The sequence below is a fragment of the Manis pentadactyla genome, chromosome 1, assembly GCF_030020395.1.
Source record: "Manis pentadactyla isolate mManPen7 chromosome 1, mManPen7.hap1, whole genome shotgun sequence".
Classification (NCBI taxonomy): Eukaryota; Metazoa; Chordata; class Mammalia; order Pholidota; family Manidae; genus Manis; species Manis pentadactyla.
In genome coordinates, this window is record NC_080019.1 from 85,338,335 (window position 1) to 85,482,513 (window position 144,179).

Here is a 144,179-nt window from a genome sequence, read left to right on the forward strand (position 1 = left end):
ATTCAGTTCACCGTTAGTGTATGGGAAAGCCACAGATTTCTGTGTGTTCACTTTGTGTCCTGCAGCTCTGCTGTGTTCCGGTATCAGTTCTAGCAGTTCTGGAGTGGAGTCTTTCGGGGTTGTTGTTTTTTTTTTTTTTCCGGTCCAGCATCATGTCATCTGCAAATAGTGACAGTTTGACTTCTTCTTTACCAATCTGGATTCCTTGTATTTCTTTGTTTCGTCTACTCACCGTGGCCAGTGCCTCCAGTACTGTGTTGAAGAAGAGTGGTGAGAGTGGGCATCCCTGCCTTGTTCCCGATCTCAGAGGAAAAGCTTTCAGCTTCTCACTGTTCAGTGTGATGTTGGCTGTGGGTTTATCACATGTGGCCTTTTTACTATGTTGAGGTACTTGCCCTCCTGACCCGTTTTGCTGAGGGTTTTTACCGTGAGTGGATGTTGAGTTTTGTCAGACGCTTTTTCAGCGTCTGTGGAGATGAGCATGTGGTTTCTGTCCTCCTTTTTCTTTATGTACCACGTCTTCTTCATGCATTCCTCTACTGACGGACATTGCCATTTCTTGTCTACTGTGGATCGTGCTGCCATTAACATAGGGGTGCATCTGTCTTTTTCCAACCGGGCTGCTGCGTTCTTAGGGTACATTCCCAGAAGTGGAATTCCTGGGTCAAATGGTATTCCCATTTTGAGCTCTTCGAGGAACCTCCACACTGCTTTCCACAACGGACGAACTGACTTCGGTTCCCACCAGCAGCGCAGGAGGGTTCCCCTCTCTCCCTCACCTTGCCAACGTCTGTTGTGGGTCTCCCGGATGGCGGCCATCCTGACCGGTGTGAGGTGATATCCCGTGGTGGTTTTAATTTGCATTTCTCCGACGATGAGCCACGTGGAGCATCTTTTCATGTGCCTGTCGGCCACTTGGCTTTCTTCTTTGGAGAAGTGTCTGCTCAGGTCCTCTGCCCATTTCTGGATTGGAGTATCTGCTTTCTGTCTGCTGAGGTATGTGGGCTCTTTATGTAGTTTTGGATGTCAATCCTTGAGCGGATCTCTCACTGATGGGTATATTCTCCCTTACTGCAGGAGAACTCTTTGTTCTATCGATGGTGTCCTTTGCTGTACAGAGGCTTTTCAGCTTGGTGTAGTCCCCCTCGTTCATTTTTGCTTTTGTTTCCCTTGCCCGGGGAGATATGTCCATGAAGAGGTCGCTCGTGTTTATGTCCAAGAGATTGCTGCCTGTGTTTTTCTCTAAGAGGCTTATGGTTTCATGACTGACAGTCAGGCCTTTGGTCCATTTCAGACTTGCAGTTGTGTGTGGGGTTAGACAGTGATCCAGTTTCATTCTCTTACATGTAGCTGCCCTGTTTTTGCCAGCACCGTCTGTTGAAGAGACGGTCTTTTCCCCATTGTATGTCCACGGTCCCTTTATCGTGCATTGATTGACCATATATGTTTGGGTTACTGCCTGGAGTCTCTGTTCAGTTCCACTGGTCTGTGGCTCCCTCTTGTGCCAGTGCCAAACTGTCTTGATGACTGTGGCTTTGTAGTAGAGCTTGAGGTTGGGGACCGAGATCCACCCCCACCCCCACCCCCCCCCCCACCCCCCCACTTGATTCTTCCTTCTCAGGACCGCTTTGGCTATTCATTTGGGGTCTTTGGTGTTTCCATGTGAATTTTTGAACTACTTGTTCCAGTTCGTTGAAGAATGCAGTTGGTTATTTGATCGGGATTGCATCAAATCTGTATATTGCTTTGGGCAGGATGGCCATTTTGATGATATTAATTGTTCCTAGCCCAGAGCACGGGGTGAGTTTCCATTTGTTAGTGTCCCCTTTAACTCCCGTGAAGGGTGTCGTATAGGTGTCAGGGTTTCGGTGTTTCACTGCCTTGGTTCGGTTTATGCCTAGGTGTTTTATTCTTTTTGATGCAGTTGTGAATGGAGTGGTGTTCCTGATTTCCCTTTCTATTCAGTTCACCGTTAGTGTATGGGAAAGCCACAGATTTCTGTGTGTTCACTTTGTGTCCTGCAGCTCTGCTGTGTTCCGGTATCAGTTCTAGCAGTTCTGGAGTGGGGTCTTTCGGGGTTGTTGTTTTTTTGTCTTTTTTTTTTTTTTTTTTTTTCCGGTCCAGCATCATGTCATCTGCAAATAGTGACAGTTTGACTTCTTCTTTACCAATCTGGATTCCTTGTATTTCTTTGTTTCGTCTACTCACCGTGGCCAGTGCCTCCAGTACTGTGTTGAAGAAGAGTGGTGAGAGTGGGCATCCCTGCCTTGTTCCCGATCTCAGAGGAAAAGCTTTCAGCTTCTCACTGTTCAGTGTGATGTTGGCTGTGGGTTTATCACATGTGGCCTTTTTACTATGTTGAGGTACTTGCCCTCCTGACCCGTTTTGCTGAGGGTTTTTACCGTGAGTGGATGTTGAGTTTTGTCAGACGCTTTTTCAGCGTCTGTGGAGATGAGCATGTGGTTTCTGTCCTCCTTTTTCTTTATGTACCACGTCTTCTTCATGCATTCCTCTACTGACGGACATTGCCATTTCTTGTCTACTGTGGATCGTGCTGCCATTAACATAGGGGTGCATCTGTCTTTTTCCAACCGGGCTGCTGCGTTCTTAGGGTACATTCCCAGAAGTGGAATTCCTGGGTCAAATGGTATTCCCATTTTGAGCTCTTCGAGGAACCTCCACACTGCTTTCCACAACGGACGAACTGACTTCGGTTCCCACCAGCAGCGCAGGAGGGTTCCCCTCTCTCCCTCACCTTGCCAACGTCTGTTGTGGGTCTCCCGGATGGCGGCCATCCTGACCGGTGTGAGGTGATATCCCGTGGTGGTTTTAATTTGCATTTCTCCGACGATGAGCCACGTGGAGCATCTTTTCATGTGCCTGTCGGCCACTTGGCTTTCTTCTTTGGAGAAGTGTCTGCTCAGGTCCTCTGCCCATTTTGGATTGGTTTTATTTGCTTTTTTTGCGTGTGGAGGCGCCTGAGCACTTAAGACGTATTTTAGTTGGCAGCCCCTGATCGGATATGTCATCTATGGATATATCCTCCCGTTCTATAGGGTGTCTTTGTTCTTCTTCTGATGTTTTAAACAGAATGGTATGCCCCTCCCATTTCATTCAAATTCTTACTCAAATTTTTCTTTTTTTTTCCCAGGACACCAACCCGTCGAGAAAACTGGAATGCAGAGGAGAAGATGTGATGCAGGAACATCGGGCCTAAGCTGAGAAGTGAGATGGTGGAGACTGATAGTATCTTTCCATGTGCTGCTTTCAAGGTTCATAGGGAGAAAAGGTTGCCACGGAGATAAGGCCCGGGATGTGGACATCACCTGGTATCGGTGGTGCCACCTAGCCACTAGCCATTCATGGGAAGGCTTAGCATGCGGCACTGTTTATCTCCTGTGGATTTACACGTGCGGCGTCCCCCCATTGCAGTTCGGTCAGACCCCGTGTGGGACTGCCCTGACAGCGGCCGGGGTGGATCTGAGCGCTCTGCCCGTTCCTGCTGGGCTGTCCCAGCATCCTTCTCAGAACAAGGCCTCAAAAGTGCTGCTGGTAAAGAGAGAGGTGGGGGGGCGGGAGAGAGAGAGAGAGGGAGAGAGAGAGAGAGGTAATTATGCTCAAGAGACAGGGGCAATTTTTTGCTGTAGCTCCATGAGCATGTTTCTGATTTTTATGTTGAGATCCCTTTCACGAAGATTGCTCGAGTCCAGTTACCAGGTTCCTTTGACTTTGACGTTTCCTATTTGTAGGTGGCACCCTCTAGCGCCCAGAAGCTTTTCTCTCTGGAGCTGCTCAGCCCTTGGGGTGATGGCAGGCAGGGGTCACAGAGGAGCGGTGCTGGTGCCCGCAGGAGGAAAGAGGTCTTTCCTGCTTCCCGGCCGCAGTGCCTGTCTCCACTGCCGGGGCCAGTTTGCGGAGCACGCAGGGAGAAGCCTCTGTGCTTTGCACCTGTAGCTGCCGTAGGTGGGGCCGTCCCGTCACTGGCCCGGTGCGATGGAGGGGGCAGCCGGTTTGCGAGCCGGTGCTGTTGGGGAGGAAGGTGCAGCTGGCCGTGTTGTGTATCAGTCATATCATGGTGGGGGCGCCTTGGAGCTGCGTAGCCAGCCAGGGGTCTGGAGCGCCCGGAGCTCCTAAAAGTTCCCCCACCTGCTGGGCAGAGTGCACCGGGACAGTTTTGCGCACCTGTGCTTTCTTCTGAGCGGCAAGCAAGCTCTGTGCAACCCTTGCCCCTTTAGCGGCTCTCTCGCTGTTACGAAGCCTCTCAGACTGCCCGCCTTTCTTTTGTCCCACAGCGGCCGGATGTGGATCCCTGTGTTCCGCAAGTGGCAGCAATGTCAAGTCTCTCGAAGTATTCCGCCCGTCTTCGCTTTCCGACCCCACCGATCCTCCAGAGCATCCTGTAAGGTAGGTTCGTGCTCCCAGAGCAGATCTGCAGGGCTGGGTGTTCAGCAGTCCTGGGCCTCCACCCGCCTCCCCGGCTCCGTTTCTCTTCCTCCCTCCGCTGAGCTCGGGTGCAGGAAGAAGTAAGTGCTTGCGGGGTCCCTCTGGATCACGGCCTTGGTACATCACCCTCCACCTTGAGGTGACGGCCTGCCGCGGCAGCCTTCTTTCCTGCTTCTCTTCCAGGATCTGGTGTAGTGGTCATATTCCCATACTGTATGTATGTATGTGGTTTTCGGAGGAGGTTTCTGCCTCCCCTCGCATGCTGCCTGCCGTCTTTAATCCTACCAAGCCATCTTTAAAGTTTTTTTCTTTTTCTTTTTCAGTTTCACTTCTGACTTCTGTAGGGTACGTTTTCCCACCCCTTCAACTTGTAGTTTGTCTGTGTGCTTGGATCTCAAGTGAGCCTCCTGTAAGGGAGCACGTAGGTGGTCTTGAGTATTCATCCATTCATTCAACCCTGTGTCTTTTCGATTGGAGCATTTAAAGTCTTTCCCTTTAGTGTGATAGTTGATAGCTGTGTCCTTAGTGCACTTCCTAAACTTGATTTCTTTCTTCTTTGTGTTTGTAGTTCTTCTCTGTGCTTTCACCGTTGCTCTCCTGGTTATGAGCTATAGCTTTGTTTAGTATTATGCTTTCCTATCTGTCTGTCTGTCTGTCTGTCTGTGTATCTATCTATCTATCTATCTATCTATCTATCTAATCTATCTACTGTCATCTATGTGTCTGTCTATCCAAACTACCTAATCTATCACCTATCTGTCTATTATCTATCATCTGTATGTATCTGTATCAATGAGTCTAGCTAATCTATATGAATCTATATCATCTATCTAATCTATCTAATGCATCTATCATCTACCTAGTCTATCATCTTATCAATCTGTCTACCTATCATCTATCTGTATGTGTCTGTAGGTGTCTCTGTCATCTGTCCACCTAATCTATCATCTATCTAATCTGTCTGTCTAATCTATCATTCTATCTATCAGTCTCATCTAATGTATCCATCTACCTAATGCATCTACTTATTTACTTATTTTGCCCATTTTTATCAACATACCGTCACTAGGCGCACAGTGATTCCTCTGTCTCCTTCTCATTCTTGATTCCTTGTGTTTGTTTCTGTGAGTTAGCTGTGTCTTTGGGTCTTGAGAGGAGTGGCCATGGGTTGGAACATCAGGGTAGGTGGCACGAGTCCGCTGGGGGTAGGTGGCCACCTGGACTCTCTAACCGGTGCGGGCGGGGACCCTCCGGGTGCTCTGCCCCGGGGCTGGCCCTGCTGGGGTGGCTGCGTGAGCTGCGGGGCAGATCCGAGGCCCCACACGGGGCACCCCGGCTGGCCTGCTGGCGCTGAGGCAGGTGCATGCCCAGTAGGTGGTCTTTGTGCCTGCGCGCCGATGTCACCTCGGTGGCCCTGCTTGGCGGCCCGTCTCCCAAGAGAGCACGTGTAGTCACAGGTTAAGTGAGCCACCTTTCGGGGACACGCAGGGCTGCTGTGGGCTAGTGGCCCATGGGCTCGCTGAGGTGGCAGGCCAGCTAGCTCCTGGGGAAACTGCTCCCCTCTGCTATCAAGGTGTAGGTGGAGTGTCAGTGCATTTAGGCATTTAGATGGGAGTGAGGTCTATCTGAAATGGAATAGTATAGCATTTAGAGCTATGTTTCTCTTGGATTGAAAAGGATGCTGAGCGTAAAGTGTTGGGTGGTGGTGGCCGGAATTCTAGGAATGTTTGTGTCCTTGCATTTATTTACTTTCGGTTAAGGGAAGTGATTCTGAGGTAACATTTTGCTCATGGATGAAGGTGGTGCGTAAGGTCATCCCACGTCAGTCATGGTGAGATGAAGTGAGGTGGTAGAAGTAAAGCCTGTACCCCTTGGCCTGATACATAGGAGACACACTGTGGGTGCTCTTTGCTGCTCTCCCGTCCTGGCTTATTACCTTAACTACCGTGATGGTTCAGAGTGGTCCCAGTGACATTTCCAGCAAAATCTTTCTAAAATTGTATAGAAACACTTGGCAAGGAAATCCCCAGAGGCTAGTGGAAAAGTTTACCCTTTCTTGTCACTGTTTGCAACCTGTTCGCTCTATCACATGTCCCTTTGTTACTTTTAGACCGATAGGGACAGTGGTACACGCTCACTTGCGCGCGCGCGCACACACACACACACACAACACACACACACAACACACATACACACACACACACACACACACACACACACACACACACACACACAGAACTAGACATGTTTCGAAACCAGAATGAACAGAGAGGTTCTGTGTGTCACAGCAGGAATTCCCTAGCCTGCGGCGAGCTCAGAGCAGTAGCAGAGAAGAGGGAAGGGGCCTCGTAAGCCAACCCCATCTCCCTCCTCTGGACTTGCCTCCCCCTGGGTTGTCATCCCTTAAACGCTCAGCACGCAGACCTCGCGTTGAGCATGCACAGCTACTTCCACATCCCAGTCACTGGGGCATGGGACACGTTGCATCTTTAGGTGTGGCACAAAACATCGTCACTCATGTCTGTGAGTCCTTCCTCTGCAGCTGAGTGAAAGAGTAAACAGAGCAGAGGCATATTAGCAAGAACAGGGTTTAGTGGGAATATATAATACACACACACACACCAAATTTGGGAAAGATTTTAATGGATAGTAGAATATGAACATAGGCCTTGTCTGGGGCAGGGGGAGGGGGGCTCTAGATGGCCTCGAGGGGGGTGGTGTGCCCAGCCCTTCACCATGGTCGGGGGTAGGGCTGACTCCGGCAGTGGTGCCACGTGCGGCATCGTTTGGGGCCCGTGAGGATGTTATGGGAGGGGGGCAGGAGGCCGGCGGCGGTGATGAAGCCCACGGCTTGGCGTGGGGCAGGTGGGGACCGGAAGACGATGGCCCGGGCGGGTGGTGTTGTGTCCATAGGTTCGTCCTCCGCGTCAGATTCCGGCCTCAGGCCGGCAGATGTGATGATGTCCACGGCCCTGCGTTTGGCCGGTGGGGACCGGAAGACGACGGCCCGGGCGTGTGGTGTTGTGTCCATAGGTTGGTCCTCCACGTCCGAGTCCGGCTCCAGGCCGGCGGTCGTGATGATACCCAGGGCCTGCTGTGGGGCCGGTGGGGACCGGAAGACGATGGCCCAGGCGGGTGGTGTTGTGTCCATAGGCTCGTCCTCCCCGTCAGAGTCCGGCCCCAGGCCAGAGGATGTGATGATGCGCACGGCCTGGCTTGGGGCCGGTGGGGACCGGAAGAAGATGGCCCGGGCGCGTGGTGTTGTGTCCATAGGTTCGTCCTCCGCGTCAGATTCCGGCCCCAGGCCTGCGGGAGTGATGATGCCCACGGCGCGTCGTTTGGCCGGTGGGGACCGGAAGACGATGGCCCGGGCGGGTGGTGGTGTGTCCATAGGATCGTCCTCTGCGTCAGATTCCAGCCCCAGGCCGGCAGATATGATGAAGTCCACAGCCCTGCGTTTGGCCGGAGGGGACCGTAAGACGACGGCCCGGTCGGGTGGTGTTGTGTCCATAGGTTCGTCCTCCCCGTCAGAGTCCAGCCCCAGGCCAGAGGATGTGATGATGCCCACGGCCTGGCGTGGGGCCGGTGGGGACCGGAAGACGATGGCCCGGGCGGGTGGTGGTGTGTCCACAGGTTCGTCCTCCGTGTGAGATTCCGGCCCCAGGCCGGGAGATGTGATGATGTCCACGGCCCTGCGTTTGGCCGGTGGGGACCGGAAGACGACGGCCCGGTCGGGTGGTGTTGTGTCCATAGGTTCGTCCTCCCCGTCAGAGTCCAGCCCCAGGCCAGAGGATGTGATGATGCCCACGGCCTGGCGTGGGGCCGGTGGGGACCGGAAGACGATGGCCCGGGCGGGTGGTGGTGTGTCCACAGGTTCGTCCTCCGTGTGAGATTCCGGCCCCAGGCCGGCAGATGTGATGATGTCCACGGCCCTGCGTTTGGCCGGTGGGGACCGGAAGACGACAGCCCGGGCGCGTGGTGTTGTGTCCATAGGTTGGTCCTCCACGTCCGAGTCCGGCTCCAGGCCGGCGGTTGTGATGATACCCAGGGCCTGCTGTGGGGCCGGTGGGGACCGGAAGACGATGGCCAGGTCAGGTGGTGTTGTGTCCATAGGTTCGTCCTCCGCGTCAGATTCCAGCCCCAGGCCCGCGGGTGTGTTGATGCCCACAGCCCGATGTTTGGCCGATGGGTACCGGAAGACAATGGCCCGGGCTGGTGGTGGTGTGTCCATAGGTTCGTCCTCCGTGTCAGAGTCCGGCCCCAGGCCGGAGGATGTGATGATGCCCACGGCCCGGCGTTTGGCCGATGGGGGGGACCGGAACACGATGGCCCGGGATGGTGGTGTAGTGTCCATACGTTCGTTCTCCGCATCACTGTCCGGCCCCAGGCCGGCGGATGTGATGTTGCCCACGGCCCGGCGTTTGGCCGGTGGGGACCGGAAGACGATGGCCCTGGATGGTGGTGTAGTGTCCGTAGGTTCATCCTCCGAATCATTGTCTGGCCCCAGGCCGGCGGACGTGATGATGCCCACGGCCTGACGTGGGGCCTGTGGGTACTGGAAGACGATGGCCCGGGCGGGTGGTGTTGTGTCCATAGGTTCGTCCTCCGCGTCAGATTCCGGCCCCAGGCCTGCGAGAGTGATGATGCCCACGGCGCGTCGTTTGGCCGGTGGGGACCGGAAGACGATGGCCCGGGCGGGTGGTGGTGTGTCCATAGGATCGTCCTCCACGTCAGATTCCAGCCCCAGGCCGGCAGATATGATGAAGTCCACGGCCCTGCGTTTGGCCGGTGGGGACCGTAAGACGACGGCCCGGGTGGGTGGTGTTGTGTCCATAGCTTGGTCCTCCACGTCCGAGTCCGGCTCCAGGCCGGCGGTTGTGATGATAACCAGGTCCTGCTGTGGGGCCGGTGGGGACCGGAAGACGATGGCCCAGGCGGGTGGTGTTGTGTCCATAGGCTCGTCCTCCGCGTCAGATTCCGGCCCCAGGCCGGCAGATGTGATGATGTCCACGGCCCTGCGTTTGACCGGTGGGGACCGGAAGACGACGGCCCGGGCGCGTGGTGTTGTGTCCATAGGTTGGTCCTCCACGTCCGAGTCCGGCTCCAGGCCCGCGGTTGTGATGATACCCAGGGCCTGCTGTGGGGCCGGTGGGGACCGGAAGACGATGGCCAGGTCGGGTGGTGTTGTGTCCATAGGTTCGTCCTCCGCGTCAGATTCCGGCCCCAGGCCCGCGGGTGTGTTGATGCCCACGGCCCGGCGTTTGGCCGGTGGGGACCGGAAGACGATGGCCCGGGCGGGTGGTGTTGTGTCCATAGGTTCGTCCTCCGCGTCAGAGTCCGGCCCCGGGCCGGAGGATGTGATGATGCCCACGGCCTGGCGTGGGGCTGGTGGGGACCGTAAGACAGTGTCCCGGGAGGGTGGTGTTATCTCCATCGGTTCGTCCTCCGCGTCACAGTCTGGCCCGAGCCCAGCGGTTGTGAAGATCTCCACGGCCGTGCGTCGGGCCGGTGGGGGCCGTACGATAGCGGCCCACGAGGGCGGTTTCGTGTCAGTAAGTCCTTCGTTTGAGGCAGGCATGAGAATAGCGTATGAAGCTAGGGAGAGCTTCTAACTCCTTCTCTGGCCAAGCTCGCACTGATCTGCCCAGCTAGGGTAACCTCTGATTGGTCAGCCAGGGGACGCATCACATAGGAGCCTGGGCAACCGTGATGTCACCCAGGGGGAACGCATCACGGGGCCCCCACCCCCGTGAGCACACCAGCCCCGCCCACAGGAGACCCTGGCCAAAGGTCACAGGGCATGGACGCAATGCCCACCCCAGTAGAATCCCTTGCCCCCAGGACTGCCAGCCGCGGGCCGTGCAGGTGTTTGGGCCAGCGAGACCGCCATGCAGACCGTTCAGGGCCGCAGTGCCCGCGTCTGTCATAGCTCAGCCCGCCCGGGTGCCGGCTCTGCCCGCGCTCAGCATCCGGGGTGCGGTGGCCAATGCTGTGCCCTCCGCGGTCCCGGAGGCCAGCTCTGCCGTGGCACACGGCCCGCCCTCGCCCCGGGCCTTCCCATCTTCTCTGGGAGGCCTGGAGCCAGACATGCTTTCTCCGCCATGGCCAGCCAGGCAGGTGACAGATTCTGAGGAAGGGTCCGGCCGCATGACTTCCCTTTCTAGGTAGCAGGCAGGTTCATACTTTGCTTCCCAGAAAGCGTAGGCGAGGGACCACCAGGTTTCAGCATAGGAACATCCCACATTCGGACCGGGCCTAACAGCCCAGATTTTCTCTTTGGTCTCGTTTTGGGTCCTGTGTCTGGTATATAAAGAACACAACACAGTAAACTGGGAAACCATTTTTATTTTCTCACTTTTATTTTTTTATTTTTATTCATTTTGTTATCATTAATCTACAATTACACGAAGAACATTATGTTTACTAGACTCCCCCCTTCACCAAGCCCCCCCCACAAACCCGATGACAGTCACTGTACATCAGCGTAGTGAGATGCTGTAGAATCACTACGTGTCTTCTCTGTGTCGCACAGCTCTCCCTATGCCCCCCCCCATTATAAAACCTAATCGTAAGGCCCCCGTTCTTTTCCCCACCCTTATCCCTCCCTTTGCACGCATCCTCCCCAGGCCCTTTCCCTTTGTTAACTGTTAGTCCATTATTGGGTTCTGTGATTCTGCTGCTGTTCTGTTCCTTCAGTTTTTCTTTGATCTTATACTCCACACATGAGTGAAATCATTTGGAGCTTGTCTTTCTCCGCCTGGCTTATTTCACTGAGCACAATACCCTCTAGCTCCATCCATGTTGTGGCAAATGGTAGGATGTGTTTTTTTATTTTGGCTGAGTAATATTCCATTATGTATATGTACCACGTCTTCTTCATGCATTCCTCTACTGACGGACATTGCCATTTCTTGTCTACTGTGGATCGTGCTGCCATTAACATAGGGGTGCATCTGTCTTTTTCCAACCGGGCTGCTGCGTTCTTAGGGTACATTCCCAGAAGTGGAATTCCTGGGTCAAATGGTATTCCCATTTTGAGCTCTTCGAGGAACCTCCACACTGCTTTCCACAACGGACGAACTGACTTCGGTTCCCACCAGCAGCGCAGGAGGGTTCCCCTCTCTCCCTCACCTTGCCAACGTCTGTTGTGGGTCTCCCGGATGGCGGCCATCCTGACCGGTGTGAGGTGATATCCCGTGGTGGTTTTAATTTGCATTTCTCCGACGATGAGCCACGTGGAGCATCTTTTCATGTGCCTGTCGGCCACTTGGCTTTCTTCTTTGGAGAAGTGTCTGCTCAGGTCCTCTGCCCATTTCTGGATTGGAGTATCTGCTTTCTGTCTGCTGAGGTATGTGGGCTCTTTATGTAGTTTTGGATGTCAATCCTTGAGCGGATCTCTCACTGATGGGTATATTCTCCCTTACTGCAGGAGAACTCTTTGTTCTGTCGATGGTGTCCTTTGCTGTACAGAGGCTTTTCAGCTTGGTGTAGTCCCCCTCGTTCATTTTTGCTTTTGTTTCCCTTGCCCGGGGAGATACGTCCATGAAGAGGTCGCTCGTGTTTATGTCCAAGAGATTGCTGCCTGTGTTTTTCTCTAAGAGGCTTATGGTTTCATGACTGACAGTCAGGCCTTTGGTCCATTTCAGACTTGCAGTTGTGTGTGGGGTTAGACAGTGATCCAGTTTCATTCTCTTACATGTAGCTGCCCGGTTTTTGCCAGCACCATCTGTTGAAGAGACGGTCTTTTCCCCATTGTATGTCCACGGTCCCTTTATCGTGCGTTGATTGACCATATGTTTGGGTTACTTCCTGGAGTCTCTGTTCAGTTCCCCTGGTCTGTGGCTCCCTCTTGTGCCAGTGCCAAACTGTCTTGATGACTGTGGCTTTGTAGTAGAGCTTGAGGTTGGGGACCGAGATCCACCCCACCCCCACCCCACCCCCCACTTGATTCTTCCTTCTCAGGACCGCTTTGGCTATTCATATGGGGTCTTTGGTGTTTCCATGTGAATTTTTGAACTACTTGTTCCAGTTCGTTGAAGAATGCAGTTGGTTATTTGATCGGGATTGCATCAAATCTGTATATTGCTTTGGGCAGGATGGCCATTTTGATGATATTAATTGTTCCTAGCCCAGAGCACGGGGTGAGTTTCCATTTGTTAGTGTCCCCTTTAACTCCCGTGAAGGGTGTCATATAGGTGTCAGGGTTTCGGTGTTTCACTGCCTTGGTTCGGTTTATGCCTAGGTGTTTTATTCTTTTTGATGCAATTGTCAATGGAGTGGTTTTTCTGATTTCCCTTTCTATTCAGTTCACCGTTAGTGTATGGGAAAGCCACAGATTTCTGTGTGTTCACTTTGTGTCCTGCAGCTCTGCTGTGTTCCGGTATCAGTTCTAGCAGTTCTGGAGTGGAGTCTTTCGGGGTTTTTGTTTTTTTGTTTTTTGTTTTTTTTTTTCCGGTCCAGCATCATGTCATCTGCAAATAGTGACAGTTTGACTTCTTCTTTACCAATCTGGATTCCTTGTATTTCTTTGTTTCGTCTACTCACCATGGCTAGTGCCTCCAGTACTGTGTTGAAGAAGAGTGGTGAGAGTGGGCATCCCTGCCTTGTTCCCGATCTCAGAGGAAAAGCTTTCAGCTTCTCACTGTTCAGTGTGATGTTGGCTGTGGGTTTATCACATGTGGCCTTTACTATGTTGAGGTACTTGCCCTCCTGACCCGTTTTGCTGAGGGTTTTTACCGTGAGTGGATGTTGAGTTTTGTCAGACGCTTTTTCAGCATCTGTGGAGATGAGCATGTGGTTTCTGTCCTCCTTTTTCTTTATGTACCACGTCTTCTTCATGCATTCCTCTACTGACGGACATTGCCATTTCTTGTCTACTGTGGATCGTGCTGCCATTAACATAGGGGTGCATCTGTCTTTTTCCAACCGGGCTGCTGCGTTCTTAGGGTACATTCCCAGAAGTGGAATTCCTGGGTCAGATGGTATTCCCATTTTGAGCTCTTCGAGGAACCTCCACACTGCTTTCCACAACGGACGAACCGACTTCGGTTCCCACCAGCAGCGCAGGAGGGTTCCCCTCTCTCCCTCACCTTGCCAACGTCTGTTGTGGGTCTCCCGGATGGCGGCCATCCTGACCGGTGTGAGGTGATATCCCGTGGTGGTTTTAATTTGCATTTCTCCGACGATGAGCCACGTGGAGCATCTTTCCATGTGCCTCTCGGCCACTTGGCTTTCTTCTTTGGAGAAGTGTCTGCTCAGGTCCTCTGCCCATTTTGGATTGGTTTATTTGCTTTTTGCGTGTGGAGGCGCCTGAGCACTTAAGACGTATTTTAGTTGGCAGCCCCTGATCGGATATGTCATCTATGGATATATCCTCCCGTTCTATAGGGTGTCTTTGTTCTTCTAATGATGTTTTAAACAGAATGGTATGCCCCTCCCATTTCATTCAAATTCTTACTCAAATTTTTCTTTTTTTTTCCCAGGACACCAACCCGTCGAGAAAACTGGAATGCAGAGAAGATGTGATGCAGGAACATCGGGCCTAAGCTGAGAAGTGAGATGGTGGAGACTGATAGTATCTTTCCATGTGCTGCTTTCAAGGTTCATAGGGAGAAAAGGTTGCCACGGAGATAAGGCCCGGGATGTGGACATCACCTGGTATCGGTGGTGCCACCTAGCCACTAGCCATTCATGGGAAGGCTTAGCATGCGGCACTGTTTATCTCCTGTGGATTTACACGTGCGGCGTCCCCCCATTGCAGTTCGGTCAGACCCCGTGTGGGACTGCCCTGACAGCGGCCGGGGTGGATCTGAGCGCTCTGCCCGTTCCTGCTGGGCTGTCCCAGCATCCTTCTCAGAACAAGGCCTCAAAAGTGCTCCTGGTAAAGAGAGTGGGGGAGCGGCGGGTGGCGGGAGAGAGAGAGGGAGAGAGAGAGAGAGAGAGAGAGAGAGAGTGGTAATTATGCTCAAGAGACAGGGGCAATTTTTTGCCGTAGCTCCATGAGCATGTTTCTGATTTTTATGTTGAGATCCCTTTCACGAAGATTGCTCGAGTCCAGTTACCAGGTTCCTTTGACTTTGACGTTTCCTATTTGTAGGTGGCACCCTTTAGCGCCCAGAAACTTTTCTCTCTGGAGCTGCTCAGCCCTTGGGGTGATGGCAGGCAGGGGTCACAGGGGAGCGGTGCTGGTGCCCGCAGGAGGAAAGAGGTCTTTCCTGCTTCCCTGCCGCAGTGCCTGTCTCCACTGCCGGGGCCAGTTTGCGGAGCACGCAGGGAGAAGCCTCTGTGCTTTGCACCTGTAGCTGCCGTAGGTGGGACCGTCCCGTCACTGGCCCGGTGCGATGGAGGGGGCAGCCGGTTTGCGAGCCGGTGCTGTTGGGGAGGAATGTGCAGCAGGCCGTGTTGTGTATCAGTCATATCATGGTGTTGGCGCCTTGGAGGTGCGTAGCCAGCCAGGATTCTGGAGTGCCCGGAGCTCCTAAAAGTTCCCCCACCTGCTGGGCAGAGTGTTCCGGGACAGTTTTGCACACCTGTGCTTCCTTCTGAGCCGCAAGCAAGCTCTAAGTTACCCTTGCCCCTTTAGCGGCTCTCTCACTGTTACGAAGCCTCTCAGACTGCCAGCCTTTCTTTTGTCCCACAGCGGCCAATGTGCGTCCCCATGTTCCGCAAGTGGCAGCAATGTCAAGTCTCTCGAAGTATTCCTCCCGTCTTCGCTTTCTGACCCCACTGATCCTCCAGAGCATCCTGTAAGGTAGGTTCGTGCTCCCAGAGCAGATCTGCAGGGCTGGGTGTTCAGCAGTCCTGGGCCTCCACCCGCCTCCCGGCCCCGTTTCTCTTCCTCCCTCCGCTGTGCTCGGGTGCAGGAAGAAGTGCTTGCGGGGTCCCTCTGGATCACGGCCTTGGTACATCACCCTCCACCTTGAGGTGACGGCCTGCCGCGGCAGCCTTCTTTCCTGCTTCTCTTCCAGGATCTGGTGTAGTGGTCATATTCCCATACTGTATGTATGTATGTGGTTTTCGGGGGAGGTTTCTGCCTTTGTTCGCACGCTACCTGCCATCTTTAATCCTACCAAGCCATCTTTAAAATTTTTTTCTTTTTCTTTTTCAGTTTCACTTCTGTAGGGTACGTTTTTCCACCCCTTCATCTTGTAGTTTGTCTGTGTGCTTGGATCTCAAGTGAGCCTCCTGTAAGGGAGCATGTAGGTGGTCTTGAGTTTTCATTCATTCATTCAACCCTGTGTCTTTCGATTGGAGCATTTAAAGTCTTTACCTTTAGTGTGATGATTGATAGCTGTGTCCTTATTGCCCTTCTTAAACTTGATTTCTTTCTTTTTTTTTTTGTTTGGAGTTCATCTCTGTGCTTTCTTCATTGCTCTCCTGGTTATGAGCTATAGCTTTGTGTAGTATTATGCTCTCCTATTTATCTGGCTGTCTGTCTCTCTATCTGTCTATCTATCTACTATCTTATCTCTCTGTTACCATCTATCTACTGTCATGTATGTGTCTGTCTCTCCAAACTATCTTATCTATCACCTATCCCTCTATTATCTATCATCTGTATGTATCTATGTCAATGTGTCTAATCTATATGAATCTATATTATCTATCTAATCTATCTAATGTACCTATCATCTGTCTAGTCTGTCATCTTATCAATCTACCTATTTATCTATATGTATCTATAGGTGTCTTTCTAAGCTGTCCACCTACTCTATCATCTATGTAATCTGTCTGTCTGTCTAATCTATCTAGTCTCTCTGTAGGTATCTATATTGTCTATCTAATCTGTCATTCTATCTGTCGTTGTAGCTATCTTATCTATCATGCCCATGAATCTATCAGTCTAATCTAATCTATGCATCTATATAATGTATCTATTTATTTACTTATTTTGCCCATTTTTGTCAATATACTTTCACTAGGCGCACAGTGATTCCTCTGTCTCCTTCTCATTCTTGATTCCTTGTGTTTGTTTCTGTGAGTTAGCTGTGTCTTTGGGTCTTGAGAGGAGTGGCCATGGGTTTGAAAATCTGGGTAGGTGGCACGAGTCCGCTGGATGTAGATGGCCACCTGGACTCTCTAACCGGTGCAGAGGGACCCTGCTGGGGTGGCTGCATGAGTTGCGGGGCAGATCTGAGGCCGCAGATGGAGCACCCCGGCTGGCCGCCTGGCGCCGATACAAATACATGCCCAGTAGTAGGTGTTTGTGCCTGTGTGCTGATGTCACCTCGGTGGCCCTGATTCGCTTCCCATCTCCAAGTGAGCATGTGTAGTCACAGGGTAAGTGAGCCACCTTTTGGGGACATGTGGGTCTGGTGTGGGCTATTGGCCCATGGGCTTGCTGAGGTGACAGGCCAGCTAGATTGTGGGAAAACTGCTCCCCTCTGCTGTCAAAGTGTAGGTGGAGTTTCAGTGCATTTAGGCATTTAGATGCTAGTGAGGTCTATCTTAAATGGAATATTACAGCGTTTTGAGGTATGTTTCTGTTGGTATGAAAAGGATGCTGAGCCTAAAGAATAGGGTGGTGGTGGCCGGAATTCTAGGAATGTTTGTGTCCTTGCATTTATTTATTTTTGGTTAAGGGAAGTGATTCTGAGGTAACATTTTGCTAATGGATGAAGGTGGTGCGTAAGGTCATCCCACGTCAGTCATGGTGAGATGAAGTGAGGTGGTAGAAGTAAAGCCTGTACCCCTTGGCCTGATACGTAGGAGACACACTGTGGGTACTCTTTGCTGCTCTCCTGTCCTAGCTTATTACCTTAACTAATGTGGTGATTTAGAGTGTTCCTAGCGAGATTTCCAGCAAAATCTTTCTAAAATTGCATAGAAACACTTGGCAAGGAAATCCCCAGAGGCTAGTGGAAAAGTTCACTCTTTCTGTTCACGGTTTGCAAGTTGTAAGTTGTTTGCTGTATGATGAATTCCTCTGTTTCTTTTGGACCAATAGGGGCAGTGGTGTACACACACACACACACACAGACACACACACACACACATACAATACTAGGGAATAGCCTTTACTTGCTCTTGGAATCATATTTAAATGTTAACAACTACTCGAGTAATAGAATAAATAAACTTCTACATTTTAGTTAGTATTTCAATTTTAAAAGCATATTCATGAACATTTTGGAACTTTATGCACAGCTGCAAGAGTGGTAGATGTAGAAGTTACTCTGACTGTGTGAGAGCTGACTACCCCAAATATGTCCAGGTTCACATATGGGCTAGTTAGTGTTTTCCTAGGATTGGCACAAATAGTACTCTGATACAACATTTTTACTTTCATTTTTGGGTGCTCATTTGAAAGATTCAATCACTAGTGTGTGCTATTTTTTAAATCAGGTTATTTGCTTGCTTGTTATTGAGCTGTAGGCGTTCCTTATATATTTTGGTTGTTGACCCCCTATCAGGTATTATGGTTCTGAAATAGTTTCTCCTATCCCATGGCTTGCCTTTTTGACTCTTTATTGATTGTTTTCTTTGAAGTGTAGAAGCTTTTTAGTTTGATGTAGTACTGTGTATCTATTTTTCCTTTTGTTTCTTGTGCTTTTGGGGTCATATATAAAAAAATCATTGCCATGACCAGTGTCGTGAAGTTTTTCTGTATTTTATTCTTGGAGTTTTACAGTTTCAAGTCCTACATATAAATTTTTCATCCATTTTCAGTTGTTTTTTTGTGTATGGTATCAGATACGAGTACAGTTTCATTGTTTTGCATGTGGATTTCTAGTTTTTCTAACACGATTTGTTGAAGAAGCTACAATATTCTGTAATATTGGTGGCTTCTCAAAGACTGCTTGACTATATGTGTATGAGTTAATTTCTAGGCTATTTTGTTCCATTGGTCTACATATCTGTCTTTATGGCACTACCATCTTTTACTTTAGCTTTGCAGTGTGTTTTGAATTCAGGAAGTGTGATGTCTTTAGCTTTGTTCTTTTTTTTCTCAAGATTCCTTTGACTATACCGTGTGTTTCAATGTTCCATGTGAGTTTTACGATTTTTTTTCCTATATCTGTAAGAAATACCAGTGGGATTTTGATAGGAATAGCATTGAATCTGTAGTTTTCTTTGGGTAGTATGGGTATTTTAACAATTTTGCGTCCCAATCCATGAACATGGAATATATTCCCAGTTATTTTTGTCTTCTTTAATTTCTGGTTTTTTTTTTTTTTGTAGATAATTATTTTTATTGAAGGGCAGTTGACACACAGTATTACATTACATTAGTTTCAGGTGTACAATACAGTGATTCAACATTTATATACATGATAATTCCAGGTACCAGTTATCACCATACCAAGTTGTTACAATATTTTGACTATATTCCTTATGCTATACATTATATCCCGGTTACTTATTTATTTTACATTTGGAAGTGTGTACTTTTTTGTGTGTGTGTGAGGGCATCTCTCATATTTATTGATCAAATGGTTGTTAACAACAATAAAATTCTGTATAGAGGAGTCAATGCTCAATGCACAATCATTAATCCACCCCAAGCCTAATTTTCGTCAGTCTCCAATCTTCTGAAGTGTAACGAACAAGTTCTTACATGGAGAACAAATTCTTACATAGTGAATAAGTTACATGGTGAACAGTACAAGGGCAGTCATCACAGAAACTTTTGGTTTTGCTCATGCATTATGAACTATAAACAGTCAGTTCAAATATGAATACTCATTTGATTTTTATACTTGATTTATATGTGGATACCACATTTCTCTCTTTATTATTATTATTTTCAATAAAATGCTGAAGTGGTAGGTAGATACAAGATAAAGGTAGAAAACATAGTTCAGTGTTGTAAGAGAGCAAATGTAGATGATCAGGTGTGTGCCTGTAGACTATGTGTTAATCCAAGCTAGACAAGGGCGATAAAACATCCACGGATGCAGAAGATTTCTCTCAGAACAGGGGGGGTGAGGTTCTAAGCCTCACCTCTGTTGATCCCCAATTTCTCACCTGATTGCCCCCCTGTGACTGTGCCTGTGTTAGGTTGTTCCTCCCTTGAGGAATCTTACCCATCTCTGGCTAACCAGTCATCTTCTGGGGCCATACAGGGAAATGTAAAGTTGGTAAGTGAGAGAGAAGCCTTATTGTTTGTAAAGGTTAGCTATTTACTTCTTTGCATATTTGTGCTTTGTGGCTTCTATGCCCAGCATTTGTCTTGAGGTATCTTTACCACTTGGAAAATTCGATATGAGGCACGAATTCTATTTAAGGGTTGTAATTAGGAAGGAAGAAGAAAAGCTATAGAAGAAGCAGGTGGAAGAAAACATGGGAAGATTGATTATTTCTTTGACATATCTTTTTGTAGAGTAACTTCAGCATGTATAGGTTTTAAACTACTTCTTAAATTGCACACACACATTAACATAATAGGAGTACAGTTACATAACCAAAGCAGACCTATAATTACCAGCCATCTCCAGTGAAACCAAGAAAACCAGTGGGGCACCTTAGGCATTTGTGAAAACTATCTATGATATGGTGGATATTGTCCAACTGAGCTTGAACAGTCTGAGAGAAATCAGACAAATTAAAACAACTCATTCCTGGGGACTGTTCACATCCCGTATGTTCTTTTAACAGTAAATAGTCTGTAGTAAGATTTTGGAGTGCTACAATTTGCACTTCTCCAAATTCTTGTTTGAGTTCCAACAGTATAGATCCAGTCAAATTTGTTGTTTTAATATATGCACAGGCCAGCTTAGATATCTCCTTCTTCATTCCCATGGCAAGTCCAGGAACTGGTGGGATGAGAGCATCTACAGCTGTAGCAGTGCGTGGATATTTGTGGGGTTTTTTTTATAATCATCTTCTGGCATGAGTCTTCCAGAGAGTGCTGATGTTGGAAGTTCTTTTTCATATCGTATTTTAGTTCATTTTCGGGGTAGCCCAATTAGGCTTTGATCCTCTGTATAAACACAAACAGACCTTTTGCCTACACTTTTATATGCCCTTTATACCCTTGTGTAGAACTCATTCGAGGTTACCACACAGGAACTGCCCTTTTTTTTTTTTTTTTTGGTATCACTAATCTACACTTACATGACGAATATTATGTTTACTAGGCTCTCCCCTATACCAGGTCCACTGTCCATCAGCACAACAAAATGTTGTAGAATCACTACTTGCCTTCTCTGAGTTGTACAGCCCTCCCTTTTCTCCTACCCCCCATGCATGCTAATCTTAATACCCACCTACTTCTCCCTCCCTCATCCCTCCCTACCCACCCATCCTCCCCAGTCCCTTTCCCTGTGGTACCTGTTAGTCCATTCTTGAGTTCTGTGTTTCTGCTGCTGTTTTGTTCCTTCAGTTTTTCCTTTGTTCTTATATTCCACAGATAAGTAAAATCATTTGGTATTTCTCTTTCTCCACTTGGCTTGTTTCACTGAGCATAATACCCTCCAGCTCCATCCATGTTGCTGCAAATGGTAGGATTTGCCCTTTTCTTATGGCTGAGTAGTATACCATTGTGTATATGTAACACATCTTCTTTATCCATTCATCTATCGATGGACATTTAGGTTGCTTCCAATTCTTGGCTATTGTAAATAGTGCTGCGATAAACATAGGGGTGCACTGATCTTTCTCATACTTGATTGCTGCATTCTTAGGGTAAATTCCTAGGAGTGCAATTCCTGGGTCAAATGGTAAGTCTGTTTTGAGCATTTTGATGTACCTCCATACTGCTTTCCACAATGGTTGAACTAACTTACATTCCCACCAGCAGTGTAGGAGGATTCCCCTTTCTTCACAGCCTCGCCAACATTTGTTGTTGTTTGTCTTTTGGATGGCAGCCATCCTTACTGCTGTGAGGTGATACCTCATTGTAGTTTTAATTTGCATTTCTCTGATAATTAGCGATGTGGAGCATCTTTTCATGTGTCTGTTGGTCATCTGTATTTCTTTTTTGGAGAACTGTCTGTTCAGTTCCTCTGCCCATTTTTTAATTGGGTTATTTGTTTTTTGTTTGTTGAGGCGTGTGAGCTCTTTATATATTCTGGACGTCAAGCCTTTATCGGATGTGTCATTTTCAAATATATTCTCCCATACTGTAGGGTTCCTTTTTGTTCTATTGATGGTGTCTTTTGCTGTACAGAAGCTTTTCAGCTTAATATAGTCCCACTTACTCATTTTTGCTGTTGTTTTCCTTGCCCGGGGAGATATGTTCAAGAAGAGGTCACTCATGTTTATGTCTAAGAGGTTTGTGCCTATGTTTTCTTCCAAGAGTTTAATGGTTTCATGACTTACATCCAGGTCTTTGATCCATTTTGAGTTTACTTTTGTATATGGGGTTAGACAATGGTCCAGTTTCATTCTCCTACATGTAGCTGTCCAGTTTTGCCAGCACCATCTGTTGAAGAGACTCTCATTTCGCCATTGTATGTCCATGGCTCCTTTATCAAATATTAATTGACCATATATGTCTGGGTTAATGTCTGGATTGTCTAGTCTGTTCCATTGGTCTGTGGCTCTGCTCTTGTGCCAGTACCAAATTGTCTTGATTACTATTTCTTTATAGTAGAGCCTGAAGTTGGGGAGTGAGATCCCCCCTACTTTATTCTTCTTTCTCAGGATTTCTTTGACTATTCGGGTTCTTTGTTGTTCCCATATGAATTTTTGAATTATTTTTTCCAGTTCATTAAAGAATGTTGCTGGTAGTTTCATAAGGATTGCATCAAATCTATATATTGCTTTGGGCAGATGACCATTTTGACGATATTAATTCTTCCTAGCCACGAGCATGGGATGAGTTTCCATCTGTTAGTGTCCCCTTTAATTTCTCTTAAGAGTGACTTGTAGTTTTCAGAGTATAAGTCTTTCACTTCTTTGGTTAGGTTTATTCCTAGGTATTTTATTGTTTTTGATGCAATTGTGAATGGAGTTGTTTTCCTGATTTCTCTTTCTGTTGGTTCATTGTTAGTGTATAGGAAAGCCACTGATTTCTGTGTGTTGATTTTGTATCCTGCAACTTTGCTGTATTCCGCTATCAGTTCTAGTAGTTTTGGGGTGGAGTGTTTAGGGTTTTTTATGTACAGTATCATGTCATCTGCAAATAGTGACAGTTTAACTTCTTCTTTACCAATCTGGATTCTTTGTATTTCTTTGTTTTGTCTGATTACCATGGCTAGGACCTCCAGTACTATGTTAAATAACAGTGGGGAGAATGGGCATCCCTGTCTAGTTCCTGATCTCAGAGGAAATGCTTTCAGCTTCTTGCTGTTCACTATAATGTTGACTGTGGGTTTATCATAGATGGCCTTTATTATGTTGAGGTACTTGCCCTCTATTCCCATTTTGCTGAGAGTTTTTATCATGAATGGATGTTGAACTTTGTCAAATGCTTTTTCAGCATCTGTGGAGATGATTATGTGGCTTTTGTCTTTCTTTTTGTTGATGTGGTTGATGATGTTGGCGGACTTTCGAATGTTGTACCATCCTTGCATCCCTGGGATGAATCCCACTTGGTCATGGTGTATGATCCTTTTGATGTATTTTTGAACTCGGTTTGCTTATATTTTGTTGAGTATTTTTGCATCTACGTTCATCAGGGATATTGGTCTGTAGTTTTCTTTTGTGGTGGGGTCTTTGCCTAGTTTTGGTATTAGGGTGATGTTAGCTTCATAGAATGAGTTTGGGAGTATCCCCTCCTCCTCTATTTTTTGGAAAACTTTAAGTCGAATGTGTATTATGTCTTCCCTGTATGTCTGATAAAATTCCGAGGTAAATCCATCTGGCCCGGGGGTTTTGTTCTTTGGTAGTTTTTTGATTACCGCTTCAATTTCGTTGCTGGTAATTGGTCTGTTTAGATTTTCTGTTTCTTTCTGGGTCAGTCTTGGAAGGTTGTATTTTTCTAGGAAGTTGTTCATTTCTCCTAGGTTTCCCAGCTTGTTATCATATAGGTTTTCATAGTATTCTCTAATAATTCTTTGTATTTCTGTGGGGTCCTTCGTGATTTTTCCTTTCTCGTTTCTGATACTGTTGATTTGTGTTGATTCTCTTTTCCTCTTAATAAGTCTGGGTAGAGGCTTATCTATTTTGTTTATTTTCTCGAAGAACCAGCTCTTGGTTTCATTGATTTTTGCTATTGTTTTATTCTTCTCAATTTTATTTATTTATTCTCTGATCTTTATTATGTCCCTCCTTCTGCTGATCTTAGGCCTCATTTATTCTTCTTTTTCCAATTTCGATAATTGTGACATTAGACCATTCATTTGGGATTGTTCTTCCCTTTTTAAATATGCTTGTATTGCTATATACTTTCCTCTTAAGACTGCTTTTGTGTGTCCCACAGAAGTTGGGGCTCAGTGTTGTTGTTATCATTTGTTTCCATATATTGCTGGATCTCCATTTTGATTTGTTCATTGATCCATTGATTATTTAGTAGCGTGTTGTTAAGCCTCCATGTGTTTGTGAGCCTTTCTGCTGTCTTTGTACAGTTTATTTCTACTTTTATGCCTTTGTGGTCTGAAAAGTTGGTTGGTAGGATTGCAATCTTTTGGAATTTTCTGAGGCTCTTTTTGTGGCCTAGTTTGGGGTCTATTCTGTTGAATGTTCCATGTGCACTTGAATGTATATTCTGTTGCTTTTGGATGTAGATTTCTATAGATGTCTATTAGGTCCATCTGCTCTACTGTGTTGTTCAGTGCTTCCGTGTTCTTACTTATTTTCTGCCCAGTGGATCTGTCCTTTGGGGTGAGTGGTGTGTTGCAGTCTCCTGGAATGAATGCATTGCAGTCTATTTCCCCCTTTAGTTCTGTTAGTATTTGTTTCACATATGCTGGTGCTCCTGTGTTGGGTGCATATATATTTAGAATGGTTATATCCTCTTGTTGGACTGAGCCCTTTATCATTATGTAGTGTCCTTCTTTATCTCTTCTTACTTTCTTTGTTTTGAATTCTATTTTGTCTGATATTAGTACTGCAACGCCTGATTTCTTCTCGCTGTTGTTTGCCTGAAATATGTTTTTCCATCCCTTGACTTTTAGTCTGTACATGTCTTTGGGTTTGAGGTGAGTTTCTTGTAAGCAGCATATAGATGGGTCTTGCTTTTTTATCCATTCTATTACTCTGTGTCTTTTGTTTGGTGCATTCAGTCCATTAACATTTAGGGTGACTGTTGAAAGATACATACTTATTGCCATTACAGGCTTTAAATTCGTGGTTACCAAAGGTTCAAGGTTCCCTCTTTAGTATCTTACTGCCTAACTTAGCTCGCTTATTGAGCTGTTATATACACTGTCTGGAGATTCTTTTCTTCTCTCCCTTCTTGTTCCTCCTCCTCGATTCTTCATATGTTGGGTGTTTTGTGCTGTGCTCTTTCTAGGAGTGCTCCCATCTAGAGCAGTCCCTGTAAGATGTTCTGTAGAGGTGGTTTGTGGAAAGCAAATTCCCTCAGGTTTTGTTTGTCTGGGAATTGTTTAATCCCACCGTCATATTTGAATGATAGTCGTGCTGGATACAGTATCCTTGGTTCAAGGCCCTTCTGTTTCATTGTATTGAATATATCATGCCATTCTCTTCTGGCCTGTAGGGTTTCTTTCGAGAAGTCTGATGTTAGCGTGATGGGTTTTCCTTTATAGGTGACTTTTTTCTCTCTAGCTGCCTTTAAAACTCTTTCCTTGTCCTTGATCTTTGCCATTTTAATTATTATGTGTCTTGGTGTTGTCCTCCTTGGATCCTTTCTTTTGGGGGTTCTGTGTATTTCCATGGTCTGTTCGATTATTTCCTCCCCCAGTGTGGGGAAGTTTTCAGCTATTATTTCTTCCAAGATACTTTCCATCCCTTTTCCTCTCTCTTCTTCTTCTGGGACCCCTATAATACGGATATTGTTCCTTTTGGATTGGTCACACAGTTCTCTTAATATTGTTTCATTCCTGGAGATCCTTTTGTCTCTATGTCAGCTTCTATGCGTTCCTGTTCTCTAATTTCAATTCCATCAATGGCCTCTTGCATTCTATCCGTTCTGCTTATAAACCCTTCCAAAGTTTGTTTCATTTCTGCGATCTCCTTTCTGGCATCTGTGATCTCCCTCCGGACTTCATCCCATTTCTCTTGTGTATTTCTCTGCATCTCTGTCAGCATGTTTATGATTCTTATTTTGAATTCTTTTTCAGGAAGTCTTGTTAGGTCTGTCTCCTTCTCTGGTGTTGTCTCTGTGATCTTTGTCTGCCTGTAGCTTTGCCTTTTCATGGTTATAGGAATAGTTTGCAGAGCTGGGACGAGTGACGGCTGGAAGAACTTCCCTTCTTGTTGGTTTGTGGCCCTCCTCTCCTGGGAGAACAGCGACCTCTAGTGGCTTGTGCTGGGTAGCTGCGCGCAGACAGGGTTTCTGCTTCCTGCCCAGCTGCTATGGAGTTTATCTCCGCTGTTGCTGTGGGCGTGGCCTGGCTCGGGCAGCTACTCCAAAATGGTGGAGTCGCGTTGAAGGGGGAGCAGCCTGGAGGCTATTTATCTCTGTAAGGGGCCTCTGAGCTCCCTGCAGCCCAGAGTATTAGGGTGCCCAGAGATCCCCGGATTCTCTACCTCTGGATTAAGTGTCCCACCCTGCTCCTTGAAGACTTCCAAAAAGCACCCACCAAAACGAAACAGCGACCACAAAAAAAGAAAAATTTTTTAATAAAAAAAATAAAAATAAAAATAAAAAATGGCCGCTCCTTTTTCTTTATTCTCCGGCGCCAGCCTCAGGCATCTGCTCACCGGTCTTGCTGCTCTGTTTCCCTAGTATTGGGGTCCCTATCCCTTTATTTAAGACTTCCAAAAAACGCTCAACAAAACAGAAAAAAAAACAAATGGCCGCTCGCTTTTCTTATGTCGTCCAGCTCCAGGTCTCCGGTACCTGCTCACTGTTCTTGCTGCCCTGTTTCCCTAGTATCCAGGGTTCCCCGCGCACGCACTGTGTCTGAGCTCTGGCCCAGATGGCTGGGGCTGGGTGTTCGGCAGTCCTGGGCTCCGTCTCCCTCCCGCTCTGCCTGCTCTTCTCCAGCCGGGAGCTGGGGGGAGGGGTGCTCGGGTCCCGCGGGGCTGGGGCTTGTATCTTACCCCCTTTAGGAGGCTCTGGATTCTCGCAGGTGTGGATGTGTTCTGGATGTTTTCCTGTGTCCTCTGGTCTTTATTCTAGGAAGAGTTGTCTTTGTTATATTTTCATAGATATATGTGGTTTTGGGAGGAGATTTCTGCTGCTCTACTCATGCTGCCATCTTGGCTCCACCTCTTTAATTTCTTTTATTAATATATTCCAGTTTTCAGTGTCCAGTTCTTTTACCAACTTGACTAAGTTTATTGCTAAGTATTTTGTTCTTCATGATGCTATTATAAGTGGTATTATTTTCTTAATTTTCATTTATTGTTGGCACATCAAAACACAACTGATTTTGGTATGTTGATATTTTATCCTGCTATTTTACCGAGTTTATTTATTAATTATAAGAGGTTTTTTGGTAGAGTGTGTGGTTTGCCAAAAAGATAATCAAATGGCCACCAGATATATGAAAAGGTACTCAACATCGGTAATCTCAGGGAAATGTAAATTAAAACCAGAATGAGATATTACTTCACATCTTTTAGGAAGACAATTATCAAAAAGCAAAACAAAACAAAACAAATCACTTGTTGGTGAGGATGTAGAGAAATTGGAATCCGTGTACACTGTTGGGTGGGAATGTAAAAATGGTAGAGCCACTGTGGAAAACTGTATGGAAGTTTCTCAAACAATTATAAATGGAACTATGAAATGATCCAGCAATCCTACTCCTGGGTATGAATCAAGAGAATTGAATTCAGGATCTTGGAGAGACATCTGTGCTCCCATGTGTATCACAACATTTTTCACAATAGCCAAAATATGGGGACAACGCAAACAGCCATCCACAGACAAATGGATAAAGCAAATGTGGTTTATACATATGATGGAATGTTAGTCAACCATAAGAAGAAGGAAATCTTCCTGTTTGTAATAATATGATGGACCTGGAAGATATTATGTGAAATGAAAAAAATCAGTCACAGAAGGACAAATACTGAATTATTCTACTTATATGGATAAATTTAAAATAGTAATACTTATAGAAGCAGAGAATAGAATGGTGGTTGCTAGAGGATGGGGCAGGGGAAATAAACAGTTGCTGTTCAATTACAGTTACAGTTACACAAGATGATTAAGTACTAGGTATCTGTTGTGCAATGTAGTGCCTATAGTTAACAATACAGTGTAGTGCACTCCAAATTTTTTTAAGGGGATAGATCTCATGTTAAATATTCTTATCACACACAAATAAACCAAAAAGATGCAAGGAAACTCTTGGAGGGGATCATTATGTTTATTACCTTAATTGTAGTGATGGTATTGCAGGTGCATAAATATGTCCAACCCCATCAAATTGAATAAATATGTGAAGCTTTTTTTGTACCTCAGTTATACCTAGATAAAAGTATACAAAAATAAAGAAAAAATGTGCAACTATACTATTGAACATTAAGTTATTCTTTTCCCCAGACACTTCCAATCCCCACCACACTGTCTCTACTCAGTAAGTCCTCAGAGAAAAAGGAGAAGGCATTTGTGGAGGCCTGGCTTGCATAAGTCTTTTATATTGCATGCTTTTCACAAGGAAGAATATGACCCAGGTGGACAGTGGGTAAAGCTGGGCTACACAAATCTTCATGTTTAGGTGCAAGCTGTACTCCTTCAAATCTTAAAATTCTGCTTAGAAGGACTAACATGTGCATTATCTCTTTTATCCATTTACAAAATGATAAAAATTACTGTTTTATGAGGAACAAAGAAAATAAGGCTTTGACAACCATTAGTCAGTATGTCTTTTTCTTACTTCCCTTTCTGCACTGCACAAACATGGCCTTTCCTATTCTTGTAACAAGTTCTGTGGGGGCGTATGATTTCCATTAATGACTTACATTAAAATGCTGACTTTCCAGTTACCTCTGTCCCTCAGTCTGGGCAGCAGCCTGGGGAAGTGACGTATGTGGTGTGGGTGCATGTGCATCTCAGCTTGAATTTCGATTGTGTCCTTTTCTTAATCTCGTAACAAAGACAATAATAGTCATAAAGTGAATCAGAGTAATAACATTAACTGTGATATTATCATTTATTGATGGCTACCTTTGTGTCACAACCTATATTAATTAGTTCATTTCCTAATTTAACTCAAACAATAATTGAAAGTTGAATATTGGCAAGCCTGTGTTCTAGATGCAGGCAATTCTGTCAAGAATCTTCATTATATTCATATGGTTCACAATTATGTAAGTTTCATTTAGCTCATCTGTAAAATGCTCAGTATATTATAATGCAGTGTTTTATAGTGGAATTTTGTTGTAGAACACCAAATACATTTATTATGTAGAATATAATGGAATGAAGGTTTTATTTAATTTTTTGTGTCTTAATTTTTCTTCGACAGAACTCAATTTTCCTGCTTTCTAACATACTCCATCTGCTAGTTTACTTGGGGGAAATAGTTGGCCTGGCTGCGATGTGGCATTTGTAAAGAGCTTGCCTTTCCGGAACTACTTCACAGATGGTTGCTGATCTTAGCGTTCATTCATTATATTGCTTCTGAATTTATCTTTGCAGATTTGTATTAAAAATCTCCTTCTCCTTATGTTTCTAAATTAGTAGTGTTAACAAACACCTTAAAGATGAAGAATTAAATTTTCATATGTCCGTTTCCAGCCCTAACCCTGTGAATCATGCAGAACACAGTGAGCTACATTGATGTTGGATGCTAGAACAGAATTTGGATATGTCTTGAGACAATGGAACTTGTTTAGAATGACCAATGTGCAAATGGAAAAAAAGCTGTTCTTAAGCAAGTCAGAGTCACTGAGCAATATGTTACCTGATCATGTTGAGACTGCTCTTAGATTTCTTCCCTCAGATTCATCTGTACTGTGTAGAAACATTAGATTATCACAGGAGGTGTTCTGTGAAGGAAAAAATAAAATCACATTTTTGCTAATTCTCACTGGTATTTTGATTTTTTCTGTTTTATTTGAATGCTTTTTAGATATGATCATCTGCCCAGATGGGCAGTAGACTGACTTGATATATTACCAAGTACATTTTTTTTCACCATCTTCATCACAGTTAATCCTCACAACACCCCTGTGAGGTAGGTATTATTGCCCCATCTTACAGATGAGTAAACTGAGGCTCACACATGCCCAGGGGCACAGTCAACAAGAGGTCTGCAATCCCAGTGTCAGGGCCCCCCTCACCCCAGATATGTGCCCAGCATGGCCAGAATTCTCCCACAGTAGCAGAAAGATGGGCCCCCGCAGGGATGTCATCACACACACGAGCACCAAGGTAAGCCACTGAGTCAGCATGTCCCTGCAGTTCTGGAGCAAGAGCATTTTGGGGACATTCCTGGCCAGAAAGTTCTTCCTGACATGAGCTGAAACAGGAGCTATGCCAATAGGTGAGCGTGTCAGTGATCCAGCCACCTGTGAGGTCAGGGTCAGTCTTCAGAAGCTCTCAGATGGGGTGGCTGCTGGCCCCACGGAGTATCTGTGGCTCATTGCTCCTGGGGTCCCACAGAAGTATTGGTAATAGGCTTAGGCTCAATGTCCTGTATACCAAAATCCACTCAGCTTTCTTGAACGATGTATTATGCCACAAATAAATCCGTGTCCCAGATGAAACTGAGTATGGAAAAAGAAGCTGACATCAGTACCTGGCCAGTGCAGAGTTAGGAAAGAGATACAAATGGCTAAGGAGGGATGCAAGTCCTGAAGGTTCAAGAAACTATTCCAATATAACTAGACAGTTGACACTACATGGACATAATTACCTCCTATGGATTTCCACTTATTAATTTGCAGAGAGTTAAGAATGAAGACCTCAGCCAGAGGATCCAGGCTAAAACAATAGCTTTAGAAATAGATAATGATGTGAGACCTTGGGAAAGAAAGACAGCCACACGTAATAGTTATTACATTTCATGGTTGATGTGAGGACCTAAGTCATACAGTGTATTTAGAGTGATACAAGGATGAAATCACACAGCCCTTTATGCTTGGCATGACATGTACTTGGCATGCAAATTCTCACAGAGTTTCAGCAGCTGAACCCGGGTCACTCAGCAATCCAAATTGCCTCTATTTGGTGATACCATTTTAAAAGACAGTCTCCAGGTCTGATGAATCTTAAGTTCTTGTGTCTGGGAGTGACACACCGTTTCTATCAGATCCCTCTGATGGGCCCTAGTCCCATAACTTCAGTCCCATAACTTCACTTACCTGCAAGAATAGGGATCAAAAAATTACAGGGGCACAAAGATAGTCAAGTGAACAGTAATCGTCTGTGACTGCTTGGCAAGTTCCTTAACCTTCTTGATCTCATTTGTATATCTGTAATCTGAGATTAATTAAAGACTGGGACAAGTGAAGTTTTAGTGTGTACCCCAGGAGGACTATGCTGGCTTCACTCCATACTACTGAATGGGCTTATACCACTTTCTGAATTTTCCTGTCTCATTTTATCTCTCGTATGACAATAATACTTTTGAAGATTAAGTAAGATATAATTGTTTTAGTACACGGCCTGGGGTACAGAGGAAGTACTCAAAAACTGTTATCTCCATGATTATTGTATAATTTTAACATAATTGGTATTATTCAATGATATTTATAATTGTAGCAAGACAGTAAAACTAATAAAAAATGCGTGTGACCATGTTCATCTTCTTAAAAGTCCTCAACACTTCAAAGATATTCGTTTATTCTCTCCCATTGTGAGATTTGTTATTTGAAGCATATACTGGGTTTCCTGTATTTTCCTATGGCCTCTGTTTGGATAGTTAAAAAAGCTATTAAAAAAATAGTTGCACTTAGTAATTGTGCAATAAGTGTTTACTGACTGCCTGGCAACATAATAAGGCTGTTGGACAGGCCAGAACTTGCAGACAATAAGTGCTATGTATTTCACACAGTTCTTCATACTTTCACTAAGTTTAATTATTTCTGGGCAGCCTATGAAATGACAAACTGAGCTGTGGAATTTGTGTACAAGAAGTTAGATAATATGATGAGGCCAGAAACTGGTTGTGAAATTTCAGCATTTGAATGTTTCAAGTGTATTTGCTGTGTTGTCAAGTAGGAAGAGCAGAAAGGAAGCATCATGGGAAGAAAGACTATTCTGCTTCTCATTGTGGGGGTCTTCGTGGCACATTATGTTTATACCTCTTTATCCCAGGTAATATTGAGGAGCCATGGGAAGTGGTGTGGATGACCATATATTTGGAAACCATAACAAATTTGGTAAGTGTAGAATTTATTGTCTCTGAATATTAAGAGTTTTATCAGGTTTTTAAATTTTTCTACTGTCTTGGAAATTTTGCCCTTGAAGCTTGCTTGTTGCCTTTACAACATTTTTTATTTTTAACTGTTCCTGAATGAAGACCCCCTAACAGAATGAATATGGAGGAAATAGTCAAGTAATTTTAATTTTAAATATGAAAAGATAGAACTTGCTGGCTGAAAAAAAAGCGGTAAGCCTTATTGTGAGTTTTACAGCATGAATTCTGCAAAAAAGTCTGGACTTCAGAAATGGTAGAATTGAGTTGCACTGTAATTAGTTACAGAATTGTCTGCAATAATATTGTATTCAGGTATGAAAATGCATTTTTACTGAAATATTTGAATATCCTCTGGTGAAAAGCCAAGGGGAACTGGGCTTGCATGCTTTCCAATTGTAGAAAGATGAGCTACTGAGAGGATGGGGGAGCTGCCTGGCTGGCTGCCTGCCCAGTGTCCACAGCTGGCCCCAGAGACTTGTAATTCTTTTCCAATGAGGCTAATCACTTGGAATTCTAACCGTGCATTATCTCCTTTAACTTTTTCTGTAGCGATTTGCCTTCTGTAGCAAGAACAATAATAATGATTCAGGACAGTTAGCCTGAGTATTAAATCCTTGCTTATCTCTTTCTTTGCTTGTTTTTAGATGTTTCAACCTCTCTTCTGTTATTTAATGTAGCTCTGAATAAGTGCTATACATGTCTTATATTCATTTTCTTATTAGTAATTGTATCATTTTTAGTAATCTTATTAGCACATACGTTGTTACCAGATTTGGCTCAGTTTCACTGAATATAGCTTCAAGTGTTTTTTTTTTCTTCAGTTATTCTTGAGCTAAATTAAAAAATACTTATTTGGTTCATTGTTTTGGTTTCTTTTATTATTTGGATTAATTAGGTGTGTTTATACTTATACACATGTGTAGTCTTTGTATGTCTTCTCAAATGATGTGATTTTCTCTCTAGAACTTCTTCATCTTTCTGTACATTTTTCTTTACTTTTCTGTGTTTTTCTCATTTCTATTGTGTAATACCTTGAGTTTCTTTTAATTTGGTGTTTATTTCTGAAATATGTTTGTCTTTTTTTTTTTTATTCCTTTTCTGATTTCTACCAGTACCAGTTGTTTTAGTCAACTCTTCCTTTTGAATAATGATCACCTCTAAACATCTATGTCTTCTGTGAATATGTGTATTTCTGCTGTTATATTATTTTAAAAATTCATTCTGCAATATTGTGTAATATATTTCATCCACTTTGTAGCAACTTTTTTCTACTTCGTTTTCTTCATATGTTGGGGACAGTTACTATTTTTCTTACAGTACCTAGTATCTTATATGAAATTATATGTACAACTTTCATATTATTTCTATTTGAATGACATGGCTTTTCTTGGACAAACTACTACAAGACTGTCCCAAGAAATAGAGGTAGGATCCAAACTTTTTCTCTTTCAGTTTTTGTCCTTTAGGAGTCCTGTTGCTGTAATTTATATTTAGACATATGAATATAAATTCCTTGAAAAAGACAATAAATGTTTAAGAATGAAAGAACCTCACTGTGATCAAAGAATCTCATGGGTAGGACTGAAACATAACAAAGCTTAATTATTAGGAGGTGTAGCTAAAGAAACTCAAAAGTTACCCAGAAATGTCCAGAAGTACCTGATATCTCACTGATCACTGGTTCATATTCTTCCTTACTCTGTGTAGTTTCCCACAGAAGAAAAATGTAGATTTACCTTAAGGCCCTCATTCCATTTTTTTAAGAAAAAAATTAAATTTATTATCTAAGTGCATCAGATTACTATATAATTTGGTATCTTTTCAAAACCTCTGTAAAGTCTATCACACATTGATAAAATACACAAATTTTTCCAATGCCTATCCCCAAGGCCCCCAAATAATTTCTTGCTTGAATTTAATGCCATCTGGTCCTACTTGGTGCTTTACCAATCCATTCAAGCACAAGGTAGTTCAGGCCTTTACTAGTTCAATGATGAAGAGAAATGGAAGTCATTGAATTCAGTCAACTGTCAGCTAGTCTGTGATGCAGCATTGTCTCCTTGAACAGCAATATCAAATATAATTAACTAAAAGGCCAAGTCTGATTGACTGCTCAGCATTACCCTGAAGGAATCTCAGGTTACATTTAGTCTTGGTAAGAAATAATACTACAGTCCAGTAACACTGTCAGACCTATGCCAAATTTGGGATTATATGCATTTGAGCAAAGTGTTTTCCACCCTAACCAGACTGTAAACTTTTCCTTTGTTGCTTTGGGACAGTTTGAAGCTTCTTAGGCTTGAGACCATTTTAAACAAATAAATAGTTTAAACAGTTTTTTTACATTTGTCATCGATTTTTCCAGCCTTGCATACTTTTTTTTGTTGCTATGGCCTTCTCAAAGATACACTGGTTGGCCTCCAAAGGATAGACATTTTGAAGCCCAGTGATCACTGAGTTTCCAAATTCCTGAATAACCGTGCTTTATAAGCAAAACTCTAACTTGGGTGTAGCCACTGGCATAGGCACTATTCTCAACTTTAAATTTTCAGAAATTCAATTTTATTTTCTATTGGTGATACTTCCTTGTATGACTGATAAAGATACAAGAAATAATTTTTTCCATATGCTGAGGGATATAAATTCCGGAGTGGGTTGGAATGGTCTCTCTTTATCATTTAATACTTCAAATTTACATCAAGAATTGTTTTTAGGGTATAGTCAGTATAAAGAGAGGAAGATGATCTGAGCAGATATATTCATTAAACTCCTGCTCTAATTTATCACACTTTACTAAAGGAAAGACAGTCAAAGAAACTGTAAAATCCTTATTCAATTCAGACTCCAGACATACTATGTAATATTTTTAACACACTGATGACTTCTTAGTCTTTTGTTATATGTTTATTACTCTTCCTAGTAGAACTTGTGAGATTTCATTTTTACAAAATTTTGTACATAATACTTATACAGCAATTGTAATTACTGTCTTGTTAACTAAATTCCTGACTTCAACTTGTGTGACATGTATCATTCTCTAACATTTAAAAAATATTTATTTGAAACTAAATTTAATTCTTTGCAGACAAAATACTTGAGTCCAGTGATTTATGGTTTGAGAGAGGGCCTTGGATTTTCTGTACCTAACTTTGATTTAAAACCAGAAGGCCTACTAAATTATCATAAAGTACTTTGTGGGAAAAATGTTGATACCTACTTTATGTGGCAGGCTGTAGGGAATTTAAATTTATTGGTTCTAATTTAGTGAATAAATGCTTATGACCTATCCTCTTCCTATGTTAACATTTAAAATCAGCCAGGCCTGCTACTTATGTGATTTCTTCAAACATTTTTGTTTATTGGTTGAAGTGCTTGTGCAAAAATCATACCTAGCAGAACCACGGAGAAATACTCTGTAGAAATGAAAAGGACAGAAGATGGCCCACAGAGGTAGGAGTGCCCACCCACCTGTAGTTGCAGAGAGGAGCAGGTCGGGGACTGCTGCCACTGTTGGAGACGCAGTCAGCATCTGAGGAGCTGTCTGTTTTGGGGCGGGTATCTGGGATGTGGAGAAGATCAGGAACATCTGTAGAGCTGGAGTAGTCGGTCTCCCAAAGCCTGTCAGGCACTATCTAAGCATTTACATTTCACTCATGCATAAAGTTCTACTCCTCTGGCTGCAATTTTAATGTGAGGGGAGCCATTTCCTGAAGGTGTGTGCTTTTTGTGAGTCTAGCTCCTGAAGTCCCTTTGGAACAGCTGCTGGGCACCAGTAATTACAGAGGGCTGTTTGTTCACTACTTCAACATCTACCCAGGTGTAGCACGAGTGGGTTGGGAAATTCTGTGGCCATGTGAACCAACACTATTCTGCTGGACCCAGGGCCCAGGGTGACCTCAGAGTTAGGTGTCTGCCCAGTCTGTTAGGCTCATGAAAGTTCTATGAACAATGAGGGACCCTTAACCACTGTATCCACTGTCACCTTTCTCTTCAGTGGACCTTTCATAATGGTGGTCACTAAGGGACAGTGTATTGGCTGGTTAGGAGTGACAGCTACCTCCAGAGTCAGACATGGACTTGAATTCCACAGCCAGCACTTATTGCCTGGGTGGACATGATTAAGTCTCCTAACCTCACCCACCTCTGTATACTCAAATTAAAAGTCAGAGAATATATTACTCCTTACTAGGTATTGGTGAGAATTGAATGGATTCGTGGAAAAAGTACAATATCTGGCAAGGATTAGGAACAATTAAATACAATTGTTAACTTATATTCATCTCCACACAACTGCCACTGGTATCACCAGAAGTTTGTGAGTAAGATGTAATCACATGAAAAATTTTCCCAGCTGAGCCTTGGTGATACTGAAAACAATATTTAGTCATGTCCAAGTGAAATGTGTGGAAAAACACCTAAAAATGTTATAGACTTGGATGTAGTCACAGATACAGATATACATATGAGTACAGATTTGGACATGGATTAGATATGGATATAAATGAGATATATATAACTCAACATATAGATATGTAGATAGAACATTATATATAATTGAAAATACTTATTATGAGGCTGTTAGTATCTACCATCTGTTAGTGATTATATGCTATCTCTTAACATTTCTTTTTACTATAACTTCATAATTTCAGGAAAACCTAATAAGAACTCCTGAATATGTGTCCACATCATAACATTGATTTTGGAATAAGTTAGTCTAAGACAGTAGACTAAATAATACAGAATAATAACTGGAAATGACCTTTCAATACATGAATTAGGAAATTACAGATTGTCAGTTTAACTCCCAGATTGTTTCACAGTGCCCACAGTTTAAAAAAATTGTTTTAAGCAATTTCTCTTAACCATTGTATGAATGGTACTAAATGTCATTTGTTTTGTTTTGGCTGGTCAGAACATAGGAAGCTGCTTGTTAATACTCTTATAAAGAAAGAATAGACAGCTGTGTTCTGCAAACAGCTCCCCACACTGCAGCCTCAGTAGAGCTTTCCAGTATAATTTCAACCAGATAGCCCCCAAATTAGCTTCCAGATAAGGTAGTTTTCATAAACACCTTTGAAATTCCTTTCCTTCAGGCCTTCGATCAAATTGTCTCGCCTTTCTCACTATCTAAACACTTTAAAAACTCATGAATTTTCATATCTAACAGATCGAAAACAACTAGCACTCCCATCAGAAACTGTTCATGTTGGTCGGTTAGACTTATTCTTCTCTTCCTACCTGAGCAGCCTGTTAAATTCTCTCCTCATTTAGCCTTTGTTAAAGCTTATTTCAGTGAATGTCCTTTTTTTGCCAATAATCCATGAAAGCTGGAAACTCTATTTTAGGTATCTTGCATCAGTCCTGCCTTAGCACAGTGAACAGTTAGCATATTTTGTGAAGTCTTATCACATCACCTGCATGAAGAAACGTGTACTCCAGGGACTTCCCTGAGGTTGGCCCAAGTCCCTGCAGAGAACTGGCTCCTGCCTTCCTGCTTTCCTCCTGAAGGGACCCCGGCACGGTTACTGCTCCCAGAGCCCTGATAGGGGACTCTTCTCAGTGAGCGTGTCCATCCAGTGAACGCTCATGTTAGAAGTCACTTCGATGTATCTTTTCCTTTTAAAGCTGAGGAAGGCTGCGTAAGTACAATTTATATAAGAATTTACATGAGAAGAAGGATTTGGTTAGGAGTCTGTAAAAACAATACACTTTTAAACTGAAAAATAACAAGGAGAGTAAAATGATAAATTTCATAATAGTTAAAATGTAAAGGTGTGTTTATTAAAGCAGTTATCATTACTGTTTCTGTGATGCCAATTTTGTATTGGTGAATCTGAAGTCCTTTGAAGGTTACACAGACACGGGTTATGCATAAAAGAATACACGTAATTATACATACATAATGATCTTGTATACACAGCACACATATGATTATATAAATATATATATATTTTTTAATATACACATTAACTAGTGGCAAGCATGAGAAAGTGTAGGAAAAAAGGTGTGCAGATCACTAGTGAAGGAATAAAGCAGCTGCATTTTCATTGGTAATTTGTATAAAAGTATTACCAGTGTCTAAAAGCAAGCCAGGAACATTATCACAGAGGGTGCTTCATTATTTGTGCAAGAGGAAGAGGAATGCATTTCCTTGAAAATCAAAGCTTCACGAGTCCTAACAAGGCTCACCACAGCCTCCATGCCACACCCTGAGTTGCCCCAGACCCTTTGATCCCTCCTGGATCTGCTTTGGGGCAGAGCAGTTTGCAGCTCAGCCTGGACCTGGTCCAGAGCCTCCCCTGTCTTTAAGTTCCCACTTGAAACAAGCAGGCTGCATGAGTATCAGCCTTGGTTGGTAAGTAATTGAGAGTTTTTTGCTACCATAATCTGAAGTGAGTTGCCAAGCATTTTGCCTCTTTTCAGTGGTGAGTGTACAAGACAGCAACTTCCTGTCACTTTGGAGAGACTATATCCCCATTAGTTCCTGACTTCTGAACACCTAGAAACTTCACTAAAGGGACAAGTCCCTAAATTTCCATGAGGTTTACATGTATTCTTTGTCACACATGTGACTCCCCAAGACATGTATGGCATTTGCTGTTTCCTGATCACCAGATGTATAAGCTTGCTGACACAGTGTTGTGCTAGTATGATGTCCTGTGCATAGAGAGACAGTGGAGAGCATTATAGACTGGCTGTGCAGGGAGCAGGAGGGTTCCCTGGACTTGAAGCAAGACAGTGATGGTATATGCTTTCCTTGGAACTGGTAGAGAAGGAAAACAGACTCACAGTACTACCTGCTAGTTGCCGGAAGCTGTTGATAATTCCTCCATTAAAGAGATCATATCTGGGAGAGCAGCTGCCATTGGAGTGGCCACCTGATCAAGTTTAGGAGAATTCTACTGTCTTCTTCAAACATCCATCTATCCTCTACATGGGTCAAATAGCCAATATACCCTTTGACAAAATATAACAAAGCTGGGCACTGGTTAAAATGGTAAGGTCAGATTTTAATCAGTAGTATACTGTTGTGATAAGGAAGAGAGCCCAGTATGAACTGAGTGCAACTCTGATTTGTGCAGAGGAGCCTGGATGTTTTAAGGGGAGGATGGAATTAGAGAGGAGCAAATGGGAGCTCAGTCGAGTAAGGAAGTGGAAAATGGCAAAGGGTTGGTCAGCATGAGTGCATTTAGGCCTGCTGAGTCTGCCAGCTGGCAATCATGGCAATTAGGATTTTATTCTTCCACAGGCTGGGAGGTAGAGAACCTGCTCTTCCTAATGATTACTTTCCAAAGGAGTGGTTTTTTGGTCCTTGAGGAAGACACTCCTGAGTTGTAGGAGATATATATTATTTATATATATATCTCAAAGGGCTGAGGAAAGATGCATTCTTATAAGCCCTTTTCAGTAAACGTCCTAAGGAATAAACCTTAGGTTTCTCCGAGAAACCTGGCTAATGTTTGGTCAAGGAGAGAATCTTTGTCACCTTAAGACTGAATTTTTCAGATCTTTGATCATGGAACTAATCTTTGTGATCCTCTGGGATGTGCTACTACTTTGGTTTCATTCTTTCAGTAGGGAGGAGCAATTTCAAGTATTTCTTCATGGTCCCAACCTCTGCTATATCTTTGAATTGATGAGACAAGGAGCCAATGTAAGGACACTGTTAGTGGCCATGTATGTCTACTTTGACTATTCACTGAGAGAAACTGGGGAAATAAAATAAATAAACTGGAGACTTTCAGACCCACTGGGCTTACTTGAACATGCAGTCAGTCTAAACACCATTTCATAGTTGGTATCCTTAAGCCTCCACTCGGCTTGATGGCCATGGTTGCTTTGGACGCCCTGTGAATTAGCAGCATTTTAGAATCAGGGCCTAGTTTTACCCTTCCAAAGCCTGGGTGTTCCTCTTTCTCTGATACAAAACCATCGTAACCCAAGGTCTTAGTTTCTTGAGGTGCTGGGAGGCAGACTTACAGTACATGTCTGTAACGGTGTTACATGCACCTTGCTTAGGGCACCTTGACTTTCCTTTAGTCAAGGGGTCTCAGTCTGTGAGGTAATTTAGCTTTGGAAATTCGGTGAGAAGCTGTAACAATGTAGATGAAGTTAGACCTCAGTTACTCTACCATTTCAGTGTTCAGGACATCATTATCACTTAGTTGCTGCTGACGATCTTTGAGACTATGTTTCAACAGTGCTGCTCATTTCAGTGATTACATAGGCCTTGTATTTGATATTTAATCACAGCTACATGGTCAACACTTTAGGATTTTATCATCCCCATCAGAAGGTCCATGTCAATGTCAGAATATCCCTTCTGGACAGCAGATGACCACTATAACAGGTATTCTTACTAAGACAGTAGGGTTTCCCTCACTAATACATTTCTCATAGTCTTGGTAGAGAGAGTATCCTCCTTACTTTGCTGAAATTCACAGGATGGGTGGGGGATTATGAGTTATAATGAAATGAGATTCAATATTATTATTTCCCAAGGCCTTTAGATTCCTTCCTCTGCAATACCAGGGAAATTCAGCATCTAATCTTCCTTAAATGTGTACATGATTGAGGCTGGTTTCTGTTGCTTGTCCTAGAGGAGGCTTAGTAAAATTTGGGAGTTTAGGGTATTCAGAATCTATACAAATGTGTGTAATACAGTAATCAGAATATCATTTACATCTGAAAGTTAGACCAAGCTTTACCTTTCAACTGAGATACCTGGTGGGACTGCGATTCCACCTTGCCTTGCAATTCCACAATTCCAAGATCAAACTTTAGTTCTCTTTACAGAGATGTAAGAGAAGGTGTATAAAGTATCTGCTTTTCTGACTGTGATTTGAGTCAAAAAACTAAAGCCATGAGAATGTACTCTTTCTCTCAGTAACCTTTCAAGTGGAATCAGTGCTTGGACTCATCATTTGCTCCGTAACATTTTATTGCACAGCTACATGGTCTCTCAAAGCTCTCTCTTAATGGGGACTATTATAGGTGCTAGATTGAATAAATGCTTTGCCATTACATTTCATGCCCTTATAGGTCCCATTTTGCACTGGCAATGAGAGCATTACTTTAAATCTAACCAGGTCATTCTCATTCCATCACACGTCTTAAATATTCTCCTTTCCATTCTAGACTATACTTTCTATCAATCATCGTTTTGTTAGAATATAGACACTACTGTCAGTATCTCAGTAGAATTAGATTAAGAATATGAAATTTGAGATATGCAGTCTTTAGAGCATGGAGGTGAAGGGAAGCCGCCAATAATTCCAGCTGTATGCATCACTGAAGTGGTGCTTCTCAAGACAACCAGAGGCATGGAAAGCCACTTTTGTTAATGTCCATATGGATGCTTCCAGTGGCCCAGAGAAAACAATAATTTTTCCTTCATTTCTGATCTCTAGATCTTCTAAGAGTGCCTCTCTAGGGCATAATTTAATCTGGCAAGAACTCTGGGAAATGTTATTTCCTTGACTTCCCTTTCAAGAGCAACGTCTGGATGATTCAGTATTGAAAATAGACAATTTTGCTTATTCCTTTTGTATGTGTCTTGTCTTCTTATAATGGAAAAGAGGTTGACTTCACTCTTTAATTGATCACCTTGGACCATAGTCAATGGGGCCAATTTAAGATTGGAAAATAAGTCTTTTTGATTCTTGGAATCCCAACATTATAAGTTCCTTATGATTTGGTCTACATTCACCTCTTAAGGTCCCTTTTCTTTCTGGCATTCCTCAGTGACTTGATTTTGTAGCTTTACTAAATGGCCGGCATTTCTCTCATTGCAATAGGCATTTCCCCGTGTCTGTTCCTTTGGCTTAGAGGGAAATTTCCCCCCTTTGTTTGGCCAAACTCTACTCTTTTTTCAATATTCATATCAGAGGTCACCTACTAGTTGAAGACTTCACCCTCAGTCTCACATGCAGGTGGCTAGTTTATCTCCCTATTGACTTTGCCAAAGTTCTTTGTACATGTCTATGAGACATGCATAGTCATGTTTTATAACTGCTTATATATCCACTTTTCCTACTTGCTGAGCTTACTTAGAGTAGGGAACTTACTCTGTTTCTTTGCACTAGAAATAGGAAGCATAGAATCTGCCAAGTTGTAATACCTCAGTAATTCATTAAATATTTTTTACCTGAAGCAACTATTGTAAAGATTCTCAATCTCCTGTATTCTAACCGTGTCATTCAGAGTCGCCTGTGACAGTCTGATATAGCCCATTGGGAGCACATATGCATACTTCTACATTTATAAACAACATTCGCATTTGATAGTTACAACCTGGTGTCTGTGTTTTCTTTCCCTTTCTCTCTTCTTTTAGGCCCTGTTTGTTGAACAATTGGGTATCAACCATTTCATGAATATTACAATGTTCTTTTTTGAGCTTTCAAGAAGTCCCACCCACATCTGATGAAAATGTCACTGATGAAGACAACTTTCAATGACATTCCTGTCCATATAAATATGCCAAAATAAAAGTCAAAGACACCAAGAAGGGGCTTATTTTATGTGCATGGTGAAGTTTGGTGTTTGGGGAGTGCTGGTATGCACCCAAGGTCAAAAATTTTAATTTATCACATAGCATACATTTTATTAACATTTCAAGAAGACAGACCTGTTAAACATTATCACAGATAACAGAATATTTTAGCTGTTTGTAATTTATTTCTTTATACTATGTTAGTTTAAAGGAGTTATTTTAAATCTCTCTGAAATGGAATAATCAATACTAAAATCTACAGCAAATCCCAGGTAAGAGGAAAAAGTTTCATGAGCCTAGAAATTTATTATTAAATTTGTTAATTGCAGAAATGATGAAATGTAGTGAAAACCAAAATTAAGTTTGATAGTCAATGAGAATAGTGGGGAAATGGTGATAGTGATTCCAGTCTTTCAATAAGCTTAGATATGATAGAAATGAGAAGATGCTACATGGAAAAAAACACACAGTTGAGGAAGGTCTTTTATTTTCACTTTATATAAAATATATACATTTCAACATGTATTTTCTATATTTATTTAAATATATAATTTATTATATATAATTTTACTTTATTTATGTACAAATACTTTATATATTTTTTATATTTATATATAGGAGGTGTATGACCATGTTTATAAGCTGAAAGTAAAGATGGTGGTTAATAAAAGTATGTTGGAGAAATATAGGTTAGGGGAACTGGAGGATGGGATGCAGTTTGCAGGACCTAGAGCATATGGGGGGGAACACGACTCAGTACAAAGGGAAAGTACTGGCAACATCCAGAAGGAGGAACATAACTTTGTGACAAAAGGAAAAGAGGTATTGATGGGTATTGATGTAGATTGTAAATGTAAATTGGGGCAGTAAAGGGTGTGATCCCATCTACCATTTTCTATGAAATCAAGCAGTCAATTCATCAGCTAGCAATAAAGTGATATTTCTAAGAGAAAATCGGGCCATGCCACGCCTATGTTAGTTTCCATGAGTCCCTTCTGCCCAAAGCACTTCTTTAAAAGACTTTTCATCGAAGTATTACTGAAGAGTGGAAGTATGCTTGCCAGGGTAAAGGAACTAAAAAAGAATAGGCCTTGAAATAAAATACTATTTGCCTGATGCTTTCTATTTTATTATTCAAAAAACCCCAAAATTTGTGTTCCAATCCAAAATATAAGCATGACTTTTTATAGTAAATGTTAATTAAAAGTTTAAAACTTAGTGTGTATTTGGTATTTTGTTAGTATTCAGCACTCAACTTTGGAAACATTGCAAGACAATATTTACTCTTCGTGGCTCATGTGATACAACCTTTGCAACAACCTCATACTCTGATATTTACCCTTTAGCATTTCATGATTTCTTTTTTTCCCCCAGCAAATTCTACTGTATCTTCTTACAATTTTCTTTTTTGCAAAATGGAGCACTCACCTAAGCCCACTAGCAAACATCCCCATCCCATACACACGTCTAACAAAAATGCCCAGAAAACATATTCCTTCTTGTCTGCCTAGCAAATATGAATATATGAATCAGGTTTCAGCTCTCCCTACTTCCTCTTTACTCTCAACTTCCTCTGGCAGTTTTGATGAAGTCTAATACTATTTCCGTATAGTACTGTCTATACTCCATTAAAGCAACTAATACTTTGTATTACAGCCATTTGTTTATATGCCTGCCCCTCCCTGCCCCTGTCTCTAGTAGTGGGTAACTTCCTGAAAGTCAGGGAGTTAATATTTATGTATGTTTTTTCCACACTGAATACCTTCCAAATGAAGAGAGAAGAGATTAATCTTGAAGAGAAGGAAGTTGATTTAAATTACCCAGGGTGAAAATGTGGGGAAGGACAAGGAAGCTGACAATGTGCATGATACAATGATCACTGTGCAGAAGGATATTGGCCTGTAGTTGTGATAAATCAGTAGACATGTTTTTCCCAGAACATTTCAGTGAAGAACAAGGTCTAGTTATAGGCTTTCTGCTGAAGGAAACACCCATCAGCTCATTTTTCAGTCTGATTTTATTTCCTTTTGTTTCAGCTTTGTTTAATTACAACTTTCTGTCAAGACTATTGAAAGATTCAATGCTGTTGTCATTTCAACCAAGTAAGAGTGCTGTGGACTTGTTTGGGTTTTGACTAGGTGTCTGGTATAATAAGAGTCTCATCTATCTCGGTCATTCCTTGGTTATGCCAGGCATGTTTCAAATGATATTGAGGGGATGAGAATAGAGAAAGACCTTGAGCTTGACCAAAAAGAGAGTGAGAGAAAAAAGAGTTGCATATTTAGGTCAAGTAGGAATCAAAAACAGGAAATCAAGAAATTGTTAGAATAAAATTAAACTACTGCATCTTATGGGCCAATGACCTTTGCTGGATTTCTAGCCAACTCTTCATTAGCAGAGTCAGTAAGAAGGAGGACTTCAGAGTCAGAATGAAGTTCAAAGCCTAGTTCTAGAATTAATTGAATGACTTTGTGCTAGTTAAGTATCATGTAAGCTTAGCTTTCTCATGTAAAGTGGGAGTCATGTAATATTTTCTGTTTTGTAGGGCTGTTTTGAGGATTAGGTGATAAAATTCATCTGAATTAGCATAGTGTATTTCATGGTATAAACCATTAAAAGCAGCTAGTCACTAAATAACATATAGGAATACAGGCAAAATCTATTCTCTAAAAGCATTCTAGGACAGTAATAAATAGAAAATAAACCAATAGGATGAAAAGACAGAAGAAACAGTGAAACAAAACTTAGTGATTGCCTGCCAACTTGATCATTAGATTAAGTTGGAATAGAGTAATTCCGATTTGTATGCTATTTATTGGTTACTAATAAAGTATAATTATTATAGAGAGAATAACATTATGGGAGTTTAACTAGGGGAAAGTATCACCTGGGTCTTCTTTTTCTTTGTCTTAGGCCTACTCCAGGTTTTGCATTACCTGTGTAAATTGACATTTAAAAAAAGTAGAGAAGGAAAGTTTTCATATCGAACATCATCATAATGATGGATCTTTTGATTCATAATGACCCAAAATATCAGGCTTGCTAAACAAAAATTTTACTTTTGATTTTAGGATCAGAGCATATACATTCACACATACATTTTTTATAAATTTAATTTTAATTAAACTCACAATTAAATAATTGATTTAAAGAATATTGCTATTCTACCCACAGCTGTAGACTAGCACCTAAATATCACTTTCCAAATCAATTTGAAGATGTGTAATGCAGTAAGGTGGTTCTTATGCCAAGATGTTCTTAACAAATACGGTATAGATCCTCAAAGAACTGGTATTTCTGGAGACAGTGCTGGAGGGAATTTGGCTGTAGCAGTGACTCAACAGGTATGTTGCTCATAATTTTCATTTCCAAAAATATCCTACACTTAAATATTTTTTTCAAATTATGTTATATGAATATATTAGAAATTAGAGATAAAGATTAATATTAGAGAAGATTTACATACATAATGCTTCTATTCTTGCCTCCTGATAGACTTTTTTTAATGAAATGATAAAATCCTTTTTCTATATCATGGGTTTAAACATATTAAATACGGTCAGTGAAGTACCATACTGTTTTTTTATTTTGAAGGAACTACATCATTATTTAAATAAGTTTGCATCACAATTTTGCTCTCTGTGCACCTATACAGATTCTCTAGGTTATAAAGGATGACTAATTGGCTGGTGGTCTTCATTGCTAAAGACCAGAGTCGAGTCAGCTGTTGCTGAGTGAGAAACTAGTTGATGGCGTCACAGCTGATTTTGCTATTTTCTTTGAAGGAGAGTTCAGAATACCTTTTACATATATTCTTTTCCAAGGACATCATTCTTCTCCTTTTCTTCCAGGCATTTAGAGAAGAAATTGCACCAATCAACTTAAAAGTTAAAACAGTAAATGATTTATCCAGTCAGCTATCTCCACTTGACCTACATCCATCTCTAAAGATGTCTTGCCAGCTAGATGACCTTAATAGCGATGGAAACTTTGCAGGTACCTTTTTCCTCTCTATGGTCCAGGCGTACACCTTGGTTAGTCTTTAAATCCCACTCTATTCTTCTGCCACACACCATCATTTTCTCTTTCTTTCTTTTTTTTTTTTAGGGGAGTTCTTCAGATGATAATTTCCCTGAGGGCTGAGTGCAGGTTAGTGTTACTCTACGAGCAGTGGGAGCCAGTAAAATGGCTCCCAGTCCAACAGGGAAAATGCAGACACATTCAGCTAACTAGCTGCAGGGCTTTTTTAATTTTCATTTATTTATTTTTAAAGAATCATATTTATTTGTCAAACAAATTACAAGGTATCACATTGCCTAATACTAGACTCCCCCCTTCACCAAGTCACCCCAGCACACCCCACTACAGTCACTGTGCATCAGCGCACCAAGATGCCGTAGAATCACCACTTGTCTTCTCTGTGTTGCACAGCCCTCCATATGCACCCCCCACATTATACATGCTAATCCTAAGGCCCACTTTCTTTTTCACTGCCCTTATCCCTCCCTTCCCACCCATCCTCCCTAGTCCCTTTCCCTTTGGAAACTGTTAGTCCATTCTTGGGTTCTGTGATTCTGCTGCTCTTTTAAACCTTCAATTTTTCTTTGTTCTTATACTCCACATATGAGTGAAATCATTTGGTACTTGTCTTTCTCTGCCTGGCTTATTTCACTGAGCATAATACCCTTTAGCTCCATCCATGTTGTTGCAAATGGTAGGATTTGTTTTCTTCTTATGGCTGAATAATATTCCATTGTGTATATGTACCACATCTTCTTTATCCATTTATCTACGGATGGACATTTAGGTTGCTTCCGTTTCTTGGCTATTGTAAATAGTGCTGCAATAAACATAGGGGTGCATCTGTCTTTTTCAAACTGGGCTGCTGCATTCTTAGGGTAAATTCCTAGAAGTGGAATTCCTGGGTCAAATGGTATTTCTATTTTGAGCATTCTGAGGAACCTCCATACTGCTTTCCACAATGGTTGAAGTAATTTACATTCCCACCAGCAGTGTAGGAGGGTTCCCCTTTCTCCACAACCTCACCAACATTTGTTGTTGTTTGTCTTTAGGATGGTGGTGTTCCTTACTGGTGTGAGGTGATATCTCATTGTGGTTTTATTTTGCATTTCTCTGATGACTAGTGATGTGGAGCATCTTTTCATGTGTCTGTTGGCCATCTGAATTTCTTCTTTGGAGAACTGTCCATTCAGCTTCTCTGCCCATTTTTTAATTGGATTATTTGCTTTTTGTTTGTTGAGGTGCATGAGCTCTTTATATATTTTGGATGTCAACCCTTTATTGGATCTTTCATTTATGAATATATTCTCTCATACTGTAGGGTACCTTTTTGCTCTATTGATGGTGTCCTTTGCTGTACAGAAGCTTTTCAGCTTGATATAGTCCCACTTGTTCATTTTTGCTTTTGTTTCCCTTGCCCAGGGAGATATGTTCATGAAGAAATCACTCATGTTTATGTCCAAGAGATATTTGCCTGTGTTTTTTTCTAAGAGTTTTATGGTTTCATGACTTACATTCAGGTCTTTGATCCATTTTGAATTTACTTTTGTGTATAGGGTTAGACAGTGATCCAGTTTCATTCTCTTACATGTAGCTGTCCAGTTTTGCCAGCACCATCTGTTAAAGAGACTGTTATTTCCCCATTTTATGTCCATGGCTCCTTTATCATGTATTAATTGACCATATATGTTTGGGTTAATGTCTGGAGTCTCTATTTCTGTTCCACTGGTCTGTGGCTCTGTTCTTGTGCCAGTACCAAATTGTCTTGATTACTTTGTAGTAGAGCTTGAAGTTGGGGACTGAGATCCCCCCTACTTTATTCTTCTTTCTCAGGATTGCTTTGGCTATTTGGGGTCTTTGGTGGTTCCATATGAATTTTTGAACTATTGGTTCCAGTTCATTGAAGAATGCTGTTGGTAATTTGATACGAATTGCATCAAATCTGTATATTGCTTTGGGCAGGATGGCCATTTTGATGATATTAATTCTTCCTAGCCAGGAGCATGGGATGAGTTTCCATTTGTTAGTGTCCTCTTTAATTTTTCTTAAGAGTGTCTTGTAGCTTTCAGGGTATAGTTCTTTCATTTGCTTGGTTAAGTTTATTCCTAGGTATTTTATTCTTTGTGATGCTATTGTGAATGGAATGGTTTTCCTGATTTCTCTTTCTATTAGTTCATTGTTAGTGTGAAGGAAAGCCACAGATTTCTGTGTGTTAATTTTGTATCCTGCAATTTTTCTGAATTCCGATATTAGTTCTAGTAGTTTTGGAGTGGAGTCTTTAGGGTTTTTTATGTACAATATCATGTCATCTTCAAATAATGACAGTTTGACTTCTTCTTTACCAATCTGGATTCCTTGTATTTCTTTGTTTTGTCTAATTGCCATGGCTAGGACCTCCAGTAATATGTTGAATAACAGTGGGGAGAGTGGGCATCCCTGTCTTGTACCCAATCTTGGAGGAAAAGCTTTCAGCTTCTCACTGTTCAGTATGATGTTAACAGTGGGTTTATCATATATGGCCTTCATTATGTTGAGGAACTTGCCCTCTATGCCCATTTTGTTGAGAGTTTTTATCATGAATGAATGTTGAATTGTCGAATGCTTTTTCAGCATCTATGGAGATGATCATGTGGTTTTTGTCTTTCTTTTTGTTTCTGTGGTGGATGATGTTGCTGGATTTTCGAATGTTGTACCATCCTTGCATTCCTTGGATGAATCCCACTTGGTCATGGTGTATGATCCTTTCGATGTATTTTTGAATGTGGTTTGCTAATATTTTGTTGAATATTTTTGCGTCTACGTTCATCAGGAATATTGGCCTGTAATTTTCTTTTTTGGTGGGGTCTTTGCCTGGTTTTGGTATTAAGGTGATGTTGGCTTCATAGAATGAGTTTTGGAGTATTCCTTCCTCTTCTATTTTTTGGAAAACTGTAAGAAGAATGGGTATTATATCTTCTCTGTATGTCTGATAAAATTCTGACGTAAATCCATCTGGCCCGGGGGTTTTTTTCTTGGGTAGTTTTTTGATTACCTCTTCAAAATCTTGGCTGGTAATTGGTTTGTTTAGATTTTGTGTTTCTTCCTTGGTCAGTCTTGGAAGGTTGTATTTTTCTAGGAAGTTGTCCATTTCTTCTAGGTTTTCCAGCTTGTTAGCATATAGGTTTTCATAGTAGTCTCTAATAATTTTTTGTATTTCTGTGGGGTCCGTTGTGATGTTTCCTTTCTCATTTCTGATTCTGTTGATGTGTATTGATTCTCTTTTTCTCTTAATAAGTCTGGCTAGAGGCTTATCTGTTTTGTTTATTTTCTCAAAGAACCAGCTCTTGGTTTCATTCATTTTTTTCTGTTGTTTTATTCTTCTCAATTTTATTTATTTCTTCTCTGATCTTTATTATGTCCCTCCTTCTGCTGACTTTAGGCTTCATTTGTTCTTTTTCCAATTTCCATAATTGTGACATTATACCATTCATTTGGGATTGTTCTTCCTTCTTTAAATATGCCTGGTTTGGTATATACTTTCCTCTTAAGACTGCTTTTGCTACGTCCTCGGGGCTTTGTGTTGTTGATGTCATTTGTTTCCATATATTGCTTGATCTCTATTTTAATTTGGTCATTGATCCATTGATTATTTAGGAGCATGTTGTTAAGCCTCCATGTTTTTGTGGGCCTTTTTGCTTTCTTTGTATAATTTATTTCTAGTTTTATACCTTTGTGTTCTGAAAAGTTGGTTGGTAGAATTTCAATCTTTTTGAATTTACTGAGGCCCTCTTTGTGGCCTGGTATGTGGTCTATTCTGGAGAATGTTCCATGTGCACTTGAGAACAATGTGTATCCTGTTGCTTTTGGATGTAGAGTTCTATAGATGTCTATTTATTAGGTTCATCTGTTCTAGTGTGTTGTTCAGTGCCTCTGTGTCCTTACTTATTTTTTTAATTAATTAATTTATTTATTTTGTTATCATTAATCTACAATTACATGAAGAATATTATGTTTACTAGGGTCCCCCCTTCACCAAATCCCCCCACACGAACCCCATTACAGTACTGTCCATCAGCGTAGTAAGATGTTGTAGAATCACTACTTGTCTTCTCTGTGTTGCACAGCCCTCCCCATCCCCCCCCCCCCGACATTATACATGCTAATCGTAATGTCCCCTTTCTTTTTCCCCACCCTTATCCCTCCCTTCCCTCCCTTTCTCCCCAGTCCCTTTCCCTTTGGTAACTGTTAGTCCATTCTTAGGTTCTATGATTCTGCTGCTGTTTTGTTCCTTCAGTCTTTCTTTGTTCCTATAGTCTTTGGGTTTGAAGTGAGTCTCTTGTAAGCAGCATAGAGATGTTTCTTGCTTTTTTATCCGTTCCATAATTCTGTGTCTTTTTATTGGTGCATTCAGTCCATTTACATTTAGGGTGATTATTGAAAGATAGGTACTTATTGCCATTGCAGGCTTTAGATTCATGGTTGCCAAAGGTTCAAGGTTAGCTTCTTTAGTATCTTTCTGTCTAACTTAACTCACTTATTGAGCTATTTTAAACACTGTCTGGTCATTCTTTATTTTTCTCCCTTCTTATTCCTCCTCCTCCGTTCTTTATATGTTGGTTTTTTTATTCTGTGCTCTTTTGTGCTTCCTTTAACTGCTTTTGTGGGTAGTTGATTTTATTTTTTGCCTTTACTTAGTATTTGGTTTGTCTGCTTTCTTTGCTGTGATTTTATTTTCTCTGGTGACATCTGTTTAATCTTAGGAGTGCTCCCATCTAGAGCAGTCCCTCTAAAATACCCTGTAGAGGTGGTTTGTGGGAGGCAAGTTCCCTCAACTTTTGCTTGTCTGGGAATTGTTTAATCCCTCCTTCATATTTAAATGATAGTCGTGCTGGATACAGTATTCTTTGTTCAAGGCCCTTCTCTTTCATTGAATTAAATATATCATGCTATTCTTTTCTGGCCTGTAAGGTTTCTGTTGAGAAGTCTGATGATAGCCTGATGGGTTTTCCTTTGTAGGTGACCTTTTTCCTCTCTCTAGCTGACTTTAAAACTCTGTCCTTGTCCTTGATCTTTGCCATTTTAATTATTATGTGTCTTGGTGTTGTCCTCCTTGGGTCCTTTCTGTGGGGAGTTCTGTACACTTCCATTGTCTGATTGACTATTTCCTCCCCCAGTTTGGCGAAGTTTTCAGCAATTATATTTTCAAATATACTTTCTATCCCCTTTTCTCTCTCTTCTTCTGGTACCCCTATACTGCAGATATTGCTCCTTTTGGATTGGTCACACAGTTCTCTTAATATTGTTTCATTCCTAGAGATCCTTTTATCTCTCTCTGCATCAGCTTCTATGCGTTCCTGTTCTCTGGTTTCTATTCCATCAATGGCCTCTTGCATCTTATCCATTCTGTTTATAAATCCTTCCGGAGATTGTTTCATTTCTGTAATATCCTTCCGGACATCATCCCTTAGCTCTTGCATATTTCCCTGCAGCTCCATCAGCATGGTTATGAGCTTTATTTTTAATTCTTTTTCAGGAAGACTGGTTAGGTCTATCTGCTTCTCAGGGTTTGCCTCTGTGATCTTTGTCTGTATCAATTTCTTCTGCCTTTTCATGGCCATAGATATATTTTTGGGGAGCTGACATGTGTGTTGGGTAAGAAAAAGTCCCTTCTTGGCAGTTTGTGGCCTTCCTCTCCTGGGAGAACAGCAGCCTCTAGCGGCTTGTGCTGGGCAGCTGCGTGCAGATGGGGCTTCTGATCTTGCCCGGCTGCTATGGAGTTTATTTAGCTCCACAGTTGCTCTGGGCATGGCCTGCCTCAGGCTGCTGCTCCAATATGGCAGAGCCGCATTGGAGGGGGAACAGGTGGGAGGCTGTTTATTGTGGTGAGGGGCCTCCGAGCTGCATTGCGGGGGTTCAGGTACCAGAGTTCCCCAGGATATGCAGCTGCTGGGCTAAGTGTCTCAGGGCGCTTCTGTCCAACTGTGGGGTCCCTGTCCCTTTAAGACTTTCAAAAAACACTCGCTTCTCTTTGTCCCGGGGCGCCGGCGGCGGGGACCCACTCAAGTCTTACTGTCCTGTTTCCCTAGTTTCCAGCACCCCACGCATGCACTGTGTCTGCGCTCTGGTGCAGATGGCTAGGGCTGGGTGTTCAGCAGTCCTGGACTCCCTCTCCTTCCCTGCCTCCAACTCCTCTTCTCCCGCTGGGAGCTGGGGTGAGGGGCACTCGGGTCCCGCCGGGCTGCGGCTTTTATCTTACCCCCTTTGCGAGGCGCTGGTTTCTCGTGGGTGTGGATGTAGTCTGGCTGTTGTCCTGTGTCTTCTGGTCTCTCTTTTAGGACTAGTTGTATTTGTTGTATTTTCAAAAATATATATGGTTTTGGGAGGAGATTTCCGCTGCCCTACTCACGCCGCCATCTTGGTTCTCTCTGTCCTTTCTTATTTTCTGTCTGGTGGATCTGTCCTTTGGAGTGAATGGTGTGTTGAAGTCTCCTAAAATGAATGCATTGTATTCTATTTCCTCCTTTAGTTCTGTTAGTATTTGTTTCACATATGCTGGTGCTCCTGTTTTGGGTGCATATATATTTATAATGGTTATATCCTCTTGTTGGACTGAGCCCTTTATCATTATGTAATGTCCTTCTTTATCTCTTGTTACTTTCTTTGTTTGAATTCTAGGTTGTCTGATACCAGTACTGCAACACCTGCTTTTTTCTCCTGTTGTTTGCGTAAAATATCTTTTTCCATCCCTTGACTTTTAGTCTGTGCATGTCTTTGGGTTTGAGGTGAGTCTCTTGTAAGCAGCATATAGATGGGTCTTGTTTTTTTATCCATTCAGTGACTCTATGTCTCTTGATTGGTGCATTCAGTCCATTTACATTGAGGGTGATTATCGATAGGTATGTACTTATTGCCATTTCAGGCTTTAGATTCATGGTTACCAAAGGTTCAAGGTTACTTTCCTTACTATCTAAGAGTCTAACTTAACTCACTTAGTATGCTGTTACAAACACAATCTAAAGGTTCTTTTGTGTTTCTCCTTCTTTTTCTTCCTCCTCTATTCTTTAAATATTAGGTATCATATTCTGTATTCTGTACTTTTTATCTATCCCTTGATTGACTTCGGGGATAGTTAATTTAATTTTGCATTTGCTTAGTAATTAGCTGTCTTACTTCCTTTACTGTGGTTTTGTTACCTCTGGTGACAGCTGTTCAACCTAAGGAAGACTTCCATCTATAGCAGTTCCTCCAAAATAAACTGTAGAGATGGTTTGTGGGAGATAAATTCTCTCAGCTTTTGCTTATCTGGAATTGTTTAATCCCTCCTTCAAATTTAAATGATAATCTTGCCGGATAAAGTAATCTTGGTTCCAGACCCTTCTGCTTCATGGCATTAAATACATCATGTCACTCCCTTCTGGCCTGTAAGGTTTCTGCAGAGAAGTCTGATGTTAGCCTGATGGGCTTTCCTTTGTTTGTGATCTTATTTCTCTCTCTGGCTGATTTTAATAGTCTGTCCTTATCCTTGATCTTTGCCAATTTTATTACTATATGTCTTGGTGTTGTCTTCCTTGGGTCCCTTGTGTTGGGAGATCTGTGGATCTCCATGGCCTGAGAGACTATATCCTTCCCCAGACTGGGGAAGTTTTCAGCAACTACCTCTTCAAGGACACTTTCTATCCCTTTCTCTTTCTCTTCTTCTTCTGGTATCACTAGTGTTGCAAATAGTGTTCCTTTTGGATTGGTCATACAGTTCTCTAAATATTCTTTCATTCTTAGAGGTCCTTTTTTCTCTCTGTATCTCTGCTTCTTTGTATTCCTCTTCTCTAGTTTCTATTTCATTTATCATCTCCTCCACTGTATCCAACCTGCTTTTAATACCCTCCATCATGCTCTTCAGTGATTGGGTCTCTGACCTGAATTCATTCCTGAGTTCTTGGATATCTTTCCATACATCCATTAGCATGTTGATTATTTTTATTTTTATCTCCCTTTCATAAGACTCCTAAGGTCCATGTCATTTAAGTCTTTCTCCGGAGTTATATTAATTTTACTCTGGACCAGGTTCCTTTGGCATTTCATATTTGTATATGGCGCCCTCCAGTGTCCAGAAGCTCTATTCTGGAGCTGCTCAGCCCCTGAAGCAATGTTGGGGGTTGCACGGGTGTGGTATTGGTGCTTGGCGGGAGGAAAGAGCTGTTCCCCGCTTCCCAGCTGCTGTGCCTGTCTCCAGTGCCGGAACCAGTGGGCCGAGCACACAGGTATAAGCTTTTGTCTTGGAGCAGCAGGATATGGATCCCTGCTTTGCACAAGCGGCCAGAATCCCAGTCTCCCCAGGAACTCCGCCTGTCCCAGTGTTCCAACCGTGTAATCAGAAGAGTATGGTGAAAGCACCATGGTAGGTTTGTGAACCCAGCGCAGATCTCTGGAGCTAGGTATTCAGCAGTCCCAAGCTTTCCACTCCCTCCCTGCTCCATTTCTCTTCCTCCTGCCAGTGAGCTGGGGCAGGAGAGGGTCTCAGGTCCTGCGGATCCACAGCTCTGGTATGTTACCCCGTGCTGAGGTCTGCTCCTTTCTCCAGGTGTGTGCAGTCTGGCGCCATCCTCTTTCCTGTTGCTCTCTCAGGATTAGTTGCGCCAGCTATATTTTCTAATTGTGTCCAGTTTTAGGAGGAAGCCTCTGTGTCTCCTCTCATGCCGCCATCTTTAATCCCTCCATTTTCTCTTTCTTTCACCATACTGTTTTGTTATATTAGGGAATGTATTTGTGAAAACAATCAGTGACACCAATCACAATAACTAGAAAACTAGATTATTCCAGTATTCTTTCAGTGGAGTATACTAGACTTGCCTGGAAGTTGGTGTTATCATAATAATCAAATTGCGTATAGGGAAAAATATTAGTGGATTCATAGATAGTGTTTACTTACAGAAGGAATTATACTTTTCATATCTTAATTATCATACTATTTCTATGACATTCGGCTAAAACTGATACTATTAGCTATCAATTTAAAGTGATACATAAATATAATTACTCTAATAGCTTATGAGTAAAATTGTTTTTGATACCAGTTATCGGATCCAATAAACCAAGCATTGATGGTTTAGCAGTAATGTTTCTGTATGAAAAAAATTCTTATATATATGCAAATGAATAGTTTAATAACTAACTCTAATAAATATTGCACATAAATTTATTGTGTAATCAAACAAACCATGCTGTTGATTTTATTTTTCATTTTTATACACTTTTCAAAGTATATAAATTTGGCTCTCGATAGCATTAGGATTACCTTCTCATGATTTCCTGCCAAAGGAAAAATATAAATGTGTGATTTGTTCTAAATATACTACTTTAGAATAAATATCTGCTACTTCCCAGAAATTGAGATCTACATTATCTACTCACCATTGATTGCTATGAGAGTAATCTTGATGCAGTACAGAGAACACATCAGAAGATATGGATTTTTGGAGCTAAAGTAATGTCCAGCTGTAATCTTGGACGGGCCACCTAATCTCTTGAAGCATCCATTTCTTCTTAACTGTATTGCATAATGAGTCCTTCCTTTTCTATAGTTCAGGCTTCTATAATGGTGAATTAATAAATTCTGACTCATAATTATTAGCAATATGAACAAAGTACCTTATAATATTCTGGGAAGTATCAAAAAGTTAGTAAGATATGAGAAATATCTAGGCCAACTTTTTTTTAAAGATTTTTTAAAAAACACAAAAAATAACTCCGCACTCAATGTCCTCTTTGCCCTAGAGGCATATGCCAATTAAACAGGAACTCTTCAACCAAAATGAGCTGAGTTGAAGTCAAATTCTAGGGCCCACCAAATAAAGGGCTATTCATGAACTACTTGTAACTCTAAGTGAGGTGCTGAAGAGATATGCTCTCAGGGTCAGGATGAACTCAAGTAAAACAAATCTCATGTGTTTTTAGAGCCTTGCTTCATGTCAACCAAATGGTCATGGGAAATCTCAGTCCTAGAACTTCAGTTAGGGTGGTATGAGTGTGCTTGACAGAAATTTCCCTGGAGAGATATAGTATCATCATGGACTTTAAATTATTCCTGCAAATAATTTTGAAATTGAGTATCCAGTGCAGAATAAAATATATCCAAGCAAACAAACATAAAACTGTTAAGGAAAGCAAGCTGAATCAACAATCAAAATAGTAAGACTCCACAAAATTCAGATACTACAGTTACCATCCACAGAATGTAAAATAATTATTTTACCTTTTCCATTTACTTCACACCCAAGATTGCAAATTTCACAGAGGAGTAGAGTTCTGTAAAACACATTCTAAAACTAAAAAATTATCAAAATCAAAACCTTCATGAATTGCTTATGTGATTTTATACAGCAGAAGAGATCATTTATAAGCTGAAAATGGGTCCTATTGACTCATGTGTGACTTTGCAAACGAAGCATGGACAGTCAGAAAGACAGAAAATATAGGAAAAGAAATTCAACAGATACAGTCTGAAAATCCAATAGTCTTTTAAATGTTATACCAGATACAGAAGGGAGAGAATGTGAGAAAGGAATACTTAAAAATATATTAATAGAGTGGTTTACAAAAATGATGAAAGATACCAAGCTACAGATAAAAGAACCCCCACACATAATTTTTGAAAAGTTTAAAAATAATAAATAGCTTGAAAGAAATCTACATGTTAGCACAGCAAAGCAGAAATGTAGTCAACCAACAAAACAAAGTGAAGCAACAGAAATGGAGAAAATCTTAAAGTGATGAGAGAAAATAAGAGTACCTTCACAGAAGTATGTGTCATACTGACAACTTACTTCTTAATAGTGAGACTATACATTCTAAGTCAGTGCAAGGATATTATCAAAATGCAGCTCAAAAGTGTTTGTCGGGACTCTCTTGTCCCCTCCTGGTGTGAGCCAGGAGCTCTGTCCTTTCACTTTATCTCTAAATAAAAGCCTGTACCTTGGTCTCCTACCTAAAAAAAAAAAAGAAAAAGAAATAAAAAGTGTTTGTCAACCTAATTCTATGACCACAAAAAATATTATTTAAGAATAACGGAGAAAGATATATTCAGATACTCTAATTTTTATTAGAGTTAATAACTAACTCTGGAAGTTGGTGTTATCAGAATAATCAAATTGCCTATAGAGAAAAATATTAGCAGGTTCATAGATAGTGTTTACTTACAGAAGGAATTATACTTTTCATATCTTCAGAATGAAGACAGCTTGTTATTAATGGAACACACTAAAAGATACTTTGACATATCAGACAAAATAAAAATGCATGTGAACATTTAAGATGCAAGAGGAAGCAAAGGGCAAGAATGTGGCAATAGGTGGGTAAATCTTAATAAACTTGGATATTTTGAAATAGGAAGATAAATGGCATTAAAATATAAGAAAACAAACCATAAGTTAAGAAGAGAGAAGAGGATAGTTTCTAATTCTCATAAGCTCTTTTTATTCTAAGAAGTAAAGACTTAGAATTGGCCTTTGATAAGTTCATTAGTCTTTGAGAACTTAAGAACACATATTGTAATTATTAAGGTAATTAAAGACTAGAAACAGAGTATAACTTATTAACTATTATAGGAAAGAATTAGAATAATTGAAAGATCAACCAATCTGAAGTCAAAAAGGAGGATGTATGAAATAAGGTGGTACAGTGAAACCCATTATTTTAGCAATTACAGTAAATACTAGTGATCTAAGTGATCTGCTTGCAGGACCAAGACTGTCAGATTAAAACATAAGCAGAAAATTTTAAAGTAAATGGATGGAAAATGTACATTCTGAAATAATATCTAGAAGAATTGCTAGGTAAAGAAGGTCACACCATTACAAAAAGGGTTTAAGTCACTGGGGAAATAAAAGAACCCTAAAACTGTATGGATTTACTAACATGGCCTTAAATATATAAATAAAATATTAATAGAACTACTGGGGAAAACACAAAAGTTCATAGCCACAGGGAGAGATTTAAAACTACCTTTCTGAAACTAAGAGAACAGACAAAAATAGTAAGGTATAGAGGACTGGAATAACAATGCATTTAACTCAAGAGACCTCTAAAGAAGAGGGAAATAAGCAAATATACAGGATCAGTTTTCTTTTTTTAATTGACCAAGTGTTGCCCCATAAAGAAAGTCTCAAAAAAAATCACAGAATTTAAATCACACATTTGGACTCTCACCACGATGCAAGAATGTAGGAAGTCAATAAGAAAAAGACAAGTAAAATATTCTCCTTTGTGTAGAAATATAAAAAATTCCTTAGAGACCTCTGGTCTTTGTTTAAAAAAATATATACCTTTTATATGTTCTCCATACTTAAACAACAATATTTATAGGAAATTGTATTTCCTCAAAAGCATACATTAGGTAAGAAGAAAGGCTGAAATAAGCATCTAACTCAAGAAATCCTCCCAAAAAACTAGATGACAGTAACAATGACAACAGAAACTGTGATATTCAAAAGATATGAACAAAAACCAAAAATTTAATTCTTTGAAAGGACCAGTAAATCTTTAAATCTCTGGAAAGACAAACGAGGGTAAATGGAAGTTAGGTACAAGTAACTAAAGTCAGGATTGAGAAAGGGAAAACGTGGAGACCCTCCGACAGGAGAATGAGCTTTGATGAGTTAAGAAAGAACACTGCGATTCTCGAAAAGGATAGTTTGAAAAACCTTGAACATAAAACATTTAATAATATTTAAATTGAATAGGTAAATTCCAAGAAATGTAACTTGCAAAACAAACACAGTAAGAAATGAAAATCTGAACCATTTTAAAACCATTAAAAAATTAAATTAGTAATAAATAATAGTCCTGGTAGGAAACCACACAGGCAATTTACATCAAACACTCAAGAAGAAACATTCCTAAAAAAGCACAAAAATATGCCAGGAATTAGAAGTATACACCCTCCAATTATTTTCAGAGAAGCATAATCTTTATGAATGATCTGGGAGGAACAGTTTCAGGAAGGAAAACATAGGACAATCACCTTCAGAAAACCAAGATTACCATAATAAATAAATATTAGAAAAATATTATATATACCATGGTAAATATACATATATTTATTACCATTACACTATATATGTTAATATATATAAGATGTACACCACACACATAATATATAGTACATATATGTTATATACACTACATATGTTACATATACTACAGATATTGTTACATATGAACTACATATAAACATATATGTAGTTGTGTGTATATGTGTGTATGTATATATAAAAATACACATTTATATATACCATGGTGTGTATATATACACCATGACCAAGTTGGAAATAATATAAAAACTATTTTATAAAAGTAAGTGAGTTTCACCATAGTAAGAGATGAAGGAAGTAAATCATATACCATCTCACTAGATGCAGGAAAAGCATTCAGTGAAAGTCACAATAGCAATTATTGATTAGCTGGTAATAGGTGAAACATCTGTAGCCAGATAAATTATGTCAATTAAGGATGTGTACAAGTGCTATAATTTTAAAGAAATACACAACATTGAATGCCATAAAATGGAGGATGGTGGTTACTGGGAAGATGGGTATGTGATCGATTCAGGGCAAAGGGAGAACTCCTGACTCTTAAGCATGTTTATGGTATCTTATATTTCTGTCTTATGAAGTTACAGACTTGATTTTATCTGTATTATATTTAATTATAAAAGACAGGGTTCTTAAAGTATTTGCAGGTTCAAAGATTTCAGCTATCTGTAAAGTTGAATTTATTGGTCAAATATAAAACTTTTTTTATTTCTTCTTAATCTAAAATCAGCAACTTGTTAGCAACCCATTTAACAATTACCATATCTCTACTAATGTAAACAGCATTCTTCATGGTGGATACTGAGCTAAATGGAACGTGGTCCTTACTTGAGACAAAACACTGAATTGATTACTTAAGCTCAGAAATTATTTTTACATAAAACAATCTAGTAATGAACTTCTATCTTACTAATTAGCTCTAATTACTAACTGTGCTTAAAAATGCAATAAAATAAACATTGCAGCCATTTGTATTGCTGGTGTGTGTGTATAAAATATTATATTTATACTAAAGGAAAGAATCTCAGAGCACTCTCCTTTCTTCACCTCCATATAGTTTTCAGATGTGGACTTCAATTTGGACATTACACTTCATTCTGAGACATCAGAGCACATATGGCTTCAATAATTACTATCTAGGACCTACACCAAATATTCAGTCTATAACATATATCATGGAGAATGAAGCATAGTGGCTATATGTTATGTAATGTTTGATAATTAGGGGGAAGTACTGAAGAATGCAGCTCAGGGATAGTATGGTAGCTCCTCACAGCTACCAGAAATCAAGGCTTCTGTACCTTCCTGCTCAGCTTTTTGTCAGGCAGGAGGTATTGGTTGGGGGATGCGGGAATCACAAATTTTCATTTCTGTTTTTATCAAAAACTGGAAATAATCCAACTATTCATTACTTGGTGAATAGATAACCAAATTTTGTTGTATCTGTGTGTGGAGAAAATGGAAGTTCATACAGCCAGGATCCTCACCTGACCCTAAACTACTTGATGATGTAACTGGCCTACTGTTAGGCTACTGCTCCCACACCCACGGGCTATGAGCTATTACTGACCGAGTCACTATATAGACAGCTCCACTCAGTGCTCTGCAGGGAGGCAAAGATGGAGATGGATTACAGACCTCCAGATTGCTGGATGCAGGTGTGATTCCAGGGCTCAACATACTGCCCTGAGAATAAAGCCGGTTATAAGCCTTTTTACTCCAAGAACATTCAGTTGTCATTTCTTGGTCTCACTGAATCCATAGTGAACTTGCCTTGGGCTGAAATACTCAGGCAAAACACTATACAGTGGAGTTGAAAATCATTCACACACTACTGAATGATGTGAAGGAATGGCATGACATGTACTTTGATAGAGATACAGCTGTAAATGTACGGCACATGGATCAGGGTTCAGCTTGTTTTGGTTGTCTCTTCAGTGAGACATACATGCTAACACATCATAAGCTCCATCGTACTTATAATGTTTCCTAAGCTAAACAGCTTGCATATTGAGGGAATTACAAAGAAAGGTGATGACATCAGCTATTTCTTTAGCCTTGCACCAGCATTCAAAGTCATGGCACTCAGGTTTGCATCATCACATAGCTGAAAATCCTGACTGTGGAAAGAAGTTCCTCAAGAATTTTTGTGCTTCTTGACCTACAGCTATGTGGGCCAGTCCATGAAGGAAGCAGCCAATTTGTGTACTTCCTACTCAGTTATTCTCTCCTGCTTCCCCTCACACAACAACTGGTGGCCCTGCCAGGTTGAGGCACTGCATTGTAATACCAGTAATTGCCTTGTTTCAAATGGCTTATGTTCTTGTATCATGATTTATGTCAGTGTTGTCCTTGTGTCTTTCTGCAGCAATAAATACTGCTTTAATTAAATCCCTTTGGTCGGTCCATCAACAGCTAATGAAAGCCCATTTGATAAATAGATTACTTGGAGTCAAGCTTTTTTTCCCAGGTGGGCTGAGAAGATTGAAGGGAGTAAATGCAACCACTTTCATAATATTTTTCTCTCCCTGGGAGATCTTTCACAGTATCCACAATGATATTTCAGTTTTGCCAGCAGATTTCTGAATTCTTGGAAAGGATGTCAGGTAGTAATTGAAAAGCTGAAGTGAATTTGGTGAGAATCACACACTGTCAAATCACAACCATTTTCTAAGAAAGTGAGAAAAAGCCTTACTTTGGTATCGTAAATATATTTAAATCTTAACACCTAATTGGGTCACAGAAAATACCCTAGATTTTGGTTATTTAAATTCTAAAAGTATTTCCAGGTTTGGAAATAGTCACAGCTGCCAGATTGGAAGTCATACACATCTCCTGCCCAGGTGAAAGTTTGAATATGAGTGAAACTGAATAGCAGAAAATGTCAAGAATTTGGTTCACCAACAAGCTCTTATGTTAGTATCTTTAAGATTGTTCTATGTGGTGTTCTGATATGGCATTATTTTTATTCCCTTTATCTGTTCTCTGGTACACAGATCCATGTAAGGAAAAATGTTCTTCGCCTAGCAAACAACATTCTTTCCTAACATACTTGCCCTACACAGCATGCTTCTCTATATTCAGTATTTGTGCGTAGATAAGAAGGAAGACTTTTACCATCAAGTCACCCATGGAAGCCTGACTTGCTCGACTTACACAGTGTTTATTACCTAAAAGACAGAGTGTGATCCAGGTGGACAGTGGAGAAGAAAATGAATAAAAACTTTTTCAGATCCTTGTAAAAGCTGCACTCCTTTAATTTATAGAATTTTACTTAAAATGCATGATCACTTTTCTCCATTTTTTAATGGAATAATAAGCCATCATCAGTCAAGGAGAAGAAGTTTTGCTTCTCACTGGTCAGTATGCTTTCATTCTACTACACTTTCTGCAGTGTACAGTCTTGGCTTTTTCTATGTTGTTAAGCAATTTGTAGGAGCAGTTCATAGGATTCATGCATCAAATTGCTGCACTTCGTATTTCCATCCAGCAGTTTAGGCAGCACCAAGGGGTAAAATTTTAAATGGGAGATCAGTTAAGTCAGTTCTATCTGGGTATGAATTTTGATTGTGTTCCCTTTCTCATTGTAATGTTAGTAATAATAATACATGCAGTGATAATACATTGCCATTTTTTGAGACCTCCTAGATGCTAAGAACTGTGCTTGGTTATTTGTATTCCCTAGTAGGTTAATTCAAACAACAACCTATTAAATATGAATTAACATGCTTTTATTATGCATGAAGATATTGTATGAACAATAATCAAAGAACCTTCTGTTTGATCATAAAGCTAGTAATTATGCCAGTTGCAGTGACCTCATCTTTAAAATAGTAAGCACAATATAGACTTACTGTATTTTTTAAAAAATAAATAACTTTATTACATAGGCTGTCATTGAACAGAAGGGGACTTATTTAGCTTTCTGTTTCTTACACAGAATCGCAGCTTTTTGGTCTCTAGCACATGGTAGGCTTTTGACTACATTGGAATTAAACTGGCCTGAGAGATGAATATAAATGCATTCTACCAGGATCCCAGCTGAAGACTACTCCTCTCAGCACCCATTCTCCATGTTGCTTTTGAATTTCTCTTTTGCTCCTTGGGATTCTGTAAGTGAAACAAACATAGAGATCGGTTCGATATAGCTGAATGTCATCAAGAAGACAGCCTGCTCAAAACTGAAATATTTTGAAGAGAAACACACACACACACACGAATCCGGAACAGGCGACCCCTATGGTGTTCTTTTGGAAGGAGAACATAACAGCTGCAGAAGTTCATCAGGACTCTTATCCTCTCTCTTATGAAATTTTAATGATCAGGAGCAAAGGGCACCAAAACAGTTGCCCTTCAGGCAATTGTGCAGACACATGCCGATGTAATAAGGGAACAGAAAAAGGCAGTGATAACAATCACCTTTGCCCTGGGGAGGAGCAGCATTTATATCAGAATATTGCCATTAAGAAAATCATCTTTTTTTCAGCTTTACTGAGGCATAATTGACAAGTGCAATTTTAAGATTTTAAAATATGCAATGTGATGATTTGATGTACGTATGCATTATGAAAGGACACCCCCTGGGTTAATTAACTCATCCATCACCTCACTTATTTTATACCCCCCTTTTTTGGTGAGAAAATTAAAGTTCCACTCTCAGCAAATTTCAATTATACAAAAGAGTATTGTCAACTGTAGTCACAATGTTATACTTTAGGTCCTCAGACCTTATTCATCTTATAACTGAAAGTTTTTACCCTTTTACTAACCTCTTCCTATTTTCCCCAATCTCTGGCAACCAGTCTTCTACTCTGTTTCTGTGAGTTTTTTAAAAAACAGATTCCACATATGCAGTGATGCCGTACAGTATCTGTGTGGCTTATTTCACTCGGCATAATACCCTCCAGATTCATTCATGTTATTGCAAATAACAAGATTTACTTCTTTTTCTAAGGCTAAATAATATGCCATATATATATATGTGTGTGTGTGTGTGTGTATATATATATATATATATATAGTTTCCATACTTTGGCCATTGTGAATAATGCTGCAATAAAAATGGGAGTACAGATATCTTCACATTGGTACATTGGTCTTGGCAATATTTTTTTTGGATTTGACACTGAAAGCAAATGAAATAAATAATAAACAAGTGGGGTTCCATCAAACTGAATAGCTTCTGCACAGCAAAAACCATCAACAAAGGGCAAAATACGGAATGGGAGAAAATATTTGCAAACCATATATCCAATAAAACTTTAATATCCAAAATATACAAGGAACTCATAAAACTTGATAGCCAAACCACAAATAATGCTATTTAAACATGGGCAAGGGATCTAAATAGATATTTTCCCAAAGAAGATATACAGATGGCCAACAGGCATGCGAGAAAGTGCTCAACATCACTAATAGGGAAATGCAAATCCAAATCATAGTGATGTATCACCTCACACTGTGAGGGTGGCTAGTATCAGGAAGACAAGGAGGAAGAAGTGTTGGTGAGGATGTGGAGAGGGATCCCTTGTGCACTGTTGGTGGGAATATAAACTGGTGCAGCCACTATGGAAAACAGTATCTAGTTCCCTCAGTAAAAGCAAAGAAAAGAATTGATGCTTTAATTAAATTTCACATGTCTATTTTTATCTAAGAAAAGTTTGGTTTTTGATAAAATTATAGCCCACGATTTCTATTACTCATATGTATTACTGTGACTTGGTACTAATCTTTAATGTTCTTTAAATTAAAGCATATTTTAAACAAACTGTGCTGAACAAGGGAAAAATAGAATGAAGAGTGAAACAATAGGGAGAAATGTGATAGGTGATCTTCAGACATATTCCTCTAGGCCTTATACTGCCATTTATTCCTGTCCACTGCCTTCTCCCTACTGTCAAATAATACAGCAGAGTATATGTTTTTTTCTTTTCTTTAAATGCTGAGTTAATTGCCAGGCAGAGTACACACAACCAGACAAGAAATTCAGTGAGTCATTTCCAGAGGAGAAAAAGAGGAGATTTTTAAGTACTAAAAAGTGAAGGGGTATGGTCCACAATGGCTATGGTAATGAAAAATTGAAAACTAGCTCTCCACGTAGTATTCATGAGTCCATATGTCTGTATACAATTGGTTTAAAGTAAGTACGATTGGTCATTAGTCTGGAAAAACTCTTCACTTAGATTCAGGTCTGGGTTAAAGTTCATGGTTCTTTAAGAATATTAGTGTCACAAGTGTTGTAGTAAAACACAGTATTAAGTTTTGATTCTCTCCTGGGCGCATACAACTGTTTTTGTTTTTGTTTTTTTTCTTTATACTATCTACTTTCTATGCAGGAATTCCCTTGACAACACAGAAAAGGTTGTTAATCCAAATTCTTTTTCTTGCTTTTCTAGAAAGTAGAATAGTTACAAAGAAAAAAAAAATCTTATAGTCAGCAAATTAGCTTAAGTGCACACTTAGGATATCTTCATATCTGTTGATTCAGTGGAGTTACTTAACAAAATATCAGTCGAGGTTACATATTAACCAAGATAGAATTTGAAAGAGCAAGGAATCTTATATAAAGCTGAGAAATGCACTTTAAAAATTGTACCTACAATCTACTTCAGTCCCTTTTAATTTACAAGGTCCTTTGTCTTCAGTCTACCAAAAACAGACTTTTCTAAGACTTCACTCAGTTATCCTTGTAACAGTTTTCCATTGTTCGCTTCAAAGTATGCCAATCACTACATAGCTCTTAAGATATTCAATTTGCATATAATCAAGATAAAGACATAGCATTAAAAATATATCAAAACCTTTTTTAGTAATCCTTTTGCTTTCCTCTTTCCTAGGGAAAATGAGGTTCTATTATAACTTCCAAAGTGTTTGAGAATTAACATACTATTTTCCAAGTTGATGTTCCACAACTATTTGTCCAGTGACTATGTGAAGATACAATAATGCTGGCAAATTTTGACAGAACTTGCAAGAATGTGAGTTTTCTCTGTTATACAGTGCACCCTGGAACTTGAACTCTTATTAGCAACACTAATCCTGGATACCTGACCCCAGGCAACCTGTTGTGTTAATGAGGAAACTGGCTAAGATGTTAGATAACAGTTCTGGGTGGAGCTAGCTCAGTCTCTCTTTAGTTTCAGTCATTGAAATAAAGTGTAACACTGTCCTTGCTGAAGAAACAGAATAGTTACAATATGGCGAAAAAATCCTTTTACTTTCTGACATTGGGAATCCTCATAGCATATTATATTTATATGCCCCTTCCAGATAATGTAGAGGAACCCTGGAAAATAATGCTGCTTAATGCTGTTATGAAAACACCATCACATTTGGTAAGTAGAAATATTTATTAACCAAGAGAGGCAAGTTTTCTAGGATTCTAATTTTTTGTTTTGTTCTTTTTCAAGTTCTGTGTGCCTTTGACTTATTGTCAAATTCTGCTGATTTCTTTATTGTATCTCTGAATGATCTCAAAAGACCACTAGCAAGATGAACAAGAATACATTCAAGTTATATTTCTAAAATGATCCATTTTAATAGCAGTAAAGAAAAAAAAAAGTATAATTTTTTGGTTACTTTTTGCACTTATGTGCGATTTTTAAATTTCATACAGAACTCTGAAGTCATATGTTTGAGCTACACTGTAGTTAACTATGACATTGAAGCACTAATATTGGAAAGAGTGTACACAATATACATGAAGTAGGTTCATACTGACTAACTGAAAAATGACTAATAAAAGACTCACACATATAGACAACAGACTTGGTTACCACAGAGAAGAGGGGAGAGGAAGGGTAAAATTGTTGAAGGGGAAAAAGAAGTACAAACTACAAATTGTAAAATAAGTTAGACATAGGAATGAAATTACAACACAGAGAATATAACCAATAATATTGTAATATCTTGGCATCTAGTAATGTGTATAATTATTGAGTCACTATGTTGTACCTCTGAAAACGAATATAATGTTGGGTATCTTTATATACAGTAGCTTTATTCCAATTTTTAAAAAAAACGTGAGAGCTGTGGTTAATGGCAGTAGAAGAATGCCTCTCTGTTATCTCCGTTATGACTACTTCATTGGGAACCTGGCCCAGTTTATTTCCTTTAACTCTCTCACTATAAAAGTAACCTTTTCCCTCTCTCTCTCTCTACATATAAATGTTTAAACAGCAATTAGCAAAAATTATTTGGTGGTAGAAATTGGAAATTGCCAGAGCGCTGACAGAAAGAAATCTTTGATCTCTACATGCACATTTCAGAAATGGAGAGCTCACTACCTTTTTATGTAGCTCTCTCCATTTTTTCAAAATAGTTTTAAGTAGATTTCCTTTTTTTAAAATAGCCATACATTCATAGAGCTCAAAAATCAAAACAAGATGAAAACTGAGACATCCTGCTCCCTTCCCTTGCTTTCATCCATCCTGTTTCAGCCCAGTCCTCTGCAGAGCACCAGTTTTATTAGCTTCCTATAATTCATCCTGGGGATTCTTTATACGAAATAATACCAATGATAATGAATTCAAGCAATGAAAATATATATTATCCCTCTCTCATTCTTTTCAAAGAAACAATATAACAAATATTCTTCCGTGGTTTTTGCATTTCTTATTTAATGATATATCCTATAATATTTTCATATCTTCACATATAAATCTCATTCTTTGACATACTGCAAAGGATTCATTTATATGTATAAACCAGAGTTTATTAATCAGGCCCATTTAGGTGGAAACTTGTTATTTTTAGTGTTTTTTATTACAAACAGTAAAATAAAAATACATGAATAATATTTGGAGGCTGGGTTTTGTCTGTAATAAATCCATGAAGTAGATTTGTTGGACCAATTGTAATTGTGCTAATTAGTACAAAATTGCTCTGTAATAATATTCCACTCCTACCAAAAAAGTCATGGGAATATCTGTGTCCTGTCAGCTTCTTAATGAAGTGTATTACAGTTTTCTGAATTTGGTAATTCGCATCAGACTACAATTTTATTTTTGTGTTTCTCTTATTAAGAGTAAGTTTTAGAATGTTTTCTGTTTGGATTTTCATTTCTTTGAACAATTTGGAAAGCTCCTTTGTCCTCATTTTTAATTGAGTTTGCCGTTTTTTATTTCTTTATGTACTAGAGAGATTAGGCCTTTGTGAAAGGAAGTGCACTCTTTATTTCCAGTTAGTCTTTTGCCTTTAATACAATAAATTGGCACTGATAAAATGTTTTTTATTGTTCTTCATTTTTAAAAAATTCTAATTTATCAATATTTAAGTTGTATCTTTGGCCACTCAAAAAGCCTAGAAAACTATCACAATATCCTACCACAAACCCAAATCCTGGAACTTTTTTCTTATATTTAAAGGTTCACTTGCATTTAAAGGAATGTTCACCTACTCAGGGAATGTCTGTGATTTATAAACTTTCACCTGTGATAAAAGTCCCAAAAGTTTTTCCAATTAAAAACCTTTTGGAATTTAGATAGTAACCAAAATCAACTGGTGATTAATTGTTTTCAGTAGAAAATCAAGGCTCTTCTCAAGACCTTAGAAAAAGTGTGGATTTTATATGAATCTCGCCAAATTAATCTCAGCTTCTTAGTAAATGTCTTTGTTTTTTTCAAGAAATTTGGAATCTGCTCACAAATGTGGAATACCAAGTTTTGATATATCTGACATTATAGACACTAATTCTAATTGAAGAGAGAGGCAACAGATTTTATGTGTCCCATCTAGAAAAAATAGCCTGCCTGAAAGAAGTACCATTTATTAAATGTATATCATTGGATGTGGGAGAATAAAAAGGCCACCTGATAACCTACCTATATTGCTATAGAAAAGCACAAAACCTGCGAAGCCAGAGTAAATATGCTGTAAATCAATTCAATGCATCACTACAATCATTCAAATGCAGTGCAGTTTATTCACATCACATCCTAGCATTTCTCACTAGCAGGACGACCAGTCATAAGAAGGGAAGCAAGAGAGATATGGACTGGCAAGGGGACAATTCATCTGCTAACTTCATGATGGGACACTAAAGCTATATGTCAGGGGGCCCTCAGACTCTAAAAGGCTCAGCAAGCAGAAACTTTCCTTCCTACAGTTAGTCTCTTAAGCTGAGTCATACTGCCTCTTCTGTGTGCCAAGTCTGGGATGCTTTCACAAGGCTAGGGAAATATTAAATGTCTTGATGTTTTTAATTGCCAGCTCCATAGCTGTTTTTATAGGTGCACTGGTATTCATGATATGGGCCAGCTTATATGCTCCATACAGAAAAATCGTAATAGTCAAGCCCCTGATCTGTGCACCTATTTCATCCAAGATGTATGTGCCAGATCTACATAGTTTGTGGAGGCCAGTGCAAAATAAATATACAAAACCCTTATCCAAAAGGCAGGACAAAAATATATTTAAAGATTTTTACTATAAAGCTTTTTCTTCTAAAAAGCAGTTTTTATTACTTGGGAAATAAAATAGAGGTAATAGTGGTACGTGAATAACAACATGAAGTTACAAAAATAAATTACAAAAATATATGTTGATGTAATTTTGTTTAATGCAATGCATAATAATTTATTGATATAAATGATATGTAATGTTTTGTTTGATTTTAACATCTGGCTTTCTTTTCTGTAAATTTGTTTATTAGGTCATCAAAATCTATACTTTTAGCAACTTAAGTTTCAATTCCTGTCATTGAAAGTGAAATGAGTTGGTCTTGGCAAATACAAAATTACAATTAATTTTTGATTTTGAGAGGGATCATTCTGCCAATACAACTGTTAGTAGAGCTATGCAAAATGTTTTATAGGCTGTGACAACATTGGGATACATTTCAAGATAAGTGTTTCATTACATCTAGAACTGATGATTCTTGTGGAATAATTTTTCTAAAGAGATTCAACTTTTCATTCAAATGAGTTTCATCTAAATCTGAATTTAATTTTAAATGCACATTTATATAATAAAATTTTAAGCTTTCTTCTGACATGGGAAGCTTCTGGAGGTTGTACAAGAAATTGAAAGGGGCTTCATGGTTTGCTAATCTACAGTTGATCTTTGAATAAAATGTGGGTTAGGGATAAGAAATCCCATGCAGTCAAAAATCTGAATATAACTTAAACTCTCTAAAAACTTAACTACTAATAACCTACTATTGATCAGAAACCTTATCAATAACATAAACAGTCCATTAACATATTTTATTATGTATATTATATACAATATTCTTAGAATAAAGTAAGCTAGAGAAAATGTTTTTTCAAATTATCACAAATCTCTAAAAACTTTTTGATATGTTTCTTAAAAAAAAAAGCTGCATCAAAGAGGAACTGCACAGTTCAAACCCATGTTGATCAAGGGTTAACTATAATTCAAAATGCCTACTTATGCGTTCTATTGCTTTATCTTCAGTTAAAAAGAAATTAATTTTAAAGGTGCCTTCCTCATTAATAATTAGTTCATCCAAAGCTTCATATGAAGATAGTAGCCTCTTCGAACAAATACAGGAATCTTCAAATTTATTTCCTATTCCTAAGCCTATGGATATTTGCCCTGCAAAGTTGCAGCAGTGTTAAAACCAAAGACTAAATTATTTGAAGAATTCTAATAATTTCTTCTATGCTCTATTGCAATGTCTGTGTGTATACTTTCATTCTGCAATAATTTGCTGCCGCTTTAACTGGTTGAGCATCCACTGTTCCTGTCCCAGAGCTCAGGTGAGAGATTTAATATTTGTGGCATCTGAGGATGAATGGAGCAAGCCAGCTTCCCATGACAATCCTTGTGTTGCCCTTGCAGAGCCTGTGTTTCTCTCAGTTCCCAGCCCCAGCCAATTTCTCCAGCCCCACAGTGCCCTGCTCTGCCCCATCTGTGCACTTGCACACACACTGGGTGGCCAGGCCAGTCAATCTGAGCACACACTGTCTGCAGTTCACTGTGGTTGTGGGCCTGTGCATTTAAAATGACGTTCTTTCACTTATTTCTGATACTGGTAAATTGCATCTTCTCTTCTTTTTTTCTGAGTAGTCTGAGTTTGATCAATTTTATGGTTTCTTTTCTAATAATCAGTCTTTAGTTTTATCTAGCTTCCATTTTAGTGATTTTTGTTTTTTCTTTATTCTTTCCTTCCCCCATACTTTGGGTTTGATTTCCATTTATATTTTGAAGGTCTTATTTGAGGAAGCTTAGATCATATACCTTAGATCTTTGATCTTTTATCTCTTTCAATATATGCATTTAAAGCTATAACTTTCCCTCAAATCAATGTTTTAGCTGCACTAAACAAATTTTGATATGCCCTGTTTTCATTTTCATTTGGTTCAAAAAGTTTCCCAATTTCCTCAAGTGATCTCTTCCTTGACCAATCAAGTATTTAGGAGTATGTAGTTTAATTTCCAAATATTAGGGTATTTCCCATAAATCATTGATTCTGATTTTATTTTAATTATGTTATGGGCAGAGAACATACTCTGTATGATTTCAACCCTTTCTAACTTGTTTTTTTCCCCAAATTTGTCATGTGGTACATCTTGGTGAAAGTTGTACATGGAGTGAAAAGAATGTGTATTCTGCTGTGGTTGTATGGAATGTTATCAGTATATCAATTAGTTCTGCTGGGAAATAACATTTTTCAAATTTTCTATATTCTTGCAGTTATTCTGTATATTTGTTCTATCAATTAATGAGACAGGAATGTTGATCACCAACTAATAATTTTGGATATTTCTATTTCTCCTTTTAGTTTTTTCAGTTCTTGCTTCCTGTATCATGGAATTCTATGACTGTGCATACACATTAAATGTGTCTTCCTGCGTCTTTTTGGAGAACTGACTTTTTGTTATTATGAAATATCTGCATTTATTCCTGTTTATATGCTTTTTTTTCAGAAACTTATATGAATATATTTCCCTTCCTTAACATCATTGTATCATCTCTTTTACCATCATTCTAATAAAATTTGGAGAAACAAGGAGAGGTTAAAACAGTGTTTATTCTACCATCTTGTCCTATAAACCATTCATTTTGAATTATATACTTGAAAATGAGTATTTTTGTTCTTTGGAGCCCTAATTATTCTAGGCCTTTCATGAAACAGCTGAAGTCTTGAAGTCATGAAGTCTTCTGTCTACTTTGTCTATTGAATTGTTGGTCTATTTCTTATTTGTATAGTTTTAAAAAATATATTCTAGACTCTAGTATATTCTTACTTAAATGTACTGCAATTATCGTTATCCACAGTGTACCTTGTCTTCAAATCACTTTAAGATATTTTGATTAGTGCAAAGTCTTAATCTTAACCGATGTGAATTTATCATTAATTTCTTCATAGTTTCTATATTTATTTTTTAATATGTTTGTGTATGTTTTAGTAAATTCTTCTTAAGGACTCTTTCCTCTCATTCATCCTTACAGACTCAGGACATATAAGGATAGCAAATGACCTATACTTCTTCATTACCACATTTTTAAATTTTTCTCCAGGTTAAGCTCATTTAATCTGTTTGAAAGGCCTTCTGCTCAATTAATCATCCAAACACTATTTTCCTTTGAAGTCTCAGGTGAACTGCAAATTAAAAACTCTTTATCTTCCCCAACATCTTTACAATTATCTCATAGATTTTTGTCCTTATTTATAGTTAAGACATTATTTTATAACTTACATCTTTCATTTGGCTCTGATATTTTTGGATGAGGAGGTTTTTTTTGAGGATGAGGAGTACTTAGCACAGAAATATATATTCCATAATAATATTCGTATTGTCTGAATGCATAAGCAAGGATTAGTCTTATTAACGGTAATGAATCATATGGTAATATAGCATCTGGATTTCTATATCTTCTGGTGCCATCATGACTGATTTTTCTGGAATGTAATTAATACTCTTTGGGCCATATTCAATATTAATATGTACTTCTTTGTCCAAAAACATTTTTGACACTTAGAATGTGTGTTTGTATATGTGTGTGTGTTTCATTGTAGGCCCAGTTTGCTGAAATGTTGGGACTAAACCACTTCGTGGATTCCATGATGTTCTTTTTAAGCTTTCAAGACGTTCCACCAACATCAGATGAAAACATAAGTGTGGCAGATACAACATTTAACAACATTCCTGTTCGTATTTATGTGCCAAAACGGAAGCCAGAATCACTAAGAAGGGGACTGTTTTATATCCATGGTGGTGGTTGGTGTTTGGGGAGTAATGGTAAGTGCAATATATTGGAAAATTCACCTTATATGATGTAATTGACTATTCTCATTTCATGATTTACAAATTAAATATCATGCTCCTGCTTCTGAAATTCATTTCATTAAAGCAATGTGAATTAATGGAGTTATTGAAATCTCAGTGTAAATAAGTTTAGTAACACTTGAAATTTTAAAATGTTTATTAAAAATATTATGGGTTTCTGACCCTACCACTCACTGAAGAATTTACAGATTTTCTGGCATGAAGATTACGTTCCTTAAGCAAATATAAAAATCACTTTGTATTTCTAACTCGCTAGCAAAATTGCTGAAATTATCTTATTTTTCCCTCAAGAATCAAATAATTCTTTTCCAAATATGTTTTTCTAATGTGTCTAGATAGAGGTGGAAAGACTATGAAATTTCCATTTACTGAACTTAAGTATTACGGTACAGTCTACTTTCTTTACATTGTCTCCTGCTTGACAGTATAGAACTAAATAATGGGTTGTCTCTTTTCCTTTTCATTTCTTTTCTCAAACAACATTTCTATCCCTTTCCCAGAACAAAATGCACTTCAGAAAAATACTTCAGTGTAAGTAAAAGCAGAAAGCTGTCCAAGTCTCAAACTCCGGAGTACTGGGAGTGTCAGCTACTAGGGAAGGCAGGCCACTTCTCTCTCCTGGATCTGAGTCCTCCGGAGAAGAAGGCAGCCAGAGGAGGTCCCAGCAGTCCTTCTAAGAGGGGCCTCAGTTGCCTAGGCCCAAAGGGGGTTCTGATTGCCACTGTTCTAGGTTGGCTGGCTTGAAACTATTTTAAAATGGTGAAGGAAGAAGTGACTTAGTCAAGTGACTAAGAATATTCAGAGATACAAGGGAAACCAAGAGAGAAGAAAATATTAAGAAAGAGGGTGGAGGTAGCAGTACCAAGTGGTGGAGTGATCCTGAAATAGTGTTAAAAAAATGCCTCATACATTTGAAGACTCATTGATTGTGTGAGGACAGAAATTATAGAATGGTAGGATGTTCACGCAGTTCTGATGGGTGGATAGTGAAAGAGAGATGGGGAAATTAAAGCAGTGTTTTCAAGAAACTTCATGGAGGAGAGAAAATAAGGTTAAAGGAGTCAAACAGAAAGGAAATACAAATATGATAGTATGTACTTTTTATTTCAGTGTGTGAGGGTTGTAAATATGTATGCAGGCTGAGTTAAAAAAAAAAACAGTAAATAGCAGTATTTGAAGAACTGGGTTTGATGACTAAGGCTGCATAGTCCCAGATGCAGTGGTAGGGAACTAGAGGGATTGCCAACAAGTGGAAGGGGAAGTCTTACCAATGAGAAGGAAGAGAAAGAGGACTTCAGTAGAGAAATTGTATGTTGGCAGTGAGGATATAAAAAGCAATTTAGAGGATACTGCTCAGTGACGTCTATGAATAAGAGTTGTTGTCAGCTGCTGTTGATGAAATGGTGTTTCTGATTTTTTTAAACCACAGTTTGTCTTTCAAATGGGCCCTACTACTCAAAGCTTTTTTGCTCTTCAAACTGTTTTCCTAAAGCTGTCCCTGAATAAGAATCAACCCCAAATACACACACACACACACACACACACACACACACACACACACAGTTTTCCTAGAAAAACATCTATACACACACTTTTCCTGGAAAAGCATCTATGCAGTCTCTAGTCTTCTCAAATCCTTTAAAAATTCTTCCCACATCCCCCAAATAGGTAATAAGGGATCTTACCTGTATCTCAACAATGCTCTCTACTCACCTCAATTTAGGGAACTATTTTTTGTATTTCTGTTGTTGATCTCTATCTCTGCCCCAGCCCCCATAAAGGTGAGCTCCTTAAAATCAGAGAACATGTCTCTTCAAATTTGTATTCCCATACTCTAACTGCATGGCAATCACATAACAGGATAGCTAAACCAAGACAATTTGGAATATACTTTTCAGAAATTTGGTAAATGGAAAGGAAAGCTGATCAAGGGCTAGTAAAAGGATCACTGAGAGGAATAATTCATATTCTACTGAGATCTATGTCCAGTGATCAACATGAACGTAGTATTAGCTTTTTTTCTTTACGCAGTAGTTCAAGATAGATGAAAGAAATATAAAGTAATCCCATTAACCTTTATTCTTAACAGAAGCTTTTTCAATTCTCATTAATATTTCAGTATATTTTTCTTTTATTTCAGCTCTTAATGCTTATGACATTCTGTCAAGATGGACAGCAAACAGGCTTGATGCAGTTGTCATATCAACCAAGTAAGAGCTTTGTTGGTTTGATTTTAGGCCAGATGCTTCACATACTGATATCCACTCAACCATATTGAGCATTTTATTATGTTAAAAATCGATCTCTATTACTGATGACACTGAGTATGGACAAAGAGACCTAATGTCAGGGGCTATCCAGCCCAGAGTCAGAGAGAAAAGATGTATACATACAGGTCAAGGAGGAACAAAGGTCAGAGAGTCAAGAAATTGTTCAAGTGAAATTAACCTATAGTATCAAATCTTGACTACCACCTCTGGATTTGTTTTCCCATTAGTTAGCAGAGTATTAAGGATGAGGACTTTAGGAGCAGGTCCACTATGGTGGCATAGGAAGATCCTGAATCATCTCCTCCCAAGGACACACCAAATTTACAGCTACATATGGGTCATTTCCCTCTGAAAAAGATCTGAAAGCTAGGTGAACTGTCTTCCATGACAAAGGACAAAAAGACCCCATCAAGACTGGTAGGAGAAACGGAGACACCAGTCTCAAAAAAAAACCTGGGTTTGCCTTCCCTCTGTGCTCTCCCACTGTCTGGTTAAAGCTAGCTGGTGCATGCAAACCAAAGTCAACCAAGGAAGAAGCCAAAACTGAAAAAAAATAAAGGACTTTTACTTGGGGGTCTCAGAATTGCAGTTCAGGGAGCATAATACTGGAGTCACCAAAAAGTGTCCCTTTCAGTGGGGAGAGCAAGGGAGGGGCTTTCATGAGAAACAAGTGGAGGTAATTACATGATTTAGATAAAGAAGAGACAAAAATCTGTTAGTTTGGTGCTAACCAGTTGAACCACTTGTGATTACCCTCTGATCAACTGCATTGGTTTTATTAAACCAAACTATTCTTGATTTGTATTAGTTAACTATTCTGTCATCATAAAGTTCACGTCAATAGTTTTATGGCCTGAATGTCAGTTCTGTTGGATTTGATGAGTAACTGCTTGTAAAACAGTTACCAATTCTGGCCAAGTTCAAGAGTTCATTAGTTAAAAAGGAAAATCAAACTTTAAAACAGTCTCTCATATCCAGGAGTTACATACAATTTCATATCACATGGGGGACTCCCTTTGATCACCTGGCCCTGGTGGCCACATGCACTGGAGTTCCAGAGCTCCCAGGACTGTAACAATCAGAAAGACACTTCTTGGAAGGCCACTATCCCCAGGGCACTGCACAGACAGCAGAATGAAACACAATCCCAGTCTTCCTGTGAAAAAAGCTTGTTTACTTAGTCTGGAGTTTCGGCCGGAGGGATTGGCTTCAAGTTTCTCACACATCTAGAGGCTAAGGAGGTGCTCCCAGGGAATGTAAGCAGAGAGACACCCCCTTGGTCTCACTACAGCTCAAGACTCCACAGAAAGGAGCTTATACACTCCTTGTAGCCCCATTTTTGCAACTGTCATCTAGAGTAGACTTCCAGATCTCCTGGTCTGGAGGCAGACAGGGATTATGACTGCTGCCACACAGGACTATATATATTTGCATACTTTAAAAGCTGCTGCCTGAGCATCTGGCTTCCAGTTAGCCTGAATCTAAATGCAAAAATGAGATCGCTCCCTTTACGTCACTGGCAGGTCTTGGCACATCCTCAACAATGGGACATATCAAGAATAAGTCAGGTGGCTAAGCAATGACTAAGGTTCAAGAGACACCTGAAAGCAAGAAAAAGCTTGATTAGAAGGAGCCAAAGAAAATGAAAACTCTAATTGGAAAAGATATGTGCACTCTTGTGTTCATTGCAGCACTATTTACAATAGCTGAGATATGGAAAAAACTGTCCATCATTGGATGAATGGATAAAGAGGATGTGAGACTATATATATGCAGTGGAATACTACTCAACCGTAACAAGAATGAAATCTTGCCATTTGCAACAATGTAGGTGGACCTTAAGGGTATTATGCTACATGAAGTAAATCAGACAGAGAAAGACAAATACTGTTTTATTAGCTTATATTGGAATCTCAAAAACAGAACAAAACAAACTCAGACTCATAGATACAGAGAAATGACTTGCAGTTTCAACAGGTGAGGGGGTTAGGGGGAAGCAAAAATGGGTGAAGGGGATCAAGAAGTACAAATTTCCAGTTATAAAATAAATAGGAGGATGGAGTGTATGGGATGGGGGAATGTAGTTGGTAATATTGAATTAACTTTGTAAGGTGAAAGATAATAACTAGACTGTAGTAGTGAATTTCACAGTGTATACAAATATTGGATCACTATGTTAAACACCTGAAACTAATATATTGCCCATCAGTTATACTTAAACAAACAAACAAACAAACAAACAGAAAAGGGTGATAGCTTTGGAGCCAGTTGACTGGGATAAAATGTAGGCTCTGAAAATTTATGTAACTTCTAATAAAAAGCTGCACATTTCAGCATTGATATGGGATTAAATGTTATAATACATTTACAGTGCTTGGAATGCTGCCTAGCATCTGGTAATCCACTGATGAAGGCAACTATTATCTAAATGAGCTGTAGAAGTTAAGACAGAACACATTTCAAATTACAGTCTAGAGCACACTTGAGGAAGAATAGAAAAAAGCCTGTGAATTTTCTATAGAGCACACTGTCTGTGAGAACCTACTTAAACTTATACCTAAGAAAAAGCAGAATTTATGGATGAATATAGTGATGGTTATATGTCAAATGGGAATATTTTGGTAAGGTTGGAAAAGTAATTTTGGAGATGTGAATCAGTAATAATAATAACTGATTACTAAAAAAGATTAACAATGGACACAAAAATCATTCTTGAAAAGTTTTAGCTGGGAAGAAATGGCAGTTAAGCAGTATTTCCCTAAGATTGAACCATATTTAGCATAGAAAATTTTATTTTGTTTATAAAGATTACAATGTTTAGTCATTGCCAGTCAGATTTCATGATTAGGAAAAATATCTTCCGATTAATAGAAAATACCCGAATATTATGTTGGTAAAAACAAAATTTTACTGTTTATTTTGGATTGGGAGTACCTGCCTTGCTTGGTACATAAGTAAAAAATCAAAAATTAAGGAAACACTGTTTTTCCATCAACAGCTACAGACTAGCCCCAAAGTATCATTTCCCAGTTCAATTTGAAGATGTATACACTGCTTTAAAATGGTTTTTACACCCGGAAGTTCTTAAAAGCTATGGTGTAGATCCTGGGAGAGTTGGTATTTCTGGAGACAGTGCTGGTGGTAATTTAGCTGCAGCAGTGACTCAGCAGGTAAGACTGATTATTTTCATGTGTTATGTTTTCTTTTATCAGCATTTTCATTTATTATGTTTTCTTTTATCTTATGTTTAATAATATTTGGTACATTCATTTAACTTATAAGATACCAATAATTTTTCTTTCACTTATTTAGGAAATATTGAGAAGAATAATTTTATACTTTAATGCTTCTTTTTTTTATATAATATGCTCATACAATTTCCTATATACTATACTGGACTTTTGAATAAGGGAAAGTTAGTAAATATAGCAATAACTATAATCAGGAAATCAGAATATTCTATATAATCAGCATATTCAGAATATTGTATATTGTAATATAGTATAGTATGTGTATGTATTTGCCAGGACTAAATATAGCTTATTACTAAGAGAAGGTACCCTGATCCTAGTTTTCAAGTGATTCCTAAGAATACTTTTTTTTATTTGAATAATCAGTAGAAAGTTGATGGTAACCAGGAACACAGCCAAAGAGGGAAATTAGGAATTAGGTAATAGAAACACCCAGATTCAGATCTTGTTATCATTACAAAAATGTTTAAATAGAATGTTTAATATAAGTAAAAATACATTTTATTACTTATATGTTTTTGGAAGGAGGAACTCTAAAGTGATATGAGAGATTTGAAAAATAAATAAAACTTCAAAATATGAAAACATTAACCATAAAAATTAAATGCTCAATATAGGTTTTTAAAAATAATTTTATATTTTTAGAGCAGTTTTAAGCTGAGAGCAAAATTAAGAGAAAGGTAAGAAATTTCCAATATAGCCTCAGTCTTCTTACTTGCAAAGCCTCCCCCATTATTAACATTCCCACCAGAGTGGTACATTTGTTACAGTTGACAAACTTACATTGGCACATCCTGATCACCATAAGTCCACAGTTGACATTAGAGTCCATATTTTGTGTTGCCACAAAAGTGTTTGTGAGTGTACTGACTGCAATTCAACAACACAGCAGATTGGAAAAAGGTCAGAAAAATGATGTAATATAATATTGAACAGAGAGATTGAAAGATAGGAAATAAAAATATAGACACCAAGAATATGGTGAACAAGACTAAAATGAATATATATTTCATGTCTGAGGAAAAAATGACATTTTTTGACAAAATTCAAGAAAATTCACAAGCATACTGACACTTTGGATTATGGAGAAGATATTTCAAGCAGAAAGACATTAATCCCAGATGGAAGATCAAAGAGGCAGGAAGAAATAAAGAGCAAGAAAAAAAAGTGGTAAATACATTGATAAACCAGAATATGAATATTGGCTATATATAACAATAATAATTTTATCAGTGAGGTTTAAAATAGCCAATACATCCAGGAACTAGTAAAAATATTGAAGTATTTTAACAACTTTCTATATTGTCCAAGAAGACAAGATATAACAATATTAGACATTGATAAATTAATGGATTTTATTGTAATCTTTAGTGTAACCTATAAATAAATTCTTAAAAGATATACAAATTAAAATATATCACAGGAAAATGGAGTAAAACAATATACCAAAATAATGTGAGAGGAAAAAAAATCGTAGAACAGGTGAGACAAATAGAAAGCACAATAATAGATTGTAAATTTAAACCAAATATGTTAAATAATCTTAGAGGCAAAAACTATTACTAGAGTTAATGTACAACATTCTTATTATTAATTCCATTCACCTGGAAGATGAAAAATAACATAAATTTATATACACCTAATAACATAGTCTCAAATACATAGAGCAAACTGATAGAAATAAAGGAAAAATCAATAAATTAATAGCAAAAGTGGGAGAATTTTACTAATCTCTTTCAATAATTGTTAGACAACATAACTAACAAATTTGAAATAATGAAATAAAATAATAGAATGTATATTCTTTTCAAACATACAAAACATTTTTTAAAATTCTACATACAGGTATTATAAACCAAGTGTCAGTCAATATCAAAGGACTGAAACCATATAGATCCCTGCTTTTCATATTATAATCTGTGGATTAGCAGCATTAGCCTTGTTAGAAATGTAAAATCATGGGTCTTAACCACAGACTTCTGGAATTAACCATATGCATACTACAAGAATTCCACATGATTTGTGTGCACAATGAAATTCGAGAAGTCAAATTATTTTGGTTATGTTCTCTGTCCACAGTTTCCATTACATTTTGAATTAACAACAAAATATAACTGGAAAACTGCACATGCTTTGAAATTAAGATATTAATTTCTTATTAATCCAAGTGTGAAAGAAATCAATGGAAATTTGAAATATTTTGAACTACATTATAATAAAAATGTTGCATATCATGTTCTATGAAATACATATAAATATCCAGAGAAAAATATAATCTTAATATACAAAAATAATTGAAGTTAACAAATAAGCATCCATTTCTTGAAATTAAGAGAAAAAATGGTGTCTGAAAAGTAGAGGGTAAGATGAGAGAGAAAAGAGAGAAAAACATAAAAAAATGAAATTAAACAATAGGATCAACAAAATCAGTAAATGTAATTCCTTGAAAAAGTAATAAAATTGATTTTTCTCTGGTAAGACTAAGAAAAAGAGGGAGATAATAATAAAACGATACAAGGAATGAACAAAGGGCCATAAATGTCTTGCAGGTATTAAAAATACAAAAACATACTTTGAACACATTTACTGCAATACATTTAAATTTAGACAAAATGGAATGATTCATTGAAAAACATACCAACACAAGAAGAAACAGAAAATAAGAATTACCTTATTACGATGAAGTAATTTAAATACTTTTAATATATTCACACACATATACACTCCAGGATCAAACAGTTTCAAACACAAATTCTAACAACTATTTAAAAAATATCTCTACTCCTAAAAAGAAAATTCCAAAAAGTACCAAAATTGTATTTTGAGAAGCTAACATACCTTGATTTTCAACCTGAAGAGAAGGTCAGTTTCAGAAGTCAAAATAGCATTCACATTTTTTAACGTAGATACATAATCCTAAACTAAGATACTGTCAAACAAAGCAGCAACATTAAAAGGTAATATATCACAATCACCTTCAGTTTATTCTAGTGGAGTGTAGATTTAACATGAGAACAACTATTAATACACTCCAAATTTACTTGTTTAAAGGAGAAAATCATGAGTTTTTACAGATAATATTCAATATTGATAAAAATGAAACAAATCAGCAAACAAGGAATAGAAGCAGAGTTCCTAAATTTGAATAGTATGTGAACAAAAACACAGGAAACATCACATTTAATGGTTAGTTAAAAGCTTTCTCTTTGAAACTGGCTACACACTACCACTACTTCTGTTCAAAACAAAATTGTACCAGAAGTCCCAGCCAGGGCTCTCACTGATAACAACAATACCATTTTTCAGTGGGATAATCTGTTTGTCTCTTCTGGATTATGCTAGTGCTTCAGATGTATACAAGATAAAGTTGGTAGTGTTTGGGAAAAGACAGCCTTTGAAAGTCTGAAAATGGTAACTAAACTTATACAAACATTATATGAAAAAAAAAGCGAGGTTATTAGATACATGTTTGCTGAACAGTACATTTTGTCCCAGTAGCAAAAGCACACTGCTGGAAAATTACCTTGGATAAAAACTGTCAAATTCTATTGTTCCTGGGAGAAAAAAGAGACTAGACTTTCTAAGACTGAGCAGAGCTCAAAAAATTATAAATTAATAGTTCCACATTATTTAGATTTCTCCAAGATCTAATATTTCACTATCAGAGCTAAGGAAATAGTAGTCCCTCATATCTCGATGCTTGTTGACATACTAAGATAGTTAAAATATTTCTTAATAATGAGAAAGAGGATCACATATGTGCAATGCCTCCTATTAGAAGTCTGGTTACATAAGTATGAAATTCACATTACAATAAAAGATCCTCTATTATATTTTATGAAGAGAGTGGTACTTGTTCTTTGTTTTGGAAAATTAAAACATTCAACTCTGAACATCTAATACTAAAAATTATTTAATATTAAGACTTTTATCAAGATGTGTATTATGTATATATATATTTTTCAGTATCTTTTATTTTTATTTATTTTTATTTTGGTATCATTAATCTACAGTTACATGAAGAACATTATGATTACTAGGCTCCCCCCTTCATCTAGTCCCCCCAACATACCCCTTGACAGTCACTGTCCATCTGTGTAGTAAGATGCTATAAAATCACTACTTGTCTTCTCTGTGTTGCACAGCCCTCCCCGTGCCCCCCCCCACTATACATGCTAATCATAATGCCCCCTTTCTTTACCCCACCCTTGTCCCTCCCACCCTCCCCAGTCCCTTTCCCTTTGGTAACTATTAGTCCATTCTTGGGTTCTGTGATTCTGCTGCTGTTTTGTTCCTTCAGTTTTCCTTTGTTCTTATACTCCACATATGAGTGAAATCATCTGGTACTTGTCTTTCTCCACCTGACTTATTTCACTGAGCATAATACCCTCTAGCTCCATCCATGTTGTTGTGAATGGTAGGATGTTTTTTTCTTATGGCTGAGTAATATTCCATTGTGTATATGTACCGCATCTTCTTTATCCATTCATCTACTGATGGACATTTAGGTTGCTTCCATATCTTGGCTATTGTAATTAGTGCAGCGATAAACATAGGGGTGCATCTGTCTTTTTCAAAGTGGAGTGCTGCATTCTTAGGGTAAATTCCTAGAAGTGGAATTCCTGGGTCAAATGGTATTTCTATTTTGAGTTTTTTGAGGAACCTCCATACTGCTTTCCACAATAGTTGAACTAATTTACATTCCCACCAGCAGTGTAGGAGGGATCCCCTTTCTCCACAACCTCGCCAACATTTGTTGTTGTTTGTCTTTTTGATGATAGTGATCCTTACTGGTGTGAGGTGATACCTCATTGTGGTTTTATTTTGCATTTCTCTGATGACAAGCAATGTGGAGCATCTTTTCATGTGTCTGTTGGCCATCTGAATTTCTTCTTTAGAGAACTGTCTATTCAGCTCCTTTGCCCATTTTTTAATAGGATTATTTGATTTTTGTTTGTTGAGGTGTGTGAGCTCTTTATATATTTTGGATGTCAACCCTTAATCGGATCTGTCATTTATCAATATATTCTCCAATACTGTAGGATACCTTTTTGTTCTATTGATGGTGTCCTTTGCTGTACAGAAGCTTTTTAGCTTTATATAGTCCCACTTGTTCATTTTTGCTTTTGTTTCCCTTGCCCAGGGAGATATATTCATAAAGAAGTCACTCATGTTTATGTCCATGAGATTATTGCCTATGATTTTTTCTAATAGTTTTATGGTTTCATGACTGACATTCAGGTCTTTGATCCATTTCGAATTTACTTTTGTGTATGGTGTTAGACAGTGATCCAGTTTCATTCTCTTACATGTAGCTGTCCAGTTTTGTCAGCAGCAGCTGTTGAAGAGACTGTCATTTCCCCATTGTATGTCCATTGCTCCTTTATCGTATATTAATTGGCCATGTATGTTTGGGTTAATGTCTGGATTCTCTAGTCTGTTCCATTGGTCTGTGGCTCTGCTCTTGTGCCAGTACCAAACTGTCTTGATTACTGTGGCTTTGTAGTAGAACTTGAAGTTGGGGAGCGAGATGCCCCCCCACTTTATTCTTCCTTCTCAGGATTGCTTTGGCTATTTGGGGTCTTTGGTGGTTCCATATGAATTTTTGAACTATTGGTTCCAGTTCATTGAAGAATGCTGTTGGTAATTTGATACGAATTGCATCAAATCTGTATATTGCTTTGGGCAGGATGGCCATTTTGATGATATTAATTCTTCCTAGCCAGGAGCATGGGATGAGTTTCCATTTGTTAGTATCCTCTTTAATTTTTCTTAAGAGTGTCTTGTAGCTTTCAGGGTATAGTTCTTTCATTTGCTTGGTTAAGTTTATTCCTAGGTATTTTATTCTTTGTGATGCTATTGTGAATGGAATGGTTTTCCTGATTTCTTTTTCTATTAGTTCATTGTTAGTGTGAAGGAAAGCCACAGATTTCTGTGTGTTAATTTTGTATCCTGCAATTTTTCTGAATTCCGATATTAGTTCTAGTAGTTTTGGAGTGGAGTCTTTAGGGTTTTTTATGTACAATATCATGTCATCTTCAAATAATGACAGTTTGACTTCTTCTTTACCAATCTGGATTCCTTGTATTTCTTTGTTTTGTCTAATTGCCATGGCTAGAACCTCCAGTAATATGTTGAATAACAGTGGGGAGAGTGGGCATCCGTGTCTTATTACCGATCTCAGAGGAAAAGCTTTCAGCTTCTTGCTGTTCAGTATGATGTTAACAGTGGGTTTATCATATATGGCCTTTATTATGTTGAGGTACTTGCCCTCTATGCCCATTTTGTTGAGAGTTTTTATCATGAATGGATGTTGAATTTTGTCAAATGCTTTCTTTTTCAGCATTAATGTAGATGATCATGCGTTTTTTGTTTTTTTTTTAGATAATTATTTTTTATTGAAGGGTAGTTGACACACAGTATTACATTAGTTTCAGGTGTACAACACAGTGATTCAACATTTATATACATGATAATTCTAGGTACCAGCTATCACCATACCAAGTTGTTACAATATTTTTACTATTTTCCTTATGCTATACATTACATCCCGGTTACTTATTTTACAATTGGAAGTGTGTATATATATATATATACATGTTTTTGTGTGTGTGTGAGGGCATCTCTCATATTTATTGATCAAATGGTTGTTAACAACAATAAAATTCTGTATAGGGGGTCAATGCTCAATGCACAATCATTAATCCACCCCAAGCCTAATTTTCGTCAGTCTCCAATCTTCTGAAGCATAACTAACAAGTTCTTACATGGAGAACAAATTCTTACATAGTGAATAAGTTACATGGTGAACATTACAAGGGCAGTCATCTCAGAAGCTTTCGGTTTTGCTCATGCATTATGAACTATAAACACTATAAACAGTCAGTTCAAATATGAATATTCATTTGATTTTTATACTTGATTTATATGTTGATACCACATTTCTCTCTTTATTATTATTATTTTTAATAAAATGCTGAAGTGGTAGGTAGATACAGGATAAAGGTAGAAAACATAGCTCAGTGTTGTAAGAGAGCAAATGTAGATGATCAGGTGTGTGCCTGTAGACTATGTGTTAATCCAAGCTAGACACGGGCAATAAAACATCCACGTATGCAGAAGATTTCTCTAAGAACGGCGGGGGGAGGTTCTAAGCCTCACCTCTGTTGATCCCCATTTTCTCACCTGATGGCACCCCTGCGACTGTGCCTGTCTTAGGTTGTTCCTCCCTTGAGGAATCTTACCCGTCTCTGGCTAACCAGTCATCTTCCGGGGCCATACAGGGAAATGTGAAGTTGGTAAGTGAGAGAGAAGCCTTATTGTTTGAAAAGGTTAGCTTTTTACTTGTTTGCATATTTATGCCCTGTGGCTTCTATGCCCAGCATTTGTCTTGAGGTGTCTTTACCACTTGGAAGAATTATGATACTCGGTAAATTCGATATGTGGCACAAATTCTATTTAAGTGTTGTAATTAGGAAGGAAGAAGAAAAGCTATAGAAGTAGCAGGCGGAAGAAAACCTGGGAAGATTGATTATTTCTTTGACATATCTTCTTGTAGAGTAACTTCAGCATGTATAGGTTTTAAGCTACTAATTAAATTGCGCACACACATTAACATAATAGGAGTACAGTTACATAACCAAAGCATACCTGTAATTACCAGCCATCTCCAGTGAAACCAAGAAAACCAGTTAGGCACCTTAGGCATTTGTGAAAACTTATCTATGATATGGTGGATATTGTACAACTGAAGTTGAACAGTATGAGAGAATTCAGACAAATTAAAACAACTCATTCCTGGGGACTGTTCACATCCCATATGTTCTTTTAACAGTCAATAGTGTGTAGTTGTAAGATTTTGGAGTGCTACAATTTGCACTTCTCTTAATTCTTGGTTGAGTTCCAACAGTATAGATCCAGTCAAATTTGTTGTCTTACTGTATGCACAGGCCAGCTTAGATATCTCCTCCTTCATTCCAATGGCAAGTCCAGGAACTGGTGGGATGAGTGCATCTACAGCTGTAGCAGTGCATGGATCTTTGTTGGGGTTTTTTTGATGATCATCTTCTGGCATGAGCCTTCCCGAGAGTGCTGATGTTGGAAGTTCTTTTTCATATCGTATCTTAGTTCATTTTTGGGGTAGCCAAATTAGGCTTTGATCCTCTGTATAAACACAAACAGACCCTTTGCCTACACTTTTATATGCCCTTTATATCATTGTGTAGAACTCATTGGAGGTCACCACACAGGAACTGCTTTTTTTTTTATCATTAATCTACACTTACATGACGAATTCTTTGTTTACTAGGCTCACCCCTATACCAGGTCCCCCCTATATACTCCTTTACAGTCACTGTCCATCAGCGTAGCAAAATGTTGTAGAATCACTACCTGTCTTCTCTGTGTTGTACAGCCCTCCTCTTTCTCCCACCCACCTATGCATGCTAATCTTAATACCCCCCTTTTTCTCTCCCCCCCCTTATCCCTCCCTACCCACCCATTCTCCCCAGTCCCTTTCCCTTTCGTACCTGTTAGTCCATTCTTGAGTTCTGTGATTCTGCTGCTGTTTTGTTCCTTCAGTTTTTCCTTTGTTCTTACACTCCACAGATGAGTGAGATCATTTGGTATTTCTCTTTCTCCGCTTGGCTTGTTTCACTGAGCATAATACCCTCCAGCTCCATCCATGTTGCTGCAAATGGTAGGATTTGCCCTTTTCTTATGGCTGAGTAGTATTCCATTGTGTATATGTACCACATCTTCTTTATCCATTCATCTATTGATAGACATTTAGGTTGCTTCCAATTCTTGGCTATTGTAAATAGTGCTGCGATTAACATAGGCGTGCATTGGTCTTTCTCATACTTGATTGCTGCATTCTTAGGGTAAATTCCTAGGAGTGGAATTCCTGGGTCAAATGGTAAGTCTGTTTTGAGCATTTTGATGTACCTCCATACTGCTTTCCACAATGTTTGAACTAGTTTACATTCCCTCCAGCAGTATAGGAGGGTTCCCCTTTCTCCACAGCCTCGCCAACATTTGTTGTTTGTCTTTTGGATGGTAGCCGTCCTTACTAGTGTGAGGTGATACCTCATTGTAGTTTTAATTTGCATTTCTCTGATAATTAGCGATGTGGAGCATCTTTTCATGTGTCTGTTGGCCATGTGTATTTCTTTTTTGGAGAACCATCTGTTCAGTTCCTCTGCCCATTTTTTAATTGGGTTATTTGTTTCTTGTTTTTTGAGGCGTGTGAGCTCTTTATATATTCTGGACGTCAAGCCTTTATCAGATGTGTCATTTTCAAATATATTCTCCCATACTGTAGGGTTCCTTTTTGTTCTATTGATGGTGTCTTTTGCTGTACAGAAGCTTTTCAGCTTAATATAGTCCCACTTGTTCATTTTTGCTGTTGTTTTCCTTGCCCGGGGCGATATGTTCAAGAAGAGGTCACTCATGTTTATGTCTAAGAGGTTTTTGCCTGCCTATGTTTTTTTCCAAGAGTTTAATGGTTTCATGACTTACATTCAGGTCTTTGATCCATTTTGAGTTTACTTTTATATATGGGGTTAGACAATGGTCCAGCTTCATTCTCCGATATGTAGCTGTCCAGTTATGCCAGCACCATCTGTTGAAGAGACTCTCATTTTGCCATTGTATGTCCATGGCTCCTTTATCAAATATTAATTGACCATATATGTCTGGGTTAATGTCTGGATTGTCTAGTCTGTTCCATTGGTCTGTGGCTCTGTTCTTGTGCCAGTACCGAATTGTCTTGATTACTATGGCTTTATAATAGAGCTTGAAGTTGGGGAGTGAGATCCCCCCTACTTTATTCTTCTTTCTCAGGATTGCTTTGGCTATTCGGGGTCTTTGGTGTTTCCATACGAATTTTTGAATTATTTGTTCCAGTTCATTGAAGAATGTTGCTGGTAGTTTCATAGGGATTGCATCAAATCTGTATATTACTTTGGGCAGGATGACCATTTTGACGATATTAATTCTTCCTAGCCACGAGCATGGGATGAGTTTCCATCTGTTAGTGTCCCCTTTAATTTCTCTTAAGAGTGACTTGTAGTTTTCAGACTATAAGTCTTTCACTTCTTTGGTTAGGTTTATTCCTAGGTATTTTATTTTTTTGGTGCAATTGTGAATGGAGTTGCTTTTCTGATTTCTCTTTCTGTTGTTTCATTGTTAGTGTATAGGAAAGCCACAGATTTCTGTGTGTTGATTTTGTATCCTGCAACTTTGCTGTATTCCGATATCAGTTCTAGTAGTTTTGGGGTGGAGTCTTTAGGGTTTTTATGTACAGTATCATGTCATCTGCAAATAGTGACAGTTTAACTTCTTCTTTACCAATCTGGATTCCTTGTATTTCTTTGTTTTGTCTGATTGCCGTGGCTAGGACCTCCAGTACTATGTTAAATAACAGTGGAGAGAGTGGGCATCCCTGTCTAGTTCCCGATCTCGGAGGAAATGCTTTCAGCTTCTCGCTGTTCAATATAATGTTGGCTGTGGGTTTATCATATATGGCCTTTATTATGTTGAGGTACTTGCCCTCTATTCCCATTTTGCTGAGAGTTTTTATCATGAATGGATGTTGAACTTTGTCAAATGCTTTTTCAGCATCTATGGAGATGATCATGTGGTTTTTGTCTTTGTTTTTGTTGATGTGGTGGATGATGTTGATGGACTTTCGAATGTTGTGCCATCCTTGCATCCCTGGGATGAATCCCACTTGGTCATGGTGTACGATGGTTTTGATGTATTTTTGAATTCGGTTTGCTAATATTTTGTTGAGTATTTTTGCATCTACGTTCATCAGGGATATTGGTCTGTAGTTTTCTTTTCTGGTGGGGTCTTTGCCTGGTTTTGGTATTAGGGTGATGTTAGCTTCATAGAATGAGTTTGGGAGTATTCCCTCCCCTTCTGTTTTTTGGAAAACTTTAAGGAGAATGGGTATTATGTCTTCTCTGTATGTCTGATAAAATTTGGAGGTAAATCAGTCTGGCTCGGGGTTTTTATTCTTGGGTAGTTTTTTGATTACCAGTTCAATTTCTTTGCTGGTATTTGGTCTGTTTAGATTTTCTTTTTCTTTCTGGGTCAATCTTGGAAGGTTGTATTTTTGTAGGAAGTTGTCCATTTCTCCTAGGTTTTCCAACTTGTTAGCATATAGGTTTTCATAGTATTCTCTAATAATTCTTTGTATTTCTGTGGGATCCGTTGTGATTTTTCCTTTCTCGTTTCTGATTCTGTTGATGTGTGTTGACTCTCTTTTTGTCTTAATAAGTCTCACTATTGGCTTATCTATCTATTTTGTTTATTTTCTTGAAGAACCAGCTCTTGGTTTCATTGATTCTTTCTATTGTTTTATTCTTCTCAATTTTATTTATTTCTTCTCTGATCTTTATTATGTCCCTCCGTCTGCTGACCTTAGGCCTCATTTGTTCTTCTTTTTCCAATTTCAATAATTGTGACATTAGACTATTCATTAGGGATTGTTCTTCCTTCTTTAAATTTGCCTGGAGTGCTATATACTTTTCTCTTAAGACTGCTTTTCCTGCATCCCACAGAAGTTGGGGCTTTGTATTGTCGTTGTCATTTGTTTCCATATATTGCTGGATCTCCATGTTAATTTGGTTATTGATCCATTGATTATTTAGGAGCATGTTGTTAAGCCTCCGTGTGTTCATGAGCCTTTTTCCTTTCTTTCTACAATTTATTTCTAGTTTTATACCTTTGTGGTCTGAAAAGTTGGTTGGTAGGATTTCAATCTTTTGGAATTTACTGACGCTCTTTTTGTGGTCTAGTATGTGGTCTATTCTGGAGAATGTTCCATGTGGACTTGAGAAGAATGTGTATTCTGTTGTTTTTGGATGTAGAGTTCTATAGATGTCTATTAGGTTCATCTGTTCTATTGTGTTGTTCAGTGCCTCTGTGTCCTTACTTATTTTCTGTCTCTGTCCTTTGGAGTGAGTGGTGTGTTAAAGTCTACCATAATGAATGCATTGCATTCTATTTTCTCCTTTAATTCTGTTCGTATTTGTTTCACATATATTGGTGCTCCTATATTGGGTTTATATAGGTTTATAATGGTTATGTCCTCTTGTTGGACTGAGCCCTTTATCATTATGTAGTGTCCTTCTTTTTCTCTTGTTACTTTCTTTGTTTTTCATCTATTTTGTCTGATACTAGTATTGCAACACCTGCTTTTTTCTCCCTGTTGTTTGCATGAAATATCTTTTTCCATCCCTTGACTTTTAATCTGTGCATGTCTTTGGGTTTGAGGGGAGTCTCTTGTAAGCAGCATATAGATGGGTCTTGCTTTTTTATCCATTCTATTACTCTGTGTCTTTTAATTGGTGCATTCATTCCATTTACATTTAGGGTGATTATTGAAAGATATGTACTTATTGCCATTGCAGGCTTTAAGTTTGTGGTTACCAAAGTTCAAGATTGGCTTCTTTACTACCTTACTGTCTAACTTAACTCACTTATTGAGCTATTATAAACACAGTCTGATGATTATTTCTCTCCCTTCTTATTCCTCCTCCTCCATTCTTCATATGTTGGGCATTTTGTTCTGTGCTCTTTTTAGGAGTGCTCCCGTCTAGAGCAGTACCTCTAAAATACCCTGCAGAGGTTGTTTGTGGGAGGCAAATTCCCTCAACTTTTGCTTGTCTGGGAATTGTTTAATCCCTACTTCATATTTAAATGATAATCGTGCTGGATACCGTATCCTTGGTTTAAGGCCCTTCTGTTTCATTAATATGTCCTGCCATTTTCTTCTGGCCTGTAAGTTTTCTGTTGAGAAGTCTGATGATAGCCTGATCAGTTTTCCTTTGTAGGTGACCTTTTTTCTCTCTTTCGCTGCCTTTAATACTCTGTCCTTGTCCTTGATCTTTGCCATTTTAATTATTATGTGTCTTGGTGTTGTCCTCTTTGGGTCCCTTCTTTTGGGATTTCTGTGTGCTTCCTTAGTCTGAGCAACTATTTACTCCCCCAGTTTGGGGAAGTTCTCAGCAATTATTTCTTCAAAGACAATTTCTATCCCTTTTTCTCTCTCTCTTCTTCTCTGGTACCCCTAGAAATCGGATATTGTTCCTTTGGATTGGTCACACAGTTCTCTTAATATTGTTTCATTCCTGGGGATCCTTTTATCTCTCTCTGCATCAGCTTCTATGCATTCCTTTTCTCTGATTTCTTTTCCATCAATGGCCTCTTCCATCTTATCCATTCTGCTTATAAATCCTTCCAGAGATTGTTTCACTTCTGTAATCTCCCTCTGGACATAATCCCTTAGCTCTTGTATATTTCTCTGCAGCTCCATCAGCATGTTTATGATTTTTATTTTGAATTCTTTTTCAGGAAGACTGGTTAGATCTATCTCCTTCTCAGGGGTTGTGATTTTGCTGTGTATCAAATTTTTCTGCCTTTTCATTGCGATAGAAATAGTTTGCGAAGCTGGGGCAAGTGATGGCTGGAGAACGTCTCTTCTTGTTGGTTTGTGGCCTTCCTCTCCTTGGAGAACAGCGACCTCTAGCAGCTTTTGCTGGGCAGTTGCGTGCAGATGGGGCTTCTGATTCTTGCCCGACCTCTATGGAGTTTAGCTCCATGTTTGCTGTGGGCGTGGCCTGCCTCAGGCTGCCTCTCCGATATGGTGGAGTCGCATCAGGGGAAATGGCCGGGAGGCTGTTTATCTCTGTGAAGGGCCTCTGACCTGCCCTGCTGCCCAGGGGGTTAGTGTGCCCAGCATTCCCCAGGATTCCCAGCTGCTGGGCTAAGTGTCCCGGGATGCTTCCGTCCAGCTGTTTAGTCCCTGTCCCTTTAAGACTTTCAAAAAGCACTCACTTTTCTTTGTCCCAGGGGCGCTGGCCCGCTCACAGGTCTTACTGTCCTGTTTCCCTAGTTTCCAACACCCCACGCACGCACTGTGTGTCTGCACTCTGGTTCGGATCACTAGGGCTGGGTGTTTAGCAGTCCTGGGCTCCCTCTCCCTCCCCACTCCGAATCCTCTCCTCCCACCAGGAGCTGGGGTGTGGGGCGCTCGGGTCCCGTCGGGCCGTGGGTTGTATCTTACCCCCTTCGCGAGACACTGGGTTCTCGCAGGTGTGGATGTGGTCTGGCTGTTGTCCTGTGTCTTCTGGTCTCTCTTTTAGGAAGAGTTGTATTTGTTGTATTTTCAAAAATATATGTGGTTTTGGGAGGAGATTTCTGCTACTCTACTCATGCTGCCATCTTGGCTCCGTTATTATGTTATATTTTTAAGGATTTTACATTTAATAATACATTTTAATTTTTTTAGTGAAAATGATTAATTTAAAACAACATTTTCTAATTTTTTTCAGCTGTTAGAAGACCCAGATGTCAAGAGCAAACCCAAGATACAGTCTTTAATATATCCTGCCCTTCAGAATTTTGATACAGATTCACCATCATATCGAGAGAATTCATATTTTCCAATTCTGTCCAAATCACTAATGGTCAGGCTCTGGAGTGAATATTTTACTACAGATAGATCACTCGAGAAAGCAATGCTTTCCAACCAACACATACCTGTGGAATCAAGTCATCTGTTCAAGTTTGTTAACTGGAGTTCCTTGCTCCCTGAGAAGTTCAAGAAAGGACATGTTTATAAGAAACCGACTTACAGTAGTTCAGAGCTCACTAAAAAATATCCAGGGCTCTTAGATGTGAGAGCTTCGCCTTTGCTGGCTGATGACAGCAAGTTGCGTGGTTTACCCCCGACCTATGTTATCACCTGCCAATATGATGTCTTAAGAGATGATGGACTTATGTACGTTACTCGACTTCAGAATTCTGGAGTTAGAGTGACCCATAACCATATAGAGGGTGCATTCCATGGAACAATGTCTTTTCTGCATGTTGAAATTGGTTATAGAACAGCAAATCAGTATATTAGTTGGCTACAGGAAAACTTGTAGTAAAAAATCTAATCAATATGGAAAACACAAGCCCTAGTTAATCTAAGAGCTTTCAGACAGTTTTGACAGCTAAACTGTAGAGAAGTTTAAACAAACCAATTCTTATTGTCTTATTTTGTCAGTTATCTCCATTATCAAATGCTTACCCCAACTAGTATAATTATTTGTCAGCATAGAAGAATGTTACAGAATGATTGACTATATTCTCTATGCTGTACTTTTATCCCTGTGTCTAATTTATATTGTGATTGATATTTTGTGCTTTTTCACCTTCTTACTTTTTTTTTTTTACAACATGAAGGACCAAATCCTATTACCTAATGGCCATATTAGAAAAGCCAAAAATGGTTTAGACATAAAATACACCTTGATAGTTTTATTCTTAATTTGAGAGCTTTATATGGGAAAGATACAATCAAGAGGAACAATAGTTATTAGAGGAGACAAGGTATTCATCATAAGTTTCCAAAGACAAATATTTAAAATAAATAATATATAAACGTATAACAATAAATGATGGTAGTTAAAGGAATCTTTTCAAAAAGGATTTAAGTATGTCAAAAGCACAAAGTTAACAAAACAATTTAGTGATAAAATGAACTTCTACTACTCTGCATAAAATAATCAAGTCATTTTACAATTTTAATTTTACTCCTTTGAGACGTTATTCATATTACAGTTGGAAGTAAAAGATTTTTTAGTCTTTTTTTCCTCTGTTTACTTGAGATTGATAGTTTTTGTCCTGTTTCAAAATAATTACTATTTCCTTCTATAGTGTTTGATCTTTTTTTTATTGTTACACTGAAGTTTTCATTTCACTTGTTTTACTTCTCACTCAGCTTTAGAATTTCCACTTGGTTCTTTTTTATATTTTTTGCTTCTCTCCTCTTTATTTTTGCCTTTATGATGAAATCCCTCACCTTATTAATAATGGCTGTTTTAAAATAAATATCTGTTGATTCATTCCTGAGTCTATTTCTTTTGATAAAAGTTTGTTGTTATGGGTAACATTTTTTAAACATATTTAGTAATTATAATTAGATGCTTAATATTATGAATGTTATAGAGTTAACTATTGGAATTCTGTTGGTTTCCTTTAAAGAGTGTTGAATTTTTGTTTAGCAATAGTTAAGTTACTTAGGGATCAGTTTGTTTCCATCAGGTTTGCCTTAAGATTTGTTAAATATTTAAAGTTTTGTTAAGCTGGGTCTACTGTGGCTTTTCTTCATATGTGACTCCGCTGGGCTCTCTCCTAAAAGCCCCAGATGATCAACAAGGACTCTACTCTGGATGGTTAGGTCTCAAACATCTCAGCCCTGTATGATTTCCTGGAGGTTTACAGTTTCACAGTGCATGGTCGTTGTTCTTTCTCCACCTTGTGGTATTTCTTCTTGAGGATATGCAGCTCAGAATGCAGCCAAGACTCAGAAACCCCGTTCAGGTTTGTGGAGATGTTTCTCTGCGTATCTCCTTCCTATCAGGTGTTCTACCCTGTAAACTTCTACTGCTTCTGGTTCCCTGATCCAATCTTTGTCCACTCAGCTTAGCCTCCCACAGTCTGCTCCAAGCCCCTTTTCTTAGTCTTTGGTTACGAACATCCCTCCAGGCAGGGGCTGCGCCAGCAGGGGATCGATCCCCTTGCTTTGTTCTCTTCCGTCAGTGATCGGTATCCTATACTGTCCATGGTACAATGTCTGAAGACCTTTCTTTATATGTATCATATTTTCTACTTATTTATGACAAGATGCCAAACATTATTTTTTGTTTTAAGATTTAAGTACTTCAGCACATTGCTTAGAGCATAGAAAAAATGCTAAAAATTACTAGCTATTCACAATCATAATTCTGATAGTATTATCACTTCCTGTGTTGTAATTGTAGGAAAAAAATAGTAGTGATACAGAACAAAGGGGAATTTAAGATACAGGAAAGCAGAGATAATGCTCATCTTGCTTCATAAATGCTCTCAATAGTTTAAAATATATTTTTTTCTCCTTTATACCAAAATACATTATTTGGACCGTATAGTAGATGTTCAGTATTTTCCCAGTAAACTGTCTATAAAATTAAAATATTTGCACTCAGATTTTGCTCAGTAAATGTTTATTTACTGACTGCTCAGTAGTATAATAAAGTTGTTAAATTTGGTAGAACTTGGAAGATCATACATTTTTCCTTGATTCACTGTGTAAATTGCACTTTGTATTATAACTAAAGACAAACTAAATGACAACTGTTTTTGCTAACTCGTAACTGATCAGTGGAATCTGTGTTTAGGAATTTAGATAACATTTCATAATGGGGCTAAAGAACATTGGCTATTAAATAGCACAATTTAAATATTTCAGAAAAGTGTATTTATCATGTTGCCAAAGTAAAAAGAATAGCAGAGTGACTTTGAGATGAGGAAATTTCCATTGCTTCTGATTGTGGGAGTCTTTATTACCCCATGTACCACTCCTGGATATTATCAAGGAGCTATAGAGAATGATGCATTTGACAACACATATGAAATCTGTAATACTGTTGGAAGTTTAATATTCTACTGACTCTAGATGTAAGTGTGTAACAGTTTGAGCAAGAGAAAAAACTGACCTGGGATTTTTTTTTTAGTATCTTCTGTGTAAGGAATTTTACTCTCAAAATCTGCTGTTTCTAAAACCTCTATATTTTTGAATAATCAGAAATGTAGAAACTTACAGGTTGGAAACGGAAGATGCATGCAAGTAGTTTAAGTATTAAATAGCAGCAATACCTGCTGAGGACATCAAATAATTTCACTATATAAATGCTTCCAGAAAAAAGAATGTTTCAACTATGAAGTATTTGAAAGTATGAACTTTGGGAATTACAAATTGAACACACTGTAGTTTGTTTTAGATGTAATGAGGTGATCTGTATTCAGACATGCAAATAGTTTCTCACAGATATTTATGTTTACAAGCTAACCAGTTAATGCCCAAGTAAAAATTTAACAGGCAGGATTTGTTATAGAAGAGTGAGGTGATGTGGTGTCAGGGCAGCTGACTGGCTGCCCACAGGTGCTGGAGCACCCTCAAGTTCTGTGACTTTTCCTCATCTGTAAATAAATGGAGCCATGCCTCATTTCCTATTTTACATTCTCCCTGCAGTTAATTGCTTCCTCCCTGTAGTAATGCAATGTGAAGGCCACTTGTAATGGCACTCTGCATTCTCTACAGGAACAGAAAAGCATTGGTAGTAAAATTAAAACATGATAGATAACTCTGGGGACTGATGGTTAAATATTTCCAATGATGGTAAATCGACTACTCAATTTCTGGCTGCATTGAGGCTTGTTAAGAAATAATGGCATGATCAACTTAAAGTATCTTTCTTTGGTACAATTGTGGGAGGATTGGCACTTCTGAAAAGGATTTTTCAGAAAAATGTCCTTATATTGGGAGAATTTGAGGCTTCTTGGCTTGAGGGCTTTTTCAAAAAGACTACTTTTCTCATCTATGCTCTCTCTGCACTTGCCACCAACTCTCCTAATCCTTTTTGCTGTTCTGACTCAAAAATCCATTGGTTGGCCTTGGAAACACACTGCTGTTCGAATTTCTAAATTCTTTACTAGCCACACCTGTGTATAGCAGCTCTAACATTAAAAGCAGCATAATGGCTGAGGCATTGTTTCTCAACTTTGAATTCTCTGAAACTCATTTTTTATAGGTAATGAGGCGTTACACAATCATAGTTACTCAGAGAGAGTAGAATGAAATGAGGGCTCTGTCAGCTGGGAAGGATTTTTCCTCTGTATTATTTGAGAATTAAAATCAGTATCAAAATTACTCACAGAGCAGAGAGTCAGAATAGAGTTCATGCTCTGAGCAGATCTGTTCATTAAGCTCAAGTTGTCTTTTCCATTGCATGCCACTACAAGAACACTAGACCAAGAATCTGTAAAACTCTGGCACCCACTCAGCCACTGAAGGTACAGGCCAGTATTTTAAAAGTTCTTGGTATATATTTATTATACTGCTTAGTAGAATTCAGAAACTTCTGATATTATGAAATCAATTTAAAACATTTTACTCTACTCAGTGAACATATTAAAACTACAGTTTCCTTACATAAAAACTTTCTTTAACATCATTATTGCAGACATTAAAATTTTTAGTACTATCAGAATTTTAAAAATCATTAGTAAAACTTCAATTCAGTGATTTATGTTTTAAGAGAAGAAACAGCATTGACATGGCTAAGTTCGATTAGAGCCCCAGAGGACAGCCTAAATGCTGTCTGAATGCTTGTCACCCAAAATTCATATGTTGAAATCCTAATGCCTAATGTGACAGAATTAGGAGGTGGGGGCCTTTGGAAGGTGATAAGGTCCTGAGGACAGAGCCCTCCCGAGGACATTAACACCCTTATGAAAGAGGTCCGAGGAGCTCCCTTGTGCCTCCCACCATGTGACCATACGGTGAATGAAGTCTGTAACCTGTAAAGGGCCCTCACCTGACCGTGCCCACGTCCTGACCTCTGACTTCCAGCCTCCAAAACTGTGAGAAATATTTTTCTGTTGTTTGAAGTCCACCCAGGCTATGGTATTTTTTTAGAGCATTCTGAAAGAACTAAAATACTATTAGCATAAATTACTCGTGTGAGGAATGTGACACTTATTTTAATTTTACCGGGCAAGTTAATTTTGAAAAATTAAGTAAATGTTGAGGATTTATCTAACATCTGTCAATGTTAACATTCAAAATTAGAGACCTGTACATATGTAATTTGTTGGAACTTTTTGTGAACTGTTGTGAGCGTGTAACTGAGCCAAGGCAAAACAAACTTCAGCATTTTGGCGGGATAAAATGATAGAAGGTGGGTCACTGCACTGAGTCCCCCATAGCTCACCCAGCAGCAGGAGAGAAGCAGGTGGGGCACCTGCGCCATGCTGGGGAAGCCGACTGTGTGTACAGCTGCCCATGTGTGGGGAAGGTGTGACATCCTTATGTCTGGAGTAAGCAGCCTCCTAAAGCTGGCTGGGAATGGGCCAAGCACTTGTATCTCTCTCCCCTCCTCCAAAGCCTGCATGACGTTCTACTCCTCTAGCTGCAAGTGCAAATTTAGGCCACTCATCACCCCGCTTCTCATACCCATTAAAGTATTAATTACTGAGAGGTCACTGGACTCTCTGTCCCCCTTGTCACCTCTCTCCTCTCAGAATTTACACAGGGTTGGTTGCTCTGGGGCAGGCTGTATGACTTGAGCAGGTCTCAACCTCTCCCATCTGAAAAATCTGAATACTAGTGCCACTTGTTGGGCTGTGGTATAGATTAAATGGGCACAGGCATGTAAAGTACACTACCTTGCAAAAAATAAAAGCTGAGTAAATATGGTTATTACTTTCATATCCATAAATACTATGTATCATCATTGGCTATTTGTGTTTTTATTGACTGATGTGAGACTTGGCAATATGGAAAAAATGAGTAACTAATAGTGATCCCAAGCACAACTTGGGGTGCTCAACCCAGGAGTTATAGACATATAGACACTGGAATAGAAATGGGCCTGGACAAGGATATGGATATGGGTTAGATAGGATATATATGATAAATACAGTTGAAAATAGCACAATACATAAAGGTTATCTGTAAATTTAGATAGGTGTTATATATTAGTCACTACTGATTTATGAGTTAATATTTTTATTAAGATATAATTGACTACATATAATATTGTGGAAGTTTAAGGTATACAATGTGTTGATTTGATACTGTTATATATTGTAATGTGCTTACCACCATAGCATTAGCTAATACCTCTATCATGTTACATAATTTTCATTTCTTCTTTGTGGTGGGAACAATTAAGATCTAATTTCTTAGCAATGTGGAGTTTGTAATACAGTATTGCTGACCATGCTGTATACTCACTGTGCTCAGAGTTGTTTCCAAAAGTAAGAAATATGTAATTTTAATGCAATGTAGATTATGATTAATGGAACTGTAGATTGTTTTTATTCATCAACTGATACCAACATTTTTGTAAATTGCTTACTTCTGCCATTGTCTCAATCTTCTAGTTATGAAGAACCTATTAATTTTAAGAAAACCTAATAAAAACTAGTCTTATATATATACATAATACATATACACATGTATATATTCATATATTTACAAAAATATATGTACCAAAGTATTTATGCATATTATATAAAGGCATATATAGTATTAACTCCAAGATACTCTAATAACTATAAAAAATTTATTATTTATAAACATTTAATAACATTTTAATAAATACAATTATTTTTTTCCAATTTTATTGAGCACTAATGACTTATCAGTGTATAAATTTAAGGCATACAGTATTATGGCTTAACTTACTTATATTGTGAAATGTTTACCACAATAAGTTCAGCTAACATCTGTCATCTCATACAGATACAATAAAAAGAAAAAGAGAAAAAAAATTCCCCCTAGTGATGAGAACTCTTAGGATTTACTCTCTTAACAGCTGTCTGAAATCTCATACAGCAGTGTTAACTATGATCATCATGTATATTACATCCTTAGTACTTATTTATCTTATAACTGGAAGTTTGTAACTTTTGACCACCTTCCTCCAGTTTCCCCTCCTTCTACCCTCTGCCTCTGGCAACCACAAATCTGATGATCTGACCTCTTTTTCTATGAGTTTGGGTTGTGTGTATGTGTGGTTTTTGTTTTTGTTTTTAGATTCCACATATAACTGAGATATATTGTATTTGTCTTTCTCTGTCTGAGTTATTTCACATAGCATAATGGCTTCAATGTCCATCCATGTTGTGGCCAGTGGTAAGATTTCCTCATTTTTTATGGCTGAATAATACTCCTTTTGTTACATCTCTTTTTTCAAGTTAATGTTAGTGATTATATTAAAGTCTGACTATTGGTCCACATCATAATGTTGCTGATTTGGAACCAAATAATTCTGAATAAAACTATATTAAATTAAATGCTATAGAAAAGATATTTCAATATCTAAATAACAAATCACAAATTTATTGTCTTTAAAATATCAGATTATATGATCTGGGTATCAAGATCAAACTCCAGATCCAGTCTTATTATACTACCCTTTTATTTCTTGATGTAGATTCACTATCTTATCAAGAAAATTCACATATTCCAGTTCTGTTCACACCACTCATGGTCAGGTCAAGGAGCAAATATGTCACTACAGATGGAGCACTTGAGAAATCCATGCTTTCCCACCAGCACATGCCTCTAGAATAAAGTCACCTGTTCAGTGTGTCTTTCAGATTCATAAGGGCATTATTCCAAAAGTTCTTTCCTTTCAATGATGCCTCAACAACTTCTCCCTTTCTACTGGATCACTCCTAATAATGTAAAAATTTTTCTTTTTCACATCTTTAAAAACAAAGCAAACAAAAAAAAAAAAACAACACACATCTCTTGACATTTTCCTCTCCAGCTTACTCCTAAATTTCTCTCTCTTCATTTATTGCAATGCTCTTGGGAAGTCTCCTGTACTTGGTACCTCTATTTCCTCTCACTTTATTCTCTCCTATTTACTCCAGTCAGTCCTTTCTTCATGAACCACCAAAATTATCTTGTCAAAGTTAACAGTGACCTATATGTTGCTAAATTCAAGGGTGGCTTCTCAGGCCTCATCTTACCTGATTAAGTCGGTCACTCCTTCCCTGGAACACTCTTCACTTGACTCCAGGTCATCAGATATTCTTGAATCCCCTCCTAAATCTTGGGCCACTTGTTCTGTCTTAATTGCTGCGTTTATCTCTGCTCTCTTTTTACTGGAGCGCTTCCAGTCTCAGGACTTGGACTTTTGCTCTTTTTGCACTCACTTCTCTGGCGATGGTCCCTAGTATCAAGGTTTAAATGGGCTGCGTGCTGAAATCCCAAGTCACATCTTTACCTGGATTTGCCTCAATTCCATATTACTGTATATCCAGCAGCTTGCTTGCAACACTTAGACGCATGAAGACATCTCAAATTTAAATGTTTGATCTTCTACATGAAATAATTATCACTCACAGATTGTCCTTTTAGTAAAGGGAAACTCCAACATTCCTCCTTTTTGCTTAGGTCAAAAGAACATGAAGGTCAAACTTGATTCCTTTCTTCCTATCATATATCAATGTATTATTAAATCCCTTTGATTGTATCTTCAAAATATTTGGAGAATTCAACCATTTCTTAACCCCTCCATCATTAATACCCTGTATGATATGTCACCATTTTTCACTTTCATTATTCTCATAGCATCCTAATTGGTGTCTCTGGCTTTATTTTATCCCCTTAGATACTACTCTTAACATACCAGAAAGGATGATCTTTTTAAAAAGAAGACAGAACATTTCACCCCTCTGCTCAAAATCTCCGAAGGTTTCTCATCTCAGACAAATTGTAAAATAAGTCATTAGACTGTAAACTAGTTCTTACAATGGACTACTATGTCTTACATGCGATCTAGGCTGCTATTTATCTCTAAGGCCGTATTACACTTGCTTGCTTTCAATGCCCCAACAATTCTGGCCTCTTTTCTGTTCCTCAAATTCCAATCTCAGGGACTTTGCTATTCCTTTGCTTTCAGCAACCCCCCTCAGATATTCACCTCCTCAAATGTTATTTCTCATGAAGGTGTTTTGTCATCACTCTATTTAAAAGTTATATCCCATCCATCCTGTACCTACTACAGACATCTGTCCTGTAGCTACCACCTTATCTGTTTTCTCCTCAAACATGTCAAACTTAATCCCACCTGTTTGATTGCTTCATAGAATGTATCACTCTCTGAGATGATCTTCTGCCTTTATTCACTCAGATTAGCATCATTGGTTGTTATTATTTGCACTTCTTGCCATTTATTTACAAGACAATAATTAACACATAGTTATACCAGCTTCTTCAGATTAGCCTGTAACTAGAAGCAGAGAATCTCAGCTCTATTAACTCATTTACCTTTTCTCATCAATATACACATTTGAAAATGAGAAAATCAAACATGTAATTCAACTAACAGACAAAATTTTTAACAAAAAATAACTGTTAGAAATTTCCCTAAGTTTTCTCTCACAAATTGGCCACAATAGCCAGCAAATTCTGCAATAGTGACTGGACTGTTACTCTAATATGTCAAATATTGGGAACAGTGTTGGAAATTGGAATCCTGGTCATCAGTTTTAGTATATTCTGGTATTATGGTCTTCATTCATTTGAAACCAGTGCCCATTAGTTCTCTTACCTATTTCAACAGAGTAAGAAAGGAAATTTTAAAAGCAATGAAGCTTTGTGCAAGGGATTGAATATGTGTCACATTCTACTTCCTTAGTGCTTACTTCATGTATCCTAACATTTCGGAAGGAGCAGAGAGAATTATTCTATATTGTTAGAGAAATAAATAGAGTAAACCTGTCTGATAACTATCCACTTCTAATGAAAAGGAAGTGTTTTCAGGTCACTTCCAAGGAATTTTCTCAATGGTCTTCTATAACAAGGAGTTAAACATTCTTTGGACATAACATAATATTCTGCCAGTTTTTATTGTTTCTTTGGAAGTTTCTGGACATTTCTTTCTACTCAAGTATTAGTAGATATCCCTAATCCCAGTTCTAGTTTTCTTTAAAAATAATTTCATAGAGCCAGATACTTTATTTGTGTTGAAGGAGCACATAAGATAGAATGGTAGTTCTCAAGCTTTTGAGAGTATCAGAATCACCCAGAGAGCTTGCCTAAATAACTGGACTCTATCCCAGACTTTCTGGCTCAGTAGGTCTGAATTGAGACCCAAAAGTTTACATTTCTAACAAGTACATGAGTGGTGCTGATGGTCCTGGTGCAATGATCTTGTCAGAGATGATCAGTTTCGATACTTCTTCAAAGTTAGTGTGAATTGAAAATCATCTGAGTTTTTTTTTTTAAGAAAAATATGATAGGATATTCTGGAATACCATCAACCAGAGCTTTTCTTCTTCCAGAAGCACCTCAAGTGATTCCAAAGAATGTCTGAAAGAAAAACCAATCTGGTGACAGAGAAGGAGAAACAGAATAGCCACTTCAGTTGATAATTACAAATAAGGACGTTGCTATTCAGTAGAGAGAGAAGAGCCATATTGCCTGGAGCTCTCTTTTGTAGATTTGACACTTGCCCTCAATTTTGAAGAACCAATGAGTTTGCATTTCTAAAAAGTTCTTTAGTGATGGTGATGTTCCTGGTCCAAGAATCACATCAGTGAATATTGATTTCAATGTATCTTTGAATTCAATGTGAATAAGAATCGTCTGAGAGGGTTTAAAGAACAAACACGGGGTATCGTCATCCAGAATCTTTCCTTCCTCCAGAAGGTCCTCGACTGATTTCAAACAAAGAGCATTTTCATATGTAATCAATCTGGTGACAGAGAAAGACAAATATATTAACCACTTCAGTTGCTGACTACCGGTAAGGATTTAGTTGTTCAGAGGAAAGAGGGGAGGAGGCATATTCCAAGGGAAACCTTCAGATTTGACAGTAGCCCTGGATATTGCAGAACCGAAGTCACCAGGGAAGAGGGCAGTTGTGGGAAGGCATTCCAAGCAGAAGAAAACAGTACTTTGGAGAGCCACAGCATTTCATGGTTTGACATCTTCCCGGGAGAGTAGAATGGCAGAGAAGTTTCACTGGAGAAGTGATGTCATGAGGGGCCTGGGCTGCTAAGTGTCACTCGAAAGGCGTGGGGAGCCACAAAAGGTTACTGTCACTGTGGTGTATGATATATTCTTCATGATCATGGTGTGGTGGATAGACTGCCGTGGTGCTAGATGGAAACCACTAGATGGAAATCTTCGATAACCACTATGATTATACAGTATGGAACTATAACTACAGTTCCATAGTTCTATAATTAGAGATTATAGCATTCTGAAAGGAGGCAGAGGTGCACCTCCTGTGCATTTGTCAGTTTCTTGAAATCAGAGATTGTTCTAGGGGTATGTTTAAGGCCCTGAAGAAGATGAGGTATGTTCATAAGAAGAATGAGTGTTTCATTTTAGCACTGTTTTCTGTAAGTGAATATCTGTTGACTCCATTTGGAGAGTGTATCTCTCTCTCAAGTAAATATCTCCAGTAAAGATCTCCCTCACAAGTAAAACTCATTTTAAATACTTGACTCTGTATGAGACAAACATACACACTCCATTTTTTCTCTTGACAACATGATGCCATGCTTCTCTTCCAAGCTGAGACTTCAAATTCTCAAAAAGCCTTGACCTTCCATAAATCCACCCATGGTGGCTCACCCTCTAGGGAGCCCCACTCCCTGCCAATATGAACCAGCAAGCCTGCAGCATCTCCTACATCCAAGATCTGGAGAGACATGTTCTAACTAGTGCTAGATGAGCCCGGCATACCAGTATGAGTTTGTTATCCAAAAAGAAAGTTAATGTCCTTTTTAACTCTAAACTACTAAAACTAAAAGTTACATTCTTCTGATGTTGGCAGTGTCCTAAATGATGCTGCCTGATGATTTAATCAAACTCCTTCCCTAAAATGTGGCTGATTCTATGCACTGATCATTATTTTCTCAGCTTTTGTCTTGGGTTTTAAAAATTCTCCAGCTGTAAAAACTTGAAACCTAGAGAATGTATTTCCTATTTTCCAAACCCTTCTTCCTAACTTGTGGGAGGTGGGGATCAGTTCAGCACCAGGACGTGTGGGTTGGCCTTTCTGCTATTAACAGTTCAAATTTCAGTAACTATCTGCTCTTGCCCTCTCTTTATCCCTAGTTTAAGATGCATGGTGTCTATTTAGAGATCTAACTACAATTTCATAACTTTTACAATCTTTATTCTATGAATGTAATGTCATATTTAAGCATATATATTTTTAGATCTCAAAAAATTGGCACTGAGATTAACTGTAACTATTTCGAGTGTAGGAGGCATTATTCTTGGGCCAGAGTTTAATCACTTGAATATATTTAAGTATGTAGCTTGTTAGATAACTTCCACTTTTTTTTTTAGAGTGGTAAAAGTCCTATTTTATATCTGGAGCAAGGGAGTGTACCCAGTAGTGTGGACGGGAGCTGTCACGATAACCCCCACATTTTTTTTTTGCTATCATTAATGTACAATAACATGAGCAACATTATGGTTACTAGACTCCCCCCATTATCAAGTCCCCACCACATACCCCATTACAGTCACTGTCCATCAGCGTAGTAAGATGCAATAGAATCACTACTTGTCTTCTCTGTGTTGTACTACCTTCCCCGTGCCCACCCCTACATTATGTGTGCTAATCGTAGTGCCCCTATTTCCCCCTTATCCCTCCTTTCCCACCCATCCTCCCCAGTCCCTTTCCCTTTGGTAACTGTTAGTCCACTCTTGGGTTCTGTGAGTCTGCTGCTGTTTTGTACCTTCAGTTTTTTCTTTGTTCTTATACTCCACAGAGGAGTGAAATCATTTGGTGCTTGTCTTTCTCCGCCTGGCTTATTTTACTGAGCATTATACCCTCCAACTCCATCCATGTTGTTGCAAATGGTAGGATTTCTTTTCTTCTTATGGCTGAATAATATTCCATTGTGTATATGTACCACATCATCTTTATCCATTCATCTACTGATGGACACTTAGGTTGCTTCCATTTCTTGGCTATCATAAATAGTGCTATGATAAACATAGGGGTACATATGTCTTTTTCAAACTGGGCTGCTGTGTTCTTAGGGTAAATTCCTAGTAGTGGAATTCCTGGGTCAAATGGTATTTCTATTTTGAGCTTTTTGAGGAACCTCCATACTGCTTTCCACAATGGTTGAACTAATTTACATTCTCTCCAACAGTGTAGGAGGGTTCCCTTTTCTCCACATCCTCGCCAACATTTGTTCTTTGTCTTTTGGATGGTGGCCATCCTAACTGGTGTGAAGTGATATCTCATTATGGTTTTCACATGCATTTCTCTGATGATTAGCGATGTAGAGCATCTTTTCATGTGTCTGTTGGCCATCTGAATTTCTTCTTTGGGGAAGTATTTTTTAATTGGATTATTTGTTTTATGTTTGTTGAGGTGAATGAGCTCTTTATATATTTTGGATGTCAACCCTTTATTGGATATGCCATTTATAAATATATTCTCTCGTACTGTAGGGTACCTTTTTGTTCTACTGATGGTGTCCTTTGCTGTACAGAAGCTTTTCAGCTTGATATAGTCCCACTTGTTAATTTCTGCTTTTGTTTCCCTTGCCCGGGGAGATATGTTCATGAAGAAGTTGCTCATGTTTATGTCCAAGAGATTTTTGCCTGTTTTTTCCTAAGAGTTTTATGGTTTCATGACTTACATTCAGGTCTTTGATCCATTTGAGTTTATGTTTGTGTATGGGGTTAGACAGTGATCCAGTTTCATTCTCTTACATGTAGCGGCCCAGTTTTGCCAACATCAGCTGTTGAAGAGGCTGTCATTTCCCCATTTATATAATGGGGAATCCATAGCTCCTTTATCATATATTAATTGACCATATATGTTTGGGTTAATATCTGGCCTCTCTGTTCTGTTCCACTGGTCTGTGGGTCTGTTCTTTTGCCAGTACCAAGTTGTCTTGATTACTGTGGCCTTGTAGTAGAGCTTGAAGTTGGGAAGCGAGATCCCCCCTGCTTTATTCTTCCTTCTCGGGATTGCTTTGGCTATTCGGGGTCTTTTGTGGTTGCATATGCATTTTAGAACTATTTGTTCCAGTTCTTCGAAGAATGCTATTGGTATTTTGATAGGGATTGCATTGAATCTGTAAATTGCTTTAAGCAGATTGGCCATTTTGACAATATTAATTCTTCCTACCCAAGAGCATGGGTTGAATTTCCATTTGTTAGTGTCCTCTTTAATTTCTCTTAAAAGTGTCATAGTTTTCAGGGTATAATTTCCTTTGTTGGGTTTATTCCTATGTGTTTTATTCTTTTTGATGCAATTGTGAATAGAATTGTTTTCCTGATTTCTCTTTCTGCTAGTTCATCATTAGTGAATAGAAATGCAACAGATTTCTATGTATTAATTTTGTATCCTGCAACTTTACTGAAATCAGATATTAGTTCTAGTAGTTTTGGAGTGGAGTCTTCAGGGTTTTTTAGGTACAATATCATGTCATCTGCAAATAGTGACAGTTTGACATCTTCCTTACCAATCTGGATACCTTTTATTTCTTTGTGTGGTCTGATTGCTGTGGCTATGACCTCCAGTACTATGTTGCATAAAAGTGGGAGAGTGGGCATCCCTGTCTTGTTCCCAATCACAGGTGAAAAGTTTTCAGCTTCTTGCTGTTAAGTATGATGTTGGCTGTGGGTTTGTCATATATGGCCTTTATTATGTGGAGGTACTTGCCCTCTATACCCATTTTGTTGAGAGTTTTTATCATGAATGGATGTTGAATTTTGTTGAATGTTTTTTCAGCATCTATGGAGATGATCATGTGGTTTTTGTCCTTTTTGTTGATGTGGTGGATGATGTTGATGGATTTTCAAATGTTGTACCATCCTTGCATCCCTGGGATGAATCCCACTTGGTCGTGTTGTATGATCCTCTTGATGTATTTTTCAATTCAGTTTGCTAATATTTTGTTGAATATTTTTGCATCTACGTTCATCAGGGATATTGGTCTGTAATTTTCTTTTTTTGTGGGGTCTTTACATGGTTTTGGTATTAGAGTGATGCTGGCTTCATAGAATGAGTTTGGAAGTATTCCCTCCTCTTCTATTTTTCGGAAAACTTTAAGGAGAGTGGGTATTATGTCTTCTTTAAATGTCAGATGAAATTCAGCGGTGAATCCTTCTGGTCCGGGGATTTTGTTGTTGGGTAGTTTATTGATTACCAATTCCATTTCATTGCTGGTAATTAGTCTTTTTAGATTTTCTGTTTCTTCCTTGGTCAGTCTTGGAAGGTTCTATTTTTCTAGGAAGTTGTCCATTTCTTCTAGGTTATCCAGTTTGTTAGCATATAGATTTTCATAGTATTCTCTAATAATTTTTTGTATTTCTGTGGGATCCATCATGATTTTTCCTTTCTCATTTCTGACTCTGTTTATGTGTGTAGATTCTCTTTTTCTCTTAATAAGACTGGCTAGGGGTTTATCTATTTCATTTATTTTCTCAAGGAACCAGCTTTTGGTTTTGTTTGATTTTTTTAAATTGTTTTATTCTTCTCAATTTTATTTATTCTTCTCTGATCTTTATTATGTCCCTCCTTCTGCTGACTTTGGGCCTCATTTGTTCTTCTTTTTCCAGTTTCAATAATTGTGAATTTAGACTTTTCATTTGGTTTTATCCTTCCTCTTTTAAATAAGCATGGATTGCTATATACTTTCCTCTTAGAACTGCCTTTGCTGCATCCCACAGAAGTTGGAGCTTTGTGCTGTTGTTGTCATTTGTCTCCATATATTTTTTGATCTCTGTTTTAATTTGGTCATTGATCCACTGATTATTTAGGAGCATGTTGTTAACCATCCATGCGTTTGTGAGCCTTTTTGTTTTCTTTGTACAATTTATTTCTAGTTTTATACCTTTGTGATCTGAGAAGTTGGTTGGTAGAATTTCAATCATTTTGTATTTACTGAGGCTCTTTTTGTGGCCTAGTATGTGGTGTATTCTGGAAAATGTTCCATGTGCACTTGAGTAGAATGTGTATCCTGCTGATTTTGGGTGTAGAGTTCAAGGCCCTTCTGTTTCATTGCATTAAACATATCATGCCTTTCTCTGGCCTGTAAGGTTTCTGTTGAGAAGTCTGATGATAGCCTAATGGGTTTTCCTTTGTAGGTGATTTTTTATCTTTCTCTGGCTGCATTTAATACCCTGTCCTTGTCTTTGTTCTTTGCCATTTTAATTATTATATGTCTTGGTGTTGCCCTCCTTGGGTCCCTTGTGTTGGTAGACCTGTGGGCTTCCATTGTTGGAGAGACTTCTTCCTTCCCCAGCTTGGGGAAGTTTTCAGCAGTTATTTCTTCAAAGACACTTTCTATCCCTTTTTCTCCCTCCTCTTCTTCTGTTACCCCTATTATGCAAATATTGTTCCTTTTGGATTGGTCACACAGTTCTCTTAATATTCTTTCAAACCTAGAGATCCTTTTATCTCTCTCTGCCTCAGCTTCCCTGTATTCCTGTTCTGATTTCTATTCCATTAAAAGTCTCTCACACCTCATAAGTCCTTCCATTGCTTGTTTCATTTCTGTTATCTCCCTCTGGACTTCATTCCTTAGCTCTTGCATATTTCTCTGCAGCTCCATTGGCATGGTTATGACTTTTATTCTGAATTCTTTTTCAGGAAAATTGGTTCTATCTATCTTGCCAGGCCCTCTCTCTGGCATTGTTTGAGCGATTTTGGACTGGACAAGGTTCTTCTGCCTTTTCATAGTGATATAACTGATCGCTGACAAGTGGCACTTGGGTCAGCTGGGAGAACAAAGTCCCTTCCTGCTTGCTGGTTGCCTTGCCCTTCTCTGCTGCCTGTGCTGGTTATCCATACACAGGGAGCAGTCTCTGGGTTAATTCCCTGAGCTGCTCAGGGCAGGTGGCCCTCGGGATTTTACTTTTCCATTTCTCTAATGTCCAGTACACCTGCAATGTGTGTCTGGGCTCCTGGCACAGATTATTCGGGCGGGTTATTTAGCAGTCCTGTGCTTCTACTCTCTCCCCACTCTGATTCTTTTCCTCCCACCAGTGAGCTGGGGTTGGGGGAGTGCTCGGTCCCACTGGGTCATGGCTCTGTATCTTACCCTTTTTGTGGAATGCTGAGTTCTCGCAGATGTAGATGTAGCCTGACTGTTGTACTGTATCTTCTGGTCTCTCTTTTAGGAATAGGTGTATTTGCTACATTTTCAAAATATATATGGCTTTGGGAGGAACATTCCATCACCCTACTCATGTCACCATCTTGAGAAATCCTCTCAACTTCCAATTTTAAATCTAGTTGAATTTAGAAGCAATAACAGTGAACATATTAGCTAAATCTCATTTATAATAGATTAAAAGGTTGACATCTTCTGTGACGATCTTTTATGAACTTTCATTTATTAACTATTAAGGATTAATGCAAATGAACTTTTCCTTCCTTTGGCAAAAGTGGTTTTCAGTGGTTTGGTCTCATTATTGTTACATAATAGTTATCATTTCTAAATAAATGAGCACATGCAAATATAATCCCTCTCTGAAAATAAAAATAGTTCCTATTTGAAAATATTTTTGCGACTAACTGAATGTTCTTCAAGTAAATATAGAGAGGTGTTTCAAAGATTTAATCAAACTATGAGCATTTTACATATTTTACAGCAAGAGTAAAAGGAATACAAGGACACCCAAGCCATTTGTTATTAAAATACAGATCTATATAATTGGTATGTAAAGAAATAAGACATCAGCTATGATTAATATTCCAAATTTTTTTAACAAAATATTAACAAGGAAAATAAATTAGTGGAAAATAATGGAGTGGAAAGTATAATCATTTATTTATTTAGCATAATGTATAATTTTAACACAGTTTTTTTCTATCTCTTTGAAGAAAATAAGAGATAAAATAGGACTGTCAAATGAGTTTTGATTTTTAGTATGCAATTTTCCAGTATTATGCAAAGAAACTCTAAAATTGCCCTCACAGGAGAGAGCAAGATAAATTTCAGTAAAAAGAAAATAAATAAAACAATGTCCATTCAATTTTTTAAAAACTTTTCACTAGAATAAAACAGCCACAGACTTGAGGATTATTTTCTTTCTTTTGTTCTTTGTCTGCCCCCTTGTGTTTTCTAGAAAGCTATTACCACCACAAGGTAAAATGGCAGTTATGTAGTGGTCTTACTATATATATATCCAATAAGATCAACTTTTAATATCTCTTTTAAAGTGGCTTAGAAAAATGTCTCAACCTGCTTCAGTTGAGTATACAAAATATATTTAAAACTAGAAATAAAAGGTAGAAAAACTAGAAATAAAATATTTAAAGAATAGGTGTTAGAAAAAAATCTAACATTTTTGAACAAATTGAAGGACAATAGTTCTTTTAATTTCTAAACTTCTAAGTGAAAGCACTTTATAAACTATATGTTTCAAGAATTTCGATGTTTCTATTTTTATGAACTTTGTAGAAATTGGATCTCTGAAGCAATTGTCAAAAAATGCTATATGAAACAATTTGGCTGGGGGCTACTTTATATTCATTCCATGTTCCTTGAATAGATTTTGAAAACATTTCTTACAAAATAAATCAGGTTGTTAATTACCTAAGAGAAGAAGTGGCACATTAATTAGTACGGAATCTTCTTGGCCTTAGAAATGCTCTGGTGAAGATGTGGACTCCATTGCTGATGATCTCATCATTCCTATATTTGCCTAAACTTTAAATACTAATGTTTGTAGGTTGTAAAAGGTCCAGTGAGATCTTGTAAAAGATCCAGTGACATATTCTGGTAACTAATAGATCAACATTGATTTTGTCTTATAAGTTCATAAATTTTAAGTATTTAAACAGGTAATTCCAGACTACAATATCATTAGTCAATATACTTGATGTAATTTTTCATTACTTATTCCATCTCTTTCATTTTACATTTTATATTACACAGAGTTCTTCCATGAATTAGGGGATTTGATTTTGTTTTCTTTTTTGTTGGGCAATTGATTTTTAGCTCTCCATGTTTGAATAGTTGAGTGAATTCTTAAAGGAAATGAATAAGAGAAAGAACACAAACATTGTAATAAATCACAATGCCATTTTCCCAAGTGATGTCCCAGACTTAGATATGACTATGACATTTAAATGTAGTACATAGTTTCAAAATTGAAAGCAGTGAAAACCAGGTAGGCACAAACTATGTTACATGTACACACACGCATGCACTCTTTCTGCCTGAAACTCATTGGTGACCCTGGAAAGGTCCCCTCACCTCTCTGGATTTAGCTTTTTCACCTATACAATGATAATGTAAGAGCTGTTCCATATTTTTTAAACTGAAGTCTACAGATATATTTTGAAGTGTTGACAAGTCCTCCAGGAGAATTTTTAAGGATTTTGTTTTCATAATTATGATAATTTGGCCATACTTGCAAATTGTGTATTGTGGGTAAAATTGCAATATTTCCAAAATCTCTTGCTGGGTTTTTGGGTCTTTTAGGCTACTGACAAGTATTTATCCAGCACTTGGCACAAATTCTGAAGCCCTTATACCGGTTGGTTCGAAAGAACATCAGATGGGACTGGGATGAGATATGTGCAACTGCTTTTACTGCTGCTAAGTGAGCAGTCAAGGCTGTACAGGCCTTGAGTGTAATGGATTCATCAAGGTGCTGTGAGCTAGATGTTTATGTAACTGAAGATGGTTATGGATGCAACCTTTGGCAGTGGCTTGAATGGACCTGCCAGCCTATTGGATTCTCTTCACAACTGTGGAAAGGAGCAGAAGTCTGGTACACCTTGATAGAGAAGCAACTGGCTGCTGTGTACCATGCCTTGCTGGCTACAGAGCCCATTACTGGAACAGCTCTGAAAAGGTAATAATCACCTATCAAATTGTGGGGTGGGTGCAAGACTGGACCCAAAGGCCATGGAGAAGCATGGAGCAAATGGCTACACTGGTCAAATGGGGTACGTAATTACAGTAGCATAACGTCCTACCCACTAGCCCCTTAAGTAGAGAACTCCAAGGCTTATTGGGGCCAGTGACATAAGCCAGTGGAAAGCAGGAAGAATGTGCTTTTTAGCCATTGGTAACCAAGAGTCATTATCAGGAAGGAAAAGCCCCTATACCTGAAGATACTTGGTATACAGATGGCTCCAGTCATGGATGGCCCCAGAAGTGGAGGGCTGTGGCTTTTCATCCTAAGACTGAGACGATATGGATGGAGGATGGAGAGGGTAAGAGCAGTCATTGGGCTGACTTGCAGGCATTATGGCTCATGATCACCCAGGAGCCCTCCCCATAGTTGTCTGCACTGACAGCTGGGCCATCTGTTGGGGCTTGACCCTGTGGCTACAGACATGGCACCATGCCAACTGGATGGTTGGTCACTGGCCCCTCTGGGGACAAGAGTTGTGGCAAGACCTATGGGCCTCTGGTCAGACTAAGACAGTTACCATATATCATGTGACGGGCCATTTGCCTTCAGCATCCCCAGGGAATGATGAAGCAGACACAATGGCCCAGGTATGTTGGCTAGAAGGAAAGCCTGCCTCTGATGTGGCCCATACATCAGCGTTTGTTGCATGTGGGGTATAAGACAATGTTGGCTGTAGCCTGTTGGTGGGACTTTGAAGAAGTCAGTAGACCCTGAAAGGAGTGCCTTGTGTGCTCTAAGATGGACTTACACCTAGTCCTGCAGCAACATGGGACAATAGCAAAGGGGCTGAAACCCCTTGTCAGGTGGCAAATACACTACAGTGGGCCTCTGCCCATGTCAGAAGGGTATTGGTATGCCATGACTTGTGTGGACACAGCTACTGGCTTGCTGGTTGCTTTTCCTGCACATCATGAAGATCAGCAAACCACCAAAAAGGGCCTAGAGCATCTCTTTGCAGCCTATGGCTGGCTGCAGTTGATTGAGAGCAATCAAAGCACCCACTTTACTGGACATGTGTTACATGAATGGGTGCAGCAATTAGAAATAAAGTGGAAGTTTCATATACCATATAACCCTACTGGGGCAGGCATAATGGAGAGGTACAATTTTTTGTTGAAATCTGGCCTGAAGTTGGACACCAATAGTTTATGGGGTTGGTCAGTTCATTTATGGACAATGCTATGGCATTTGAATGAGAAGCCCCAAAAAGGAGCCTTGAGCCCTGTGGATATGCTAACACACATTGCTGCCTCTCCTATACAACTGTACGTGCAAACCAAAGAGGAGTTACTGAAGCCAGGATATGGCCAGCAGAGCAACATCCAGCTGCCAACCAAACTATGTTAAACCTTGGAGACTCTGTTGAATGGACATGGCCCTGGACATTTCAAACATGGACCAGCGATGGATGGCTCTTCTAGCATCTTGGAGAAAAGGCCTGGAAGCTGGCCTCCTGTGTGTTCTTGGAGTAACAGCAGCATGGCCCTCAAAGATCATGGTAGTGTACCCAAAATAGCTGGGAGGTAAGAGTGTCTTATAGGGAAATTTTGTTTTATCTGTATGGCCAGTGCATGTACCTCCCATACCCCTATATATTGACCCATCTGTAACTTGCACAGGGAGGGGGGTGACAGTCTGGTATACTAGACCAGGAAGAGATTCCATTCCTGCCACTGTCCTTTCACAGGACCACTGTCTTGCATGCGTCCTTCCTGATGGACAAGATTTGCCTATGCTGGTATCATTAAAACATGTAGCTTATCGCCCTTAACGTTATTTTCTTCTACAGTCCCTGTGGCCTGGACCCACCCCTGGTTTCAGCTCTTGCGTGATGAGTGCAGTGAACTCCCTACCCATTCAGCTACTGACCTCCTGTGGAATGGTCCAGCTATGGACTTAATCTGCATAGGACTTTAAACCTCACTGGATCCTCTGGCTTGAGGATTATCATGATTTTATTGCTGTTGTTATTGTATGTTATTAGTGCAGTTACAGTGCTCCAGTTTTCTCACACAGGGGCCATTGCAGAAGATGGGGAGCAAGTAGATTGTGAGGCAAGATTTCTGGATTGGTGGGCTATGGAGTAAAATTACAAAATTTCCAGAAACTGTTGCTTGGCCTTAGTGCATCTCCATATCAACTGGTGTTTCCAAGGGTGGAGAGGAGTAGTGCATCTCTGTATCAACAGATGCTTACATGGGGTTGGGGAAGAGGTGAGCGCACACCCGGACAGGAGAGAGGTTTTGCAGGGCCTTTGCAGTTGGGTCACGTGAGACATGGGTGAATGGGAGTAGATAACTTCTTATAAGCAATAAACAGGTTTCTCCCACCTTATTTTTCCCTTTGACTTATTTTGACTTCAAAGGTTTACTTGCCCCGTGCTGGAAACACATTTTCCCCCAAGAGTTACATGTATAATTTAAATGATCATCTTATAATTGGGCCTGGACACAAAACCAAACCTTAAACAGAGGCTTTCAAGTTGTAAGAATGAGTTTTTCAAAATATAGTCCAAAAATCTTTGTTAGTCCTCAAAGGAATTCTTGATAGTCCACAAGCGCTCAAATTTGAGAAATGTTTCTTAAGTCCTTTCAGCATTTAATCATTTTAAAATATGATGTTCACTTGCTTTAATTGGAACTACCAGCAGAAGGCAGCACATTGCAAAGGAAAGACAAGTTGATTTTTCTCTGTTATTTTTGGTACTTAGCTCTGATAAGCATTTCAAAAGAAGCAAACTGATTTAAATCACTTTAAGATACTTGATGTTTAAAGTAAAGCTACAATAACATTTGTGAAAGAAAATTGACAACCTCTAGGAAGTGTTTGCTGAAATCTCTAGCATAATGATGGTCCTCCTTGGCTAGATGGGGAGAAGGGATGTCATGAACTCAGGGAACACAAAAGCCAAAATAAAAACATATTTGTGACATCAGTGATACTGAAGCCAAGAATGTTAAGAGTTTCAAGATAATATAGTCCACAAGCACATAGGTCATTCCAATAAGCCTTCAAAATAATTGAGCTTATGCAAAGATCAGGTTATGAACAACTGTACTGAACAATAAGAACAGCAACTGATTAAAAGACAGACTGGTTGCTGATCAAGTTCAGGATAAACATATTCGAAAGGAGAAGATGGTTGAGAGTATATGGACTAATCAATGGGAATAGCTCTAGACCGAAGGAAATAGCAGGTAAATAGAAAGACTAATATCTACTTGGCTTCTGACTTGTATTTGTTTATAACTAAGATCATCTACCAATAAAAATGATAGGTTCAAACTCTGTCTCCATAAACAAATAGTTCAAGATCCACAAATTTGTTAAGATCATTAAAAAAAGCAGTATTCAAAAATTGCCAAATATAGTATTTTTTATTTTTAGGAGCCAATACAATTAGCTACCAAATTATTTAATTATTCATATTGATGTTACTTTCCTGATATGATTATTTGAGTTTTATTTAATTTGGTCTGATAATCTGAGGTTAACACAATCATGAGTCTTTTACCAAAATATTTAATAGTTTTAGTAAACAATTATATCTAATTAAAAAGTCATAATTGAATAGCATTATATTATAAAACATATCATATTCTTGTAATTAACTTTTTCACATGTTTTACTCCATACATAGAAAAGAGGGAATATACTTCTAATTGCCAACAGAAAGATGACTTTAATTTTAAAATGCAATGTATATTTCTTTATAAAGAGAATTTTTTAAGCCTTAAAAAGACTCTTCATGGACCCTCTATATTCATTCCTGACCAAACACAGCCAAAAAACTCCACAAAAAAACCCCAGAAAAATAAAAACTGCTCATCTGAGAGGGATACACCCCCTTTCTTTCTTATCAATAGTGGAAAAGTAACTGGCTTAAGCAACTTTGTAAAAAAGATGCAACTGGCCTAGAGGTCAAGACAAAAAGCAGAGCAGCCCCTAGTTTATTATGATTTTAACACAAATAAAAGAGAAAGCAAACATCTTTCTCCCTGTTTTCATAGTACACAGGATTAAAAGCAACAGCTGGCTTTGCCTTCCTGAAGCCATCTATCATGAACATGATTGCCTAACATCGCCCAATAGAGTAGGCTGTTTCATAAACTGAATTGGTAAGTATGGAGAGAAGACTATCATTTCTTTTCTGAGACTTCTATCTGGCTATTAATTCTATAGCACACCCTCTTCCTCAGCTCAGAGCAATGTCTCAACACCACTAATCTGTATAACAGCCTCATGATTCTGTCATCTCTATGTGCCACTTATACTATTTGTTTATTTTAGTAATTAGCTATTTTCAAATTAAATACACTTATTCTTAAAAAGGAAACTTCATATTATATAATAAATAGGAAAGCAGTATCACTTGCCATGAATGTAATGAACACATAATACTAATAAATACTATCTGAATAGTATAGCATAGTAATAAATACTCTATCAATGCTCTGAGCCTGAGGACTCACACACTTTTTAAAAAGGATAATAGCAAGTGTTAAAGAATATTGAAAACTTGAAATAATTAAAATCAAACTTTCTTCCTGATGTATTCCAAAAGGTTGAAAGGTAATTGAAGAGATGAATATCTTTCTTGATATGTGTGTGGATATCACAGTGTTGCCTACAATCATCTGGCATCTAGCCATCAGTAAGGAGACCATACTTGCTCAGGGAATGCAGGCTAAGAGCCTGGTACAAGGCCAAGATTGATGGTGGTTCTGTTGCCGGGCAGCTGCGTCTGGGGAGGTCTCTTCCTGCACACTAGGGGAAGCATTAGGCAAAACCTCAACCCAGACAGGGGAGAGTTCTTAACTCTGAGTGAGAGAGAATTCTCGAGCAGGCCAGACAAGTGTAAATAAGGAAAGAAGGAATTAAAATGAGAGTAACAGGGAGTAGCAGCTGCCTTCCAGTCAGCAGAGAGCAAGGAAGAGCAGAGGGAGGAGAGGAAAGCTCACTAAACACCTGCTTGGCTTAGGGCAAATCCTTTGCCAGCTTCTAAAGCCAGGGTCACCTGGTGTCCAGTGTCTGCTTGAATCTGCACTCTGTGGGAACTAAGCCTCTACTACCCTAGCATTTGGGGGAGCCTCAGAGCACTAGATGGAATGGGACTATGTTCTGAGAGCTTCCCAAAGGTAAAGAAAGGAGGTTTTTGGGCAGGCTACCAAACAGCATGATCATACAGCTGCAGTCCTGTCTGGGTCATCCAGGTGACAGGAACTTGCAAGCCCAAATCAGAGATCTCAGTAGCCCCTCCCTACTTGTCTGAAGTAGGACAGAGAGAGTGAAGACCTGTGCTTAAGTCTAGAGAATTAAATGAAATAGCAAAGCAACAGAGACTTTTACCACTGGAAGAGTGCAGAGACAAAGTGTGGTAAGTTAAGCTGTGAGAAGTTTTTATTTAAGGCAGAAAGTGCACACTTGAAGAAAGAGGAGTGTGGGCAACCTCAGGGAGGATGTGCACTTAAAAAGATGGGGATTCTGTCTTTTAAAGATTTTCAAGAATGGGATAAAAGGCCAGGTGGTGCATAGGCTTGTCATGTGGGCTCAGGATGTCTATCTCTGGTGAGAGATACTATGTCATTTTCCATAACTGGTCCTCCAGATAATTCTGTAAGATAAACTTAACAAAAGGAATTTGTTGACCTGGTTCCTTTGCAAGAGAGTGGTTTTTCTCTCAAGCTCTGGGAGCATCAGTTAAGATGGCTTGCCTTGCTTTAAGATAGATTGTTGACCAATTACCAAAAAATGTGTTAGGAATCTTACTTTTCAACTCTGCTTTTTAAAATGGAATCTTTAGCCTTAAGATGGAGCCCCTCCTGTTCCTACTCTACTATTTATATTTCTTCTTCTTTGGAATATTAATTGTGATGCTTGCCCCATGACTCTGCCCTATCTTAGTTCAGACCTTTAACTTTCAAGGCTTTTCGTACAGAAAGTATGAATTTCATGCCTAGCTCTGAGATGACTCAGCTTAGCCTACCAGGCCTCCCCAAGTTGGGGTGGAGTCTGTTCATTACTTACCACACAAGACATAACAAGTTTCATACACTAAAGACTCTGTGCGCTGCTTCTGTCCTGACCATATTTTCTCCTGGGATGCTATCCTCTCACCATGTTTGTTTTAAGTCAATTGGCTGTTAAGATACACTAGCTAGTATGTAAAAGTGAGGACAATTTAGGGGTATAAGTCAAACATAATAAGGTTTGGCAAAAATGTGAAGTTGCGATTTGCTGTTGTATCCAAGTTTACTTACCTCCAATACTAAGAAGTCAGAGTTGTGTTTATTTTGCTTGTTTTCTCAATCATTGAATGTTTACAATCTATTTTTTTGTTTGCCTCCAGAGTCTGCCACTAATAATTCCATTTCTAGAAATTTGGCAAAATAAATTGTGCCCAAATCACATCAGGATTTTAGTCAATTAACATCAACTGGCTGAACATAAGCAATTTTATTCACCAAGATTCAACTCAAAAGCATATTCTCTTCCTTTATTTATCTGCTAAGAGCTTTATTATTTATTTGGAGAGTCATATGTTTTTGTCCTCTTTTTTATTAGTAGTAGTTCACCTATTTTTCATTTCTGTATTCTCCCCTGATACCTATTACTGTGTTTTGTACTTAAAAACTAAAAAATACTTCCTCAATCAATTCAGAAAATGAATAAATAGGAAGTGAGTATGTTGAAACAAGTCTCTATTGCAATCTTCAAAATAATGTTTATTTTTGTAAAGAGGCTTTTGTTTCCTGTATAATAATATTTTGAATGTCTCATGAAAATAAATTTTGAAAATATGTTATTTAGAAAGTTAACTTTGTATTTTAAAATCCAGTGTGTAGAATTTTGACATAATAACAGTGTTTTGTCTACAAATGTACTCTCCTCTTCTCCAAGAAGAATGAAGAAAGTTGTACTTTTATCCTTATTTCATTTAATAAAATGTATATCAGCTCTCAGAAAACTTATTTCACCAAATATTTATTTTACACAACCATGTCACATAATAACAACATATCCAGATGTGGAGACTAAAGCTTATTGAGTTGTTTCATAAAAACAGAACTAACAAACTCTTTTAAAAAGTTTATTTTTTTTAACCTAGCTATAATTTATTACTGAATAAGCTATGAATCAAATTAATTGTTCTCCATATTTTATTGTTTTAAAGATATGTCCAAAGTGGTGAATTATTTCTTCATTGGAATTTTAAGCAATTATGTATATTCTATTTTGTAATTTATTTATTCAGCAAATGTTTAATCTGCCCTGTGTATCAGGCACTTCAAGTATACAGTGATTAATCAGTTTTTGTCCATTCTGTTTAGTTGTGGCTCTTTTGGTTTCAAGTAGAAGAGACACATTAGGACCAGCTAAATAATAGAGCAGTTATTGGAGAAGGAATGTGGCAGTGGAATTGTTAGGGGTGCCGTAGTTTTTCTTCCTCAGTTCTTGTCCCCACTGCGATAAAGAATTGGAGGGCAGAGGCACCTTAGTGAAACAGAGTAAAGGTTTTATTTAAAGTTACACACTTAAGGAGAGAAAAAGTGCGGGTGACCTGAGAGAGAGGCGTGTCCTGAAAGGTTGAGAAAAATGTTTTATTTAAGGCAAAAAGGTGCACACTCGGAGGAAGGGGAGTATAGCCTACCTCAGACAAGAGGCGTGCTGAAAGATTAGGGGTTCCCCCCTTTTAAGGATTTTTTAGGAATGTGACAAAGGACTAGGGGTTTAGGATTGTCAAGTGGTCTCAAGATGTTTCTTTGATGATAGACATTGAATCTCTTCTCTTCTATTATCAGTCCTCCAGGTAATTCTGCAAAATTAACTTGACACAAGAAATTTACTGATCCGGGTCCTTCCCACTATAGCAGCTTCCCTCTGGGAACACATCAATCAAGACTGCCTGCCCTGCCAGCAAGGTGGGCTGTTATTGTTTGTTTGCTAAAGGATATGTTAAGAATTTTACTTCTTCACTTACTGAGTTTTAAATTGCAATCTTAGCTTTAAGGTGGAGTCTTTCCTGTTTTTACTATGCTGTTTTTATCTGGACTTGTTTTCTGAATTAATCATGATGCTTGTCTCCTGCCCAGGTTGCAAATTACTTGATTAGGGGCTGGAGGAGGTAAAAACAGTATATAGGTTAAGTTAAGAAATAGGCTGGGCCTTTTAGCCAGCTGAAGTAAATCTTACAATGTCATTATCTAATTGATATGATAAAGACATGGGCTGTGCTGGGATACTTCTCTTTATCTGGGGAATATCTGGATATTCCAAGTTGCTTCCAGCCTTTGGAGCTTCAACTGATTAATTTATTAATCAGTTAATTAATTGGAATTTTAAGCAATTATGTATATTTTAATAAAATGTGATTCACTGTGAGTCTGTGAGTCTTTTCTGGCTCTCTAGTTTTAACTGGTTAACTCTCTGAGTCCTTTTTAGTGGGCTTTACTGGCCTTATTCTCTCTCCACCCTGCTCATTTTCCTGCCTAACAGAATTATTAAAATACAAAGAATGACTCATAGAAAGAATGGCTCAAGAGTAGGAACTGCATAGAACAAAAGCTCATGGAAATACAATGGAACAACAACTGGGAATCCAGGCTTCTCTTTTTCAGAAGGGGTTCCTCTTCCTTGCTCTGCACTTCTGATTTGACATCGAATAAATGACACAGCGTTACCCTTTGTTTCATAGAAAACCATTGGCTTCTGCTCTTGATGCTGCCACATTTTCTTAGTTACTCAAATGCTTCAGAGAGAAATCTGATTGTTGGACGTATTTTTCCAAACCAGGCCATTTAAGCCATAGGTCAAACCAGGAACAGTAACCCCTAAAAAACCTTCAGAATCAGGGCTTACCTGTTCATCAGGGCTGGGGGTGAACAGGCTCTCTTAAGTATCCCTGGGCTTTCTTGTACATTTCTCCCCAAAAACATGTACTTTTTTTGAGATAAATAAGCATATTATCCAAAGTCATCTTTGCATATTCAGAGGTAGAACCTAATTTTACTTACTAGCTTTTTCAAATAATATGTTGACTTTTAAAATATTTGTTCCTATGTCACTTTCAATGCAGTATTTTTAGCAAGTTATAGACTTCTGTTTTGTAAGATATTTTTTAGTACTATACTTAAAAATTTTCCAAACTACTTTCCAAGATTTTATTTCAGCTTTGTGTATCTATCTTTATAATATACTAGTGCTAATATTTGCCTTTCGGTTTTGCTTTGGTCAAGATTGGGAGAAAAACATTTTTTATTCTTGTTAAAAGAAACTATGCTATAAGCCATGCTTTTAATTTCTTGGAAAAGAATTTATAACCTAGAAATTATTCACCACTAGAGAATTTTGAAAAATTCCATCCAGTTTATTTCTGAAGTTATTTCCTGTTTTCTTATTAATTCCTCTTTTATTGTTCTTGTCATGTTCTCTATTTGATATAATCACTTTTGCTACTTTGTATTCTTTAGCAATTTTCCATTTCCAGTTTAAATAAAAATTTATGTTATTTAAATATAATATTTCAACAGTCTAATGTATAACCTTTCTCTAGTCCTTATTTAATGACACATCATAGCTTGTCTTTCATTAATTAGACTGATACTTTGTCTCTTTGGAAATTCAAATAACTTGATTTCATTTGCTTTCAATTTTGTTTGCTTCTGCTCTTTCAATATTTCCCCTCCTGGGTTTCCTTTTTGCTGTGTAGATGGAGACTTAATGGCAGCAGTTACTTTTGTTTTTTTTCCAAATGTAGACATTTAAGTCAACACATTCCCCTTAAGGAAGATCTCTGGTGACAAGGCATATCTGCTGTGAAGAATTATGTTTTTCTTTTCTTCTTTTGTTTTTTTCTGTTCTTTTCTAACAGTTAGTATGGAAATTTTCAAATATACAGAAAAGCTGAAAGAATTTTACAGGGAATACTCATGTACCCAACCACTTCGATTTGACAGTAAATCTCACATTACATCTGCTTCAACAGCTCTCTGTTCATCTACCCATCAGTCCAACTGATTTTCTGATGCATTTCAAACTTGCAAGCATCAGTGTATTCTTTCCCTAAACATTTTAACCTGCATTTCACTAACCAGAGTACAGTATTATTTTTGTTTTTGTTTTCTTTGAGACAAATATTATTAAAAATGTAAAGCACAAATTGTAAATATATCATCCTGACAAATGCATGTATCTGGACAAATCTGATCCCTATCAATATACAGAATACTACTATTACCACAAAAATTTCTCTCATGCTCCTTCTGCAATAAATCCCTCCCACAGGGCCACAGAAGCAACTTTTGTTCAGATTTTTTTCCATAGTAGATTTGTGTTTGTAATTTTAAGAAATCTTTTAATATGCTTAGTTTTTCATCATTAATCAAAGTGTTATTTGATAAGATACTACATTAAGTTTCAGTAATAAGAATAATATTATAGTATTTTATAGTCTATTAACATTTCAAATGTCATACAGCATCTGATTTGACCCTCAAAGAAACTTTATTTTACAGATGAAGAATTTTAGGCTGTTAGAGGTGGAAAAACCCATTTTGGTGCAGTCAAGACTCAAATCCAGATTTATGAATGCCAGAGCCAATGCTCTCCCATTATTTCATAGACTGTGGTTGTTCTAATTTTATTTATTGTAGAATAATAATGCACAGATTATCCATAAAGTCTAGAAACATGTTTAATTTTTTTAAACAAAATTCAACTACTTATTTTTTCTCTGAAATATGTTAAAGTGAAGTTTTATTCAGTGAAAATAGGAGACACAGCACATGAGGCCACACTTCCCAGATGAAATGTGCATGGTTTAGGGGAATGCTCTTTAAATGCATTGTGTTCACTATAATTTTGCACAGCACCTTGAAGTATGTATTGCTAACAAAGAACAATGTATTGGACATACTACGTGACATTGAACATGCCTTACCTTGCAATGTAGTATTGATAATTTTAATAAATAGCATTTGTATCCAAATTTCACAGAAGTCTATGGCATTTATAATTCGGCCTGTTAGCACATTAAATAAAAACACCTACTCCAAAGTATATTAACACCAAACTGAAGACCACCGGGCATAAAAACAGAAGAGTAGAAACTTACAAGGTGCAGAACATTTTGCTTAAAAATAAACAAAAATCAGTATGTCATTGAACTTCTTAGTTCTGAAAGTTTGACGACAATGGAATATGCCTTTAAAATTCAAAGGTATAATTGTTTTCAATGAAAAAATGTGTAACCAGCCAAATCCTCAATTAAGTATGAAAGAAGAATAAATAATTTCCAGGCAGTCATAAACTGTGTGTCCATTCACATTTTTCAGGAAGTTACTTTTCCTGAGAAAAGTAGTGGAATTTGCTTCCCCACTACAAATAAGGAGAAACCAAGATAAAGACATTGAATCCAGAAAAAAACGAATCCAATACTGGAAAGAGGCAAAGGGATGCCACAAGGATCTAACCCAGTAGCAGCTTCAGAGAGCCAGTCCAGATTCCAGTGGGAAGACAGGGAACTCAGGAAAGATGAGATAAGTTAGCAGATGTGTTTGATCATGTGAGAAATGGAATCCAAAGGGACTTTACAGCTCTGTTGTTGAAGAGTTCGGGAATAGTTAGTGTTAGAGACATAGAAAACCAACCAAAAAAAAAAAAAAACAGAAAGGATAAGTAACAGAATGATAAGCTATCAGTAAATTAAGTTGTAGAGAGAAAGGAATACAATCATAGTGCAGTGTTTAACTCAGCGGTGAGTAATATTTATACATTTTTTATAATACATTGTAATGACAAGGTAAATACTAAATGGAGATCTAAAAATCATGATCTAATTTTACAGGGATGTTGAAAGAGAAGAAGATAATTGGGTTTAACTATCTGTAAGAATGTGTATACTTACCTTTCAGAAAGAAGCCAAAAATAATACTTCAAACTGAGAAATCAAGAAATAGCTAGATAATTATCAAATTTTGAATTAAGGAAATTCTAGTGTTTTGTCATCTATAAATACTGTAAACTTACTTACAACCTAGTAAAACATATTTTGAAATAGTATTTTTGCAAAACACTCTGCTAGCCACAGCCAGGGTTGCAGGGGCAGCATGATGTATAAGATATGATCTTTGGCATCAGAAGTTTCTATTTATACATTATCAACTTGTCACAAACTCAGAATTTTTGAGATATTGTATTATGATTACATATAGATGTCTATATTAGTGGTACTAACATACGTGTGGGAATTTAGTGGCAGAAGGTATCTCCAGCTGACATTTAAAGTAAGTAGGATTTGATCTGGAGCTTGAAGATAGAATTTTGGCAGGGGGTGATGGAGGGAGCATTCCAAGATGAAGGTTATCACGAATTAAAGAAACAAAAAGGGGGTGCTACCCAATATGTAGTAGACTCTAAATATGCAAAAGAGAAACACAGTGGGCTAGAAAGATAATGTAGGATATCTTGGTTGAGCCTCTTGAAGTGGAAATGAAGGGATTTGGACTTGATCCCGTATAGTAGGTAGCTGCTGAAAGTTTTTGAGTAATGGAGTGTCTTGCTAAAAAGAATTGCTTTAAGTTTCTTAACACTCAGATATTTGGAGGAATAATTGAGCTAGAAATAAGAATTTTGTGAATTTGCTCAAATAATTCAAGCAGGAGAAAATAAAAATAAAAACTAGAAAGTAGAAAAGGAAAGCAAGTGTTTGTGTGTGAGACAGACAGACAGAGGGAGATTCTTTCAAATTGCAAATATGATTCTGCCACTCTTACAACCCTTCAGTTGTCCACTCTGACCTCATGATACATACATAATATCTTTAACATAACCTGGCCCACATGATCTTGCTGCACTAGGCAACCCTATATTTTAATTTTTTTTCATGTTCTGGTTTCACTGGTCTCTTCTCATTTCCATTATGTTCCCTCTAGACACAAAGCCGAGATTCCCTACAATTCTCACCCTCCCTTCACTTGTTGGCACAGATCATATTCTTTGCCCTGTTTGTGCCCATCATGAGAAGAAACTCAGGGCTCCTGATACACGTATCTCAGACTCTCATTTACTCAGTACTCTGAATATAGTCCCTTATTTTACCCCACCTTTCACCTTTTTCTTCCTGATTCTTTCTACTCTTTCTTCCAGAAATCATGGCTAATCAATAGCAAAATCTCCTTACCTCAAACCCCAACTCTACTGTGAAAGTTTCTTATTTTTTTGCTCTGACTAAAACTTATCTCTCCTCAAGGGCTGATACTCCTGCAGCCCTTGGAGTCAATGCAGCCCTTATACCAATGGGCCTGAAAGTGGCAGAAGCATCCTTATGGATTTTTATTGCCTCTTTAAGTTCCCCTCTCCCTCCCTCTTCTTTAAAACCCCAGCATTGAAAGTCCTGTTTCCAAACTGTAACTGCCCACCTTATTGCTGTCATCTATAGACTTCTTAACCACTACCTAAATTTCCCTGCAGATTTCAGATCATGGATTAGTGATGCATCTCTCCACACACTTCAGTCAGAATTGGGATTATAATATCCTTCTAGATGATCCTTCCTTTTTCACCTGAGGTTTTCTGTCTATATAGAGCTCTTATAAAGCTATTTCCTACATCATATATCAGCTTCTCATTCCTGTTGGTTGGCTATATCCTAGATTCTGTCATTACCAATAATCGTGTTATCTTCATAAACTTAATTTCTGACGTTCCACTGTCTGACCACACTCTCTGCCTTTCAGTTTATTCCCTCTTTCTATTTCAACTTCAGTGATTTTTCAAACTTACAAGGATATTTGAGCCATGAGAATATATTAAAATGATCTCATATTTTCCTCTCTTAACTACCTCCTGTCCTTGCACCTCTGCTCTATCCCCTTAGACTCTGTGGTCCCTTATTTCAGTCCTTCCCTTGTAAGGAAGGAACTCACACTCATTCCCGTGATCTCGCTATCAGTCGACCACCTATTTCACTGAAGAAACTGAAGCAAATGAAAGAGAACTTCCCAAACTCCCCATTACATTATCTACCAATGTATGTACATCTGTTTGCAAATACTATGCCTTCCATTCTGTAACTGTGTGTTCTTATACAAAACTGACCCACATCTAGATCCCAGCCCCTCTTGACTAAGCTCATTGCTCCGAAACACTCCAAAACTCAAACTCCAAAACTTTATAAACCTTCCCCACTCTATTGAATTTTCCTCTTCAATATTCAAACATTATTAGTCCTTTCACTGAATGAAAGAAAGAAAGGAAGAGAGGGAGGGAGAGAGGAAGGAAGGAAGGAAGGGAGGGAGGGAAGGGAGGGAGGGAGGGAGGGAAGGGAGGGAGGGAGGGAGGGAGGGAGGGAGGGAGGGAGGGAGGGAGGGAGGGAGGGAGGGAGGGAGGAAGGAAGGAAGGAAGGAAGGAAGGAAGGAAGGAAGGAAGGAAGGAAGGAAGGAAGGAAGGAAGGAATCCTTGTGCAAGACCATGTCCTCCAGCTACCACAGCAACTCTATTTTCCTTTCAAGGAAATTCTTAAAAGTGTTCCTACTAGGCTCCAGTTCTTCTCCATTTATCCTCTCTTACTTCACTGCAATCTGTGTTTTTCCTCACAATTCCATCAAAATACTCTTGGAAGTGTCACCAATGACTCCACATTACTAAATTGTAATAGTTAATTCTCAATCAACCATGCCGTCTTTTAACAGCAGGAGTTAGGGAGGTTGATTATCTTCCGTTTTGGGAATGTGGGACTGAACACTCAGTTCTACATTTCTAGACTTCTTAGTCTCCTCTGCTAGTTACTTCTCAACCCTTCAACTTTCAGTGTTGGCATACCTCAGAGTTTAACCCATAATCTCTCCTTTTATCTATCTATACTCACTCCGTAAACACTCTTCCCCCACAAGACCTTTACTGAGATATAATTAACATGTAACATGGTATAAATTTAAAGTAGAGAATGTAATGATTTTATATATGCATATATATTACAAAATGATTGTCATAAAGTTAGTTAACAACATATCCATCAATTCACACAATGACAATTGTGTGTTTGGGTGGTGAGAACTTATAAAATCTGTCTCACTCAGCAACTTCAAATGCGCAACATGGTATTCTCAACTATTGTCACTATGCTGTACATTAGATCCCCAGCACTTACTCATCTTATAAATGGAAGTTTGAATCCTTTGATCATTTCTCCCCATCACACCCCCGTTCCTGGCAACTACAAATCTGTTCTCTACTTCTGAGTTCAGTTTTTTCAGGTACCACATACAAGTGAGATCATACAATATTTATCTTGTTCTGTCTGACCTATTTCACTTAGCATAACTCCCTCAAAGCTCAGCCATGTTGTTGTAAATGCAAGATTTCCTTCTTTTTTTTATGGTTGAATATATATATCACCACATTTTCTTTATCCAATTATTTGTTGATGGACATTTAAATTGTTTCTGTATCTTGGCTGTTGTAAATAACACTGTAATGTTCATAGGAGTGTAGAAAGCTCTTCAAGATACTTCATTTCCTTCAGATATATATTCAGAAATGAAATCACTGGTTCATATAGCAGTTCACTTAGTTGATCTGTTAAGAAGGTTTTTCTTACCATCTATGTTTCAGTGTCTTCAGATTTATATCTCCCACGTGTCTCTCCTGCACCCCCAAAACTTAGATACAGTGGCAATCTGACATATCTAATATGCAATCAAATACACCATGATCAAAAACTATAGTTTTCAAAATTTCAGTAAATGGAATTCTTTCTTTCAATTGCTTAACCCCAAAATCCTGTATTAATCTTTTCTTCCTCTTTCTTTCACATCTCACATCAATTTCATCAGTAAATCCAATTGGCTTCACTATCAAAACTCTCCCAATCTGATCACTTTTCATAGTTTATATCACTATCAAAGTGGTAGAAGCCACTATCATCTTTATTTCAATAATCTCCAATAAATTGCTGATAGTTAATTAAAAATTATTTTTAGCATAATTTGTTACTTCTTATATTCAACCACTATAAAGCAATACCAAAAGAAACAAATTTGGTTTTAATTAAGGAATTAAGCAGGATATTTACCAAATAACTTAAATATGTCAGTTTTTAACTAGGGACATGAGTCCAACATAAAAGTTGCTTAGAAAGTTATGTTACAGTTGATATAAAATGTGTGGGTCAAAGTTTCCATTTTTTAAGAATCAGTAGAAAAAAATATGGAATGTTTATAAATCAGTAAAATTTGTTGTCATGTCCCAAATGTCCCTTGGAAACTCCTAATGTATATGCCCAAAAGTTTAATTCTAAAACTTATAAAACAAAGGAAAATACTTCTAAAAATACAAAACAGGAAAATAAACATAAAATTAAATGAGTTTAATAGTGCTTCCCTTTAACTCATGTAACGTTTGTATGCTCTCACTACAAGAGGTGTTCTAGTACTTTAACAATGACAATAATAAACAGACTGTTCTTATAAAGCAGAAATATTATGTGCCCTAACAAAGTTGTAAAGAAAAAAAAATGCTAGGGGAATGCTAAGTTTTAAATTAGTTAAAAGAAACAAAGTTTAAGAGAACAGTACAAAATAGTGACCAATAAGGCAAATTACATTTTCTTTTAGAAATAAGTAATAGAGATCATACATCAAGGTCCTATAATGATGAATGGGAAACACTTTGTATTACAATCCCAACTGTCTGTGTAAATGTATTGCTGTAAACTGAATCAGAAATTAGGACATTGTAAAAAGGTTTATAGATTTCCATATGAATCTGACCAAGAATCAACATCAAATAAATCATAGCTGTGGCCATCAGTGTCATAAGAACAAATACACAACCATTAGATGCTTATTATTCAAGTTAAGTTAACAGGAGCCCTACACTAGTTATACAATTTATATGCTTTCTCACCCACACACTCATATACACAAACATACACATGAAGACTTGGGACACACAAATACCATGAACAAATATTTGTAAAGGTAAAGACTGTTCTATTCTAAACATTAAGGAAAAGATTGCCATAATTAATCAAATCTGAAATAAGGTCCAAGTTGGATATAGAAAAAAAAATGAATTGAAAAAATAAAACTAAAATTATAGAAAGAAAGAATAGATGGAATTCCCTAAATCCACAGCCAAAATTTCTTTAAAATATAAGAAAGATTAGTAAATTGTGCCTTTTCCTCTGTATTTTATTTCAAGGTGATAGTACTCATGAGTTTGCTTAAGGAAGATAATATAAATTTCAACAGGTCCTTTCAATACCCTATAATGCAGCGGTCCAAGCATTGAACCGGGCCAGGTATTCTGGGTACTAGAGATGGCAGGGAATCCTGGCTGAAAAAGAGAATGGAGGCAGGATTTCATGTAGATAAAAGATGCCAGTAGTCATAATTTTATCACTATGCACCTAGTTTTCTTGCAGTTGATTAAGGTAGGAATTAACTAGTCATTTGACCATTAAATGGTTAATATTAGGAATAAAATAGCTGCAGCAAGTGCAAGGTTTCCTGACTTCCTTGGTTATAGGTACTCTCATCTCCTGTTAGATTGATAATCCTGCCAAGTACTGCAGGGCTAATTTCCAGAGTCAGAGTTCTGAACCCAGAACCCAATTCCGTCTTTTAAATATGTAAGTCTCTTTGAGTGAGTTACTTTATTGCTCTAAGTCTCTGTTTTTTCATCTATAAAATAGGGGTACTGTGTTAAATTTTTGAAATTGAACTATTATTTTTGAAATTGAAATAACATATATAAAGTTCTAGCAAGTGAATGTCATTTACATCATAAAATGAATGAATCAGCAGCCTTCAAGAGCTGACTGGAGATAGGAGAAAAATCATTGGTCTTCTATCCTTTCTGATTGGATAACTAGATGAATGGTGATGCCATTCATGAAAATAAGGATAAAAGAGGATGGGAATGGTGTGGATATGGGTCAAGGATGGATATGGAGAAGAGAAAGATGATTCCAGACTTAGGCATGTTGTGATTTAGGTGCCTGCTTATAAAAGGTGCCTTTCACTGCTTACTCATCCGTATCTCTTTCTAAGGAAAACTACATTCAACATGTACCATTTGGCACTATGCCCTGCCTATTCCTTACTCAAAACCCATAGACATGGCTGAAAATTAGACCCTTCAATCAAAAATTGATAATGAGCTCATTAGGCTAAGAAAGTTGTGCTGAAGGAATATGCAGACTTTGTTGCTAAAATGACAACTTGAAGCTACACAGAAATTTAGTATGATGAGAAAATACTGAGAGGTGATAGTTCCGATAGACAGATAGGTAGACATATAGATCGGCTGGCTTCCATTTACTAACTGCTGCCTTTTAAATTTCACATCCTTAGTGATGCCTAACTGTACTTACTTGGACTTGTATTCTGAACTATGATTTTATCCTTAAAATAAGCCTCCTTTGCAACCAGATATACCCTGACTAGCAAACTGTGGGTGAAGTCATTTATCTAATTGATATTTTCTGTTTTCTATAATTCCCAAAGGAGTCTATTACAGTCATTACTACATATGGTCAAAAATCGCAGATAACCTATTTTAGCAAATTTACAGTGATGACATTGCAGAGAAGTTCATATCACACTCATGTACTTTGAACTCAAATATGTATGTTCCTCATTTCAGAGTTGACCTGAAATGAAGGGCCATGTTTATTTCATGGATTAAGAAATTATATGTCACTTAATCTAATCCCCTTCCCAGAAACCCAAGAAAATGCATCACTAAGCAGACATTTTTACTTCTTTGCTGCAAGGCCTTCTAACATACCATCATAAGAAGTTTAATAGAGAAAATATATAAAAGGCTATAAAATGCAGTGTGCTAAGAAACCAAGAGTTGCATAATGATTTCACATTTTTCTAAGTCTCATATTTAGGACTCCGTATGTCAATTTGCCTTTGAGAAAAGGTGAGAGAGGTGAAGCCTCCCATTAAGAGCCTAGCTATATTCTCAGTTCCACACTTTGGTGGTTCCTGGGTGGGAAAGGATAGCTTCATATACATTATTACCTAATTTTTCAAGGCAGGGACTTAATTTATCTCTTTTTACAATTCTTGGGACAACTGGAATAATAGTTAACCATCACAAGAATCATTTAAACATATCAATTTATTTATTTATTACCAAATATATCTGGAAGGTGGCACCTTTCTATTTACAGAAAGTTGTGGGTAATACACTGTAATTTATTAAAGAAAACTAACCTGACTTTTTAATTACACTTATTTCTAAAGACTTTGTCAATCAAAATACAAGTAGTCTTTTGTATATAAAGTACAAAATACAAAATGCATCATTGGTTCACTGATTCAAGCAAGCCATTTCATCGCTTCCCTTACATGGAACTCAGATTTGAGAGGGTAATGGGGGCCTCAGAGTTCATGGCCTTGGAAAGAGAATATCATTGAGTTGTGAGCTGTGAGAAATTATAGATATGTGAGGTCAGGGAGCAGGCTCTGCTAGGACATGGGGACATAGCAACTATGAAACACAAGAAAATAAACTTTGTGAAAGAAGATATATAGAATGTAAAAATGCAAGTGACTAAAAGATCTTTGAAACCATCATGCAAAATTTTAACTATTGATGAATAATATTACTATGTGAATGCTAGTATTATGAAAAATTCACTAGGGTGTTTCTACCAGTAATAATAAAATATTGCTCATTCAAAATTACAGTCCTCAATGGTTCTTTATCACAGACATTATCAAGAGTTGCAATGTTTAGTTTGTAAACATTATATCCCAAGGATTTTTAAATCTCAGAGGAAAAATGTAGGTCCAAAAAAGAAACATAATTAAGTCTATTCTATTTGTATAATTAACTCTAATCCAGAATTTGAAAAGCTTTCCTCCCACTTAAGGCTTGACCTCCAGTACATGGGAAATATGTAACAGTCTTTGTACATAGATATGTAGACATTGTTTTGAGAAATGTTAATCAGCTATTTTGAAATATCTTGCTGATTTATTACACATCTAAAAGTTCCTCTCTTTTACAATTAATAGTGACTAATGTCATTTTTGTGCAGAAACAGCCCACTGAGAGGTGAAGTGGGCACGATTCATGTTCTTACAACCTGTCATCACGTGACTGGCCTAAGCCTTCTTGGGTGGTGGGGGGAAAAACATTGGTTAGAATTAGAAAATCCCACACATTTATCCCCTTTGTCTGCAACAGAGGGCACAGGGTGGTGAAATTGTTTTAGTACATTTTTAAAATTAAACATGGGCTTAATTTCTCTCATCAAGATGAAGAATGTCAATGCTTCAAAACAGAACACTCAGATCTCTTGGCATTAATAAGGCCCCCATCATTCTGACTCCCTAAGATTGGGCCAGGTTAGGTTTTTGGATATATGGAAACAGAGAAGGATTTTTTGAGGGATATTTCTCACTTACATAGCTGCTTTTGTAAGGACAACAATGCAAAATCCTTTTTCTAGTTTATTTTAGTCAATCCTGCATGGAAGTTATAAAGCATTTACTGCCAAAGTTGAGACAAGTCATTCATATTTCATTTCTTTCTCTCTATGATATGTGCACAGTTTGAAAGGAGATATATTAAATGACAGAAATTTAAGAAGAAAACCATATAAATGATAGTCAATACAATAGACATTATCAAGAGAATATTTTATTTGCTATTATGATTGCATCTAACAGCAGTATGTAACTTTAAACTAAACTAAGACAGGTGCAAATCTAGATGTACATTATTTTCCCTCTGAGGACTATGTGGTGATTATTTTTGTGGTAACATAAATAATACTCTTAAATTTCATGATTCAGACAAGCACACAATTTCAGGATATTCATCATTTAGCTCCTTAAAGGCAATAATAAGACATTGAAACAGTCTTATCTTGATTACATTATAAGTTCAAATGTAATGATCCAAATCAAATCATATTTTCTCATTTGGCAGATATTTTATTATTCTATATTTAACTGATGAATGTCTGAAAGAAACCAGGAATAAAATTAATCAACACACAAAACATTTATTACATACAGATTTCTCTCCCTTTAAAAGTCCTAGGCAGGCAATTTAAGTCTTTCTGTATTGAGAAACTCACAAATGAATTTATTGTAGTTGGGAGTGAGAGGAAGGGCTGTCTTTTATTTAAAGAGCTGAATATGACTTACTCTGTCCTAAATAGGAAGCTGTGGAGAAAGATCCAGGAATGTTGATCTGGGCTGCTCCAGGGAAGAGAAGGAAGCAGAGTTCTGCTCAAAGATCCCTGCATCCTTACGGTGACTTCTCCAGATGTCCATAGCTACTGTCACACAGGCTCGCCTGCCTATATGCTGCAACCAAGCAGGAAGGATTCATTAGTCCTTGCTTGTGAGCAGATACCTACAGGAAAACGAGGATTTCTAGATGCTCTTGGAACATATCATACAGTGCTTTTTATCACTATTATTTGTAATTTTTTGCCAAGAGAACATCTGTATGTTCTCAACAAAAAAAACTAAGGAATTTTCAGTCATTTCTGTAAACATTTGTCTAATTATCAGCCATTTCCAATAAATATTTGTTTCATGAATCCATGGGGGAAATGAGGCAAAGGTGAGGGAGAAAATGTCACAATGGGTTTTGGTTTCAGATTAGGTAGTCTCATGAAATAAGGCAGGGGACTCCTCAGTCTTGTGTTCCCTAATGAACCTAGTACAGGTTCTGCCAAGGGATAGTGCTTAAAACACACACTAGCTGGAAGAGTAATCTTGGATGGTATATGTGTATGCGTTTATACATGCATATACACACACACACACACACACACACATATATATATATACTTATATGTAATTATATAAGAAGCAATATATAATATTTGCTATATGTCTTTATCACATCTATTTATTCATTAGATATATACATATACATGATTATATTTATATTTACATGCTAGTTAGTAATGGTGGAGAACACAAGGATTTATGAAGTGCTATTCTAACAAATGTTTAACAACCCTCTCTCTGTGAAAAGTGGAAGCTGGGGGGAGGATAATACTCATTTAAAGGATTTACCATATTCTGTGGAATGAATATTCCCACTATGGCCAACTTCAAGCCACCAGCTTGACCTCAACTAGCTTGAAACATTCCTGAAAATTTAACAATAAGTTCTTTTGAGCTGGTATGCCTGGCATCCAGCACACCATTGGCTATGCATGTATGCATCTGCTTTATACATAGGTTGATAGAATGTTAGGTGTCCATTCACGTGAAAATGTTTCCTGAATCATAGAGGAAATTACTTTTTGGTCACATTACCTTAGACGTTGCCATTCTAAATAGCCATTGGCCTTCTGTGACCTATTTCACATTATAATAAATCAAATTATAATTGCATCAACCATTGATAGTTTATCAGTGTTCTTTTGTAACTGAATACAACTTGTTGGGCACAATTAATCTTCAGACAAAAATGCATAAATTATTGTTATTAATTTTAACTGGCATACATTTGCAAAATTCCTGTGATGTACAGTGAAAGAAATTAAATATCATTTCATTATATGAAAGAAACTTTGTTTTAATGACACAAGAATTTTAATTATTTAAGATATAACTACTATTCTCATTTGTTCTTAGAAAAACTCTCTTACATTTCTATTCTCTTTTCAAATGACTTTGGTAAGAATAAACTTGGTAATTAAAGGTGAAAAAAACAGTTTAATATATTTGAACTTTCTCATGTCCAAAATACTTCTGTTATACTTGGCACATCTTCGAAACTTTTTAAAGTACTTTTTAGACAGATTGAAAGCATGTGGGGGCAAAGATAACATCAAGTTAAAAATGACTCATTCTAAGTATTGAAGTTCCTCCAAGTAAGTTAAGTCATTTCTATTACTTATATTCCTGCTAATTTGTGTACAAGAACATTTACAGAGGTCAATCAAGGCAATATTTTAATATTGTGGCAGCCACTACACAGAACTGAAAAATGGAAATAAAAGAACATATACATTCTTATATAGGTGTGACTTATTCCCATTATTTTAAAGAAAAATAAATTAATTTATGTCGTTGAATGTGAAGTACTGTGTTGGGAGAACCTCTGCTGCAGGAAGATGCAACAGACATCTTCTATTCTTCCTGTTTAGTGCAACTAAAAACATAAAACCTTGAAAGGAGAGGAGCAGCAGACCAGCTAGAGACTTTGGTACCCAAGGAGTAGCACAGTGGTGACTCCCCATTTTTTTTTGTCTCATATATACAAGACTTGGAATTACAGAAGTACAACCTTGAAATGCCAATAAGCACAGACAGAAAAATGAGCCCCAGTAAAAGCCTGACCTCTTTAGCCAAAGGGGTAGAAAAGGGGCAGTCAGCAAGATAGAAATCTTTTAGACAAAACCATTCTAACCAAACCAAACACCAGAGAAAAAAACTGGTCTGCTCCCACCTGCCAGCAGAGACTGAGTGAGGTACCTGGACTTCTGCCTTATTGCCTGTAAAGGACCTCAAACTTCCCTGCAGGGAGCCAGGATTTCATCCCCACTGGGTAGTAGCAAGGCATCTGCCGTACTGCTGGTCCCCACTGGGGTGATGTCAGAGGAGGCCTGGCAGAGAGTCAGGACTGTCACCCTTGCCTAGCAGTACAGAGTCACAGGTACTGCAATGTCCACAGAGGCTCCTCAACAAAGCACCATGGCCCCAGACTAAGATAAAACACTTGCAAACCACAGATCTGATGAAGGACTAGTATTCAGAGCACATAAAGAACACACACAACTCAGCAATAATAAAAAAAAGTCCAGTTAGAAAATGAGCAAAACACATGAATAGACATTTCACTGAAAAATATATGCAGAGAGAAAATAAGCACTTCCATTAGCCATTAGGGAAATGCAAATTTGATGCACATTAGATATCACTAAATATCTATCAGAATGGTTAAAAATAAAAATTAGTGACTTTATAAAATGCTGATAGGATGCAGGAAACCTTGAATAACTCATATGTTACTAGTGGAAGTGTAAAATGATGCAGCCAATTAGTAGTTTCTAAAAACTAAACATGCAACTACCACATAACCCAGCAACTTTACTTCTGGGCATTCATCCTAGAGAAACTAAAACCGTGTTTACACCAAAATCTGTACAAGGATGTTCAAAGCAGCTTTATTCCTGATAGTCAAAAACAGGAAACAACCTAGATATCTTTCAACAATTGAATAGTTAAACTGTGCTGCATTCATAGCATAGAAAAACAACAGCAATAAAAAAGAATGCAACACTGATACATGCAACAACCTAGAAGGATCTCCAGAGGATGATACTGAGTGGAAAAAGCTAATCCTAGAAGGTTACACTGCATGATTTCATTTACATAATATTTTTGAAATGACAAAATTATATAAAAGGAGAACAGAATTGTGGTTACTAGGGCTTAAGAAGGTGGCAGTAGGTAGGAAGTGAGGATAGATATTAAAGGGCAACATGAAGGATCCTCAGGGAAATGGATATGCTCTAAATCAATGTCAATATCCTGGTTGTGATACTGTCCAATTTTTATAACATTTTACCATTGGGAGAAACTGTGTAAAGTACACACAAGATCTACCAGTATTATTTTTAACAACAGCATGGATTCTACAATCACCTTAACTGAATTCTTCAATTAAAAAATACTATACTTTGAGCCAGGAAATGTGAGATGCAAATGCTCTTATGTAAATTCAGACATATTTGTAGGTAGTATTCATATTGCTTTAGTGCACTGACTCAGGTGGAGACTATTTATTGCTTCACAATAACGTTTTATCTGCACATATAATATTCTGCACACTTTTTCATACCATACCATTGAATCCTTGTTCTTTTTCCTTTATTTCTCAGTTTAATAGTAGATGTTACACTGTGGGTTTTCTTCCAAAAAAATAATTCTATTATTTTTAATTTCCCTAGAATTGTCAATTTAGAACTTTGTATTGTAGAGTACCTATAAGTAAACTTTAAAAATTATGATTGGCAAATATTTCCAACTTTGTAAAGCATATTATGCAAATTAAAATTAAAAAATATCTTTCTCATCTGTGTAAACAAAACTAGACAGTTATAAGATTAATGAACTGAGCAGACTGTCTTTAATTAAAATAAATATACCAGACCCAGTTAAGAGAAAGGTAAGCCATATTTCTTGAATTTTCTTATTTCTACCATCAGCAGTGAATTTATTGCCTACTATCATTGAAGTATTTGTTCTTCCCATTAATTCTTGTTCTTGGACTTTGACATGCATGTATCTATGCCTCCAAACATTCTCCTATGTCAGCACCACTCTTTGATGTCCTGGATCTAAGAGGATTTTCTCACTATTTCTGATTTATTTTCTTCTTCATTCTTTTCTTGTGTTTACAAAGCAGGTTCTATGTGATAGAATTCTTTTTCTTGCATCCTCTTCCCCCACAGGTTACCTAAGAAATAGAGTTTTCATTTCTCTAGGGAATAATATTTGGAAACTTCTTCTTGCCCTTTGTTCTGTATATGTAATTCTTCCTGCTGTTTGAAAGGAGGGTCATCTAACAACCAAAGGTGGACAAGGTCCTTGTATTTGTCACAGATCTACATATTGCAAAAATGAATTGTGAAAATTTCATGCACCATGTGTTGGATTCTAAATCAGTCAGCACACCAATACTCTGGATTATTTTAAGTTGAAATTGATACCCTCTGAGACTTAAATGAGATTATAAAGGCCATACAAAGAATAATCACTGAAACATTAATTTACTAATTATTTAGAAGCTGACATTTTACAAGAAGTATTTGAAGAAGTTTATAATTTCAGATATAATAAAACCATTAAAACCAGAGTACTCTAGCTAATATATCAACTAAGGTCAAACTCATAACCAGGAGCTTAATGGGAGCTAGGACAATAAAGAAACACGATGAGAAAAATCTACCATCTGATTGAGCTATTCCACATTTGGGTATTTATCTGAAGACTATGAAAACACAAGTTTGAAAAGCTATATACACCCCTATGCTCACTTGCAATAACCAAGACATGGAAACAGCCTATGACCATTCATGGATAAATGGATAAAGATGTAGTATACACACACACACACACACACACAAGGGAATACAATTCAGCCATAAAAAGGAAATCTTGCCATTTGTGACAACATGGATGGACCTTGAGGGTATTAAATGAAATAAGTCAGGTAGAGAAAGACACATAGAGTATGATTTCATGGTGAAAATCATAAAAACAAGGCAAATGAACAAACACAACATGTGGAACCTAAAAAACAAAAGGTAGTACATACAAATAATGAACTATAATGTACTATACCTGAAAGTTATGCATTATATGCCAGATTTACCTCAATAAAAAAATTGTAATAAAAGAAACAAATTTTCAGTTGGTACTGAATTTTTAAGAGTAACTTATCATATGGTAGAACCAGATAATTTGTTATTTAAATGAGAGCTCCTATATTCAAACCAAGATATAACAAGAGTGGTATCTTTCAATGATAGGGACTTCCTGGAGCACTCTAAGAAATAATCTGAGGTTAAGTTTGGGCATAGCAGAAACAATAGCATGATTGATAATGTTTACCATAGACTCAACCATGGAGAAAGGCAACCAACCCTTTTATCTCTTATTTGCCATCCATAATTCAGCCCATCAATTTGCTACATATATGAGAAAGTCAAGGCTGAGATAATGATGTATATTTTTCAAGGTCACATGTTAAATATTTGACTTAGCAGGTCAACAAAGGAGTTTTTCAGGGACTGTGGACAAGCTAGTTAACAGAGTATTATAGAAATTCTATCTTCTAAGAATTCAAACAATAAGCAGCATATTGTAGGCTAGCTGAAGTGACATGGGAGGCAAAAAAGAGAAGTTTCATGTGGGATAAGACTTGTTGAGCATTTTGAAAGGATTTGAGTGTAAAAAGGTCACATGTTCCTTGAGGTCAGGTTTTATACTTATTTATCCTTTAATTTCCCATATTGCCTTGAGCATAGTAGGGGATCAATGCATGTGAGTTGAATTAAGTTTTGAAAAGAAGGCAGGATGTGAGCTAGACAATAAAATGTTAGTGTCTGAGTTATGAGGACAGAATAGAAATTAGGAGAAAAGAGAAATACCAAACATTGCTCTGAGAAGGTCTTTTCTAATCTCTGCTTCTTTTCCTCCTCTCATGATAACTTGATATTTAACATTCAAGATTCTAGTGTCATTGGAAAAAAAAATTAATTCATTTTTATTTTCCCTATACTTTATTTGCTGCTACAAATTAGCATTTCACCAGTTCCAGCTCCCAAGATATATAAAAAAAGGTGTTTAAAAGATGTTGAGTGAAGGAGGAAGGAATGGTATAAAAAAGCAAATGGACCATTATTATTCAAAAATGTTGCTTGGTGTTTGGGGCTTACAGCCCCATCAGTAGCAAAACAAATTGATGCAGCTGGTGCATTTCAGTGATCACAGTATACAAACACACGAAGTTTTGTTCAGAGCGAATGGTCTTTGACCTAAGCTTTGGTGTTTTGAGGTCAGTTGGCAGTGAGCAGCTTCTGGCTAGCTCAGGTTTATCCCATCCACTCCTGCAGATGAAGGCATCGTGCAGGGTCAGACTGCTGGATACTCTTTCTCAAGCTTGCTGTAATTTTTCTTTCCCTCTTTTTTGTTAATTAAAATAGACAGTGTTAGGCTCTAGTCTAGGGATGGATCAGAGAGTGGTTTCCTCCTCTTTCAACAGGAAATGTGCATATATGGCTCTCAGGGAGGGCTCCCTAGCACTCTTCCGCCTCAAGCATGGATGCTGGTTTCTCTATCGTGCACAAAACATCCTCAATGATCCCAAAGTCAGCCTTCTTCCATCTGTCTATATCCCTCCTAATCACTCTGAGCCTGATGTCCCTGTGTTAGGACGATGCAGCTCTATGCAATGATATCTAAGCACTTTACCAGATCCGATAGCCCATGTTAGGAGTTTTGATCAGCAACAACTCTTTTAAATAACACAAGTGATGTTGAGTTTTAAGGTTAGATTAATGTGAAAAAATATAACTTGTAGGCACATAAATAATACATACAAGGTTGGGGGATATTTTAAAAGGCAGTGTTTGAAATATTTTCTTAACCTTTTACGTTGTTGAATTGATATTGTCCAAACTGCTACAGTCTGAAAATTCCTCATTTACTATATTATAATATTGACCTAACAATGAAATCAAATTTAATTAGTTTTCCAGTATAATCTGTCAGCATAAAACATATTTTGAAATTAATAATTGCATCAATGAGTATCTTATAGAGGTGAAGATACTAATATAGGAGAATCCTACCACTAAATGTTTTATTAATGGAGAGTTAATTCATAATAATCATAAAGCACTCAGCTCTCTTAATGAACATATTTCCTATACTCCAGGAAATTTTAAAACCCTCTTAATCCAATTACTAAATTGCTCAGTGATATTCAATCAGACAGATTTCTTGTTCTTTATTCCAAAGGTAAATAATATATTAGAACAAACAAAGGATGCAAGATGGGGTGTGGTTAATTAGTATCCAAGTGGAAGTGCTTATGTGTACATTGAAACAATGAACTAGCTTTTGTTTTGTTTTGTTTTCATAAAAAAAGCAAAATAGACCAAGAAAATTTGTACAAAATATGGCAAATTTGTCAGGCAAGACTGAATATGGATAGTCAATTAATAAATGAATAATTTTTTCACTATTTCAGGCAACCATTCTTTAATCAAAAAGGCAATGCCTTAGTGGCTCTTTAAAACAAAAATTGTCTCTGTATTTCACACAAATATTTGAATTTTGTATCAGTGAAACAATATATTATTTTTGTAGAGAAACACATGTGATGAACGCTTACTACATATTATTAAAAAATAATTTAGCTGTTAGAAACTGAATATAAGCTAAAAGTTAAAAGGTGAGCTTGCTGTTTCTAGATTAACTATTAATAGTTCAAAGAACTTAGAAACTTTTCAGCTTGTAACTCCAGGGAAAAATACTGGGGCAAAAGAACTTTGAAACTAAAATCAGTCAAAGGGAGAAATAAAGTGGAAGAAACATGTATTTTCCTTCAAGCAGTCCACTTCTGCTCTCCTGTGTCTCTCGTGACCCAGCTGCAGAAGAAGAAGCACCCACCAAACCTCTTGCTCACCTTGTAATTACCTATTGATATGGAGATGAACTACTTCTCTCCAACTCTTGGAAACACCTATTGCATAGAAATGCACTAAAGCCAGGTGAGAGATTCTGGAAATATTGCAATTTTACCCACAGTCCACCCCTCCAGAAATTTCACTTTACAATCTACTCATTCCCCATATTCTGCAATGGCCCTGGGCAAAAAAACTGGAGCATTGTAACCAGACTAATAACATACAATAGAAACAGCAATAAAACCATGATAATCCTCAAGCCAGATGTTAAAGCTAGGTTCAAAGTCCTATGCAGATTAAGTCCATAGCTGGTCCATTCCACAGGCAGTCAGTAGCTGAACAGGTAGGGAGGTTAGAGCAATCATTATGCATCAGCTGTAGCCAGGGGGCATGTCCAGGTCACAGGGACTGTAGAAGAAAATAACCTTAAGGGCAATAAGATACATGTTTTATTGACACCAGCATAGGCAAATCTTGTCCATCAGGTAGGATGCATGCAAGAGAGTTGTCCTATGATAGGGCAGTGGCAGGAATGGGGTCTCATCCTGGTCTAGTATACCAGACTTTTACCGCCCTCCCTGTACAAGTTACAGATGAGTCAATATGTAGGGCTATGAGAGGTACATGCACTGGACATGAAGATAAAACAAAACGTCTCTGTAAGATGTTCTTAACTCCCGGATGTTTTGGGTACACTACTGTGATCTTTGGGGGCCACTCTGCTGTTATTCCAGGAATACAAGGAGGCCATCTTCCAGACCTTTTCTCCAAGGTGCCAGAAGGGTCAGCCATCACTGGTTCATGTGTCAAAATGTCCAGGGCCATGTCCTTCAACAGAGACCCCAGGGTTTAATGCAGTTGGGGCTGGCACCATGATGTTGCTCTGCTGGCCATAACCTGGTTTCAATAACTCCTCTTTGGTTGGCACATACAGTTGTATAGGAGAGGCAGCAATGTGTGTTGCATACCCACAGGGCTCAAGGCTCCATTTCGGGACTTCTTATTCAAACACTGTAGCAGTGCCCATAAGCAAACTGACCAGCTCCATAGACTAATGGTGTCTGACTTCAGGCCAGATTTCAACAAACCATTCTACCTGTCTATCCTGCCTGCCTCACTAGGGTTATATGGTACATGAAATTTCTACTCTATTTCCAATTGCTGCACTCATTCCTTTAATGTATATCCAGTAAAGTAGGTGCTTTGATTGCTCTCAATCACCTGCGGCCCGCCATAGGCCGCAAAGAGATATTCTAGGCTCCTCTTGGTGGTTTGCAGATCTGCACAACGTGCAGGAAAAGCAACAACTGTGCAGTGGCCATGTCCACACAAATCATGGCATACCTATATCCTGATATGGGCAGAGGCC

At 38.4% G+C, this 144,179-nt stretch overlaps 1 protein-coding gene across 3 annotated transcripts; it reads left to right on the forward strand.

The window, feature by feature from the left end:
- Nucleotides 1-63,339: 63,339 nt before the first annotated feature.
- Nucleotides 63,340-96,152, forward strand: AADAC (arylacetamide deacetylase). 3 transcript variants are annotated; one of them, XM_057499279.1, is made up of 7 exons: nt 63,340-63,463; nt 66,188-66,328; nt 66,621-66,685; nt 73,336-73,558; nt 75,747-75,816; nt 78,875-79,046; nt 93,470-96,152. In XM_057499279.1, the coding sequence occupies exons 3-7, from the start codon at nt 66,647-66,649 to the stop codon at nt 94,064-94,066; spliced, it is 1,101 nt and encodes a 366-aa protein (XP_057355262.1). In that variant the 5' UTR covers nt 63,340-63,463; nt 66,188-66,328; nt 66,621-66,646; the 3' UTR covers nt 94,067-96,152. The 3 variants fall into 3 exon arrangements, with proteins under 3 accessions (XP_057355262.1, XP_057355258.1, XP_057355257.1); XM_057499275.1 differs by lacking the exon at nt 63,340-63,463 and having other exon boundaries at nt 66,127-66,328; XM_057499274.1 differs by lacking the exons at nt 63,340-63,463; nt 66,188-66,328 and having other exon boundaries at nt 66,442-66,685.
- Nucleotides 96,153-144,179: the final 48,027 nt, after the last annotated feature.

What these genes read in the sequence shown, in the direction of transcription:
- AADAC (XM_057499274.1), top strand. Translation starts at nt 66,548, where the DNA reads ATGGCGAAAAAATCCTTTTACTTTCTGACATTGGGAATCCTCATAGCA. An exon ending in GCAGTTGTCATATCAACCAA is followed by an intron (nt 75,817 to 78,874) that starts GTAAGAGCTTTG and finishes TTCCATCAACAG; the next exon opens with CTACAGACTAGCCCCAAAGT. An exon ending in CTGCAGCAGTGACTCAGCAG is followed by an intron (nt 79,047 to 93,469) that starts GTAAGACTGATT and finishes AATTTTTTTCAG; the next exon opens with CTGTTAGAAGACCCAGATGT.